This window comes from Polyodon spathula, chromosome 25 (genome assembly GCF_017654505.1).
Source record: "Polyodon spathula isolate WHYD16114869_AA chromosome 25, ASM1765450v1, whole genome shotgun sequence".
In the NCBI taxonomy this organism is placed as follows: Eukaryota; Metazoa; Chordata; class Actinopteri; order Acipenseriformes; family Polyodontidae; genus Polyodon; species Polyodon spathula.
In genome coordinates this window covers 22547889-22689890 of record NC_054558.1, presented here as the reverse complement: position 1 = coordinate 22689890, position 142002 = coordinate 22547889, and the positions used below count along the sequence as shown (strand labels likewise).

Sequence of the window (142002 nt, the reverse complement as noted above, 5' to 3'; positions counted from 1 at the left end):
GTTTATGACGTCTTACTCTGACAGCTGTCTAAAATAACAAATATTTGCAAGCTTCTGCAGGATAAACACAACTCTCTCTGTCTTTCTCTCACCCTGTCAAGCATTTCATTGTTAATAATTGATTTTAGATATCATGGCTTTTGTTTTCGCCCATTAGAACGTGTGCACAACTGTAGTATTTGTCATCAGAATCTTAAATTGCTATTATCTGTGAGAAAAGACTTAAAAATATAATTATTTTTGCATAATTTCCTAAAAATGGGGTCTTATCAGATTAGATTGTCATGTCAGGTTACAAAATCTGCCAATTTCAGGTCAACTTCACGGAAAAAGTCTGATTTTCACAATACTTTTATATATCTTGCATACAGCAAAGTGAGCTCTGACAGAAAATGAAAACAAAACAAATTGCTAACGGCAAGAGCAAAAAGGAATTCACCTTTACCTTTTGAAAGTGACAGTTTAAAAAAAAAAGATAAGTGAGGTTCAGAGACTCAATTGGTCTCGCATTTCTAGCCTAAAGCTTTTCCACCTTTATTTCTCTTCTTTGACTTCTTCTTCTTGTGCTTCTTCCTCGTGTTCTTTTTAGATGTAACACAAATGTTCCTGAGGAGCTCGTGCCTCTGGAATTCCATTGTGCCACCTGGTAGCGTAAGAGGAGAGCCCTGGAAGTAAGGAGGAGCGATGACTGAGGACCCCTGGGGCAGGACAGCCATCGAGACCTGTAGCGTCGCACTGGGTGAGGGTAGAGAGCACCTGAAAGAACAACACTGTTCACATTTCCAAAGGGCAGAACTATAAGAAGTGGACTATCAGAGGACAGGTGTTTCAGCCCTCACAAGTGCTATTGTGTGACATATTTGCATGTATTTATTTCTCCTTGGGTTGAGTGGTATTAGTTTTATCCTGCTGGAGTTCCCTGCTTATTAACATGACTTCATCCAGATAAAATACAATGAAATACTGTACAGTCTGCAATAGGGAGCATGTTGAAAAGGTTTCAGGCGATAGTATTAATATTTACCTCTCACAGAAGTTGAAATTTGTACAGTCATTTTGTAGTTTATTTTATCATTGTTTTCTGACTCTTACATATATATACAGTTACCATACTTTTGCAACCCTTTGCTCTGATTTTAGTGCTGTACAGCGTGTGCTCAAGCTGTGAAGAAGACGCAGCGGCTCTTTCTTTGACACTTCCACCTTCCGTCTTCCGTTTGATTGCTTCCATCCCTGAATAATCCATTCAGTAGCCTGCATAATCTTTGCTTTTAGTATTCCTGATGTATTTTGACATGTCCTAATACTTGCCTAAGAGTAAACGTGTCTCGATCCCCCAGTCTTTTATCATGCTGTTCACAATAATGTGTTTCACACGGGCCCCTCTCAGAAGAAAGAGTTACACAGTTTAAGACTCAGGAATGAAATATGCTGTTGAAAGTAGTGTTACACATGATCAGCGCACTGATAGAGTAGTCATTGTCACATGGCCCCGTCCCTCAGGTCAGACTGCAGAAATGAGGACCAATTCCCTTTCCAGAGTCAAGATTTGAATGAATCACTGGTCTGATTTAGGCATTACAAAAGCCAGAAAGACGTTCACTCCAGTCTGATTATCTCAGTCAGGTTCAGCTTTGTAAATGCTTTGCTCTTTCTGAACACAGCACGGTCCTGAACCACTGGGGATTATCCCTTAGATAGTTGTAAAAGAATGTCGCCATTCCAGTCCTTCTCTAGCAAGCGTTCTTGTTCCTGTAATTCATCTCAGGGGACGGCTGACCAATGTGCTTGCCCTGCTGTCGACTGTCTGTTCCGAGGCAGTCTCCATGGGCACAAGATTATTCGGAATAAAGTATGCAACAAAATATATACATTTCAGCATACATTTCCTCTGAAAATCCTTCAAATACTCAATGCGGAAACACAACATAAACAGATAAGCCATCCTGTAACATTTCCTTATTAAACGCAGACTTTAACGTGTTTTCTTTCAGTTTTCAGTAATAAATGCAGGGATATAGATCACAAAGCAAAACAACTTGACCTGTTATTAAACAAGCAACCAAGGCTTTTCACTTATCCCCCAAGAACCGAAGTGATTTATCTTACAGACTGTCTGCAGCACAGCCCAAATAGCTCCAAGCATGCTTATCTCTATTGCAAGGCTATTAGTCAAGACTTCACTCTCTCTGAGGAACTTAGACCATTAGCAAATGGATTTCTTTCTGGAAACAGAGCAATGCCTTCAGGACGGTTTTGTCACAAAGCAGCTAGTTTTTCTTTCAGGTGCTGCCTGCACCAGTGTGGACAATGCAGAAAGTAACTAATAAAAACACTGGTTTGAGGATGCAACGCATAGAGCCCTTCCTAAAAAGCGCTGGCGATTGGGAAAGTTCTGTCATGCATTCCTTGATGGATTTTAGGTCTGGATTCTTCCACTGGAGAGGCTACTTTTTGCTGTCATAGTGGTGTGTTGGGATTCGACTTCCAGGTGCTGGTGATGAAGTTCCAGGCATAATATGGACAGTTTTTTGAACTAACGAGTTTGCGATGTACACTTTGCATTGAGACTGTATACTATTGGTTTAGCAAAAACAAATAGACAGAGAACAGTTTTAAAAAAATAGCCTCTGGACTAGATGGGTTGCCAATGAAATGTTGAATATGAATTATTAGTTGCATTGTTGCTGGGTCCTCATATTTGATATTGTTATCAATGCTGTGATTGCATTGTGATTTGTTAATGGCCAGTGTTATTATAAACTGCAGGTCCAGTTTAATAAAGATGTATCAACGGTGCCCTTTGCAGTGATTCTAATGTTAATTAACAGAATGGCTCTTCTCGATTGCAAGAGTAATTCACAGCTAGACCGGTCACTTCATTGTGTTCTCGTGCTGTTTGCAGGCCACGTGTTTCCCTGCCCTGGGGCTGTTTGCAGGCCTCTGCATTTTAGTCCATGCAGTTGTGTAATTACTTACACTGAGATAATGATCGTGCTACTCATTTCAACACTGTTAATCTTTTCAGTTCATTCTGTTGTTTTCACTGTTTACCAAGGCTTCCAATTGACAAATATACCTCTTCTGCAGTTTTGAACAATTTTCAACAAGTCTTGGCAGACAATGCTAAGATCCCAGTATATCTAATTCAATTTTTATCATTCTATAAAGCCTTCAATTCCCCCTAATACTCTGGCACACTATATAATACATTTTATTATTACATATATTTTTATAATTGTTTATAGTTCATTTAATTACACCCTTTGAACATTTTAAAGTTAACTATTATTTATTCCCAGAGAGATCTCTTTGTACTCAAAAGTGACCTGCCCTTTCCCGTACCAAGTCAATGGCAGGTCTCCATGTGCGTAACAGAAAATCTTGTTATAAGCTTGATTCCCTAGCGATGGTGCTTCATACACTTCCCCATCCTGCACATTTCAGCATGGCCTAGCCTGAGCCCCAGGGGCAAGAGCTTAAGCTGAGTTAGACTTTTAAAAGCAGTGCAATTGTACTGTATAGCTTCCCACTACAGGGGAACAGCTCGAATAAGCATTGCAACAGGATCTTAAACAGCATTGAAGGAGATTCAGAGCAGGCAGCAGGAGACTGCTAGCACAATTAATAACACTCCCAGGTGCTGACTCATTCTCTCACAGTTTATTTTTTGTGGATCTGTTATCTCTCTTTGCTAACTATAGGAAGAGTAACTATGAAGCGACAGAGTTCATGGAATAATGGACTAATGGTAGTCTTTGAACTCACAAGGACGCTGGCACATCAGTGCCATCTATTGGTCATTGCATTCAGAAACCTGAAACAGGAGCCCTTTGTATCGGGTCAAAGACATGCTACCTGGTTCAGTTCTAAAAAGTCAAAGCTATATTTAAGAGTTTTCTGTTCGCTGTCATATGTGACAGAGGCGATTGCTTTAAAATGTACAGTGATGCAAAGTGCTTGGTGATTGCTGCCCGGAAAGCTGCTTGTTGTCGGTTTTTTTTGGAAAAGCTGCATACAACATGTATATACTTCTATCTTTTCCAATAAGGTTTTAAAGCAGCAGGTTGTCATAAGAGCCTGGAATTAAATTATTTGCAGTATTTGACTATTACCCAACTTGCTAAAATGTATATTAAGATAGCAAAACCTTTATGCTTTTGATGTATCTATGTATATAGCATTATCTAGTAACATTGCACAGTATGAAACATGGTCATTTTCAAAACATCTTCATAAAAGGAGGCACACGACTCAAACCCGAGGTCTGAGTCCAGCTTCTGCGTTAATATAATAAAGGAGGCCGCTCTTTAAACATTACCATGCATGCATGTAACTATTTACTTTTACAAACAAATAAATCTCGATGAAAGACACTGGCTTGTGGCACCTGGGACTCTGGCTAATCATTTTTCAAATAATATTTACCCTTGAGAAGTAATTGTGCACCTGTATTTGCAGTTTTATAAACGTTACACACAGTACCTGTTTTCATTATTAATCTGAATGAAATGAAACAAAAGCTTTTTGCACTCCTCCTATGGACAGATCATCCGTATGCAGCTACACGTTTGTTGAAAACGTGAATTGAGATGTAAAGAAACAGCAGGCTGGTGTCTTTCTTGCTGTTTGCAGAACACGCTGGGGAAGGATGTCGTATATCCGCTTTTAGAGATTTCACCTGCTGCCATCTTTCACTAACGCTATTCAACTTGTTTTATTTCTTGCATCACAAGTCTACATGTCATCACTTGACTCTATTGATCAAAGCTCAGGTGCAAAGTGTGGAGCGCTAAACACCTTGAACATGATAAGCCCCCTTTTCTTTCCCTTTTTGTACAACTTCATTGCGTAAAATAATGTTCACTGATTCAGCTTAAGAAGGTAAACATGGTGTGAATGCTTCCATTTTCCTTAACAAAAATAAATAAATAAGTGTATGAAGCTTTCAGTGCAGCACAAATAGCTGCTAATGGGATCTAATTAAGCTGCATTAGCCACTGGCTGTCCTATTGCTGGTCTGCTGACAGCTCCTGTTAAGGATATATTATATGAGCATGAGTATTAAAAGCAGGGATACAGTTTCAAACAACAATAGAGTTAACATGTGCTCTTTACAGCTGCTGCTGCTGTCTCTCTCTCTCTCTCTCTCTCTCTCTCTCTCTCTCTCTCTCTCTCTCTCTCTCTCTCTCTCTCTCTCTCTCTCTCTCTCTCTCTCTCTCTCTCTCTCTCTCTCTGTCTCTTTTAAACTGGAAGCTCTTTTATGAATTTGAGCGATTGCTTGATTCTATGGAACCCACACAGGGGAAGCTGGAAAGCTTGGAACCGGTGCACACTGGGTACAAAGTTTTATTAGCATTGGGAGTAATTGGGATCCTGAAAAGATTGTCATCCACCGAATGCTGCTTGAATGGTGATTAAATGTGATAAATAAGTTTGCATGAATACACCTACGCCTGCTCTCTCATTTGTGTTTTGCATTTGCAAAAAAAAAAAAAAAAAACGAAAACATCATCTATCATTACAAGGTGCAGTAGTTAACCTGGAACATCCCATGTATGTTGCATCAACCTACATTTGATACATACATGATCGTATTGCATGTTCACACCCCGAGCTAGCTTCCCATGCAAGCCAACTGACTCCCCAAGCTTTTTATAAATCCAGAGCAGGTTGACTTTTCATCAGATGTATGAAAGCTTTATCCTGTATGTGGTCTAGACTGCAGCCAGGTACTTCAGTTTCAATTGTGTTTTCACATGCGGATTTGCAAAGCTGAATGTCAGGGTTTGGGACACGGCATGGCAAACAAGCTCTCAAGTCTGCTGAAAGGACGCTGTGCACATTGTAGTTGAGAGCAGCACACAACTCTCAATATCCTGCTGACTGGGCGGCAGCTTCCCCAGAATGCCTCTGTTAATATTCCTTGTGTTATTTATTCTTATTCAAACAGTAAACAGTAATGGTTAACAGGCAGGCTATTTTGTTATTGTTCTATGATATAAAGTGCTGGGTTTTTTTGGCAATTAGTCATCTTGTATTTCCAACACAGACAAAGGATCTGATTCTGGGTCCGAGCCCTGGTCCACCAAGGATGACAGATGCCACAAGCTGATTGGTCGGTTCCTGCTCAGCTGGGAGTCTGTCAACAGGTGCTAATTAAGCCAATCAGAATGGAAGGAAGTCCCACAGAAAGGATACTTTGTTACTCATTCTGTTTTTGGAAAAAAAAAAAAAAGCACAGGCCTTCTTTCTTTCTTTCTCCGTTGACTAGAACTGACACTGTTTATACCCGGCTTGTTTATGAGGATATTTTTTAAATCTCTATTATATTGAAGTACTAAAATAAATACCCACACAAAGGGTCTTAATTGAGTCAGAGGTTTCATTGTTGAAGCATATAATAGCGCTGATGACAAAATTATTGCTCACCATAATGCATGAATTATAAAAGCACACAATGAGTGAATACCAGCTGAAATGCTTTCCTAGATTAAAAAGATAACTCACTCGCATTCAAACTGAGAGAACAGTTAGGGCAGATTAATCCGCTGAGCTCTGTCCAGTAAAATCAAAAAGATATTTTCTCAAGCTAAACCCTGCTGGACTGGGTGCTTATTAAGAACCGTGAAGTCATAGTTTATTAATATCTAGCACGACATTTCATAACTGTAATGCTTGTCTTCAAAAAAGGAGTTTGCATCAACACGAAAGAGACAGTAAGACTGGGACTTGTTACAGTTAAATGGTGCTGGCTGCCCCTTCACAAACAGTCTCTTTAATGTCCTGCACTGTCCAAGTCCCTTTATCAGGAGTGCGGGGCTCTTTAGCCTTGGTAATACATGGCCTGGGTCTTTGATTGAGGGCTTTATTTCTGCTGATCTTTGCCCCCAGGATGTGCTTGGGGAGGAGCAGCAGTTAATCAGGGCAGCACTTAGCTGAGGAGGAAGGGATCTCTCTTATCAGTTGCTCTGCAGGAACCTTGGCCTACAAGTGAAGACTGATGGCTTTTGTGAAGAAAAAAAAATCTGTCTTGCTGAGGACTGAAATGTTTCTGTGTAGTCCTGTATTAATGAAGAGGCCAGCTCCAACTAACAATGCAGGCTGGTATTATTTTTTCAGCTTGGGAATTACATCAGTAAGATAACGTAAGAAAGTTGACGAATAAGAGTGAGGTACCCAGCTCATCGATGGATCAGAGGAGCAAATTGATCCCAGAATTACACCCAGATGGCTCTTGAGTACTGACTACCCTCTGTCCTGCTGTAACTAACTACTCATTGTACAACGACTGGCTCTAGATTCTGTGCTGTGTTTGAAATGGCTACTGGGGTACACTTTCTTGGGACCTTTGAAACGTTGATCAAGTCTCTCCTAACTCTTCCCATCTCCTGTGCAAAGTTAGTAAAGCAGTGTCTGTATGTATCAAGATTTGTAACGTGTTCAAGTCATTATTTGAAAGTGAGTTTGCTTTGCTCTTTCAGTTTGCAGCTTGAACCGCTAATGGATATGAGTCCACAAAAGGTAAAAAAATAAAAGTTGAGAAGCCGTTTCACTTTTGGAAAATGAACCGGCTTGCTGTTTAATGTTCCCAATCTAAATATTTAACTCTAGTTGATTGTGTTTCCCAACCTAAACCTCATGAAAGAGGGTCTGGCTGGCAACCCCATCACAGACTATTTGGTTATTTTGGGACTGGTACCTAAATCACACACACACACACACACACACACACACACACACACACACACACACACACACTCACACACACACACACACACACTCACACACATTTATAAAGCCTGGATGCCATATTAACCCTACCATTAATACCATGCTATTGAAGCGTGTTGTTGTGAATGGCAAAGCTAACAGACCAGTGCCACCCTCCCATGGCCAGCGTTGGCCAGCGTCCATGCCAGGGGCTTAAGATCAAGGAGTCCAGCACAGATATACCAGTGAGCCTCTGACAATATGAAATGCGGTAGGAATTATTTCACGAGTATCTCACGGTTGCTGCATCACAATACTGTGTCATCTCAATAGACTCCCAGCACAGAATTTCAAATGACAGCATGTAAAAAACAGTGCAGTCTGAAATAGTTTGCAGATTCTGTGATGAAAATAACCCCAGGATGTTTTATTTACATTCCGCCTGTCATATCCACGTCCAATCTGTGTTATTTTAATGCCTCGCCTCGGCTCAGCATTTTTTCAACCTCGTTAATCTTCCGGGTTCAAAAAGAAATAATAAAACAAGATCATTTTCCACAGGGGTTCAGCCTTCTGCTCTTATCTTCCAGTTCCTGTCTCTCTACAGATAGAACAGGAATCGCGAGTTCTCATGTCAAAGCTGCTGTACGAGATCACCATTATAGTTCATACTTAATTACACTGGGATTACTATGCAGTAATGTACAGTAGTTTATTATTTAATTACACGCTGTAAGGATCCTTTACTAATTGCATACTGTAACTTTTACTTAGCGTACTGGAGATACTTCTTTAGTTCCATTTGCTGGGTTGTTCTCTGTGGAGGGTCTCTCCATTGCGAGGAGGGCGGAGAGCGGAGCAGATATCCCTTGGTTGTATACAGAGTAATGTGGCTTATCAGAGGGGATAAAAGAATGGAACTGTGGAACTAGGGTCTGCAACATTTAACTACTAAAATACATGTGTTACATATATATACATATATAAGTAGTTTAGCTAGGAAGGTGTGACATGTCATATCTGTACTGTAGTTACAATGCTTATTAGTGTTCTGGTCTAATTGAACACGTTCTCATAAAGAATTATTCCCATAGCTCAGATTTTACATTGCTCCCATTCACGGTAGATTAAAGACTGTAAAGGATCATAAAGCATACATTGCAGTAGTGGTTTCTTTAACAGGTAGCCCTGCAGTGTGGTTTGGGTGCTGTGTAATTTAGTGGTAGCTGGGGTACGGTCAGTCCCTGCAGTGCTCTAAACTATAGAGTGGTGCAGTTTGAATGATGTGAAAGCAGAACCTGTACTCCACCAGCATTGGAATCTGCAGTTAAAAAAAATCACCATTACAACTGAACTGAACAATATATAGTACCTAAGAATGTTCCTTAGACCCCTTTTACAGTGTGTCTCTAATTACTGTGTATTTGCATAGTAGTTACCTAGTAAATACATGTGTACTTACACATCATTACAATGTTATTACACATAGTTACAATGTACTTAATGTGGGAATCTTTTTGCACAATAGAGTTCAGTGCACAATTGGAAAGGGTTAGGGTTAAGGGGGTTAGGGTAAGGTACATTGTAGCTATGCATAAGAGTAAGTACACATGTATTTACTAAGTAACTACAATGTAAATCCACAGTAATTAGAGACACTGAATGTAAAGTGTTACCATTATTTGCTCGTCCAGGATAAAGGTTGATTTTCTGAAGTGAAATGGGACGCTCACTGTGCAAACCGGAGCAGGGATGTTGAATAATCTCCATGTGAAAAAATAAACAAATGCATAATAAAAATAACTAAATCCCAGGGGTACTTTATTTCACTAATTTATGGTAAAAAAAATGATGAGACAAGGAGTTATGGCCTGTGAATTGCTGGTTTTGGCTGCTCTATAAAAGGCAGAACCTTGTCAGTGTTGAGAAAGCGAATTGGAGAGGGGAGAAGGGAGAAGGGAGAAGGGAGGAGGGAGGAGGGGGGGCAGTTTGGAAAATCAGCTGGAGTCCATATGGGTGGCCTTTTGGCTCACTTCTCCCTCCTTCCCCACCCCGGGAGAGCAAGAAAACTGTCCAAATTGTACACTTTGAAAAGGCTGGAGTCCTAATAACTGTTAACTTAACATTTCTATAAACAACCAAGGCCGTCTTTGTGTCAAATTTATGATGGAAAATGTATTTTCCATGTCATTTAAAAAAAAAATTATACGCAGCCTGTTTCGCAGACTGGTTATTCCAATAACAAGCATAGCGGCTCCTTCCAAGAGCGAGGGGAATGATTTATAACTCTTTTTTTGTTTGTTTTCCCAAAGTCTGAAACAAATAGAGACTGGGCAATGAACTCTAAACAGGGGTATCACACCCTCCCCCCACCTAACTATAGACTGCATTGCCTTAATGAACAAATAATGAATGCTGTCAGAAACCCAATCAAAACAGAATAAGGCATTTGCACTATATGCACCCTTACTAGCGCCCAGCATGTGAGCACTATGCTTGTGCTGGAGTTCACGGTTGATTGGGGTGGTTGAATTTGCTTGATATTTCATTCACAATGTGCAGCATTGCAGTTAATTCTGCAGAATAAGCAGAGAGAAGCGAGTACTGTACTGCTGGTTTCATAGACACTGATTAGCATTAATCTTGGAGTAGATAATGTTACCTTGGGTAAGGTAATCAGGACCTGTGAAACCAGACGTTAGTTTAAAAGTATACAGGTCTTATTGTTGTGGTGCGGCTGTCTAAAAGTGTCCCTTCTTTTCACATCAAACCTGCTGCACAAGGAAGCTGGATAGGGAACAAAAAATGACGGATGTCTTTTTGACTGATGCTAAGGAAGCCCTGCTTTACTGACCAGTCACTAATTAGATGGAAAGGTAAAAAAATACTTTTGCATGAAAGAAACATGATAAACAACCTGCTATGAATGCTATTATCAAGCACCTAGATCTGCAGTCCCAGCAGTGCTCTGTAATGTTTGGCTCACATTCTTTGGATATTTCTCCAGAATGAGTGCACTTAACTGCAATCAGGCTTCAGCTGTTTCTTTCTGTTATATAGCATGTGGTTAATAACTGGTCTTCACATTGTGGGGCTCTGTTATTGAAATATAGAGGCACTTCACTTATTGAGCAGCAGGTGTGCAGCTCTGAACTGCTGGAAATGCAATTCCCAGCGCTGCACTCTGAGAAGCCAGAGAGCTCCCTGACTGAATCAACCTGCTGAAAGAATTATTCATGTTCCTTTTACAGGGGGAGCGTGGACGGATACAAAACTAGAAATAATAATAACTAGTAATAATAACTAATTATTAATAAATTACTAAATTGAATTAAATTCCAGGGTGTTTTTTTTTTTTTTTTTTTTTTTCATTTTTATAAAACAAATAGTGACTCTTTTGAAGTAAATGGCTTTGTCAATATCTCCCCCATACTTGATGTTTGGGTGCATAACTGCTGTGTTAAATCCAGCTCCCATCGGTTTCTTTCAGTATATGAAGCAGCAGCTATACTGTGTAGCTTGTAAGAGTTCTGACAAGGTTACAAGGTTATTGTCAGAACAAGACGTTGATGTAGGAGGTGGAAGCCAGGCCTGCTGTGCTACATGTGGAAGTGTGAAACACACAAGGGCAGTGTGCTGAGTGGAGGAAAGCAATACCATGGACTGGGTTTAACATGAAGCGCAGCCCTGCAGGGTTGAGGGTTCACACTATTAATCTACTCCAGCAGCCTTCAGCTTGAAGTGAGTGTGCAGAGAAGGGCAATGCAAACAAAACTGTTTCAATTCCCCCTTCATTGTACAGCTGCGTCTAGTTTCTGGAAATCTTTGCTGCTTGTGTAAATGGAGAGAACAATAGCAGGTGGAGAACCAACAAAGCATGAGGACTCCAACTCCCAGAAGCAACTCCTCCATGCCATGGCTGTATGAGAACTCCAATTCCCAGAAGCAACTCCTCCACCCCATGGCTGTATGAGAACTCCAATTCCCAGAAGCAACTCCTCCACGCCATGGCTGTATGAGAACTCCAACTCCCAGAAGCAACTCCTCTTTATGCACATCTTGTGCACCCAGCTGTGAAATAGGGATCAAGTCAGATCCTGTCATATTCTGGACATGTGGAGGACTCCTCCATGCTCTGTTTGAAAGCAGTCCAATCCAAGCAGGATGGGGAAACACTCTCATTGGATGTGTTCTCAGTCTAGCAGCTCTGCTGCCAGAGGGATTTAGTTTTTTCACTCGTATTTGCTCATTGCCCCCACTATGCTATGAAAGGCTTGATTCTCTCAAATCAGAAGGAGTGGCAATCAACACGTCTCATTAGAAGGAATATGAGGAATACTGTGCAATGATAATTGTCAGTCGTTTGTGTTAATGATGCAGTATGTTTAAAGGCCGCGTGCATCCTTACTTGTGTGGTCCGAGAGTCTGGTAGCTCTCTGCATGGAAGAATGTAGCGTTTTCACACCGCTCTACAGCATATCAAACAGCAGCATTAAGTTAAACAAAAGTCAGAGCCTCTTTGCACGGCTCATAAGCACCATGCCTGTGATTATTTTCTCCTGTCTGGCTGCTCCATGTATCCACTGCTACTTGCAGACAGGCCTCTGGCTGGGGGACTGACCTTACAGTGAGCCGGTCCCATCTGGAGTTTACAAAAGCAGATAATACCAGAAACAGCAGTGGAATAATCCATAGAGGCCAGTGGGGATAGAGCACCTGACACCACAACAGCCTCAGAAGTGGAAGAGGCTGGACCATGAAGGCTTGTCAGGACAGCTCATTGATGATCAGTGCAGCCATCATTAACGCTGAAAGAAAAGCGAGTTGGAAAAACCATTGTTCACTTTGGGATGAATTCCAGGACTGTACTATGAAGAAGGCATGAAAGGGCTATTGATTCAATAAGCCATCCTTTATAGACTGTATACACTATAGGGCAGACACAGTAGGTGCTGTATATGAACCATTATGGTGCCATTGGTTCTGATTACATGAAAACGTTCTGTTCAGTTTGTAGCCCACTCTGAGTTATTAACTGCCACTAATGTCAATGGCAATACCCATTTCATAATGACAGCAGTCTTGGTTTGTCTAGCTTGCTAGTGAAGAGCTCGAAGAATCCTGGCCAATCCCTGCAGTTTATCCAGATTGGCGCTGAGCAATAGCCTTGCCTCAATGATTTTTTTCCTAAAGCAGGACGAGCCATGGCCTGTGATGTGTAATATCCTTCGGATCATGTTTTGAATTATTTTTCTTGATGCTGCCTTCCTTTGTGAAGGACAGTTTTGGACATAAAGCAGCCTGACAGAGGAAAGTCTGAAAACATGCTTGCAGAAATTCGGTGAAAAGAGCATTGTGCATTTTGCACTCCCTTCCCAAGCCACACCGTAAAACACCCGGTGTGTGTGTGTGTGTGTGCGTGCATACACACTGAAAGTCTCAGGTGGAGACACACACTGTTTATTTTGCTGCAAAAGGCACTGTCATATTCTGGGATGGCGGCTCAAGAAAGATTAATGAACTAGTTGCTTAGCGTTTGTACTATTTGTGTATGTTGGGTGTGACATGTGTTTACCATTGCTGTTTCCACGGAGGACTTGCTAGTTTGTGAAGCTATCAGTTTGACAAGAAAAAATAGAGGTGATAAATCCTTTGCAGACAGCTGTATGTTTTTACTTTACTGGAAAAATGCAGCAATCATTTCTCAGTTGTTTTTTATATATTTTTTATTAATATATATTTAGCTGGGGTTTTTTGGTTTTTTTACCCAAAATATCATAATAAAGTATTGTTTGTAGTTTAATATAAGACATGTATAAAATGCACTTATTAAATGGTTACTGTGTAATTGCATTAAAGCAACTAGGACCGACACATTTTAAGCAAACCTGAATCTACAATTCCCATACGTAGCACCCTCTTTATTGCAGACTGCAATGTATCAGCAAGGTGATTATAATATTTCCAGATCACTTAAGACTGGTCATTAAATTCTCTGTCAACGCCTGCTGAGATCAGAACAACCTTCCTCTTAGCTCCTGGGAAAGCAGCTCTCTGCTCACTGAAAGCTTCAAGGTACCAGAAAGCCACACATCCTTCTTGTCAGTCGGCTGCTTTTGTGACCAGCACTGTGCTGACAGAGGGTTACCTGAAGTGACTCATAAGAGGCTGGGACACTGATGACAGGTACGCGGGTCCTAGTGCCTGCCCGCTGGTTTGTGAGCTACGCACCCTTATGTGCTCTTCAGATAATCATGGGTGGGGAAGCGATTTGTTCATCCCCTTAGAAGATATCAACAAGGTGTTACACAGGCAAACACGTACACATGTACGTCTGCTGCCACACTCAAAATGCATTCAATCAAGATTACTTTCATTTGTGTACTCAATTCAGTGTTTCTCTTGCATCTCCTTCAGACTGGATTCAAGGTGGATTCTGGGGTGTTATTAAAACAAGCAGAAAGAATCATTCAATTCTGTCTTACTAAACACATTAACAAAATGTTTCTTTGAAGAAAACTGAATGTGCTTTATGAAAGGAATGCTTCTTGCAAAGCAATGCATGCTTCTAGAGCAACTAGCCCTCAATAAATAACTGTTGTGACAGGGTGGGTCTTTTGGGTTGGCCAGTTAGAATATAGGTTGATGCTACCAAAAACAGTTCACATTGGCCTAAAAAACAAAATGAGTTTTACTGACTACTGTCTGACCCACCCTAGACCTAAAGATCAGGCGTGCTGGAGACAATGAGGGAGATGCAACCTCCATAGTAAAGAACCACCAGCTTGCTCCGCTTGGGGAACTTCCTGAGACGATTGTATGAGGTCTGTCAAGGTACTGACAACACAAAGAGGAGGACAAGAGACCCTCCCGAGAATCCTGAAAGAGCACTTGAAGAGCACCTTTACAATGTGAATAAAAGCAATGCTCCAGGAAAGTCACAGTGCAGATGCACCTCTATTCTGTGGATCGTTATCCTGTGGAAGGACATTAGTTGCATGCAGTCCGTCCTTTTGCTTCCTTCATCCATTGACTTAAAATATCATTATAAATGGCAGTTCCACAGTCACACATATGGTGCATCCGCTCCGCTCCGCTCCTCCAGGAATGCTTGCAGCATTCTACTGTTCTGCTCACCTGTCTTATCAATGCATTCTTGAATCTGACAGGTGAGCCAGGAGCTAATTGGACACTTCCTCCCTTAGAGGTGTTATTGCTGACGAATCAGGTTTCTGTAGAATGATCTCAGCTCAATAGGATGCAGTTGTCATTTTTTACTAAAGGTGAGATGTTTATCTGGGTCTCAGTCCCCAGAAGGAAGAAGAAGCTTTGCTCTGAAGAGCAGAGCCACATTGCTCTTTTAAAAGAAGTATGTTTGTTTGGTAGCTTTGCAGTTTGTCACTGCCTTTGTCTTTTGGTTCTGTGCTTTCACCTGATAAACCATGGTTTTTACAAAAGTTTCTTATACTTTAGCATAGCTATAAGTGACCACGCTGCTCTGATTCCACTAATACATGATCTGTGGCATCAATCTAGTCTGTACTGCAACTTTAACACAAGACAGTGCTCTAGTAGGGATTATGAGGGAAATTTGAATAACACATTGAACTGTATGTTTAGTCCAGGTGTAACACATAGTTAACAAGCAGGCATTTTGTTTCCAATGGCATGTTAAAGAGAATTGTTTTCAGTCACAAAACGATGCGTTTGGTATGTGTTGTGCAGCCAGCTGAATCCATTTGACTGGGGAGCGCTGCTAGAATACGAACTGGCAGCTTCAGCTCAGGCCTCTCATCTCCTGCAGGTTTGAGTTCACAGAGCCCCCAGGAGGGTTTACTCAGCCCTGGCCTTCCTCTGCCTGGCAGTCCTGTCTTTCAAGTGGAAATGGGGCCCAGTTTTTTTTTTATTTATTTTTTTTAATCCAGGAGGGGTTTTCTTGGTTACTGTCCTTCCTGGTCCAGTGAAAACAGAGGCTCTTGTTTTTGTTTATTTCGGTGTCTCTTCCCGTCTCTTTGACCCCCAGCAGGGAGAGCTCATGGCTGAAGCTCAGAATTTGCAGTGTGAAAAGGAGCACACAGTACATAATATCCAAAAGTCTTAAAACAAACAAAAAAAAATAGAAGGGCTACAGTTTCAAGAAATGAAATTGGAAATATTAATAAAACATGTTACGCTCCCTCAATGACCTCCTTTCCATCTGCTCTATATAAGAAGCTGAACATTCAACTAAATTCTATACATTGAAGTGATCCAAGACACTGCTTTAAACTCCACAACCCAGATAAAATGGTTAATTAAGGGGTTTGTTTAATTCTTGGAGGTGAATTTTACACACAGCACCATGTAGCACTCAAAATTAGCATAACAGACAAATTGCATTAATTAGTAAGTAATGACGTGAAAGCACAAAGGTGTTGCAAATGTCCACATTAACAATGGACCCATTTCCAGTAACTTTGATCACTGCATCACAGCCTTAATGATATTTGAAATGGGTGCTGATAGCTTTGCGCTATACCTTGATGCCACGTGCAACCTGCAAATGCTAATTGCGATCTATTGATGCATGCTGTTAGCAGTGCTGTGGCTATTGCAGTTTGAACCTGTTATCATCGTCTTGATTTGCACTATAGAAACATCTGTAACAAAGACACATGCCATTCTTTTTTATTAGTAGTAATGTTCCAGTTCATGTACATGTTGTGACTGCCCGTGCAGGGCCTATATGAGGTGGTGCTTTGTTTAATGGACAGGTACAGTACGGATCAGGTCTGTGCCTCAGTCTGTGCTCTGCTCAGCCCCAGGGGATTGTATTGTGGTTTGCTCACTGCTCCGCTGACCCCCAGTCCTGATGGATGGGCAGACACTCATAGTGAGTGACAGGATCTTCTTTCAGGATGGCTCACTGTATCACTGATAGCTCTACCTTCCTCTGGACCCAATTCCATTAACCATGCTGTTGGGAATGATCTGGGGGGCTTCATGATTGACCGCTAATGTAATGATCTTGCTGTTGGAATCGTTTTCTATTTTATTGATCTTAACCGCATTGGATCATAATAACCAGCCTTGATATGTCTAAACCTGTTCCTGGGCCCAATTCACAGAGTTTTTTAAAATTCAGTCAGATATTCATGAAACGTTTCTACAGACGTTAAAAAAAACAAACAAAAAAAAAAAAAAAAAAAAGAGAGAACAGGTCTCTAGAACAGGTCTCTAGAACAGTCTAGACTAGTTTAATGAATTTCACGTGTCAAACTGCATCATGTAAAATAACTTGTGTGGTAATTTGCCAGTCCCTTGAGATACTAGGAGTTACTATTGGAACTCATTTCAATGTGTTTTTTTTAACAAACACAGTCACATCAAGATAACCTTTGGCAATAAAAAAAAGAAAAGACTTAACATTTATTGACCTCTGAGCTGAACGAGTGACCTTCAGTCTGAGCAAGCTTCCACACTGGGGAGCAGGGACTGGGGCCTGCTCTCTACAAGGGCCTGCTGCAGGGTTTAGGTTACACACTGAAAATACTGTAATGCACGTGACAGTTCAGTCACACTTAAAACTGCTTTTACCATGGTCAGTGCTGACTAATAAAACTTTCCCAAGCCACAAGAGAAAAAAGTGAAGCTACAATAATAAAAAAATTTAAAAAAAACATACAGAAATGTAATAACAAGTCAGACATGCCTAGGAGCGGGTTAAGTAGGGCCTGATAAAATGTTCCAGTCTGCATGTGCTTATTGCTCCCCCTAATGGACAATGCAGGCATTTTTTCTTTCTAAAAGAAAAAAAAAACGTTGAATAAATAAAATGTTGTTTTTGACTGCTTTGCTCATACCTGTACTCCTTGGTTGTTTCATTTTAACACGTTCTGTAATAATATCACCTTTCTTATTACAGAAATTGCCTTGTGCAACGCAGCGCTGTTAGTGGGAAGCAGTGAGAACATCACAACAGCCTTCGGGTCCTTCTGTGTAACAGCAAGGCTCACAGCACACCTGTACTGCTTTCATTCAGTGCTGTGCAGGTGTCTTCATCCTCGCTGCCTTGCATGTGAAGCATAAAGAGATGCTTCTGGATGCAAAGACAAGTCAAGACACACGTTAATTATTATTTTATTGGGGGGTAAAGTTTGATTCCAAAGGGCATACATGGTTGCTTATAGTGTGCTGATCCCTTTGCAGCTTGGTTTCTGAAAAGCAGCGTGCGTGTGTGTGTGTGTGTGCACTCGTTTGTGTGTGTGTGCGTGTGTGCGCTCGTTTGTGTGTGTGTGCGTGTGTGCGCGTGTGCGTGAGTGCATGCGCGTGAGTGTGTGTGGTTCCTGTGTGTGTGTGTGTGTGTGTGTGTGTGTGTGTGTGTGTGTGTGTGTGTGCGCGTGTGTTGTGCATTAGCCACTCCTAACCACTTTTGTGGTACCTTCAGCCAAGGTAATCCCCAATTACTTAAGACTAACTCAGAAACTCTTCTTTATATGAGAGGATTAAGCCAAAAAGTTGTTGTCATTTCTTTTTCTTTCAACAACTTTCCCAGCCGGGCTTAAAGCAAAAGGTGTAAAGGACAAGACTGGCCCGGGGCAGGTTTCCACTGTTCAGTGCCTGCGTGTTTGTTTTCTATTAGCAGTCTATTCACATTGTTAAAAGTGTTTCACCATGTGTTTGTATCTGCAATGGCCTACATGGCCTAAGGGGGAAATAGCAAAGCCAGGGTCTTTATTTGTACTTGCCTCTGGAGTGCAATGGAGGAGAGATCTGATCACAGACCTAAAGCAAGTGGCCTGTCAGAGTAAAAAGTTCAAGCAATGTTCAGGCAAAGGTAAAAAAAAACAGGTAACACTATTTAAATAACGATGTGCTCCAGATAAAGCCCCCCCCCCATCTAATTATACAAGAGATTGAGGGAAGAGTAATATGATAAGGAAATCCTTTTATTTCCTGCTGGTGTCGAGGGGAATGATGAATTGGGAATGTCACGCTGGAATATATACATTCAAAATCAGCCTTTGGTGACTCATGTGCTCGAGCGTAGCCAAACTAAACTAAATATTTCATGTAAAATGTAAAACATGCTCTCTGTAATAAACACACACTGTTTGAAAACATGGCCAGTCCGTTTCTGAGAAATGATTTTAACCATAACGGTATCCCTTTCCCGGCAATGCAGTTTATTTATGTAGATTGTATAGAGTGGGATATAATTATTACAGCCTTTTTTTATTTATTCTCTGTTTCCTTCTCTCGTTCTTAAACTGGAAAGTGTCCTTCACTAAAGGAGGCTCTCATACAGATATAAGTTCAGACTCCTCTTTGAACAGACACCTTCCTAAACTATTTATTCAACAGCATTGTACAATTAACAGCGGAAAAGTCACTTCCTTTTTAAATTTAAGATTTTTGAGACCTAAAAATTCTAGATAATGTCAACATTTTTTAATCATGGCACCGCTATTCTCATAGCGGCTTTTAAGAAGTCAAAAATAATCCATTAAAACTCGTTTTGATCCGAAAGACAGAAGTAACAAGACAAAGAGAGAGAAGGAAAGAAAGAAGGAAAGAAAAAGAATGCTTCCCATTGGAGTGATTATCCTGCAGTGCAGTTACCTTCTGTTTTAAAACAGTTTCAGCCCAAAGCATGTGTTTCTTTCCACAGCCATTCTAGAATGCTAATGATGCAAAACGATGTAAAAAAAAAAGTTGGCCTATATTATGATGTTTGTCCTTCTGAAGTTTCTGGTGGATTTAATTGCTTTTAAAATAACTAAAGATTCCAGTTTATGTGTTTTAGCTTCGGTTTCCCCCGAACGAGAGCGCCAATGAACCGCGCACTCCACTACAGCCCAGATGCACCTAAACTGTGAGCCGCAGCCCAAATTAAAAAGCTCCTTTGATGGTCCGCGATGAAAGGCCTGCACTCGCTTGTTTGGGGGAGCGAAGTTGTGTATGCAAATTGGGAATGCTTTAGATGTTCTTGGAAGGAACACACAGGTGTGTAGAAGCTGAAAGCCAGCTCGCTTCCCTTACCAGAGCCCAGACTGATACTGTGCTGAAAGCTGGGTTGCTTTAGCCCTGTCAGAGGCCTGCATTAGAGAGGGTGATGACAGCAGCAGTTAATAGATGACTAGGTTTCACCTGAGAAAATGAGAAGCCCTAATGTACTGTGTGGTATGAAAAGCACCTTCCCTTTATTACCCTCTGACCCCTGGGGGTTCCGACACACAGACAGAGGGGTGCAGTATTTTGGCCTGCGAGCGAGGATGTACCTCAGGCTTCACTTCAACAATGAACGCCAGGCACACATTACCCACGCAGTTACTCAAAACAAGACCTACAGCGCTGTCTTCTTGAAGGGACATAAATCATAAAAACCAAGCACAAATCTGTTCCTTTTTTTTTCCTCAAGATGTCATAGCTCTACCGCACACATACACACACACACACACACACACACACACACACACACACACACACAGACACACACACACACACACACACACACACACACACACACACACACACACACACACACAGAGACAGACAGACAGACACACACACACACACACACACACAGATACTGTTGCCCCGTGCTTGGTTAGCCTGTGATTAACCTACAGGCCTGAGGCCATGAATCAAGGCAATAAAGGAGCTGCAAAATAAACACTCACTGGCCTTCCCCTTTCTATTCAGATTTACTGAGGTGGCAAAGTGAATTCTATGGGCAGCTTTAAAAGTGCATGCTTCACTGGCCTGTTAAAAAGGATACCCAAGGTGCCCTGATATCAATAACCCAGGTGAATCGGTCACTGTCTTCACAGTGACCTGAAGGACAGGGCGCTTTTATTGAGAGAGGTCATCAGGAGGTTATTCAGGTTGTGTTTTCCTCAGCCATGAATGGACATTTTATTAAGTTCTAAACACTATTTTTGTTACTGCAAATAATGAAATTATTCAGATAAAAAAAGGTTAAGATCTATCAAGCTAATTGAAGCCTTCAGGGAACCGAGGTCGAGCGCTCGACAAAAACATTCAAAAAGCAGGATTTATCAAACAATTGCAATGATAGCTTCAACGCAAGCATCTGAAACAGTGTAATCCCTACTGAAAAATCAGGCCATGCATTTAAAAGAAAAAACATATATATATATATATATATATATATATATATATATATATATATATATATATATATATATATATATATATATATATATATATATCACCTCTTAGCATCTCTTAGCATGAGAAAGACAGTTGTGGTTTCTATAAGAACAGCATGCTCCCCTTTCATATCTAAACTGCAGGGATTCGGATCAGCTCGTAACTGTAAATGTCGGCTCAGTTTTGTCTCATCAGCCTTCACCCACAGTATTAGCTCATGAAAACTGGCATTTAAAAATATATTTCTTTACTTCCTTGGAGCCCTGGGACTTATTAGGCAGAATCCAGGCAACGATACCTTGTGGTATAGAAATAACATTCAGAGATAAATTGAACATGGCTTAGTTCTGTTGACATTTTCCAACCAGGATCTGACCGTGTTAAATCATGGCAAATGCTGGCTGACCTTGTTCTTAGTTCATGGTATAACCCTGGAAAAAAAAATGCAGTGTAACATTGAAACTAAAACCTTTATATATAGTATTTTTATATAGCTCTGTTCCCACTTACAGACTGGCTTCAGTGCTCCGAGCCAGGCTGGTATTTGAATCTCAGCGCACCATGATCAGCTTTCTAAAGTGTTGCTGCTCACAACTATATAAACTCCCAGGGTCTTGCTACACAGGAATATTTACTGCAATCTAGGGACTCGCTGTTTGTCTTAGAAGCAGACCTTGTGAACCTGGAGCCTATAAATCCATGACTAATGTTTCTCTTTCTTCCTCTGGGTGAAATCGGTTTAGGGGAACAGCAAGCTCTACCTGCTCACAGTCATTCCATTTTCTACAGAGCTCCTGGGGTCCTGTTTGTTTTAGGGTACAATCATAGTGAACCTGCTGAACACTGAGTGCTCGAGGCAGGCTGGCTTAGAGGGACTCAGCATGGTCTAAAATGCAAAAAGCAACTCAGCGTGTCTATAGTATAGTTCCATAAGCTTAGGCTCCTGGGTGCATTATTGTACTGAATTTGAGAAGGGTTTGGCCCCAGAGTGGTCAGCTGTCAGCTGCTGCTAGTGAGGGAATTCATGGTATGAGACATCCTTGCTTTCTATGTCTGTAGATCCACTGTACAGTGGATGGAGACTCTGAAACCTTGACAGATTGCACTGGCTGTGTGTTTCAAGCTTGATTTCCTGAGTTTGAGGAATAGTCATAACTTTGACAGGTGTTTAGAGATAAAAGGTTTTAATAAAACAACGATACTGAATCATTGTTAACATACCTGGTGACCTTTTATATGAAACAACTGGTTTACATGGGATCTCTCCCCCTACATCTGACTCTGCAGAGCATCAATTCAGCGATGCCTTATTAGTGTAGGATACAGGCAGAGAAGCAAGGATTGTTAGTGTTGACTGAATTGCTTGTGAACTGTCTTTGACACGGACGTTTGTTTCTAAAGATTAGGATTAAACTGAAAGGTCAATTTGCACTCAGTTGAAACTATCTGGGGACAGCACTTATCCCGGTATGAATGTATAGGTGCCAGGACTGCCCCCCACCCCCTCAAGAAAAGAAGGAGAAAAGCCAGGAAGAGGGATAATGGCATTTGTTATCACCTGACAGCGCAGTGCTCCCCTTGTTTTTCATTCAGTCAATTATAAGGGAATACAAATACCTCGACCATGATTGATTGTTGGTGTACAAGATGGACATTGATAGCAGGAGAATGGGCTGGCTGTTTGAAAAAGGAGCTAATCTTCAATATCTTATTAAAATGCAGAGATAAAGCTGTAATGCCAGGTTTGATGGTGCAGTAAGGGGGGGCTGCTGCCTCATCTACCTGGGCGTATAGATCTTGCAGAAGCTCTTGAATCTTACAGGCCCAGTGAATTAGATTACAGGACTATGTGCCTCGTGGTCAGCACTTCTCAGTGAGAGACTGTCCACTGGGAGATAAGATCATTGGGGAGGGGGGCTTGGGCAAAGCGGACAATGGTCTGGCTTGGGCCATGAACTCATTCATCACAGAGGGACAAAGCAGCTGTCAGGCAGAGTGGACAGCTCCTCCGGGCACGTCAGCTGTCTGTCAACCCCGATGACAGGCCAGTCAGGGCCTGGTAGGCCTGAGTAGGCCTTGAGGAGAGAGCTGCACTTTGTTTAGTTTAGTTTAGTTTAGTTTAGTTTAGTTTAGTTTTTAGTTTTCTTCTTCTTCTTCTTCTTCTTCTTCTTCTTCTTCTTCTTCTTCTTCTTCTTCTTCTTCTTCTTCTCCTCTATAGAGTGAAACAGTATTTTTGACCTGCAAACTGCACCGACAAGTCAACTAATTGAAGTCGAGTAGACTGACCAGTCTAAGATACATCGGCTTTCATTAAAAGCAAAGAACTGACAGGGAGTAAGTGGCCAAGTCTCAACCTGGCTGAGAGAAATACAAAGAAAAATGTCTGTTTTTGAAAAAAGGCTTAAAATGAAGCCTTTCAACAAAAAACAAAACTAAAAAAAAAAATAAAAAAAAACAATTAAATGAGGAATTTGAACTTTGTGAAGTGGAAAAGAAGATGTAACTTTGTTCTTTAGTACATTCTTATTTACATTCATATTTAACCCTTGCTGGTCTAAAGGGGTGTATTGTGAGCGGCAGTCTCACTGTGCATAACAAAGAGCTCAAAGCTGGCTCTGCTGCCATGTCAGGCAGGGTCCGCAACACAGTGCGTCTCTCAGTAGACTCACCGCTTTATTTATCACGCTTGGTTTGTGTACAGGCTCCGTGCGTTTCTGTTTAAACTGTTGGAAGTCGTGTTCCTTGACTTTCTGCTTATTTTTCCGAAGTCAGGGGAGAGATACCATAAGGTAAGGAACAGCCGTCCGCCCCTATTAATCATGGCTTCAGACTTGGCTCTCCCAGACAGAACCTCTGTGTTTCCAGCGCTCCCCACAGCCGAAGAGACTGTTACTTACCAGCACATTTGAATGAAAGCCTATTAATCAAAGTCAAGGGGCTGCCCAAAATGGTAACAGTGTGGAGGCTGGCAGGCAGGCAGGCAGGCAGGCAGCCCTGGCTTCAGCTGAGCCCTTGAGTTCCCAGTCAGGGGCACCTCCTTCATTTTGGGACCCTTACATGTTTATAAATATATTGGCGAGGTCTGGGTTTTCTCTTTGCCTCTGAATGCTTTTCAAAACAGGAGATGGCTATCTTGTGCCAGACTAAATGTTTAAGGCAGCGTTTATGCTTGAGTGGCTGAACCGGCAGTGGGCTTGAAACCCCTTCTTGATTATACTGTGTGTGTGTCATGGCAGGGAAGTATGGCTGCACCTCTTACAGCATTGAATATTGAGAGTGTAGACCAGCATTCGAAACGGCTTAGATTGCTGATTTTAATTTAAAGGTTGTGTTGTCTGATTATTTATATGTACACTGGCTGGACATTTTATTAGGATCTGTACCTAGTATCCAGCCAAGCCACTGTTAGCCCTGCTCATAGGTATGGCACAATGTGGCACAGACTCCATAAAGTGTTGGAAGGTGTCTCAATGGACTGTGGTCACACCGGGCCGAAGGCAAACACATTTGAGTGGTCTGGCATTGTATACACACACACACACACTATATAAACTGCACTGAGGGGTTTCTGACCCATTTAATACAAAGATCCGAGAAATGAATGCCAGTATGAGGCTGATCAGCTGCTGCTAGTCCCACTGCTAGCGCTATGCCAGTTTATTATAAAAGCAAAGGCTACCATCTGCTGGTCTATTACAGGTACTGCAATCAGACTGTAATTTGAAGAGGTTTCTTTAACAGAAATGCAATATTAAAGTGCAAATGGAACCCCCCTTTTTTGTATATATGTATACAGCAAGCACAGTACAATGTTATGAAACTATCTTTGCATGACTCAATGGATATGTGTGCACTCGAGCATGGAATAAATTCATTGACTTGTGTAATGCATGTACCGGTCTCTTTCTTCTGTCTGTCTGTTTGCTGTCTGATGGTTCGTCCATCAAATTTCTATACCTACTCATAATTTAGGTTCCAAATGTACAAATTCATGTATTGAAGCAATGCAATGATATGGATACTGATGAACAGAAAGATAATTGCGTTACGTTAGTAAGGTAAGGGCAGTCCTTTGGCACAGAATAAATAAATGCCTTGCTGTTGCGTCCCTGTTTCGAATGCCAATTCCTGTACCTGCTATCTGTGACATTATAAACCGGGTCTGAGCGCGTGCAGTTCAGTGCAAAGCCTCTCTCTCTGCACGTGGGGATGTGTGAGTCAGAGAGACAGGCTAATGGACCTGCACACTTATTCCCTTACACTGCCCTTCACGCTCACTTGCGTTGCATGAAGGACCTGAACCGCTTTCATAATGAACATTTGTTTCTCTTTATTTATTTGTTCAAGTATCTAGGAGCGCCACCCAGGGAAGCCCCTGTGATGTGCCTCCTAACAGCTTCCTGAGTTGACTGACGCACAATTCTGAAAAGAAGGGGACCTCCCCACATTGTGCAATGAGGCTCTTGCTGGATGGAGCTCCGATGACTCGACAGACAGGAGACTCTCACCACTCACAGGAACCAGGCTCCTTCCCTGAAGGGGCCACCTTCATGTCTCTTTAATCAACAGCATCCCTTCACTGAGTGACGAGAGGCTGCTGGCAGAGAGCACCCCACTGTTTTGTCCTTATATTTGCTCTGTCTTCAGGAGGAAAACTACGGAAGGCTCCAAAAACAGACCGGCCTTGACGCACTTTGAACTCAAGGACAGTTTTGAGCCAGTCGTCGTTCTTCAAGATTCCCCGAGGGTCACACTCCAGATCGTTATTAGTGGATTTCTTTCTGAAAGCACCACATACAGTTTTAAAACAGTAACAGATAACCCTGTGTGAACGGAGGCTTTACAATCCACTCTCCCAGTGAGCCAGTTGGCCGTTAGCAGCACCTGAAGCTTTGCGATTCAAGATAAATAAATAAATGGGCGAACAGCTGTGTCCCAACAAGACTCCTTTGTGCCTTGGACTCCCAACCCAGGCTAATTAATACCAAGCTGATCTCCGTGGAGCAGCTGGATCTCTTACTGGTGTCTCACACATTTAATTTACAAACAAGCTCAGCTGCTCCGGCTGAAAGCCTTGCAAAAGCCACATTTCTACCACATGGATTAGTTAAGAGGTCAACTAATTGGAATAAATAAAGACTCTGCACAGTAGATTGAAGTCTCTTAAGAGACATGTACAGTGTATGTTCTGTATTCTAGAAGTTTACACATTACACGTTAAATATCCTATCCACACTACCTAAATAAACAGCCAGCACTAAACGTTCAATTAATGTTGAAGCTCAGTTGAGGGCTGCTGAAATGCACACATATTGTGTCATTTCATTTTAAAAGACATATTTGGAACACATACAAGTATTGCACTTAATTATTAAAATACGATTATGTTGGTCTATGCAGTGTTATAGTGGAGTATTACAGAATCTAAACTTAGCCGTCACTTTGAAACCCAGTCCCTGAAATAGACAGCAGGCGCCAACGCTGCAGAACCACGGCCCGTGTACAGTAGCAGAACCACAGTGAGCTCTGAGATTATGTTGTCTTTCTCAGGGTCTCAGTGTGGAAATGCGCTAACAATGAAGCAGAAAGATAAACCACCATCAATCCACTGACCCAGACTAGGGGCTTCTGTTCTCAAATGAGCTTCTAATTATAAATAATGAGCTTCTTTCTTCGGCAGTCAGGATACTAGAAGATAATCTCAGTCGTACCCTGGGAAGCAACTAATTAACCTCCACAGCGTTGACAGGCTGGGGGCTCCTTACTGGCTGCTTGGACACCTGCTGGATCTCTTCGTAGCTGCATGGAATCCGAGACGCCGCCACTCCCCGCTGCTGCAGGAGGGCTTGTGGCTGTTTGCTGGGGTGCTCAGTATTTCTTCCCTGGCTTTTACTAAGCTTGCCTTGCAATGCATCAGAGCCGGGGTGACAGATTTGCAGAGTCCAAGTCCAGGCTGGTCAAGGCGGTTGTGCTGACTTTGTTCGATTTTAGTTTGAAGCTGTTGTTTTACACAGCTCCAGGTGTGTGCTGTCCGAACACATACTCAGAAGCATTAGGAGCACAGACTGCGGGGCTCAAACATGGAATGCAGATCTTGAAAACAGCAAAGCTTCAGAGAACTGATTACAAGGCTAGCATTGATAGCTGTCCTGGGTTAACTGTTTGTTTTATTTTAGCAGTGGGGCATTGTTATCCGCTTCTACCACAGTGGTGCAGTTTGTATATCTGAGAGGTGTCGAGAAGCAGAGTTTAAAGTAGCAGGAATGTAAAATGTCTGAAAGAAAAGCTCTTTCTAACCACCAGATTCCCCAGCAGCCCTAGCGCCAGATTGAAATCAGGCTTTACAGGTGGAAAGAGTACATCAGGTGTACTCTGAGACCCCACCCCCGTTAGGGTGGGGGTCGTGTCGGGGGGGGGGTGGGCCCCGAGTAAGGACTTCCTGAAGAAAAAATAGAGATATTGTAATCCAACGGTAATTATCCCTATATTGCTCCTGAAGGAATAAGCAGCTGGAAATCAAGATCCTGTCCTTGGGAAAGAAATAATTATAATGTATGGTGCTGATTGATGAAGCTACAGAGTGGGAGGAGAACCACACTGCTGCCACCTTCTGGACACTGTGAGTACTACAGTGAAACTGCCGATATTAAAGAAAAGCATTGGTGCCGAGCATTGTGACGTGAACTCAGATACAGAATACAGGCGCTGATCAAGCTGGGTGAACCAGACCCGTTCTACAGGTGAAGTAAGACAGGGGAACCAATCAAACTGCACTGGGGGAGTAGCTTTTATAAACTACACAGAAGCAACCCTCTTTTGTTCTGTAACCTGCAAGGGAGTTTGTACATTTTTCTTTTTCCAGTTGCTGTTGTACTAAGCACCACCACCACCACAGTCTGGTTGCAATAATGAAGAAGATCAAGTACTCTTACAGTCAAGCCAAATTCGGTGCTGTTTAAAAGTATGCGTAAGGAATACCTTTGCGTAAGAAACCAGATATTCGATACTGAGGGCCTGGGTCAATATCCAGGACTAAAGCTCTATAACTATTAATGAAAATCACATAACAAAATAATACACTTAAATTGAAATTAAAATGTCAAGGAGATATCTTTTCAAATTGAAAAAAGCGTGAGTCTACTGTACTCGGAATGTGTTTGAAGATCTGGCATGAACGTTATTCCTTTGAGGTGTTCTTCTTACATCTGTCCACTAGGTGGCAGTAACGCACAGCATATACCGGTACAGATGCTGTGCCTCTGCAAAGCAGGAGAAATATTTGCGAAAGCAGCAATGATAGCACTGTGTCACCAAGACAAGTGTACAAGTTGTGCGAGTGCTTGTGGAGCGATACAAGACCCTTTCTCGATGACCACTGCCACCTAATCTCATGGTTATGCGATTCGTTTATTATATTCTCTGGGCTCTACAATGCTTACCTATGCGTGACCATGTTTTCACTAGTATGTGAATAATGGATCCACTGTATTCTCATATTCATATATATATATATATATATATATATATATATATATATATATATATTATATATATATATATATATATATATATATATATATATATATATATATACATATCTCCTATGTGTAATAGTGAAGTGCAGGGCTTGCTTTTCCTCTCCTCTCTGAATCCTCTTTAGCAAACCTAGTGAGAAGAGAATAATCTACTGCGTGTCTGTGTGTGTGTGTAACATGCATACGTGTGTGTGTCAGTGTGTGTGCGTGTCTGTGTGTGCTTGCGTGTGTGGGTGCCTCTGTGTGTGTGTGTGTGTGTGCTTGCTTGCGTGGGTGCGTGCATGCACATGCATGCGCGTGCGTGTGTGTGTGTGTGTGAGAGAGTTTCCAAACCTTGTATCAGTAGCACCTGTTTGTGAGCAGCAGTAGTTAGTGGTTTGTTTTTCAGTGTGTGTGACTGACTGGTATATTATAGTTATTATCTCTAGCATCCCAGAAGGCAACTGCTAATCGTCTACATGCAGTCAGATGACTGACAGGGAAGGATGACAGCTGCAGATCAATCAATATGCAAGCTGAACCAACCAGAACAGCTCTCCCTCCTAGTATATCTATGCTGGAATTATTTCCCCAGCTTCACATGCTTGTATCTGTATTGCTGTAACACAGTGCTTTGTAATTAGGAATCCTGGTGCCCTAGTCAGATGAAAAGGATGACTCATTCAGTTTAATGGGGCTACAGTATTTCCCAGCTGTTTCATCCTATGAATGGTTAGGGGATGCTGTGCACGTCACTCCCAGTGCAATATCTTTAATGAGCGTGGGTGTGATTGTGAAGCCCATCACTGTAAATTCAAAGTCATTTAAAAGAGAGAACAAGTCCCATAAGCTTCAGCTTCTTAATAGAATTAACACTGACCACTGTCCTGACCAGTGTATTCAAAGGCTTGTTTCTTTCTATAGGTTCCAATTACAACCTTTATCGACACAAATACTGAACTCAATTGAAAATCCTGTGGAATTGTCCAGATACAATATGCTGCCCAGCCCCTTCAGATAGGATTTTAAAGAGAAATCCACGTGCTTCCAACTGATTATCAAATGCAGTGTTGCGTTGGGCACCAGGCATTCAGGGGGTTAATGGACTAGTCAATGAAAATAATTAGAAGTCCCGTGTGTGGTCAATAGATCACTGCGTGCTTCCACAAATCACAAAGGTGATTTCAAACCATCCGAGTCTGGATTCAAAACCACGCAGTGATGAGAAGCCTGGGCATCACTGGAGTGTGCAATCACATGCATGTGTAAAACACAGAGTCAATAACCAGCAATGACAATCCAGGGTCAGAACATTCAGCCTCTGTCAGCATTCTGAATTCCACTAAGAAATGAAGCAGCGAATGGCAGAGCTGTGTTTGTGCTGGAGCCAGGCTTCTACCTGGGAATTCCAATAGCAATCTTCCAATCGACCTGAACTTCATGTTTGCATTCCACAAAATAATTCAATAAATAGGCCGATTGCTGTTTTTAATTGTGTCTGGCTGGGATTATCCAATGCCTTTAATTATATCAGCTCTCTGCGGGGTTGTATAATGAAAACTCAGAATCAATGTATGAGCTGAGGCCAGGGTCATGCCATGTATGCTACTGGATCATCATAAGAGCATTTAACTAACTTCTTATTAGCGTTTTACAATGCTATTCCAAAGCAGGCTATCAATGTATCTTGTTTTTTTTTTTTTTTTGTTTTTTTTTTTTACACAAATCTATTTTGCATTTTTATATTGAACTCAGCACCAGCTCTGATTGTTTATTGTCAGCTATACTGTTTGTATGCGTTGTCTACAGTCTCTGATGCTGTCCTGTCTGACGCCGTTATTAATGCCGCACTGAGTTTGCAGAATTCGGAATGAGGGGGGGGGGGGGGGGGGCTGGTATCACGTGATGTGTCTGTGTTTAAAAAAAAAAAAAAACAAGCGGAAGGGTACACAAAGGACGTAAGAAATTGATTTTATTTATTTTTAAACTTTAGGCTTTCTAAAGTTTGCCATAAAAATGAAACTCTAAAAAAAAAAACCCTCTCGTCCGCATATAACGTTTTCAATGACAAAAGCGGTCTTGTTCTGGCGAAATAAACCCAAACCCATCCTTTTCATTTTGCGCCCTAGCGCGGATTGGGCGCAAGGATCCTGCGCTGAGTGAGGTCGCGCTAAGGGTGGGACTGACTGTGGCGAATGAGCCGGGCTTGCAGAATAGAGGAGCTGCAAACATTAATTCATATTGCATGATATTATATACAGATACTGAGAAAGGACGTGTTCTTAAGCTTTTATTCATTGCCTTCTTCAGCCCCTTTACCACCCCCCCAACAGAACACGATCAAAATGGCTCAGATACTTCCAATACGATTTCAGGAACATCTGCAGGTAAGATGAAAAATGAAGTAAAACCCTCCCGTTTAGGAGTATGTGATTTTTATATGAGCAGAGCAGCGATGGAGGTGTTGAGCTGTTTTTAATGTGAATGGCTGTGAGGCTGCTGCTTCCAGCGGCCTCTAATGCGCTCGCCTCCGTGGGGCTGGCCGGTGCAGTAGGACGCCGCGCCGGGGTGCATGCAGCCTGCCCAGTATGTTATTAGCTTTGGTGTTATATTGTGATCAACATGGCATTCAATCAAAACATTGCATTTATATAAACCGCCGTGTTCGTGTAAATAACGGTTTGGTGCTGCACAGCTTAAAAAAAATACCGTAGCTACCACCAGTAATCAATGGCATGTTCATTACATGAAAAGTACAGTTTTTGCCTCGATTTGCTGGGCTGGTTCATTTGGAGCAGCGTTATAATGTGAAGTGCAGGTCAGGGTAATACTGTGGAATTAACCTTGTTTGTCCTGTGTGTGTGTGTGTGTTTTTTTAAATGATATTTTTCCCTGTTAAAGCACAGGTATTGAAAATACTGTACACAAATGTTGCTACTGCTAGCCATCGCAGTGAAACATGATAGATTTTCAGATATCTCGACACGGATAGTTATTATTATTATTATTATTATTATTATTATTTATTATTATTATTATTATTATTATTATTCGGTATTTGTAAACCAGATCAGCGTTGTGTATGTACTGAAGTGCTGTTATTTTAATGTTTGAATGAAAACGACCAGGATGTTCTCCGTTATGTATTTTGTTTTGACAGATTGCAGTGGTGAAGCGCAGGAACACGTTGATGCATTTTATTATGCGGTCTTTATTTGACCCCCTCCCCTCTTCCCCATTCCCATCCAAAACAAACAGATGAAAACATGTAAACAGTAGAAGCCTTTGGTGGTTTTTGGAAGGAGCATTTCTTTGTTTTGCCATGGCAATTTCATCCACTCGTAAGGTCACATCGGTTATCCAGCTATTTTACAAAGCCTTGTTCAGTGTTTGATAGCTGCTGTTTGCTATGGGTAGAGGATACAGAACATTGTTCTTATCAAGCTGGCTACATACAAACTGTAAAAGAGAAAGTTTGAAGAACACCCCTTTTGCAAAATTTAAAAAAATATTTAGAAAGAATTGTGCAATTATGTGTGAAATTGAATTCGCTTCTGATTTTATAGTCGCAGGCTTATTGATTCAAGTCTAATTTGTCCCAGACTTGCTTAATTTAGCACAGTTGGACACAAGGCACGGTGTGTTCATGACTGTGATTATTGGCTTACAGTAGCTTGATGGGAAGTCCTATAGTTCATTGCATGTCATTTTGTAAAGGTACCCAATGGTAATTTCCCATGTCGTCTGTTTTTACTATAATTATATGCCCAACTGTTATTAACATTCCCTTACAGGCTAACAGCATAGAACTGCTGAAACCCGCAATGGAAATTAATATCTGCTTTAGAGCACTGTGTTTCAGTACCTTGCTTTAGTGGTACTAGTGGGGACAAACAATGATGCCATACTCGCCAGAACCTCATAGATCATTGCATTGGTGCCAGCGGGTCTGGAAATAGCTTAGCACACTGTGCACAATATTGGTTTAATGCTTCACAAATCTGTACAGGCCAGTGAGCAGTAAAGCCTGCCATTTACAGTCCTTTGTATGTAATGTGCAAAATGTGTTGTGCTTAGAGCCTTGTACAGTCTCTGTTGGCGCTTGTAGGCTTCCATTGCACACATCTGAGTAATGCCTGCTGGTGTATAAAAGTAATTGCAAGTGTATTTACAGCATGCTTGAACACTCATAAGAGAGAATTCACAGTGAATCATCCACCTGCTCTTTTTAACAGCAAAATGGAAACCACGTCCGTCGTGTTACTCCATTTAATATGGCTTGATTATCTGAAGCACCTGTGGGCCCGACTACGGTTTTTGTGATGAAAGCTCTAAATGTGGATGTGGTCCCATTTGCTCATAATTAAAAAGGTGCTGAGTTAGTTTGTACCCCAGCTGAATGTTCAATTATTATATGTGTTCAACATAGAAGTATTCTGTTAAGGACCTTTTTGGAGACCAGTCTAATTTGCCCACACTTCGGATATGTTTGCTCCATACTTCCCAATTTATGAAATCTCAGATACCGTGACTTTTAACCCTATGTGCATTAGCAAAAGCCTTGATTTAGAGCAGCAATGGATTAAAGGAAAGCATGAAGCCAGACACGTGTGGTAGGAAGCCTTAGACCAGGGGTACAGCTCTGTTTTGATGACAAGCAAGCTACACATGGCATTTAAATGGGGGAGGGGTATAAATGCTTTCACTTCATCATTCCCTGATTCTTTTTAAACAACCATACAGTCAATCCTGACGTACAAATGGAACGTGTGTCGTGATGACCGTGATGAAATCCATTGCAGTAATTCTCGAGATGCAAGAACTAATCAAGTATTGATCACCATGGCATGCAAACATCAATTAAGCAATATTGTTCGATTTGAAATCGCCCTGGTCCCTTGCTTTTTTTTTTTTTTTTTGCGTCTTGCTTTTGGGTAATAGTATTCTCAATTGATAGGTAAGTGTTAAGATGAAAGCCCGGTTTACTTTAATATTCATTTCGTGTTTTATGGGAAACGTGAAGTGCCATGGTCTGCACTGTGAACCGCTTTGTTGATTTTTAAAATAATTTTGCTTACCTGGCTGTGGAACGAAGCTTAATTTTGCAAATGGTCAGACAGTAAACCATGTGGAAGTGTATTGTTTTAAACACAGTGCTAGATCTTTGTGCTGTGTCAATCCATACAGTAGACCATGTGGAAGTGTATTGTTTTAAACACAGTGCTAGATCTTTGTGCTGTGTCAATCCATACAGTAGACCATGTGGAAGTGTATTGTTTTGAACACCGTGCTCGAGCTTTGTGCTGTGTCAATCTGTACAGTAGACCATGTGATAGTGTATTGTTTTGAACACCGTGCTAGATCTTTGTGCTGTGTCAATCCATGACTGCTTAGCAGTTTGCTGTCTTTGGCTAGCAGGCCCAGTTATAATTGGATCCTGTTGCAGTCCAGTGTGTACAGCATGTGTGTTTCAGCAGATAGGAATATAACTGGGGAAATGCTTTTGCTCAGGGCACCACAAAGGACGTACCTTTGCATTTGGAACCACAGAACCGTACAACCCAGATCTCGGCTTCAAATAATAATTTCAGCTGCAGCTTCTGCTTCTAGTGTTGTCTTTGAAAAATCTGTTTTAATCCAGATTTATATATAAAATGCACATCGAACCAAGAAGCAAGAATATTAGTTTTGTTTAGTTTTAGTCTGTTTCTAACAGGTGTTGTGTAAAATTCGTTCTAATTAAACACCATCCATCTCGTTTCCAAATGAAAGCCTGAGGAATTGAAAGAGTCATCAGGCAGTGCTGACTGGAATATTGCTCAGTATCTCAGTGGGGCTTGTGTGGGCGGCAGGGTGGATGCCAGCTAATTCTTCACTCCTGTGGAGGATTGGAGGGGTGTGATGCAGCGGAGCACTGAATCAGCAAACCTGACGGGAATTATTGAGCAAGAATTGAAATTCAAGGACAGAAAAGTAGCAGTGAATAGATTCTGCATTGCAACATTGCTTATCCTTGTTTTTATTGTTTTTGGTTCAAAAGCACTGCTCAAGTAAGTTATTATATTTTGTCTGCTTGTAGGAAATCGTATTGGGGTGGATTCTTGGAATGGGAATGTTATAAAGCAGAAATCATACCAGATCTTACATTGCAGAGAATGCAAAGCAGAAATCATACCAGATCTCACATTGCAGAGCATGCAAAGCAGAAATCATACCAGATCACACATTGCAGAGAATGCAAAGCAGAAATCATACCAGATCTCACATTGCAGAGCATGCAAAGCAGAAATCATACCAGATCTCACATTGCAGAGAATGCAAAGCAGAAATCATACCAGATTTCACATTGCAGAGAATGATTTTAGTATAGTGCTTATTACAATTGCATAACATTGGGGGCTTATTAACAAATATGCAAATAAATCCCAATGAGGAATATATAATAAAAAGTCATCTTGCGGAGTTAAAAAATACAATGATATTCCCCCTATCATGATATTCCTAATATTATTATAAACTTGTATATTCACTTAATATAGGAATATATTTAATTTCATGAGTTCTCTGTCATGTTGATATGTTGGTAGCTGATATTTGCAGTATGCAGTGTTGCAGTTGTACAAGCAAAATATCAAAAAGCACTCATCCACTGACGTTTCCTTCAGCCCTGAACAGCCAACAATCTGGTTTGGTTGTGGTGGGGTGGGGTGGGTCGGGGTTAGCATGTTTCAGAGAGTCAAACTCTGACACACATCCAGGACGACAGTTTTCTTCACTGGCCAGTTATGATTTGTGGTCTTGTGTTTTAATATATCTGTACAAATCTGACAGGTATCTGTGACTGACTAACAGATACAGGAAGCAATAGACTGGCTTCTTAGCACGGGACGTCCGGACAGAAGTCCATGCCGCAGTCTTCAGTTTGCTTTTACACACTGTACGGTAACCCCAAAGGGGCTTCTTACGATACTCAACAACAGTGAAAGGCCTGTTCTTCAGAACAATCAGAAGGAGTCCTGCCATGGGTGCCCTGACCTGCACTAAGCCTGCTTAATGATCACTTTCCTTCCTGTCAATTTAATCTCCAGGACCATCAAACACATCCTTTTACATCCTGGATTAATTAACAGGGAGACCAAGCGTGGCTTGAGCAGATGGTGAATACCATCAGAATGCTATTTAAAAGAATTTACCAAAGAATAGTCTATTCATTTTTATATATTCTTTTGCTCAGTATGTTCGTGTGGGCTGTTCCATTTCAGGTAGTTGTAAATGAATACAGCTGTTGTTGTAAGGACAGTAGTGTGGCATATCTGAGGTTGAGGTTTTTGGTAGTAAGCAGTGCAGCGTTGCACATTTTCGTGATACCATTTTCTCTGTTTCTCTGTAGTTGCAGAACCTGGGGGTGAACCCAGCCAACATTGGCTTCAGCTACCTGACGATGGAGTCTGACAAGTTCATCTGTATTCGGGAGAAGGTAGGAGACCAGGCCCAGGTGGTTATCATCGACATGAGTGACCCCACGACCCCAATCAGGCGCCCCATTTCTGCAGACAGTGCCATAATGAATCCGACCAGCAGGTCGTTCCAGTAGCGTCACTATCTTGGAAATCCCGGGGTTTCATTTTTTTTTTTTTTTTTTTTTTTCTGTTTGTATAATTTTACTCCTGTGTTTTGTTTTTTTTTAATGTAGTTTTGTCCCTAAATGCAGTGCTGTCATTAAAGCATTTTAGTTGCTTAGCAAACTTATTGTAAAGAGATATTTTAGAACAGCCACCCCCAATGTTAAGAAAAGTATTTGCTGGGAGCGTTGATAGTCTTTCTGCACCTCTTCTGTTGTAAACACAATTCACACTAACCATAACCCCATGGACGCCTTTTTAATCTGTTTTATATGTATTCCCAGGTAACATGCTAGTATAATTAAGACGATGTTAATAATGAGCACTAATTCTTTCTTGTAGCTACTTGTTTTGTTACTGACTCTTTACTTTTCTCCCTGCAATCTTGTCTTTGACAGATGGTGAGTTTGACTATGTCTCTGTGGATTTTGTTTTTAAGTGGTGTGCATACAGTGGTTTCATCTCATAAAAGCAGAGCACACAGATGGGAAGCATTATTGAACAGTGATGTTCTGCTGTCTTATGTAAAGCAAGCATAATGTTTCCCATGATTCATCTGTTTGAATTTCTGAAAAGTCAAGCCAATGTAAAGCTGCCCTGGCCTGTGTAGAACTAGCCAGCTTTATAAACCAGAAACAGTGCAGTGGTACCTGTTTGTGTATTTTTTTTGTGCACGTTGAAATTCCACTACTCTCTGTACAGGCTTTCTATTGTATTTTGTAAACTGTAAATGTGGTGGTGGCGTGGCACTTTTTAGTTCTATTGCCCTCCAAGGTATCGAGTTTGCATCTCTGAACTGCTCTTGTAACGCAGTTCAAATATCGCAGGACTATTGCCCTGCTTTTTGACCGGGTTGGATTTGGCAAGACCCTTTGTGATAAAATCCTGTTCTTCCACGAGAATGGGGGCATAAATTGTAGACAATCAATCTTTATTTTATATAGCGCCTTTCATAGTGGACCACCATCACAAAGCGCTTTGCAAGATGCAGTAACAAGAACATTTATAATACATTAAATACAGTGGAACGTGCATAATGCATGAAGTAGTGTATTAAGTACAGTGGAAAGTGCATAATACAAGGTAGTAACATAATACATGAAATAGTAGCAGCAACACAGCAGCTAATAGCAGATATCAGGCTTAAGGAGCATGGAGAGCAAGAGAGAACCCCCTTTAGCCATTCAGATATAATCTGGAATTAGATTTAAAGCCTACAGTATTCATTTTAGAAAGTCTGTCTGCTGCAGCTGATTTTGAGAAGATACAGGAGGCATGTACACTAGTCATTACACAGTGTATTTCTATCTGCCTTGCAGCATGGCACAGCAGTTCAGAGATTCAGAAACTTCGTGCCACACCAATGTACAGTGTTTGCTCTCGGATACTTTTATGAGAGAATCTTGCGTGTATAAGCTGCTGTTGCGATGTTGTATGACAGTACACCACTTGTTGTGTTTTTTTTTTTTTTTGGGGGGGGGGGTGTATTGTCTTATCAGATATTACATCATCTCCAGTATATTGAGTACAAACAGGCAGGCTCTCTCATCCCCTAACCCCCACCCCTATCCTTAAGCATACAAGATATTACAAGCTTCAGGTTCATCTTCATCCTATATTTTAATCTTTATCTTTATTTTTGTGTTACATCATTGAACAGTATTGCAAGCCAGTGAATACACTGTTGTTCCAGTGTCAAATAGGTTTGGTTTTTTTAATGAGAAATGTGTAACGGCTCTTGTTCTCTGTGTTATAACAGATCTACAGGACAGTAGTTGCAGCACATGGCAGCCTTAATGTAACCACTGCAGAGTAGGGAGGGGTTTTCTGTGCACTGCCAGTCAATTGTCTCTTACTATCTCTGTCTCTGGCAATGTCAGAGTTAAGGAAGAATTTGATCCTTTTTACAGAACAGATTTGAAGTAGATTTTTCAGCCACGACTGCATTTGCTGTGCATACCAACACTGATTTACATTCATATGTATTTTAAAGTGTATTGTTTATTGACTAGCTTGTTCACATGGGGTTTGGTTACCTTATCTGCCTTTTGACAAAGGTGGAGGATTTCCAATAGTCTAATGACATCTACAGCAATTTAAATAAAATCCTGTAGCCATAAACTTTTCATTAATGCTTGGAGAATGGGGGGGAAAAACAAAACGGTGTGCAATAACCATTTTTTTCCTTCAAATCTTCAGCTGCAAAAACTCTACAGATCTTTAACATTGAGATGAAGAGTAAAATGAAAGCTCACACAATGACAGAAGAGGTAATGTTCTGGAAATGGATCTCTGTGAACACTGTTGCCTTGGTAACGGAGACAGCAGTCTATCACTGGAGCATGGAGGGTGACTCCCAGCCCTTGAAGGTGTTTGACAGACATGCCAGTTTAGCAGGATGCCAGATCATCAACTACCGAACTGACGAGCAGCAGAAATGGCTGCTTCTGATTGGAATCTCTGCACAGGTAACGCTAGCAATTCACCCATCACTCATAAATACATCATTAAGTTTTAATCCTCCTCTGACTATCCTGAATTCGTCCTCGAGAGCTGTAATTTCTTACGTATTGTGACATTAGTGCATGGTTACACCCCTAAAAAGAGATGTGTAAAATACAAAATATTATGATGTAAATTTTTTTTTTTTTGTCCTACTAGCAAAACCGTGTGGTAGGTGCCATGCAGCTGTACTCTGTAGACAGGAAAGTGTCCCAGCCAATTGAAGGGCACGCAGCAGCATTTGCTGACTTCAAGATTGAAGGAAATGCCAAACCATCAACTCTCTTCTGCTTTGCTGTTCGCAGTCCGGCCGGAGGCAAGGTAATGTCTTGCAGTGCTAAAGTTTTCATCAGGGAGGGAAATCGTGCCAGGCTGCGATCCATCTCTGTTACAGTGGAGCCTGAGGTTAAGTCTGACGAGGACTTTTAAGAGGCAAAATGTTTGAGGTTGTGATAGTAATATTTTATTAGAGGGTACATATTAAGGGAGGGATATCCTATTAAAGCATTGACACTCGGAGATGTGTACTGAATGCTAAGTGTTATAAATCCCCAAGTCATGTAATAATGATTAGCACCTCTCTAGAAATGAGGTGTCAGGCGTTTCTGAACTCTGAACCCCCCCCCCCCCCCCCCCCCCCCCCCCCCCCCCCCCCCCCCCCACCCCCCTTTTGTTCAGAGTGCTATAAATTAGAAAACATCTGAATTCCATTTAGAGTAATATTACAAAAATAATATTGATTTAAAAGTAACGTTACCATGTGAGCGATCTCAAGTTTCACCAGGAAGGGACCAGACGTTTTCTGTTTGGATAACATGTCATGCCTAATTATGCAATATTTCTACAAAACACAGTAAATCTAGATTGTAGATGTGTACAAGTAATTCCTCCTTTAAAAGCTGCCGCTGTGTTCTGTGAGACTGACATGCTGTTGCCCTGCTTTTTCTTCAGAATACTCGATCAAGGCTACCTCTCCCTCGCCTGACTCTCTGCCTGATACGTGACCGGCTGTCTTCGCTTTTGTTTCCAGAACAAAACAGTCAGAGAGAGAGACGCGTTTTGGTTTGTCTCCTCTCTTCCAAAAGAACCCCTCTCTCCCGTCTCTCTCTCTCTCTCTCTCTCTCTCTCTCTCTCTCTCCTCCTGTCCTGCAGCTGCACATTATTGAAGTAGGTCAGCCTGCAGCTGGGAACCAACCCTTTGCTAAAAAAGCTGTGGATGTTTTCTTTCCCCCTGAGGCTCAGACTGACTTTCCTGTGGCAATGCAGGTGAACTGAGTGACCTTTGCTAAGCTTCTTCTAGTCCCCAGCATGAGAAAGGGGGACCCAATTTTTTTTTTTTAGTACTTCTGTATTTCTTGTAAAACAAAGTACTGCTTTTCTTTGTTACACCTGCATCCTTTTTTGTTTCTTTTAGATCGGAACCAAGCACGGTGTGATCTATCTCATCACCAAGTATGGCTATATACACATGTATGACCTGGAGTCTGGGGTCTGCATCTACATGAACCGCATCAGCGCAGAGACTATCTTTGTGACTGCCGCGCATGAGCCCACCTCTGGAATCATTGGCGTCAATAAGAAAGGACAGGTACTGCTGAAGAGTGGAGCCAGCGCCAGCTGGGTGTTTGAATATTGAGTAAACCTGTAGGTGTGCACCCATACACAGTATAAAGAGACCCCAAAATAACATTTTAATATTACAAAACCGCCTAAAGTTAGCATTGAGAGTTTGTTTGCAACTGTAGTGTGGGATAAACACCTTTTATAAATGATAACATGGTGCAGATTTTAATTGTAATGTGTTTTACTTAATTCTTGGTAATTGTATATATAATTTCACCTGTACTGCAGTTTTATCAGACATTCTTCTCTGTTTGGTTTCAGGTGCTGTCTGTGTGTGTTGAGGAAGAAAACATTGTGAACTACGCTACCAACGTCCTTCAGAACCCAGACCTTGGACTGCGCATGGCCATCCGCAGCAACCTGGCAGGCGCTGAGGAGCTCTTCGCTCGGAAATTCAACACGCTCTTCACTCAAGGAAACTACTCCGAGGCTGCCAAAGTAGCTGCCTCTGCACCAAAGGTTTGCACCTTCAGGGTTTTCATTTATTGAGAAGCATGCTTTATAAAACTGTATTTATATGAAAAATGAATTTAAATATCGCAGTCGGGTATATTCAGTTGGTCTGAATGGCGGTTTAGTTTATTTCTGTAAATAAAAAAATATTATAAATGTCAGTTAATATTTGAATTATATAAATTACATTGATGTTTAGAATGCACCACTCTACAATAATTGAATACACCCTGTTAACTTTTTAGCTGTACTGTAGATTTTTTTCTTCTTCCTAGTTTTTGATCAGATGTCTTGATACTTTCATAAATAATAAGTCAAGCAGGCATTTCAGTTTGTGTGTGTGGTTACACATTGAAATTAAGGTTGATTTATTAAGTGTTAAAACTGTTTTATTTCCCAGTCAATCAAGATGTTGGCTTAGGATAAATCAGTCACTAATTGTTACTGAGTGGGGATTCTGAATACAGCTTGCTTGTAACTTACTGTGGGACTGAAACTCTACCAGCTTTCTAATACAGGGAGCTGCGTACCAGGCTTTCCACAAGCCAGGCAGAACCTGTTCCACTCACATTGTCTCAAGCTGGCTTTTTGGTTTCCATCAGGGAATACTGCGTACTGCAGATACCATTCGGAAATTCCAGGGTGTCCCGGCGCAGCCTGGCCAGGCCTCTCCTCTGCTCCAGTACTTCGGCATCCTGCTGGATCAAGGGCAGCTGAATAAGTTTGAGTCGCTTGAACTGTGCCGACCCGTTCTGGGGCAGGGCCGGAAACAGCTTTTAGAAAAATGGCTGAAAGAGGACAAGGTTAAAAAAAATAAATAAAAATTTAATAGCTTTCTTGTAATTTGTGTGTGTGTGTGTGTGTGTGTGTGTGTGTATCTCTCTCTCTCTATATATATATATATATATCTATATAATATATATTATATATATATATATATAGATAGAGAGAGATATATTATATATTATACACAAAATCCAGTGCCATCGAGTTGATCTGGTTTTGTATTTTTATTTATTTTTTGCTGAAAGTAGTATTTTAAATTGGTTGTTCATTGCAATATAAATACATTAGCAATATGATCTGTTTATTTTAATGTATCTTGTTTTTTTATTAGCTGGAGTGCTCAGAAGAGCTGGGCGACCTGGTAAAGACTGCTGACCCAACCCTGGCTCTCAGTGTCTACTTGCGTGCCAATGTGCCCAGCAAGGTTATTCAGTGTTTTGCTGAAACTGGACAGTTTCAGAAAATTGTGCTCTATGCTAAAAAGGTCAGTGTTTTGTGCTTTCGGTAAAATGCAATGAACTCTTAATCATGCCCAAGCTGCATTCAGATTATTTTATTTGTTATGGCTGTCTCTGAAAGGCTTGGTTCCAGTTTTTTTATTTTTCTTAATATTTTCATCGGTGCAGAACTGTGTGTGACACAGCTTGTTTCCGTCCTGGTCCTGTGTGGGCAGTATTAACAAATACGAGATAAAAAAGAGAAAAAAGCTTATCTTGGTGATTTGCGTGTGTCAGACTGCAAAAATAAGACCCGTGTTTTGTGTCCTGAAGTTTGGAAGTTCTAAAGAACTTTCCTAAGTTGTGTCCGTACATTGGAATCCCTGTTTCTGAACAGGGCTATTGCCCCTTGGTTGCAGGTTGGCTACACACCAGACTGGGTTTTCCTGCTGAGAAACGTGATGCGGGTGAGCCCGGACCAGGGATTGCAGTTCTCTCAGATGCTGGTCCAGGACGAGGAGCCTTTAGCCAACATCAACCAGGTAAGGATTAAAAACAGCTTTGTGACAAGTGGGGGGCGTTCAAGCTGTTATTACAGATAGGCGAGCAATGTGAAATATCTGCTGATGCATGCTGTTCTCCTTCCTTTAAAGGGATGTCAGTGTTCACTGTTTTTGTGGCTAACCTATGAATGTGGATTACGTGTTTTATTATATTGAAAGCTTGGTTATGTAGCATGTTCACCCACACATGCGTTGAATACGAGATTTGTTAACCTGAACCCCTTCCTCCTTTTTGTTCTTTCAGATTGTGGATGTGTTCATGGAGAACAACCTGGTTCAGCAGTGCACCTCATTCCTGTTGGATGCTCTGAAGAATAACCGTCCTGCTGAAGGACACCTGCAGACTCGACTTCTGGAAATGAATCTTGTACATGCGCCACAGGTGGGTAAACTAATGCCAGTCTGTCACTGCATTAAAATCTAGGCACATGTGCACCAGGGTCATTGGAAATCAGTACACTACAGCAGTATTTATCTGCAGTATAAGACTGTTTATTTTTATGTATATAAAGTTGTAACCCAAGGGTGCTTTAATTGATTGTTTTGAGATCCTTTACTATTGCAGCCGGAACTTCCAATAAGTTTATAAACAGCTGCTTTACGATGTGCTCACAGGGAGGGAGAGGGAGGAGGAGGTGCAGTAAAATGTGCCCCCATCACTCGGCATGCCCTTTACAGTGTATCACTCATACTTGTATTAAGCTGAATTCCTGGGTGGCTGAAAAGATTGTTTTGGAATTTGGAAAGCCCCTGTAAACCTTGGATTAAAGCCAGATTTATTTATTTATTTATTTATTTATTTTTTTTAAACTTTGGATTCCATAGGTAGCCGACGCCATTCTTGGAAACCAGATGTTTACACACTATGACCGTGCCCACGTTGCACAGCTCTGTGAGAAGGCAGGCCTGCTGCAGCGAGCCCTGGAGCACTACACAGACCTGTATGATATCAAACGTGCCGTCGTTCACACCCATCTCCTGAACCCGGAGGTAAGAACTTTTCACCTACTTCCTCAGACTTCCATTCAAGCAACAACAAAAATGAGTACACTAATCCTGAACCAATAGGGGGTCCCCGAGTAGGGGGGGGGGGGGGGTGGAATAAATACAAAATAATTGGTCACTTTAAATTAAAAAAATAATAATAATAGTAATCCCAAACCAATGTCGTTGAAGATGCACGTCCTAATGAGTGGTGCTTTTTGATTTTCAGTGGCTGGTGAACTTCTTTGGGGCTCTGTCAGTGGAAGACTCTGTAGAATGCCTGCGAGCCATGCTCTCTTCGAACATCCGGCAAAACCTGCAGCTGTGTGTACAGGTGGCATCCAAGTACCACGAGCAGCTTGGGACGCAGTCCCTGGTGGAACTGTTTGAGTCCTTTAAGAGCTATGAAGGTAGGTCAAAGGGACCATTATGGTGCAACAAATTACATGGCGTCAAGAGCCCTTTGTATTTAATAGCTTAAGAAGGAAGGTGCTTCATCTGGAGACCTCTTACAAAGAAGGGTGAAGCTGGCGTTACTTTGCAGGTTCCTTGAGGTGCGTAGAGTAAAAACAGTAGAACTATAAAGAAAACTGTTAAGAATTGGCTTAAAATAATAATGATGACAACGACCTGAAATGTTGTCTAAAGTAAACTCCTGCTCAATTCTCTTGTTGCAGGACTGTTCTATTTCCTGGGCTCTATTGTAAACTTCAGCCAGGACCCGGATGTGCATTTCAAATACATTCAAGCAGCCTGCAAAACGGGTCAGATCAAAGAGGTGGAGCGGATCTGCCGGGAAAGCAGCTGTTACGACCCGGACCGTGTCAAGAACTTCCTCAAGGTAACTTGCTTGTTTCTCTTGTATTTCCATCTTAACCATTTTATATTTTGCTCTGCGGTCTAAAGGGGCTGTTAGTAGAAATTCCTATTGATTTAATAACCTGCCCTCAAATAATAGCTCTGAAGACATCTGCACAAGTCATGCTAAAATCAGCTTGCATTCAGATGGAGTCTCTTACTGTTGGGTGCATTTATTCTTCTTTTTTGCCAGATGGAGATCAGCAGATCTTTTTTTGAATGCTTGCCCAAAGCAAGTGGCGTGGATTGTGGGAACATTCAGCTACTTGGTCATGCCTTTGCTTGAGAAATATTTTTTTCATGTGTGTGTTTATTTTATTTTATTTTTGGTAAGAGTTTTGTAGCTTTTAATGACGCGATTTGGCTGTTTGTTAATGTTTGTCCACGTTTGTTGCAGGAAGCCAAGTTAACTGACCAGCTTCCTCTAATAATTGTGTGTGATCGGTTTGACTTCGTTCACGACCTGGTTCTCTACTTGTACCGCAACAGTCTGCAGAAATACATTGAAATCTACGTGCAGAAGGTAAGCAGTTTAATCCTGCTACAGCAGCAGAACTACATGACTGTAGGCAGGGAGATCTTGAAATTTGGGGGAGATGGTTGATTTAGAACAGTAAAAATATACCTTTTTGCAGTTAAAATACTGACCGTTGCTTTTGAAGTCAGTAGTAGCCTGGTATATTTGCCCGCTGCTGCACAGAATAGAAACTGATTTAATGAGGTTTGCTCAGTGAAATTGCTTTGTGTTTAGGTTAACCCTAGCCGTCTTCCAGTGGTCATTGGAGGCCTGCTTGATGTGGATTGCGCTGAAGATGTGATTAAAAACTTGATCATGGTGGTGAGGGGACAGTTCTCCACTGATGAGCTGGTCGCTGAAGTGGAGAAAAGAAACCGGTAAGGGGTGCTACTGGGTAGAAGCCTATCATAGCCTTCCCTGGTATTAAGAACCAAAGCAGAATGTCCTTCCGGCTAGCCCTTCGGATGTTAGTCCAGTGCTTCACCAATGGGCATCCTTGTACAGCACAACTCTGATATTCTTAATGAATGAAAATATATTGAAGGAAAAAATTGGTTTGGACATATAATAAATATATTTAACTGGACTTTTTTTCTTTTCATTTTTATATGGAATGCATGCCTGTTGAAAGGGTTACACCTGAAAAGGTTGTCCACAGTTGTGTGATTCTCTTTCTAGGCTGAAGCTGCTGCTTCCTTGGCTGGAATCGAGAATCCATGAAGCCTGTGAAGAGCCTGCAACCCACAACGCGCTCGCCAAAATCTACATCGACAGCAACAACAACCCGGAGCGGTTCCTGCGCGAGAACACTTTTTACGACAGCAGCGTGGTCGGGAAATACTGTGAAAAGAGGGACCCGCACCTCGCCTGTGTAGCCTACGAAAGGGGGGAGTGTGATTTGGAACTCATCAAGGTGAGTGATTCTTCCTCGTCCAGTAATCTTTCAGGTCTGACTGGTATAGTCTATACTGGGCCTGTTTTTGCTTGATCTTAGTAGATTCTTCTTATGAAGAAACATGTTGAATGAAGGTCCATATCTTATTCCAGCCTAAAGAGCTACATTTTTATAACTGTAAACATGATCATGAGATCTACAGCTGAACTAAAGTGAATTACCAAACGATCACACAGTGCACTACTTGTGTGCTTTGTATTAAACTATAGAAAGTTAAGTTCAGTCGACGCACCTTTCCCTAATGAGAGATTCTCCCCCCAGGTTTGCAATGAGAACTCTCTGTTCAAGAGTGAGGCTCGCTACCTTGTGCGCAGGAAGGACCCAGAACTCTGGGCAAATGTTCTTGAAGAGAACAACCCATTCCGTCGTCAGCTGATTGACCAGGTAACTCTACAAGCACTGGCTGTAGTAACATTATACATGACTTCTGTTACTCATCTTTATTTCACTATTCACTCACTGTAGGTCACCAGACAGGCTTTCTCAATTCCTTGTATAATAATGAACGTACCTCCAGTCTCAAATTCTGATGTCAATGAATAGTAGAGGAATATATTTAATGGCCAAGCATGAAAAAGATGATCGTCGAAATATAGACGCTTTCTAGAAGATAGTCTTCTAAGCATGATACAACAGAGGTGGCATTGTGTTTTTTTTAATGCATTTTTTTTAAGGTTGTGCAGACAGCCCTGTCGGAGACACAGGACCCAGAGGAGGTGTCTGTCTCTGTGAAAGCTTTCATGACAGCCGACCTTCCCAATGAGCTGATTGAGCTGCTGGAGAAGATTGTCCTGGATAACTCTGTCTTCAGTGAGCACAGGTGCGAGAGACGGAGACAGACTTTATCAACCTGCTGTAAAGCATCAATTCCCAGACTGCAGTATAGAGAGATTGTCATACCTGATCTGCTTTTTATCAACTGCTCTTACCCAGCATGTCAAAGATGAGACAACCTCAGTAGTGGGTCTGCCTTTTCCAAGTGAAATCTTTACGGATATATCTCTTCCATTTCTTTCACACTGGTAAAATGAAGTGGGGAGCCTTGTTAAAGTCTTTTCCTTCTGTTTTGACACAAATCCTTTGTGTGAGATTTTGCTGTGTCTCTGCTCATTACTTCTGTATGTCTTGTGTGAGTGTTTTAAAGTTACGGATGAACTGTCCTGATTTTTAATATTATTTGTTGTTGTCTGTAAATAGAAACCTACAGAACCTGCTGATCCTGACTGCCATTAAAGCTGACCGCACCCGGGTTATGGAGTATATAAACCGCCTGGATAACTACGATGCTCCTGATATTGCAAACATCGCCATCAGCAACGAGCTGTTCGAGGAGGCCTTTGCCATCTTCAGAAAGTTTGATGTGAACACTTCCGCTATCCAGGTAAAGTACAGGTAAAGCTATACACTGAAGCATCGTTCAGTCAGTGGAGTTGGTATGGCAGTAATACCTGCTGTCAAAAAAAAACAAAAACAAAAAAAAAAAAACTTTTACTAGCTAGACTTAAAAAGCATCTTATTGTTTTGTTGTGCAGGTGTTGATAGAACACATTGGGAATTTGGACCGTGCCTATGAATTTGCAGAGCGCTGTAATGAGCCGGCAGTGTGGAGCCAGCTGGCCAGGGCACAGCTGCAGAAAGACCTGGTCAAGGAAGCCATTGACTCTTACATCAAAGCTGATGATCCTTCTGCATACATGGAAGTAGTCCAAGCAGCTGGCAAAAACAGTAAGGAGCAGGGTTTAAAACAAGCACGTGAAACTTTAATTACACCTCATGCTTAGGCATTTTGTCTTCAGTTTGAAAAGCATAATTTACCCATCGTTTTCCTTTTTTAAATGCTAGGCGTTAAAGTTCAGTTTGCGCATATGACTTAGAGCTGCAGACAGCTAAGAACTCAGAATGGATTCTTCAGCTAAGAACTCAGAATGGATTCTTCAGCTAAGAACTCAGAATGGATCTTTCAAGCCAGCATTTTCAATTCTGCTCCATGCTAGCATTCCGATCAGAATCGGAAGTGTTATGATTATATTAAACTATCATTTTTCTTTGACCACGGGTGAAGATTATAAAAGGTTTTGTTTTAGAGTAGGCGGTGGCGAATTATTTTGGGTTGTCATCTTCTGGCTATAGAATTAGAAAAACATAGTCTACTGAAATGGTAAATAAGAATGTGTGTGTTTTTGTTTTGCACATGTCCTTTTATGTTGTCTTGTGTATTTTTGTGTATCTGAATTGCAGGCAACTGGGAGGACCTGGTTAAATTCCTGCAGATGGCCCGAAAGAAAGCTAGAGAGTCATACGTGGAAACGGAACTGATCTTTGCTTTAGCGAAAACGAACCGTCTCTCAGAACTAGAGGAATTTGTGAGCGGGCCAAACAATGCTCACATCCAGCAAGTAAGTGGTGTGCGTTTTTTGTGTAAAGATAAATAAAAACAATTGTTAAACCAAATGATTTTTATATCGTACCACCTGACTGTAGTGAACGTGCAAAACGAACTGCAGACGGAATGAATGTCCACCAGTGCCACCTTGTGGTGGAAAATGTGAAACTTTTTTTTTTTTTTTGTTTCACATTGAGGCATATTGTGTATCAATAGAGGTATTTCTCTCGTTGTTCAGGTTGGCGATCGCTGTTACGATGACGGGATGTACGACGCAGCCAAGTTGCTTTACAACAATGTCTCTAACTTTGCCCGCCTGGCCTCCACGCTGGTACACCTGGGAGAATACCAGGCTGCAGTGGACAGCGCCCGCAAGGCCAGCAGCACCAGGACCTGGAAGGAGGTCAGGCTTTATGTGCAAATACACCTGCTGATTGTGCATGTTTTAAATTGGAATACACTCCTTTTATAATGTAACAGGATTATTTATTTCATCATTTGCAATATTAAATGTGTCTTGTATATGAAATAGAAATATATTTGTATTCTTTATGGTAATGCTCGTCTCCTGTTCCCTGCAGGTTTGCTTTGCCTGCGTGGATGGGTTGGAGTTCCGCTTGGCACAGATCTGCGGCTTGCACATTGTCATCCACGCTGATGAGCTGGAGGAATTGATAAGTTACTATCAGGTAAGAGGAAGAGTGCAATTTCTAAAAAGCAGTTTCAGAATGGGCTCTGTAATCACATATTGTGCTTGTTCTCAAATAATGAAACACAAAGAAACAATGACTTGGGCTCCATTAACAATAATGTTAAGTAGAGACGAAGCCACTATTAGGCATAATGTTATATCTATTCTAATTTGTGCCTGGCCAGATCACAAGTTGGTTTGTAGTGTTGGTGCCTTGTACAGTGTGTCGATGTCATGCATAGAACTAGTTTAAAGTTTTTAAGGTCATTTTAAATGAGGCTGGCATTGCAACAAAGATTGAACATACCATTGTACAAATTTGAATGATCAAACTTTAGATTTGCTCTTTTTTTAAGCTTTATAAATAAATCAAAGCTACAGTGTTTCCGAGATGAATGAGCGAGGCACACTTGCATTGTGTAAAAAGGTGTGTGTTTGAATCAGGACCGTGGCTACTTTGAGGAGCTAATTGCTCTGCTGGAGGCAGCACTGGGCCTGGAGCGGGCGCACATGGGAATGTTCACAGAGCTGGCCATCCTGTACTCCAAATTCAAGCCTCAGAAGATGAGGGAGCACCTGGAACTCTTCTGGTCCAGAGTCAATATCCCGAAGGTTAGTAAAAAAAAAAAAAAAAAATAATAATCTGGAGTGACTTGCTGTAAAAGTGATTGAGTAATTTAGGTTTTTTACATGGGAATTCAGAAGTTTTACGCTTGTACTCTGTGTGTATGTGTATTGGTTGACGTTAGTTGTGAATTGCTGCACAATAACCGTTTAAGTAATCATCTCGATATAAATACTGGACCCTGGGATTTTTTAAAACTGTGTTAAATGTAACATACTACTTCAAAGAGTAGTATTGCTACTGTACATGCAGTAAGAAAACCCTTTATTTCCCTCCAACAAAAAACAGCAAACAGTGAATAGCATTGTAAAGGGCTAAACTAGCTTGAAATAATTATATTGCAAATAAACAAGTGTACTCTGTCCTCCTGCAGGTCCTCCGCGCTGCAGAACAGGCACACCTGTGGGCAGAGCTCGTCTTCCTCTATGATAAATATGAAGAGTATGATAATGCAATAATAACTATGATGAATCACCCCTCTGATGCTTGGAAGGAAGGGCAGTTCAAAGACATCATTGCTAAGGTCATTGCATTTCTTTGTTTTGTTATTTCTGTTTTCTCTGACGGGCTCGATGTTGGTCTGCAGCTTGGCTCTGCTGTGGTTGAGCTGGAATGTGACAGTCCAGTTATGTTCCAGAGTGTGCTGCTTCAGTGTCGTCATTTTGAGTCTGACAGGTGGTTGTGTTTGTTGCTGTAAGACCTGCAGCACATGTCATAAGTAACAGTGCTAGGATTGCTACATATTAATGTAATGATCTCTGCTGAATTTGTATGACACGTGGGTAAGTGTTGAATTCATTCTTTTTGAATGCTTTGAACAGGTGGCGAATGTGGAGCTGTATTACAAAGCCCTGCAGTTCTATTTGGATTACAAACCCCTGCTGATCAATGACCTTCTGGTGGTGCTGTCTCCTCGGCTTGACCACACCAGGGCAGTTAGTTTCTTTGCAAAGGTAAGATGCTGTGTATTTTAAAGGGGGGGGAAGTGTTATTTTGGTTAATACAGACAGAATGCCCTTGTTTGGATGTGTGGGTGATGTAAGCAGCATATTTGAGAGCAAAAGTGGGCTCAGTAAGGCAGCTTAACGTTTTGGATTAGTGCCCACAGCAGAAGGGTTGATGGATAATAGGTTGTTCAACTGTTAAATACCCTTTGTTAAAATAAACTCAATGTATATGATTGGGTGAGGTGAAGAGAAAATTGAGGTCTCCAGTTAACAGGCCTTCAAAGCAGGATGGATATTCAGGTTTTTCGTTTCGCATTGATCTTGTGTGTTAGCTGTTTTCTTTCTGTAAGAATTTCACATTTTAATTTGCTTCCTCAGATGAACCAGTTGCAGCTTGTTAAGCCTTACCTACGCTCGGTGCAGAATCACAACAACAAAGGTGTGAACGAGTCTTTAAATAACCTGCTTACTGAAGAGGAAGATTACCAGGTATAGCATGCGGTTCAAGGTGTTCACGGGGCAGGTATTCTGTCATTGAAATGCTAAGAGAGTGTTACATTTGCAACCTAGGCTTTTTGTTTTTCTGATTTGTGTGAATTAGAACTGGGTTATTGTGAGGTGGTGTGTGTGTGTGTGTGTGTGTGTTTTTGTTTTGTTTTGTTTTTTTAGCGTGTGGTAAGCATCCTTTTTCCTTGCTGTAATAAGCCTGGTTATAGAGATGAAAGCAGTCCTGCATGTTACCAGTGACTGGCTGACTGCTGTATAGTCTTTCAGCTTCTGGTACGCCATGCTGTACTACCGACTGTGCCCACTAGAGGCTGAGCTGTAACCACACAACTGATTGCTCAGCTCTGAACTCTGACCTGAGGTTGTGTAGAGCATTCAAGTGTTGGCTTTTCATATGCTCTTTTTACAGGGCCTGAGAGCCTCCATCGACGCTTATGATAACTTTGACAACATCAGCCTCGCCCAGAGACTAGAGAAGCATGAACTGATTGAATTCCGACGCATCGCTGCTTTCCTGTACAAGGGTAACAACCGCTGGAAACAGAGCGTGGAGCTTTGCAAGAAAGATCGTCTCTACAAGGTGAGCAAGTCCTTCCACATGCAGCCTACACCTTGTTAAGGCTTTTTTTGTTTGTTTGTTACCAAGTGCTGGTTGCATACATATCCGCAAGTGCCATATTTCTGGGCAGGAGCAATGAGCGTATTTCTGGAAAGGAAACGTGTTTGTGCAGAGTGTTCTGCAGTTTGCCATACGTTTCTGGTGATGTTTTTTGTTGCTACAATGTTGCTGTTTCAGGATGCCATGCAGTACGCTGCTGAGTCCAAGGACACGGAGCTGGCGGAGAATCTGCTGCAGTGGTTCCTGGAGGAAGGTAAACGGGAATGCTTCGCTTCCTGTCTCTTCACATCCTACGATCTGCTGCACCCTGATGTGGTCCTGGAGCTGGCTTGGAGGCATGACATCATGGACTTTGCAATGCCTTACTTCATCCAAGTAATGAGGGAATACCTTACCAAAGTAAGTGATGGAAAAAGACAATACTTCCCTACAAATGATAAAGGGTTACTTTTTTAAAAATGTAATTGAGGAGGAGGAGGACACGACAACTGTTGCTTTTATATGAACGCATGAATCGGGAAGAATTAGTTTGATCATAACCCAAGGGATAGAAGCCCCACCCCCCCAATCAAACCCCAAAGCTCCTGAAGCACCCCCTTTGCTAGCAAATCGGAAACTCTTCTTAAAGCTTCACTGCATAAAGCACCCCTCCTTCTTGTCATCTGCTGAGTGCAATCCTGTTGCTTGTGAATCAAGATGTGAAGTCTCAACTGTGACTTTTCTTGCAGGTTGATGAGATTGCTGAGAAGATGACGGTCTCTGCCTTTTTTAATTTTATAGTCTCTGTTTGTTTTAACATGGACCTAGGTTTCTGATGTAGGAACCTAGCAGTAGGCAGTGCACTAGAGAGAATGCCTAACCCAGTATTACATCTAACATATCTAGCTGTCTAATTGTAGCTGGCTTGGCACCTAGATAACTTGAAGAACCACACACAGAGGCCACTACACTGTGGTTTGGTTTTGTTTTTTATTTTTGTATTTATTTTAAATACTGTAGTGTGATAGACTGCATCTATAGCAATAGTATATTTTGTAAATATACTCAATAAACCACCAGCTAACCACAAATTAATTTGAATGGTTGCATAAAAAAACATTTTTATAAAAGGTCTCCTTAATACATCAGAAACTTTGCATCTTTTATCTTTTAAGTTCAGCACTTTTATTCAAAAGCAATACATTATTTGTGTCAACACAGCTGAAGTAAATCATTGCTTGGATACCTTCATGCTTTTCTCCCCTAATGTTTTGTTAAATTTCAAATGGCACACCAAGCACTTGCCAGTGTAATATATTGAATCTGTTTTCTTTTTGTGATGTAGTTCATCTCTGTGTATGCTAATTTTAATTGTTCACTGGTTAAATTCTATTTTAATGGATGCTGGAAAGTCCAGTTGCATAATTTTAGTTGAAAGCTAACTAGATGGCTTGCGTTGGTAGTGCAGTAAGTGGCCAGCGAGGTAGGACAGTTAATCACCAGCCACAATCATAGTCATGGAAATCCACTCACCAGGACATGTTCTCGTTACTAACTAGAGTATATCACACAGTGACACTTTTGATTTTGGGTTAGTTGTCTACAAAGTTATCTTGCTGTAGAGTTACTTGGTGTTTTAAAGGTGTCTAGCTTGGTTCTCAATGCCGGCTCTTTATGTCTCACATTGTGTAGAAGCATGCCTGAACTCCTATCTTGAGCTGCCGATTCATTTTAGCAGGTTTTGTGTTTTGCCGTGCGGCTTGTATTGTTGGGTGCATACTGTTTTGCAGCATTTTGGCATGATCTGTTGGTTTCTTACATGCAAAATCAAAAGATGTAGACTGTCTGTATGTGGACAAAGTTCAAAATCCCCCAGTTCCACGCTGATGTCATCTGAACTTTTTTTTAGTGGTTCGTATTTTGGGGGGGGAGAATCTGTGTATTGAATATAATCACAAAATAATTGCATGTAATTTGCTCTTGGAAATGTTTGCTAGAACCTTTTGTTTGTTGTGACTGGAGTACAAAGTAGAGGCCAAATAATTCCAAAGAGCCACAGTGGTAAGGATTCAGTATATCTATATGTAACAAATACAGAGAAGAGTAAAATAATAATTCAAACACAGTGCTGAGATCTGGACTTGTTGTAATGGTGAAGGATTATATTAGAATGCATGTTTTATTTGATGGGGGGTGGTGTGTATATACCGAAGTAAATTGGCATGATGACAGCTGTTTGATCCCTTGTCATACTGCCTTCTTAAACTATCTGTGCTCAAGTGCATGTCTTCATTCACCTTCCTGTGAAACCGGTGCATGTTATTCATTCCTAGGTGGATAAACTAGAGGAGACTGAGAGCCTGCGAAAGACAGAGGAGGAAGTTGCAGAACCAACTCCAATAGTGTTTGGTATGTTACCCTAAATTGCTGCTCTTCAGTAGAATTGCAGGACCTTCAGGTTCCGCTAAGTGCATTAACAGAAAAGCTCATTTATTTTCTCTTGTGCTCTTGTAGTGTAAATATCTAAAGTTCTCAAAAGCAAAGCTTTCGAATAGTGGCCACTATGTTATGTGACATGCACATTAGCGTGACATGTACTGCACATTGTGTTGACTCGTGCATATATTCCCACTCCAGTCCTAAGACTAGCAGCATGTTTTTGTAGACATGCACTGCTTTTTCATATTTGCCGGTAATATAATTTTTTCTGCAGACGCTGGGAGACGGGTAGACTTTAGCTATACCGTAAGTGGTTTATTTGATGTCGTTCGTTGTTTTCTAACACCTATAAAAGCACATTTTCATTGCAAACGGTATTTTATTTTTTTTGTCTCCTCCAGGTCAGCAGCTGATGTTGACTGCCGGTTCCAGTCCGGTCCCTCCTCCTGCAGGATATCCAGCATATGGATACGCTGCTCCTGGCTTTGCCTCCCAGTCCGCCTATGGATACAATATGTAAACTGCTGCTTTCTCTGCCTCGGTCCCTCTGCTATACCATCCTAACACCCCCCCTGTCTACTGTCTCTGTATGACTTGGAGGCCCAGTTATTACTTTGAGGCTGAACACCATCCCTGCGCAGCATGAAGACCTCTTCAGGACAGCCTGTTACTGTCAATATTTATTATTGTTATTGAGAGTGTATTACTGTTACATTTCAACTTTTAAAAGTGCAGCTTTGTTTTGTTTTTTTTATTCATGTATTTCAAGTCTGAATGACAGCACTGCTATTGAAAGTGTGGAAGGAGGGTTCAGAAGTTCAGGGTTCTGTAAGTTCACAGTTAGGGATTGATTTGAGTAGGGAGGATAAGGTAATATATGCATATGCATATTCCTTTGCAGGTGTGATCAGTCCAACTCGCTGACAATTCAGAGAATGTGGATGCAGCACGGAGGTGAAATCTGTCAAACTTAAAAGGGTTTAAAGATTTATAAATGTGTCTTGTTTTAGCTGCATTGTTACACTCAGTTTTTAATGCATCTCCTTTTTACGAAGATCACACTAAAGTAACATGGTTTTTGTCGGAGTACAAATTAAAAGTAAATGATTTTGGAGGAAAAAAACATTCAAAAACTGATGCACGTTAGAAATACGTAGATAGTTTATCTTTACAAGTGCAGCTCCCAACAGAGAATGCAATCTCAAAATGTATATTTGCTGATGATGCCGGATAAAGGGTCTGCAGGTCCCGTGTTCTTGAATGTTACCGAGGTTAACTCCCATTACCCCTCGATCTGTTGCTGTTTTTACTAAAATTAAATCAATGGATTTAGTGAACGCTTTTAACCATGCTATTAAAAATAGCGAGTGGTACAGAATTTAGAACAGAGGATATAGATAGCTATATATATATATATTATTAGAGAGAGGTTAGCGTTATGGAAATGTCAATTGTATGAATTTAAAAGGAATTGGCAACAATTTCTGATTTGTAGTCAAGCAGCTAAGAAGTATTACTTGGTCTAAAATAAATAATTAAAAAGCCACCCTTTACAGTGTATTGTTCATGAATTCCGGGTGCTGTTGAAGAATGCCATTGGGGAGGGGAGGGGATTATAAAGTGTGCCACTTCTTTCAATAATACTATAATCATTTTAATGTACTGAAGCTAAATAATGTATAATTTATGGTGATGAATCTTGTGCTGTTCCTCATTTAATCCAAGTCTGATATAATGGAAACCCAGTATGTGTTGTGCATAGTGTATAGTTGTAGTTCAAAGTGTAACCATTTTTTTTTTTTTTTTTTTTTAAGAAAAAAAACAAATACAAAAAAACCCCAAAACAATAGTTTGTTCTTCAGCACGTCTGCTTGCCTGAATATGAGTCTGTGATATTTTTTTTTTTTTTTTTTTTTTTTTTTTTTTTAAACCTGAGCAGTAACTGTGAGACTGTCCTGGACAGCCGCCCCTGCGTTGCCAGGTTTGTTGAAGGGACACTGTCCTGCATGGTGATCGAGGGGACTCTGCTGCTTTTGTCTGTCCGTGTTTCATGTCCCACATTGCACAAATTGTACAGATGTTTTCAAGAGAGAAATGGTTTGGGGGAGAGACGTGCGCTGTTAATTGTTCCCTTCCTCCCTACACATTTCAGAAGGTAAATAAAATTTACACATGCTGTTCCACTTGTGGTTTTTTGTTTTTCATTTTTAAATACAAAAATGTGTATGTATGTGTGTGTATGTATGTAACCAATATATTATCCATATATGTATATATGTATATATATATATGATATGTGATATATATATATATGTATATCCTCATATATCTATATATATAGTATATATATTATATATATTATATATATATACGCCTATATATATAATTATATAAACTTACCTATTGCAAAGTAGCCCCCTGGAGTAATTTGAATAAATCATATTTGTCTTGATAATTAGAGTAACACATGCCTGCTAACAAACACAGAGATGGAGGAACGTCATCATGTCTAAGTTCAATTCTATAATGCATTCACACTTCACCGTCGGGCCACCCTATCAAAGCCAGGATTAGTTTTGCTCTCAGCACAGATCATAAACTCCTACGTACCGGGTCGTCACTTAAATGACTTCATTGAATCAGATAAACGTTTCTTTGGTTTATGTGCTATCAGGAAGCGGCTTGGCCAGTTCTCCTTCCCTGTTTGGTTTTTCATGCGATCCTTGATTGGAAAATGCCTGAACCTGCATACCCTTAAAAATCTAGATCTGTGTGAACTGGATAGCCAGCAGCGCTGAGTCTCTGGAAGATGAAACAATGCCTGTTGAATGCTGTGGTTCTCTTTGGCAGTTCTCTTCTCTCTGGACTGATATTGCGTGTTACACAAACACACCCTGGACAAACATGAAGAAACACTTCCAGTCAAACACGCGTAGTGCACATAATATATTGTGTTGAAGCTGCACTGAATTGAGCATCTTATATAAATATATATATATATATATATATATATATATATATATATATATATATATATATATATATATATATGTGTGTGTGTGTGTTGTTTATGTGGTATTCGATGCTCAGTCAATATTAAAACTTATTTACATTGATGAACTCTGTTCGGCTCCACCTCAATGCGGCTGCGCTGCAGGACAGCTGCTTTCTCGTTTGAGGCGGTGACGCAGCGTAACAAGGCCCCGCCCAGCCCCAGCAGGGACAGAGCCTAGGGATTGAGTAAGCCAGCCCAGCAGGGTCTGTGTGATCAGCACCCTGCACTGCTGAGCACGAAAACAACCCTTCACAGGAGGGCACAGCGCACATGCCGACAAAACACCGATAATTATCTATTTTAGTTAGTGGCTTTTTAATTATTTTATTTTTTTTTAGCAGCTGAAGTTATAGCGTGTCTCCATTACGTGGTACCAGAAAGCAGTCTTCTTAAAAAAATAAATAAAAATAACAACAAAAAAAAAAAACAGTTTCGGTTTAGTTAGCTACTTGTGTAAATCTTTTTTTGAAACCATGTCTGGCCCTCAAAGATTTGCAAGCCCGTTTCACAGACCTCACTGCCTTGCAGCTGCTGCCCCGGCTGGTAAAACGAAGCTAACTCATCCTGGCAAGGCTATTTTAGCAGGTACGTAAATACTTTTTCTTTCTCTCCTAGTAGTTACTGCATGCACTGTCTGTCAGGCTGTGTTACACACGGTGTGCGTCTGTCCTGGTGTTTGTGCAGGTCTGTGACTCGCAGAGTTAGCAGACTGCAGCATTCCCTTAGAAACCAAGACACCCATTGCAACGTTGTGTCGGTGTTTCGTCAGTTTGCTCTGAGTTGCTGTTAGTTGTTTTGCAGATCGCTGTGTGCAGTCAAGCTGCTTCTCGACGTGACAGTGAGCTGACTCCCGCTAACACTGTGATAGCTGGCAATACGTGTTCCATAGCTGCTGGGCTGTGACTTAATAACTATTCATAAAATACAAAAACCCAGCCTTCCTGGGTACTTCAAATATAACTACCACTATGCTTTTGTAATTTACAACATGACAACCACACTCATGTGTGAGTACACGAATAACAATGAGAGCATCGCTGTGCTATATTTATATTTCTGCTGCTTTCAAACAATAGTTTCTTTTTAATTTATTAAAAGTGAAAGTGAACACAAAGCAATACCAACGGGACCTTTTTAAACAAGCAGCAAAACAAAAACTTGTAATAAAAAATATGAATTAGGTTGCAGCCTTGTCTGTGCATTACAGTACATAACATGAGCACGCATATGCCTGCTGTGTGTACACAGTTTTCTGGAGACCCCACTATGTATTTAGCTATGGTGTGTGTCTCAAACACTATTCCTAATGTAAAGGACCCAGCTGATAATCGTTCACAATACTATTGCTATTAAATGGGCGTTGCTGGATGTGTTTTAATGGATCAGATTTTAAAAGTGGGGATTATTAAATAATGATGCCTACTGTAGGTGCTGTGGCATGTTCCACAGGTCTGACATTGCCGGTGTACAGATGCAGCAATATGTCTGGGCATGAGTGCTTTATTTAATTAACTGTGCACTGCGTCTGAAGTGACCAGAGTAAGGAGAAGCAAGCTGCTGCTTTTTCAACAGGGATCATTGAAAACGTCCTTTGAGAGAGTCCGGGTGTGTTTCACACAGAGACGAGCAGAGTCAGGCAGGCTTCACAACTACAAACTGGAAGCGTACAGCCTCTTTCATACGGAGGCTTGAAAAACTGGCTTTGAAAAGTTGATGTAAAATGTACGAACCAGCCCTTCAGCCCACAAAGACAACAATTAGGCTTCACAGAACATGCCTTTTTAAAAGCGCCAAACTGTGCACATTGAAGCTATTTGCACAGCCCCTCCCTTCAGTGCTTGATAAGAAACTGCAGATTCACATGTGCTGTACTCCTGATAACGTCCCCTGTGTAAAACTGGCTAAGGGAGTCCCAGAGGCTTTTTCTGCTGGAGCAGACTGGAGAATTGCGGAGCTTAGTAATAGTTTGATTGGGCCGCAAGCGGTTACAGAAAACGCTCCTTTATTGTATTGAAAGTGTAATTCAAACCCAGGCATGTCACCAAACAGCTCTGTGACATTTCATCACAGAAGTAAGTCGTTGCTTGTGAGAGTGCAGTGCCTTGTTCAGCAGGGGTGTGGGTGTTGTAGTTTAGGAACTCAAATTCAGACAGTCCAGCAGCAGTGATAATGTTAATGTAGATGCTCAAGAACCCAAGCACTGTCTGAACTGACTCCGAACCATGCTGCTATAACGGAATTGAAAGTGGCAGCAGCTGTGGAAACCAGACTTCAGTACCATGATCACGTGTTACTGTGTAAAGCATTTAGACAAGACATTTCAGAGATTACTATGTGTCCTCAGAATAAACCACTGATCTGAATCGGGTCAGGTCCCACCTGGTTCTGATCCTGAATTATTACAGGGATGGAAATATGACTCCCATTGCATTACCTGTGCTTTTCCTGCGAGTTTAATAACACACCTGAGCTTGTTACCTATAAACTGGGGCTGATCAAACCAAGCACAGTGTTAGTGTACAGTAAACACATTACAAACGGCAGCCTATATTCAGCAGTCGTCCGGGTTTATCCCTGTAATTGCTGCTGTGCTTGGTTTGAAGTCCCTTCATGCATGAAGCACACTGCCAAACCTCATTCTGGGCATGGACAGTGCTGTAGAGGTATTGAATTTGTGCTGAATAGCTCCCTTTCATCACAGGCGAGTCCCGGAGACCAGGGTAGTCGGTATTTGTAGTAGAGTATTTGGAGACCAGGAGCTCCCACGTTTGTAAACCTCATGAGCCAGTAGACTGCCCTGCTTTTCCTGTGTGCAGCCCACCTTGTTGTATAAATAGGTAGAGGTATGAGCACGTGGTCGACAGGATCTCACATTGCTCTGTGACGCAAAGCATTGCTAAAAACAAGCTGACATACAGCAGCCAGTGTGTATATATAAAAAGACATATGCACCTCATACAGGAAACGAATGACCTGTCAGGAGTGGGCTGGGTGTTGGAAGGAGTGTACTAATGCTAGATGAGGTTTACTTTGTGGGTGGATGTGTTTACTTGTGCACAAATATATATGTAGACATAGAAAATGGGATTTGCTGTATTGTAATTTAATACTGTCAGCTGTTCGCACTGTTTTCTTGAGCATGTGTATCTCGGTTCAAGTAACTATCTTGTATGACAAAGTAGGATCTGCATTTTTGCATGGGAAGCAACAAATAAAACCTACATCGTGACATATCTACAGATTTTTGGTTAAATTTCTGGATATTACACTCCACTGCGTTGAATTCACTGCACTGAATCCCATGCACCGAGGCATCTCTTCCCAACGCTCAGCTGCGGCCCAAGTCTTAATGAAATGGCAGGTCCTGTTTCTGCTGTCCTTTCTTATACTGCACATGAAGCAGCACTTCAAGCTCTTCCATGCTTCACTACGGCTGTGAAGACTGTGGGATTCACTTTGTCCTTGTTCTGGACAGAGTTCTGCTGTACAATGTATCTCTGTGTAGTCTCTGCTGGTTCATTCAGTTTTGCACGTGCCCCATGTTCTGTGTTTGGGGTTTGAGTGCTAGAATGTATGTTAAAACAGGCTTTCTTGTGTGTGTGTGTGTGTGTCACATTTTAATTGAGTGCCAACCCTGTTGGGTTATTGTTCTCATTTTAATTAGTATTATGACAGGTGGTTCGTTGAGACTGTTTGCAGTGAATGTTATTGCAGTGTGCTCATTAATAGAAATGTTTGCTGTATAGACAGGGGCCTGCACTGTAGCTGTGTGAAGGCAGACACACACCCCTTCCACATGACGGACAGGTCTTTCTAGTTCTGCTCTTTCCATGCTCGTATGTAAGAGAGAATGCAGTTAGTCAGGATCACTCTGGAACCTGTGAGGGTGGGGTTATGCGTCTTCTATTGTTAGGTCAATTTAAAAAGATTGCCAAAACAATCGATTCCCATCTTATCTAGTTACAACAACATTGTCTGGCTTATATTTTTAACTGGCCGCCAATCTCAGCCAATAATACGTTGACTGTCTGTCTGTGTGGACCCTGTTTCTGTTTGCTGTCTGTTCATCTGCTCTCCTCTTTGCTGCTGTTCATCTGCTCTCCTCTTTGCTGCTGTTCATCTGCTCTCCTCTTTGCTGCTGTTCATCTGCTCTCCTCTTTGCTGCTGTTCATCTGCTCTCCTCTTTGCTGTCTGTTCATCTGCTCTCCTCTTTGCTGTCTGTTCATCTGCTCTCCTCTTTGCTGCTGTTCATCTGCTCTCCTCTTTGCTGTCTGTTCATCTGCTCTCCTCTTTGCTGTCTGTTCATCTGCTCTCCTCTTTGCTGTCTGTTCATCTGCTCTCCTCTTTGCTGTCTGTTCATCTGCTCTCCTCTTTGCTGCTGTTCATCTGCTCTCCTCTTTGCTGCTAGATGAAGATACGTCCTGGGGTCTGCTTTTTTCTTTTAAAGAGACTGATACACAAAGTAACTGTAAAGAAGACGATGAGCGCATCAGTTTGGAACAGCAGAGTGATCCTGTCCTGTGTATTCTTTATTGTCACGTCCTGATGCTCTCTCAGGCAGTGAATGAGGAGCTCTTGGCTGCCTGCCGCCTCAGCTGTGCACAGTGACAGGCAGCTCCTCTTCAGCAGGATTGAGGTTCGGTTAGGTTGTCCGAACCCTCAACTTGGTGCAGGATGTGCAGTGCTACCATTATCAGCTACTCGGCCCTTTTACAGGGAGCTTACTGCAGCAAGACACCTCTGCACTTTAAAGAGAATGCTGCCCTTAATGTTACCTTTGCTGTTTAAAAAGGAATGTAGTGTACATGTAGAATCAGTGGGTCTGTGAATGGACCACATACTGTAATAAAATAAATGAAAACCTACCACCTTATTGGATCAGACACCACGTGATCAAAATGAAGGTGTACAACCATGATATAGCAATAGGGATTGGTCCTGGGGTGATAGTATGTTTATCTCCTCAGTGCTCCTGCATGGTGTATCACAATAGGGATTGGGGTAATTGGGTTGAAAGCACTGCAGACATGTGGGTGACTGTCAAACTCTGCAGTCTTGTTATCAAGCATTTCATCTGATTAAGGAAGAATGCCATTGGGTCAGGATCCTTATGTGAGAGCTTCCACAGTGTCAGGAGAGCTTGATTAAGCATATTGGGCGAGGATCCCTATGTGAGAGCTTGATTAAGCACATTGGGTCAGGATCCCTATGTGAGAGCTTGATTAAGCACATTGAGTCAGGATCCCTATGTGAGAGCTTGATTAAGCACATTGGGTCAGGATCCCTATGAGGGAGCTTCCACAGTCTCGGGAGAGCTTGATTAAGCAGCAGCAGGGTTTGTATTGTGTTCTGGTTCAGGTCTGATCAGAGATGAGACGGTGAGCTGTCCTAAATAGTCATACTTTACCATTCCAGTAACAGCTGTGGCGAAGAAACCTTCATATTCTTTAAAGTGACCTTGCTATTTTATTAATGACGGCCAGCTGCTCTTCCTGTTTACTTTGTGACTGATAGGAGTCGTAAATCTGCTACGCAAGAGGCATCGAGATGAGTCTCTTCAGACCCTTTTCCTTTGGGCTTTTATAGTAAGCAGGCTCTGGTAAGCTAATCAATGCTTCAGCCAGCAATGCTGAAATAAATGACTTTGCCTTGTCGTTTTCCACACGTCCTCTACAGAAATGATGTACGTTAAAATGAAAGGGTGGGGTGGTGCATGATCGAGCATGCAGACCCCTCCTATAACAATCGTGGGCCATGAGCGTGGATCTTGCTTTCTGTCTAAGCACTCGTTCTCACCCTCCTCCAGTTCCTTTGTAAAGGGAAAGTGTTTTTGTTAGAAGCTGCTCCTATCCAGAGCCAAGTTGGAACAACATACCACATTCCGCTTGTGTCGTAAAGCAGAGGAAGAGAAAGACGGGTGCAGTAACCGTGCCACCCAGCCTCCCGCTTCATCCCCGTATACTGGAACTTCTAAAAAGAACACTGCGGCGTGGCTTCTTAAAGGAGCAGCATGCCAGTGACAGAAGCCTCAACGTGATCATTGTTACACTCATGGGAACACGGAGTACCTTCCCTAGATCTTCACCTTGGTTCACACACACACTGGTTTTGCTGTTTGTTTGTGACCTTTGTTCTTGTAGTGCAGGGGGCGGGTGTGCTCGGAGCGCTGGGTCTGGCTAATGATTAAGAGGCTGTCTGAGGGATGGGTTGGACTGGGTAGTGAGGAGATGAAATTGCTCAAGAGCGTGTTGGCTGGCGCCTGCCTCCGAGGCAGGGTGATTTAAAAACAAGCAGCTAAAACAGGAGCGTTCCTTGCTTTGAAACCAACACGTTAGTGAGTGGATTAAATGCCAGCCGATAAGTACTTCTTAAAGGCAATTCCGAGTGTGAGTATCGGCACCCCCTACACACCTCCCCTCCTGATCTGATATCCTGTGGAATGCCTGTCTGGGGGCTACAGTGGTTAGACTGTGTCACAAGCACTTCTAAGCACTCGACTGTGTGCACAAGTGGGAAAATATCAACGTGTACCTCTGTCCTTCAGTCTGTCGTCTTCCGAATCCTAAATCTTTCTATGCAACATACTGTCGTTATTTACCGTCTGTCAGCAGAGGTCTATTGTTTCTTTTGATTTCCCACTCCCATAACCTGAAATAAGTACACAGACACCTCCTGACCATGTTGTTGTGCTCGTGTTCTTGTTTTTGTCGCTGTGGCAGTACCCAGGGAAGCCCTTTCGCTCCCGGTGCTGAGCTGTCAGACAGATCTTTCATTTAGTGCTGTACGTGCGGTCTGTCCCATGCGGGACTAGCAGCACTGGCACAGTAAAGCGCTTGCTTTTTAAGGTGGTGTGAGAGTTAGAGAGGGAGGGAGTGGATTGTGGATATCCGTTTAAATAGGACTGATCTCAGCATCTCTACATTGTTGCTGAGCACCATTTCTTAAAGCACACATTTAATAAGACACGCAGTCTGACTGGGTGATTTAAGAATTATTTTGCAGTAATCCATTCCGCTTCATTTATAGAAACAGTTGGATGGCCAATAATCATGTTTATGGGGCTTGTATTTTTAATACCGTCTGAAAAGTCATTTATACCATGTAGCTGACAGTGTTTCTGGGGTTAATGCTGCTTTTTGAGGGGTGTTGTATCTGTGTCTATCGGTTAAAACCCCCGATTACACAACAAAGCCTGCTTAAAATACCTTTCGTGCTCAATTACTCACAGCTTAGAGTGATTTAAAACCTGATCATAAACTTCAAATTTCCTTTCAGAACATCTGATTTAATTCCAAACCTTCAAATTTGCTTTAAGAAATGAAACGCACGAATAAAGGAAAACCAAAGCTAATTCTGAAAGTGTGCTTTTTTGAAGCGTCTGAGTTAGCATTGCAAGTGCAAAAGAGATCTGCAGCTCCACTGGGCTGCTCCAGGGGAGGAGTCTGCAGAGGCCAATGGCAGGCTCGTGGACTCTGTTTCCAGTAGTAGCAGTCTGCACAGTGTCCTGCATTGGCATCAGGCTTGTTTATTGATCACATCAGGCTTGCTCTCTTTAGTTAAGCTCTTGCTGTATTACACATTGACCCTGATTGCTGCAGATTGCCTATCCGAGTCAATAAAAACTAGAATGGAGCTGATTGGTTAGGCAGGGTTCTGCTAGTTTATCAGACCCAGCAAGATAAGACACTTCTTGTCACCAGTGCTGGTGTACACTTGTTTCACCTAACAGAGCAAATTTACATGAGATTAACACAGTAGAATGCATTCATGTGAAGTGTGTGTGTGACTATTCCCAGCTGCCCACAGGTACTCGGGGGTATTTAAATAAGATGTAGGACTTTACCATTCACGTGATGACAGTGCAGAGTCCTTTTGTTCCAGACGATGTGCAATAACCTATCTGCAGCTCCAGGAAGGGCTTGCCTCACCCTTGTAATGGAATATGGCTGCAATCTCGTTTTCCTAAAGCCACAGAAACTGCCTCAGTCCCACACACTCTTGAAATAGGGCTCTGAATTCTAGAAGCCTCACCAAGGTGAATTTTCCAGATGTGCCTTTAACTGGGTTTTGTCTTATTTTGCAGGTGGGATTGCGGGAGGTATAGAGATCTGCATAACGTTTCCTACAGAATATGTCAAAACACAGCTGCAGCTGGATGCCAAGGCCAATCCACCGCGCTATAAAGGCATCGGTAAGTACCGTCCCTTACTGAGTGAGCGGCACGGAGCATTTCTCCTTCAGCTACGAGAGAGACGCGATCGTGCTCAACGTTAGAAATCCGTGCAGAAAAAAACAGGCACTTCTGACTTTATTTTATTTTCCATGCACAGACTGCATCAAACCATTCAGTAGGGTTACATTTGAACTGTGCTTGCAGTACCTTTCCACACAAACAGTTTCCCTGCGAGTCAGCATGTCTGGCTAGTAGGAAAGCGATGGACCCTGGACACGCTTGGCTAATCTGTGCACTTTGGTACTGTATCTACCCAGCAGGTTAATCAGTGCAGCTTGTGCAACATCTCTTGAACACACTTTGCACCTGGTAAGCATTACTGGAGAGCATGGTTTATTGGAGTTTCTCAGAGCACCTTCACACAAACCCTTACACCATTTCCACAGTAACTTTGCAGTTTTTACCATGTGTTTCCCATAGTTATGCTGTGCATTTACCATAGTTTAACATGGTTTGCTTTAAAAAAAAAAAAAAAAAACTGAATTTATATGCATTTCCATATATTTCTTACCAGTGATTTACAATGCTTTCTCTATGCTTTATTACTATGGGTAACTTTTATAAGGGAACAAATTGGCTTTTTCTGTACATGCAACTCCAATTAATTTCACTGACAGAACTGTCAGGCTGGATTTCTAGAGCCTGCATATTAATGGAATATCGCAGCGTTCCGCTTCGTCAGAATTATTTGGTTTTGAGTTCCCTTGAACACAGCAGAAATGTCACATTGTATAAGAAAGGTCTGTTGTTTCAGAGTGCATTCATGCAGATAGGAATTTGAGATATGAGGACCAATTAAACAAAGGCTAGGGCATTAGCCAAGCCCACCTACACACAGGCTGCCTCAATGAAGATATTAAAACCTGCTTGCTCATCATTCCATGTAGGCACAGATGCAGTACTCTCAATCAGCTCCTGTCTGAGGTAGGAAGGGCACGTCAAGCACACGCTAGCTGCTCATCAGTGTTCTGTTGAAAATGCTGCAGTGGCGTGTAATGTGCCCCCCGATGACATGTTGTACAAGTTTGTAAAAGACAAACATCTCTCTGTTTCAGCATCCAGTAATGCTGACATGTGCATACTCGGCAAACATTACATTACTGTGCACAAAGTGTGTTTTGAAGAAGCAATAACCCTTTATCAGTCAGGTCTGTACCATACAGGATTAATGTAACCTTTTGGTTTTAGTGCACTGGAGCTCCGTTTCGAATGGGGCAGGCAGCCTCAGCACTTCCAGTCTGGGTCTTAGACCAACGAACCCCCTGGCCAGGTCCTAATCATGAATCGTTTAACTCCAGGACCGATCTAATCTTGTGTGTGTTTTGTTAGACACAAAGCTCCCAGCTCCAGTTCTTGCTCCTGATCCCTTCTCTCGGTGTGTAACAGTGTCGTTCTCTCTGTTCTTGCTCCTGATCCCTTCTCTCGGTGTGTAACAGTGTCATTCTCTCTGTTCTTGCTCCTGATCCCTTCTCTCGGTGTGTAACAGTGTCGTTCTCTCCCCTGCAGTTGACTGTGTGAAGCTGACGGTTAAGAGTCATGGGGTGCAAGGGCTGTACCGGGGGCTCAGCTCGCTGGTCTATGGCTCCATTCCCAAGGCTGCAGTCAGGTATGCGCTCCGAAAACTCCTGGCAGCTTAATCTGTGTCCTGCTCCAGCACTGGAGGACATGGAGAGCATAACCATTGCAGCTACTCTAACCTGCACTGCGCGCTCTTACTGTCCATTAAGGGTCACTCTGGAGCATTACATTATCTTTGCTTTTATTCACAAATGGCAAAAGGAAAGAATATTCTTAAATACAGAGGCTATTTAAAATAAAATAAAATAAAACAATCAACATTGCAGTAAATGTTGCTGGAAACATAATTGGTGAAGGATTCAGCGTGGTGGTAATAGCGGTTTACGAGGGAATTAAAAGAATCGTCTGCATACTAACAGCCTAACCGCACAAGACTTGCACTGCTGGGGTCCTGCATGCTTCAGTGGCTGGGCTGACCGGGTCACAGGGGTCTTCAGGAGGTCACCAGTGCTCTCCAGTTCATTAGGACAGGCTTGCCCGAGCTGCTGCCAGTGGAGCACCAGTATAGAGCGTGTGGAATAAGTGGAGCTGTGGTTAGCCATGAGGGACATGAGCCCTAGTGCTGGCAACCATCCTCCCAATTACTGCCCTGTTCTGTGCATGAGAGGAAACCAATTCTAAACAGAATCCACTGAAACTTTGAAAGCAGGGCTGATATTCCTCAAACAGCAGGGGCAGGGTGGAATTAATCAAACCACGAGAAGATCCCAAAACTTTTAATATGTAGTCTGATAATAGCAGCACCTCTTCTGGGCTGTTTAATCATTACCACTGAGGAGGGTCTTCAACCAGGGTCTCAGTAGGGTTTGAAACGAGGAACCTTCGGTTTGAGCGGTCATCCGCCAATCAAATCAGCAAGTAGCCTTGGTATCAGAAGCAAAGGAAGGGCTGGATACCTGGTGCTGAAGGGGTTAAAATCTGCGCTAGCATGAATGAAACTGCAGAGCCCTGCGGAAATGCAGAATGCTTTTATACAGCAGACAACATTTCACAAAGTAAAGTTCAAGCTGACCCCAGAGAGGGTGATATTCCTCTTTCACACCAATTGTGCATTCCGCTGCATGATTGCGTGTTGATTGTGCATTCCGCTGCATGATTGCATGTTGGCTGTGCATTCCTCTGCATGACTGCGTGTTGATTGTGCATTCTGCTGCATGACTGTGTGTTGATTGTGCATTCCGCTTCATGACTGCGTGTTGATTGTGAAGGCTTCAGGGGAATGCCACGGTCTTGGCATCTGTCTAGTAATCTATTGCCACTGTGTGCAGCACTGTCACTCACTCAGTCTGTCTTCCAGACAAGCCTAGAGATTTTGTTTTCCACAGTCCAGCCTGACACTCTGGTTAAAGCTGCAGATTCAGGGGAGTACATTCCAGGCTTCCACTTGGCCCTGCCAGAGCTTGAGAGCCTTGATTTCATTAGAGGAGGCTGTCAGAGAGAGGAAGAGAGAGAGCTCTTTGAAGCTGGACGTTGTTTAAAGTGGCAGGAGTGACTCTTAAGCCCAGGGTTGTGCTTCAGAGCTGGGGACGGTGCAGAGAGCTGCTTGGCTCTCTCTTTGTTGCTGTTAATCCATATGTGTTCAATTCCCATTATTGGCTGTCCTGCCCAGTGGGGAACCACGATGAATAGTTTGCTGCATTAGTGTCCTCCTCTTGATTGCCACAGTCTTTATGATTCTTGGACTATGTGCAATTTATTCTGATTAGCAACCACCAGAAAAGAGCAGAGATGGTTAGGCATGTTCCCATCAGCTGAAAGCACTTTAAATCAAACAGATGTTAATGCTGGGAATCGATTGTGAATCCCTATCTGCAGCAGCCAGTGGCAGTGCATTGCATTAGCTGATGTTATGGCAGGAAGTCAATTCCTCCCATTGCATAACAGTTTGATCCGTTCCTGGTTTTACTATGAGTTTAATAAGATACACCAGAGCTTGTTACCTACACACTGTAGATAATCAAGCTTGTAGGAAAACCTTGAATGGATGAAACTGCTGTGCAATCAATGTCTTATGTTTTGCTGCAAGATTGTATATAGGAATTGGCAGGCTCCACTGGGACAAGGTGACCCCTTGTGTGCACGGCCCCCTAATGCAATTACTGATCAGTGAATTGAAGAGTCCATTAGTCATCATATAGAAGACAGGCACTTAGCAGAGGCTGTGTATCTCAGAAAGGGCCTCTTCACAGAGGCTGTGTATCTCAGAAAGGGTCTCTTCACAGAGGCTGTGTATCTCAGAAAGGGTCTCTTCACAGAGGCTGTGTATCTCAGAAAGGGTCTCTTCACTTTGTACCTGGGCGCATGTCTGTAGATTTTGTTCGGATTCCTTTAGGCAGCAGATGAATGCATTTGATTAATTGGAATTTCCTATCAAGTGTAGGGTTAATATGGAGAACTGAGTTAATTAAAGGAAACCCATTCTAGTGCTGCAAGCCTCTTCACTTCTACACTATACATTGTGTTTACACCTTAAAAGATTACTGCCAGGACCATTTTCAGCCATTGCCAATACCCCCCCCCCCAAAAAAAAAAAAAAAAAAAAAAACAAAAAAAAAACACAGTAAAAGAGTTTTGATCAATAAGCAATTACTCTCCACACTCCATCCCTCTGAGCTGCTCACAGGCAGTACCGGCCCTTTAAGGCTTCTAACAAACAGAACACTGGCACGCTTGCCTCTGTTCCATAGCTGCTCCCTCTGTCGTGAATCGTGATGCCAGTGCCTCACTGCAGGGTCTTGCTGTCAGTAATGACTGACGGAGACAGAGACCCAGGGCACCCCTGAACAGGTTTGCTTGCCAGTTCTAGACTGAAAATGGTGACTGCTTTGAAAGCAACAGTGACACATGGCACGGAGAGAGGGGGGGGGGGTGTTTAGCCAGCAGCGTGTTGGAGATCAGATGGGTGTCCTCAGACAGGTGCTGAGTTTCTGTGGTGGAAGAAGGATTTGTTTGGTGTGGTGGTAGCAATTTGAAAGAATTCACAGTAATGCAAGTTTATTAGACCGCTATATTCTTGTGGTGATGTAATGTAGTACCATAGAGCTGTCCAGTGCACCTGCCTCTGAGAAATCTTATTTCCAGTACAAGCCTGGCCCCTATACATTGTTCTGGTCATTCTTTATTGAGGATGCCAACCACATGGCAGCCTGCTTGTGCGTCGTTTCTGATTGGCTGGTGCAACTTGGCCATTTGTAATAAAATATGCTCTTGACGACTGTGCTGAATATTGCCAGGGAATCGGGCGTTCGTTACCCACTGGTATTCTATGCGCTGTGAAGGTAGCGCATGGTATCAGAACTCTGTTAGTTCATGGTACCTGTAATGGGTTACCTGTATGTGCTGTGTTTATTTATTTTTTAACAGTATTGGGATATGATCAGTGTTTAGTTGCAGTTGGTTGTGTAGGCCGGTCATTGCTGAATAGTGCTAGTATTTGAAAAGACAAAAGCATGATTTGAATGCTAATGAAGTGTCTGCTTTCAATTATTCCATGTCTCTCTCTATCTAGAGCTAAGAAATATGGAAATGTGTGTCAGCAGTTCAAAATGAAACACGTGGGGGAGGTTCAAAGTAATCTCAACCAAGCACACAATAGAATCCCTCATTCCTCTGCAGAAATTGAGTATATATGAGAATGTATGAATGCCATGTCAGGAATCACGTCATCCAAAAAGACAACAAGCCAAGCCTTTCTTTAATGGTCCTGGTGTAGCGTCAAAAGATTAATATTCTGCCACGACCTCTCCATTGCAGACCACTTTGTTACAATATATGTAAACCAGTGCCAGGCTGCTTGATGGATGCGTTGCTCGGCTGCTTGGTGGATGCGTTGCTCGGCTGCTTGGTGGATGCGTTGCTCGGCTGCATGCGTTGCTCGGCTGCTTGGTGGATGCGTTGCTCGGCTGCTTGGTGGATGCGTTGCTCGGCTGCTGCGTTGCTCGGCTGCTTGGATGCGTTGCTCGGCTGCTTGGTGGATGCGTTGCTCGGCTGCTTGGTGGATGCGTTGCTCGGCTGCTTGGTGGATGCGTTGCTCGGCTGCTTGGTGGATGCGTTGCTCGGCTGCTTGGTGGACGCGTTGCTCGGCTGCTTGGTGGATGCGTTGCTCGGCTGCTTGGTGGATGCGTTGCTCGGCTGCTTGGTGGATGCGTTGCTCGCGTTGCTCGGCTGCTTGGTGGATGCGTTGCTCGGCTGCTTGGTGGATGCGTTGCTCGGCTGCTTGGTGGGTGCGTTGCTCGGCTGCTTGGTGGACGCGTTGCTCGGCGTTGCTCTCGGCTGCTTGGTGGATGCGTTGCTCGGCTGCTTGGTGGATGCGTTGCTCGGCTGCTTGGTGGATGCGTTGCTCGGCTGCTTGGTGGATGCGTTGCTCGGCTGCTTGGTGGATGCGTTGCTCGGCTGCTTGGTGGATGCGTTGCTCGGCTGCTTGGTGGATGCGTTGCTCGGCTGCTTGGTGGATGCGTTGCTCGGCTGCTTGGTGGATGCGTTGCTCGGCTGCTTGGTGGACGCGTTGCTCGGCTGCTTGGTGGACGCGTTGCTCTGCTGCAGGCTGTGTCACTGTCTGTTTCTTCTCCCCCATCCTCCAGGTTTGGCATGTTTGAGTTTCTCAGTAACCACATGAGAGATGAGAATGGGAAGCTGGACGGCACACGGGGGCTGCTGTGTGGACTGGGGGCCGGCGTGGCAGAGGCAGTGGTGGTGGTGTGCCCCATGGAGACCATCAAGGTAGAGCACAACTTCACTCCCGTCCCACAGTGAGCTACTCCCCTCCCCACTGTGGGGGATAGCAACACTAGGAAATACCCCCTCCTTATTATCCTCATACCATGTTATTGCCACATTTGTGTAATTTGGTGAGTGTCCCTGATTTAATGATATATATGTATTGTTGCTGTTGAACATCTGAAGTGATTGGTGGCTCCCGCTTTGACCCTGCAGGTGAAGTTCATTCATGATCAGTGCTCGGCCAAGCCGCAGTACAGGGGGTACTTCCAGGGAGTGAGGGAGATTATTCGGCAGCATGGTAAGAACTGCAGGGCACCATGCTGAGTCAACACTGCCATCTGCTGGCCATCACCTACAAGTGTTTTAAAAAAAATATGACGTTTACATTGTGCTGTTGGGCACTATTCGCAAAGCTTTGGTTAAAGAGTTTTTTTCATGAACAAAACAGTTTGGCATTCGTGGAACTGTTTTAGAATTCTGTTGGCATCTTTAATAACAGTTAAATAATTAAATATCACGTTTTGATTTTTATGAACTCACAAGTATAGCTTTGTGAGTCGGGGCCATCAACAGTAACATTAGCAGATACAGCATCTGACTCATTTTCTATTGTTTTGAAATTATGATTTTTTTTCAACTACAATATATTGAGAGAACCTTAGTTTATAAAAGTCAGAATGGTTTATACACTGTAATTGGAGTCTGTTTAATTTCAACAGTGGTAGATGTTAAAACCGCAGCCAGGTGGAGAGCTGTTATGAACTCTGCCTCTTTCTTGATGTTGTCCAGGTTTAAGAGGAACATATCAGGGTCTGACTGCAACGGTTCTGAAGCAGGGATCCAATCAGGCAATCCGCTTCTACGTCATGACGTCTCTGAAGAATTGGTATAAAGGTATTGCCTTTTCTTTTAATGACTGTATTTGATGCTCTTCCAGGTACCGCTGAATGCACGGGGACCGTGTTAATTGAGATAAAGAGCTTTGTATTCCCCTGACATTACTTTCCATGTGATAACAATTCTGATTCTCACTTAGGATTTCAAGCAGACAGGTTGATGCTGTGAATCAATGCGCTTCCGACCGCAGCCACTAGATGTAACTGTAGCCATAGTGGTGGGCAAGGGGTGTGTCTGGAAAGCAAAGCGTTGGAGAAGAGGGCAGACGGTGTCCATACTTGGACAGTTGAAATCTCAGCTTTTTCCTGTGGTTTTAAATAAAAGAATCAGTATGAAGTAAAACATCCCCTTGCATTCTCCTTGCCCTCGTGATGTCCGTTACACATTCATCATTTTGCAAATGCAAGGAAAACCAGTAAAGGATCAAACTGCTGTGCAGTGGGGGTCGTCTTCCCATCCCTATCATGTCATTGTGTGTTTTGTGCTGGTTTTGACTGCCTGTTCTCCTCTCCCAGGTAATAACCCCAATAAGGATATGAACCCCTTGGTGACGGGTGCGTTTGGTGCCATTGCCGGAGCAGCCAGTGTGTTTGGGAACACCCCCATTGATGTGATTAAAACTCGAATGCAGGTATCCCCTCGACTCTGCTCCTTGTGCTGGGTTACTAGGGTTGAGACGTGATTGAAGCTGTGCTTGATAAACCTGTCTCTCTCTTTCAGGGACTTGAAGCCCACAAGTACAAAAACACGGTTAACTGCGCTTACCAAATCATGAAACATGAAGGACTGAGAGGGTGAGTTAACCATTGCAGTCGTCTCAATATTGCTGCTGCTGCTGAAGTGTGCTGCATCACTTGTTTACGTTTTAATAATGCTGTAACAAAGTAATACTGGCATTACAGATGCAAACAGGGCAGATTCTCCCAGGATGAAGTATGGTGTGTTCTGGATGCAGTGACTGTGTAAAAATGCACCCCCAGCTTACCCTAACCAAAGAACTGAGCAGTGACTCCACGCCTCCGTCAGACAAAGGATCTCATCAGAAAGTTTCCTGTGCTCCGGAGTACTGTACTAGAGTATTTTGACACTGATGTCTTTGTTGTCTTCAGGTTTTACAAGGGAACTATCCCTCGGCTGGGTCGTGTCTGCCTGGACGTGGCCCTAGTGTTCGTTATTTATGAAGAGGTGGTGAAGGTCCTGAACCGGGTCTGGCAGACTGAATGAATGAGAGCAACCTGGAAACCAATAGTGCCATGGGGAGGAGGGGCTCGGAATGCTGTAGGAGGAGATACTGCTAATGATCGGTGTGCCATAGGCAATAGACCTATACAATATACTGCTAGTGATCGGTGTGCCATAGGCAATAGACCTATACAATATACTGCTAGTGATCAGTGTGCCATAGGCAATAGACATATACAATATGTATAGTTTATATTGTATAATATATATTCCAGTAATCCCAAATCTCCCTTGACACTATTGTTTGGTTACGTTAAGCATAAATGGTCTTGCATTCACACCATCAGGTTTTTTCTATTTTAAGGCTTTTAAATATAATGTATATGTCGGTGTGCATTTTATCAGGACCTAAGAAGCATTCACGGGTAACACTAAGAAAAGTGGAAAACGATCCTGCAGTTTCTTGGGACAGAACAAAGTCTCTGGCATTGTCAACGTGTGTGCCAAAAAAAAAAAAAGACTAATTTAGTCCAAACCTATGACACAGTTCATTTTTATTTTATGCAAGTTTTAACCAAAAGAGGATCTCCTCAGTTTACGTTGCCTTCCCAAGCTGCTTGTGTGTTCCAATCAGTTTCAGAATGACCTGTTTTAAGATGGGCATTTTAGCTTGGGGGACGGGACGACAGTATTTGAGGAAAATCTATATTCTTGAGGAGTGATATCAAATGTTTAACTAGATCTTATTGTAAATAATAATAATAGTAGTAATAATAATAATAATAATAATAATAATAATAATAATAATAATAATAATGTGCTTTGATTATTGCATGAATTTGTATTTTCCTTAAACAGAAAACCCCCCGCCCCCAGTAAAGATCTCAGTTCATTATTTCATTCTGACTTTCTTTTAGTTTTTTGGTTTGCAATGTGCTTTGCACCTGAACTCCAGCATTTCTCTCAGTGCCAGCTTCCTCTGCTCTGCTTCGGAGTGAGCTTTGATCCACAGCCTTTCTTGTTCCTTCACTTATTCTTACTTGACGTGAGCTGCTGAAAAGTTCAATATAACCTCCCTAGAAATCCCTGATTTTAATTGTTCCAAGAACTAGCAGCACTTCTGCCAGATGTGTTGATGTGCCAAAGGTGTTCTGTAATGCAGGAATGTGGGATTGCTGTCAGCCTGGGTATAAGGGTTAGTATAAGCGTTGATGCACCGAGTCGAACCAGACTGAGCCCCTAGACTGAAGTGTATCTCCACGATAATGACGAGGATTGCTTTACATGGGGTCTGGGGGGAGGCAGTTAGAGTCAATACGTAATGTCTAATATATACAGTGTTACACAGACTGTACCTTGTAAATGACCCTGAACAGAAGGTTCATCGTTCCTGAAGCCTCTTTCTAACTGGAAATTGATGGGTGAAAACTATTGTGTTTTTATATGAAAATTGTATTTGTAATCTAAATATTTGAAATTGTAATTTTCCTTTTCGTTCGATATCCAGAAGACCCTCGCTTCTCTGATGCCTTGTGTAGTCCTTGTTTTTCATACTTCTGTTTCCTCAAAACCCAGAGACATACTTGAAAGTGAAGCTTCTGCAGCTGCTATTGGCATGGGTTTGGTTCTGATTTTCAGATAGCTCAGATTAGGGAGAGTCCATGGTCCAGGTAATCAAACTTGCTGTGGCGTTTCAGTTTGCATTCTGCTTGTAATTTTGCATTTTATTTCAGTTATTTTTGTTTCATATCTGTGTATCTCCATAGTGCCTCAGAGTCTGACAAGCAGATATATATATATATATATATATATATATATATATATATATATATATATATATATATACAGTCACACACACACACACAATGTAGCTGGCTTTGTCTCAGAAAAGTACACAAGAATGTGCTTAATGGGGCCACTCGGCTTCTTACAAATGCAGACCTCCCCAGTTCCTTGTTCCACATTAAATGTTCAGCATGCATACTTATACATACATATCTCAGCCCCACAGCTGTACTTTGTGTACTACATTAGCCTAGCACTGGTGGTTAGGTGTGCTGTGAACTGTGGATACTTCTCAAGCTCAGTTCGTTGTGATCTGCAGTGATCACTGTGAGTCTCTGTCCTGCTTCAATATCCTCCTCCCTGTGTCACTGATGCCCAGCAATATGAGTCATTTGTTCTTTGCCTTTTGAAATCATGCCAGGAACTGAAAGACCGCAGGTGACCCTGACCTCTAGGTAACCTGCCTGTGTCACGTGTATATGTGCATGTGGGATTGTGTGTCTTTGTGCTGTGTAGCATTGTCCACTATGTACTGTAACATGTGTGTGACTTTTAATAAGCAGAGTGCCTCTCTCTGTGTTTTAATATAATAACAATGTTAACATGATTAATAAATTAATAATGTGAAATGTTAAAGCAGTACTGTTTTATTTCTTGAGTCATGCATGCGTGCTGTGGGTTAGGAACTGGAAAACATTTTCATTGTAAATTAGCAACAGAATGTTCTTAAAGGAGTGCTGACCAGGGTTACTTGACTAGTTCAGGTGCTGACCAGGGTTACTTAACTAGTTCATTAATATCACCATGGCAGTAACGGTACTATATAATATGGGAGTGTAACACTAACAGCCATCCTGCCACAGTTCTGAAAACAAAACAAAACGGGTCCTTCATTCCTGCTGCAAGTGTGTTGAAATAATACCTGGAAATGTGTTTCATCATCTAGCCTTCCAGTGTCTGAAGTGCATTCTAGCACTCCTCTTGCAGTCCCCGACAGTCTATGTCTGTTGTCTTGTCAAGGTGCTGAAATGCCAGCTGCAGAGCCAAGAGACATCTCTCGCCCCCCTGCCTTTATTCTGATAGTCTCCCAGTGCTGAGGGATGGGAAAGAGACAGAGCAACCTTTCTTCTAACTGCACAGTAAAACGTTTTATATGAGCCCTGATTGAATGAGAGCCTTCGCTGCTCTGAGACTATCTTTAAAGCATGACCTCTCTGTGACCTCCAGTTGGAGAACCCTTTTGGAGGAGCGCTAGGGCGCAGGGTGTAGCTATCCCGCTGCCATGCTCCCCAGAGAGAGAACAGGTTCCAGGACTAGCACTCAAATCATATTCATGATTTTACTGAAGAACGAGTGCACTGCACACAATGGCAAATCCATGTTCATTAAAAATTGGTATTCTTGGTAATTTGGTCTCAAGATCAAACAACTGATTGGTTGCCCAAGCGACATCCATTTATACCGGCCAATGGCTGTGCTGAGCTACATTACCATCAGTTTGGAATTGGTTACATACTGTAGGTTGTGGCAAAGCTGTACTACTCAAAGATCCCACTGGCTCCATTGTTTGAGGTTTCATGCCAGCCTTTAGTGGTTGCAATGGAGGGACCCCTGCTTGAATGCCAGGAGACAATTCTGCATCGTTCCTGATGCCTGGTGTAGCTCTAGAGAAGATGGTTCAGTATGTTCTTATTAATGAGGATTCCTTACTAAAATAGATTAGTATATATTCTCATTATTAGCAATATTGTATAACATTTAATACAACATCTATATAAAAAGGTCACCGCAGTTCCTCATGTTACAAAGTATTTACTAAAGTAAATAGAGCCCTATAGTTCTCATTTTATTTGTATGCTTTACAAATGTGTTTTTGATATCTTTGATTATGTTCAGCTCGGACCCAGGTGAAATAACATCAAAGCAGTGGGCGTGGTTTATTGAACTGTTCAGCCAATCTGCGTGTAATAGGCGGGGCACGCTTTACTCGGATCCAGCGGTGTTTCTGTACGGTTGTAAAAAAAAAAAAAAAAAAAGTGAACACTGGCTCTCATCGGACAGTTTGCGCTTCTGTGCTCTAAAACACCACCAAGGGAGAATAATAATAAGAAAGTCATGGGAGAATCATATGAATAATCTGTACGAGGCAGCAACTTCTGTAAGAAACGCTCGATCTTGTTTTATTTCAATGTTATAGTTTAAATTAAATTTTTTTTTTTTTTTTAAAAACTGAACTTGGAAAAAGTTTTACAACTAACTTATCAGGGCAGGGAATAATTTCAATAAAATACACAGCTATGTCAACATGCATTCTGGGGGATGGTGGGAGTTGTAAACTTGTTTTAGGTTAATGTTTGCAGGTTTTCACGCACACGTATATACTTATCCACGCACCACACCAGCACTAGTGTCCTCACCATGAGAGCTTTCGGTGCGTCTTTGGGATGTGTCTGGGTTGTCTTGCAGATACCTGGCGGCGTTGGGGATTCTTCTTCAGCGGGCAGAGGCGGGGTGCACCGACCGGGAGAACCCCAGATGCTGCACAGGAAGGAATAACGAGTGCTTTGAATTCACAAGTAGAAAGACTGTTTGCTACTGTGACACCTATTGCCAGAGAACAGGAGACTGCTGCGCGGATTACCAAGCCGTGTGTCAAATATCTGGTGAGTCGTCACACCTTTCTATTAACTAAGTTAGCTTTGCGATGACAGCGCAGCTGCTGAGCTGTTACACGACGCACAGTTTTTTATCCATGCTTTCTAATTATATAAAGTTACAGGAAAACAGAATTAAAACTATGCTGCCCAAACTACAAGCGTTCTAGAACGTGCAAGATGCAAGCAACATGCTTGTTTGTTTTTAACAACAGGTGGAAATATTTTTTTTTAAATATATGAATCAATTATTAAATAATAATATTATAGCTTTTTTGTAGCAATATTTTGCTTTGCATAGGGAAACTACAGTACATGATGTATGCTGCATGCTTTTAAAGAGATAGATTTCTATATACCGTGCATTTACTGTATATACCGCTGCTGGAAAATAGCCCGAGCAGTGTGTGGGTCGCATTTTTTTGTTTGTGAAGGATAAAGCGGGTGTCCTTTGAGAATTTACCTTGCTTGTTATATAGCTTCACCTGGGACATGATGAGCTCATGGACTTTTGTCAATAGGGGTTGCTAGAGAGGAGACTGCAAGGGGTGTTTAATAAGCTGCACGTTTTATTAACAGTGTGGATTGCAGCGCTGTGCTTGCAGTTATTAATACAGTGTGGATTGCAGTGCTGTGCTTGCAGTTATTAATACAGTGTGGATTGCAGCGCTGTGCTTGCAGTTATTAATACAGTGTGGATTGCAGCGCTGTGCTTGCAGTTATTAATACAGTGTGGATTGCAGCGCTGTGCTTGCAGTTATTAATACAGTGTGGATTGCAGCGCTGTGCTTGCAGTTATTAATACAGTGTGGATTGCAGTGCTGTGCTTGCAGTTATTAATACAGTGTGGATTGCAGTGCTGTGCTTGCAGTTATTAATACAGTGTGGATTGCAGCGCTGTGCTTGCAGTTATTAATACAGTGTGGATTGCAGCGCTGTGCTTGCAGTTATTAATACAGTGTGGATTGCAGTGCTGTGCTTGCAGTTATTAATACAGTGTGGATTGCAGCGCTGTGCTTGCAGTTATTAATACAGTGTGGATTGCAGTGCTTTGCTTGCAGTTATTAATACAGTGTGGATTGCAGTGCTGTGCTTGCAGTTATTAATACAGTGTGGATTGCAGTGCTGTGCTTGCAGTTATTAATACAGTGTGGATTGCAGCGCTGTGCTTGCAGTTATTAATACAGTGTGGATTGCAGCGCTGTGCTTGCAGTTATTAATACAGTGTGGATTGCAGCGCTGTGCTTGCAGTTATTAATACAGTGTGGATTGCAGCGCTGTGCTTGCAGTTATTAATACAGTGTGGATTGCAGCGCTGTGCTTGCAGTTATTAATACAGTGTGGATTGCAGTGCTGTGCTTGCAGTTATTAATACAGTGTGGATTGCAGTGCTGTGCTTGCAGTTATTAATACAGTGTGGATTGCAGTGCTGTGCTTGCAGTTATTAATACAGTGTGGAGCTTGCAGTTATTAATACAGTGTGGATTGCAGCGCTGTGCTTGCAGTTATTAATACAGTGTGGATTGCAGCTTGCAGTTATTAATACAGTGTGGATTGCAGTGCTGTGCTTGCAGTTATTAATACAGTGTGGATTGCAGTGCAGCTGCAGCGCTGTGCTTGCAGTTATTAATACAGTGTGGATTGCAGTGCTGTGCTTGCAGTTATTAATACAGTGTGGATTGCAGTGCTCCTCTTTCAGTTATTAATACAGTGTGGATTGCAGTGCTATGCTTGCAGTTATTAATACAGTGTGGATTGCAGTGCTGTGCTTGCAGTTATTAATACAGTGTGGATTGCAGCGCTGTGCTTGCAGTTATTAATACAGTGTGGATTTGCAGTTATTAATACAGTGTGGATTGCAGTGCTGTGCTTGCAGTTATTAATACAGTGTGGATTATAGTGCTGTGCTTGCAGTTATTATAATGCTCAGCTGCACTGGTGACTGCCTTAGACACTTTGCTGCTCTCTGTCTGTTTAACCATTTCTAAAACAATAAAAGACTTCTTTGAACTCTGCGCTGTGTTGAAATATTTCAAAGATATGTCCTCTGGACAGGCATGTTGCAGATCGCTCTTGTTGCACTACTTACACAGTTAATGATGGGGTCCAGAGAGCAATTTTATCAGACCAAAAAATCATTCAAACTTCCTAATAACTGTATTTAGGTGGTAATCATGTGCAATAGCCACATTCCAGGCAGGACTAGCAACATGTCATAACAGTTTTCATATAGCGAGGATAGCTCATGGAAACCCAGCGGTGTCTTGGCTTGTGAGTCTCCTCTATTTCGGAGCAGACCAGCGTCAGTATGATGAGCTCTGTGACGGGGCAGGGTGAGGGACAGGCGTTTCAGTTCAACCTGCAACCACAGATGGGGTGGCTCAGAATCTGATGGCTGTCATTTCAGTTGGTGGGTGTTTGGCATTGACAGCGTTCCCATAAAGCCCACAATGGGCCAGACTGGCAGCTTGACTTGTGCAGGTAGGGACCACCTCCAAGCCCACTGACACATCCAGCCCTGCACTCCCAGTGATCACCATGTGATGACAGCCTCATTGCAGCTGTCAGGATGCATGTGCGGTCTGAGGTGGAAAACGCTCTGCTTGAAAGAGATTGAACAAGGTCAGCTGGAAACAAAGTTCAGAGCTTCCTGGGGTCAGGTGCTGTGAAACTCTGTATTATTAGCAATACTTGAAAAAATAAGCTCTGTAGATGTGCTGATCTGTAGCTCAATTGGTAAAGCCTCTGTTTATTATTGAGTTTTTAGTTATGAATACTTGATAAACGCATCATTTTCCTATAAAGTCTTTATCGTTCAGTAGACACGCTACTTCCCAATAACACAATTGCACATGTCCCCTGTCTGACGTTGTGCTTTTCAAACCTAATTCTGAACAGAATGATCAGGTGCAGTGACTGCTAGCAGGACAACAAGGCTGCCCTCTGTTTCTTCACTTTCTAATTCAAGGGATTATAAAGCTGCTTGCGGAACAGGTACAAGTTCAGTGTTTTTGTCCATAAAATGTGACAAATAAGCTATTTATCAGCTTTGAAACTAATTTCAAGAGTTAATAGATTTACTGGTGCTGGGCTTGAAGGACTCAATTGGCACTGACACATCAAATTGGAGGAGAAAGGTGAAGAGGGCACTGCGGGTCATCGGGGGGGGGGCAGTGAGCTCCACAGCATGCTGAATGAACTCTGCATCACCACGGAGACAGTGAGCTCAGTGAGCTCCACAGCATGCTGAATGAACTCTGCATCACCACGGAGACAGTGAGCTCCACAGCATGCTAAATGAACTCTGCATCACCACGGAGACAGTGAGCTCCACAGCATGCTGAATGAACTCTGCATCACCACGGAGACAGTGAGCTCCACAGCATGCTGAATGAACTCTGCATCACCACGGAGACAGTGAGCTCCACAGCATGCTGAATGAACTCTGCATCACCACGGAGACAGTGAGCTCCACAGCATGCTGAATGAACTCTGCATCACCACGGAGACAGTGAGCACCCACAGCATGCTGAATGAACTGAATCTGCATCACCACGGAGACAGTGAGCTCCACAGCATGCTGAATGAACTCTGCATCACCACGGAGACAGTGAGCTCCACAGCATGCTGAATGAACTCTGCATCACCACGGAGACAGTGAGCTCCACAGCATGCTGAATGAACTCTGCATCACCACGGAGACAGTGAGCTCCACAGCATGCTGAATGAACTCTTCATCACCACGGAGACAGTGAGCTCCACAGCATGCTGAATGAACCATGTACGTGGGAATAGAGGCAAATTGATAGTGGAGCTTGTCCCAGTTTAGAGATGTGTAATTCTGTATACAGAGCTACCAGCAGACAGGCTGTCATTTCTTTCTTTGATTTCTGACCACTGAAGCAGGTTGCACAGCACTTGCTTGGCTAGAGCAGCCTGACACAACTCCAGTCTGGTGCTCTGTTTACAAGCTTCAGAGGTAGATTTAAATAATTAGGTGCTTTAACGCATAGCCAGTATATAGTTTTTGCTTTGGGGCACCTACACTTGAAGGCTACGAATACTTTAGCAGTGCTTTATCAATATATAACACTAGTCCTGGAACACCTTAACAAGATGAGTGCTAATCAAGGTCTGTGAAAAGAGATGTTACATTGTGGTGCACTTTTTATAATACCTAGAAATAGAAATAGGTGTTCCAGAGTGTAGGCATCCCTTATAAGAGGAGGGGGATTAAAGCAGGCAGGTATAGCGCTGCAGTCTGATAAAGACTTAGGTCCCAAGCGTAAAGGGAGATGGGGAATATCATCTGTACCCTGTAGCACAGCAGATTTACAATCTGAAGAGGAAACGAAGTAGACTGCATCACTCTAGCATGTGTCACTGTCTCTCCAGTGGGAGATTATTACAGGATGATTTATTTTTCATTTGCAGTGTCCTTGTAAATGTTGTGCCACGTCTTTTTAGGCTTCTCGAGCTCAAGGTCAGTTTCACCACAGGCTGCAGGATATTTACAACTCCCTGGCGTTTCCATATCATTTTCAGCTGTCCAGACTGAAGAGATTTATTGTCTTCGGTGCCATCTATAGAGTTGAAGGCCTAAGTCAAATTTATAAAAGCATCAAAATATGAATTTAGGATTTACAGCCTAGTCTAGTTCATTAAGCCCAGATGCAGAGTGTTGCTCTAGGGTTACTGCCCCAGGTAGAGTATAGGGGGTTGTGTTTTGCCCCTAGGGCCTCACTGTCTTCTGGTATTTGGTGTTAGGGTGGGATTCTGAACCTCATCTGAAGTCATCCTAAAAGGGTTACCGCTAGCTTTAACACCATGTTACTGAGATTTCTACAGCAAATTCACTCTAGACGTGCACCAGCACCTTATAAAGTAAGCATGTCAAACTGACATCTGTTAGCCGTGATAATATCTGAGATTCTCATCAAAGGTCTGAGACAATGGTCCCTGGATGGCCTTCCTCCCTGCCAGGGAGTTTATTAATCTGCTGTCTGCAGACTGTCTGGAAGGCATGGCGGGGAGGGGTTTGCTGTGTAATTTAATGGTTGTTATTGAATTCTGTAGGCAGGTCGGCTTCATGAAAGGTAGTATTAATTGTGTCTTCCTGGGCTTGTGTGCATGTTGGTGATTTAATTAAGTTTCTAGGGCTGAGCTGGAACGTTTGGCTCATGGGTCTCAATATCCTCCTTCGACAATGACTTGTATTTGAGTCACTGGGATTATTAACATCTGCAGGTGAATCAGATAGTTCTCCTACTCATGTCTTTGCAGTAAGGATCATGTTCAAAGGAGAGACGTGATAGATGACCACAAGAGTAAGCAACAAACGTGGTGCCCAGCTCGTCAGCATAGCTATTAGTGTATAATAGCTAGAATGCTTGCAACACACATTGTACATTGTGGTTGCATTTACTGTTCTATTTATTGCTTGTAACTGGATTCTCTAAAAAGTACGTTATACAACTGTGGTAGATCTGCAATCTAATTAAGCACATTTCTTTTTAATGCAGAAACACTTGTGTTAATAAACCTGTGTAACAGCTAACTAGATCGTGCTTTGAAATGCTGACGATGCAAGTTTGAAATGTCAGCCTATTCCCATGATCCAAAGAGATAACAAACTTCCATTTCATAAGCTGGTGAGGATATGGTTCATCCCACACGCTAAACATCTGGAAAGCAAGTTTGATTACCGACCTGAGATTGAAGGCAGGCTGGTCTCTTGACTCTGAAAGTGTGCCTTTCTATGTGGAAAGCAGAAAAGGCACTAAAAGAAGGAGCTCAGTCCGATCACCTCCGAGAAGGAGACAGTGAGCTCTGTATTTCCGGCAGAAAGACAGAAGAAAAACAAAATCTTCTTATGAAAACAGAAGGGCCTGGCATCAGACATTGATTAGAGGGAGCGATTGTGCCGTGCTTCAGTTCACCTCAAAGAGTGTGCGGAAAAACCTGGCTGCTGCGTTTGTGCATCTGCGTAGCAAATCATCCACTGTGGGTTCCTGTGTGCAAGCCCCATGTTGACAGGGCATAACAATTGAAAAGGAAGGTGTGATTGTATCCATCATTCATCTGAATAGCACTTCTTACTGCTCTGAGAGCCTGAGAGATAATCGGCTGCAGTGCCCAGGAGGTAGATTCAAGCTTTCTCTCAGCACTTCAGAACTGATAATTACATAATGAGCCATTCAGTTATACACCCCTCTAAATGGTTTTGTAAACTAAATTGATTTGAGACCACCAGAACTCATTCCACAAGCAACAAGAGGCAGATCCAATGATTATAAGCATGATCGACTTTGGTAACATTGGAGAGAAACACTTAATATCTCAGTTTTTTGAGCCAATGCCTTGCTGCAATATACAAGTATAGAGATATTCCAACAATTACTATCCCGGTCATGTAGACGTTACTGTCTTACAATCATGTCAGGGAATGAATTACACAGATCAGCATGACAAATGACCACAGGCATTAAAAAAGAAGCAGTTTTCACAAAGAGCGTGGCTAATTATATGGGAACAGTACAATCCTGGGCCCCACTTGCTAGTCATTAAAGTGGATTGAAATACAAACCTGGGTATTTTCCTTTTCCCTGCCCTTTTATCTGTGTCTGTATTAAATTACTATACAACGATAAGACCCGTTAAACAGCATGACACAGGCTCCAATCAGTGGAAGCCTTAGCGATTCTGTTACAAGACAGTCACTGCCCTTGCTGATGGGCGAGCACGTGTGTCCTTGTCCTGAATTAATATGTTCTCTGTGTTTAATTAGACCGATCACTTTTCATTTTCTGGGAATTCCAGAAATCTCTTCTTTGTAACTTCATCCTGCAAAGCACTAACCCTTGAGCTCCCTGTATTAATAGAAACAAACCTGAAAGAAGACGTCCTCTTGAAGCCAAACCAGAGCGAAGCACAAGAGAAGCATGTTCTTCATGGTGACCTGTTCCTGTTCTTCCTGTAGGCTGAAATGCACACATGGCATGTTTGAGTTAATGGTCCCGTCAGCTGCCTGTGAAATTGAGCAATCAGCAAGCATTATGTATCATTTTAGCGCATTAGCCTATTAAAGCAGGCAATTTCAAATGAAGCATCAAGTCTGAAATTATTATGGGCTCTGAATCGAAACAACATTGTTACCATTTTTTGTGCACTGTTCCAAAATATGTGAATAATTCAGATAAACAAGAATGCATTTAAAAATCTATATAATTAACTCTGTTCTGGAGTGTCATTAACAGGCTATAACATTGGCTCGTAATAATGCATTTCCTTGAAGATATAAAGCCTGTATAGTGTAGCTGTAGTGCTAGGAGATCGCTAATGAAGAGGGAGTGCAGTTTTGGGTCCTGTTCTCTGGCATGAAAAAGCATGATGCAAGCAAGCCTACACAGTGAGGAGATGCTGTTCATCTCTGTTAAATAGAGATCTAGTAAGCAAGTGGGGATTTCCATTTGCTAACTTCAGATGCAGCAGCAGTGGTAATATTAGTATGGGTGCAGTATTATCTGGAACAATACTAAGTAATACTTTGAGACTAAGTTTTGAAGCTGTTTCTTATTGTTGTTCTCACTCCAACCCAGCCTCCTAATCTTCCAGCAGCTGCCAGGATAAAGAGCCAGCTTTGTGTCAGATGCCAAGGAGGGCTGAAGCTGTGCTTCACTGCCACATTGTAATGTAATGCAAGCGGGGTCATTATTAGATGTAAACAGCAGTGCAGTGTGGATAACCGTCTGGAGCCAAGATCAACACATCTCTCAGGGACTGGCCTGCTACAGCACATAGTGTGACTCCATGAGCAAGGGGCTGGTAAACCCAGTAAATAGAGCTAGTGTTGTGATGTTCCAGGTTACTAGGACTCTGTTAATGTGGTTTCAGAAGGCGAGGTGCGGCTGTTTTTAATAAGAAGGTTTTAAATGTATTTTCTCGTCTCTATTAGTACTGTAAGGAGAGCCTCACGCTGGCCCTGCATGCTATAGGGTCCGCTCAGTAACCCATCCCTCCCCAAACGAAAGCCTTTTTGCTTTTGTTTTAAGCCCCCTCTCCCAGCTGCAATCCCTAACCAATTAAAAAAGAGCAAAGAGACAGTGTGTATCCAAAGAGTTTACAGGGGAGGAGGGTGGGATGTCTTTCCTGCTCAAGATCACACTCAGGTCATGTTCTTCAGTGTGGGAGGAGGAGGAGGGATCAGTACTGCTTTTCCATTTCACATTCTACAGCAAGCTTGCAATGAAGTGAAGCTAGAAAAACAGCAGGGTGCCATCAGTATAGCAACATGTCAAAATAGGGCCATTCTACCAATGGTGCATATATGTACAGCTATGGACAAAAGAATGAAACCTACTGAATAATGTTATCTTAACATTTAATTGCATACTGCTTTATAGTTTTGCATATACTTAATGAAAAACTGACAAAAAATATTTTGAAAACTAACATGAAATACTGTACTACTGTTATTGCTTCCAGTAGACCTTTGCGATCTCATTTTCTATCTTTGATTACATGATGTTAAATAAAATATCTAAATTATGTTCATATAGCTTTTTTCTGTCTCAATCCTAAAATTCTAGGTGATACAAAACCTTTGTCCATAGCTGTAACTTGTGCTACCATTACATGTTGCTACAGGACCATTGCACTGTCCATACAGAGCTGATGGAGATCGTTTGGTGCTGGTGTGATCATGCATGTTCCTCTTTGCCTTTGGCAGCTATTGACTGTGTGGTTGGTTCCTGGGGTCCTTGGTCGGAGTGCGGCTCCCTGTGTGGCGGGGGCAGCAAAGAGAGGACCCGGCAGGTCACAGTGCCCCCTAGGAACGGCGGAACGCCATGCCCGGACCTGAAGCAGAGGCGCGGCTGCTTCGGACACAGCCCTATCTGCAACGCCGCTGAAGGTACTTCTGAGTTTTGCACATGGGACTCGTATGCAGCATGGCCATGTGAATCTGTGCAATTCTCCTGTTTCATGGTGTGGTTCAATCAGACTTCCACACTTCGAAGGACACTGCATTGCATTGCTGTTGAAATGGTATCGTCCAGCTTCACACCCAATAAATCCAGTGACGAACGATTGGAATTTCCATGTTTTAGTTCTGTGTTAACGGCATTCATTAGTATTCTGTCAGAACTTTCTACAGTTGGAAATTGGTGACTCTTAGTCTAGTTTAGACATTTTAGAAAGTTGCTTCATTTCTCTGCTCCATCCTGTACTTGAAACATGCTATTCTAGTATAAGAAACATAGACAAACATTTGAGTTAATGCTGTTATCAGTGTTCTGGGGTTTCCTTCTCGCTCTTCTCTGTGCTGTTATTGTGTATCTACTGTCCTCCAGGTGCTCTCCTTCACAGCTGGAGGAACATCTGCAGCAGCTGCATTACTTCATTGATCTGAGCCTGGACTCTGCATGTAGTTTAAATTAATGAAATATGAAAGAGCCGTGATTTTCATGGAAATGCGAGCGAGGGACCGCTGAGCTGGTGTCTCACATTCTGATTGTCTCTTCTAAAGGGGAGGGGATAGATCCCAAGAATGAGAAACACTTATGAGGTCAGATCCCAGCGGTGTTGAGAATGTAGAATTTCAAAACATATCTGAACGTTCTTATTCTGTTCATGTCAATTTCATTTACAGAGGTGGCAAAGATTCTGCCTGATTCCTACAAAAGGAACTTCAAGGACCCCTGGAGAAGGCCACACATGTTGATGAAGGAAGTGAAACCCAGGTAAAAGAATGACTGCTTTTAAAAGCAGCAAACCATTCAGGATTTTTTTAAAATTTCTTCATGACCAGATGACATCCGTAACTTTTCTTTCCTAAGTTTGGACCGTGTTGTATTGTCTGCATCTTTATTTCATTTCCTTGATTACTTCTGGGAAACTATATGACATTGGAAAGGAAATTAGATGCTTGCCTCTGGATAAAAAGACCACCTGTCAATTACACTGGTATTGCAGCTATGCTTTCTGTGCTGGTCCCCCTCTAGATCTGTATAACACAACATTAAAAGCCTCCTTTGAGGACCCTCTGTAAGGCACTGAAAGAACAGTGATGCTTAATTATCCAATGCAGAACAGACCTCTGATGTATTGAAGTCCGAGGACCAGCTCAAACTCAGTCAAGGGGCATGACAGCTTTGTGTTTTGAGAATCCAATAGCATTCTGTGTGAAAAAGCATGCTTTAATGAGCTAGTATGAAAGGATATAAAGCTGAGAATTAGACAGTCCACACCTGACCCCAGGATCAATTACTTTCCTTCAGAGATCACCGTTCTACAAAGCAGCCTTTTGTACAGAGAAAAGAGCCATTTCTACCCCTGTTCCAAATCGAATGACCTTGCGTGGAGCTTGGATTTCGGAGCTTATGACAGCCCTGGGAATTGGACACCAGTATAACTAGCTTGCAATTAGTGAACCGAGAATGGCTTTCTTTGTCTCTTGGTGTTTATTTCCATTGCACTGAGAAGGCTTTTTATTATAGCAAAGATTTCAGTAATACAGTAAGCCTCTGTATCACATTACATTTGTGTCCAGTGTCAGGGAAGGGTTAGCTGTGAGTTTGCTTGTGCTGTAGTACTGGTACAGTATGCATGTGTAGTAGGCCATGATATTGGCACATGCAATGTTATTTCTATGTATATGTCAGCAATGTATGCAAGTTATTTATTGGTTACCAGTGCTGTACCAGTTTATGTTTTGCATGTCTCACATTGAGAATAGATTTTCCTGAACTTTTCCAATTGTATTTCACTGCCTGTTTCAAACAGGAAATGTCAAATCCAGGGTCGTTTTCAAAGCTGCCATTTATTGAACTGTTTAGCATTTATGTTAGACTCTGGGTATAAACGGGATGGGTGTCAGCCTAGCTCGCATTGGCTGGGTGTTTTTTTTTTTTTTTTTTTAAATTTTGCTTTATTTCTATTGTTAAACCTGCAGGGTTGGACTGAAATTATATTGATATCTCGCAATCTGCAATCTGCAACTATGTTCCCCTAAGTGACTTATAAACACATGCGTGTGGATACAAGCAATCTGGAGGATGGCTTCACACTGCCTGAACCAAAACTGGTGTCAAATCTGTCATTGTTTTTTTAGAGGGTTTTTTTTTTATCAAACTAAATTTGGCAGCGGTCTGTAAACAGGAAATCCTAACAAGGGCTAATTGGACCAGAGGGCTTTTTGTGGCTGGCTTTGTGGACAAACTTACTGTAAATAACAGAGGGTATAAACAGCTACTCATGTCTGTAATTGGTCACTGGGGACAGGGTCTTCTCAATCCTGAGACGCTCCTTCAGGAAAGCTGCTGTTTAGACATAAAACCCTGAAGGGGAATTCTCAAGGGCGTTTGTCTTTCACGATCGGCGGGACTGTAATTAAATTAGAGCCCGGGTTTAAATCAATGGGAGATAATTATATAAATAGTCACTGAGAAAAGTGTTTAGCATACAAGCACAGTGAGTGCTGTGAGTTGCCTAAGCTGTAATTGCCTAAAACTCCGACCAGTCTGTATGCCTTGTCTGTCTCTGTCCTGTTGATCCAGTAATAGGTTTATTAGCATTTTTCTCTCTGTCTGTGAGCTTTTCTGGAAAGTTCTTGCTGCCTAGATTTCCTCACTGCATTAAAATCACTTTAATGATTTATTTTAGTCATTTTAGCAGACACTTTTATCCGAAGCGACTTAAATCGTGTGACAAAACGGCCATTCATCTTGCCTGGCAAAATAGACCAGCAGAGTTGAAGGTCGCACTGTCACATATTTTGAATGGAATGAGTGAGTCTCTTTGGTGCTGGACAGTTAGAATGACCCACTTCAAAGCCAGGTAAAAAAACAAAACAGAGGAAAATGTTAACAGAACCATGAACTGGTCCCCCTCCAAAAAAAAATTAAAGTGAACAAATAAACCACGTCATTTTGAGACAATACCTCTCGCTGAAAAGCAGCATGCAGTCTATCTGCAGCTCCTCAGCAATGCACTTTTGTTTTGTCGCTCTCCTGGTGGTAACGCATGTTAAATCCACGGCCTGTGGTAATTAGCTCTCGGTCTTGCTTTTTCCCCCCAGTTACTGCGTGCACTTCCGGGTGAAGCAGGTGAGCGCGGCGTGTCGGCAGAGCCTCTGGAGCAGTCACCTGCTGAGGGAGAGGTCTGTCTGTGTCGAGTGTCACGGAGAAGCCATGGGCAGCAGGAGCCGCTGTGAAGGGGACGGCCTGGAAGCTACGAGGTGAGAGATCTCCCTGGCAAGAGCCAAGACCCTGAGAACTACAGGGGCACTTTAAACACTAGGGGGTGGATCAAAGAGCACTGCACTGCGACCTGAGGTACCTGGAGTGGTTTTGAAATCCAGCTCATGAAGTCATAAATTACTAGGAAAGTAAGATACTAGTGCTGACAGGATGTGAGAACGTGGATACTAAAACGTCAGTTAGCATTCATTTTAGTGCTAGTTTGAACCAAAAATATATTCTTTGTGTTTTACTGTGTTGAAGCTTGGCGGGCTAGAGTTTGTTCCTTCTTCTACTGAAATGCGGAAAATGAAATATAGTTTTGAGGAAGCGCACCCTTGTGTGATTAATGATGGCTGTGTTTTCCGTTGTGATTCAGGACGTTCTGGACTGCAGCCTCTGTCCCGGGCTGCCAGGGCTCGTGGGTGCGGGAGTCCTCTCGAGAGCAGTGCAGGTGTCCGCAGCACTCCCTCATCTTTGTATAAGCTTGTCTCGCTGAAACCCACAGGACAGCTCCTGGATGATGAAGAATCCTGCCAGCCACCAAGGACTCAACAACAGCACGACTAGAGAGAGAGCAGAAGTATGAAGGAAAAGTCTTCTCTTCCTGCTGCACGCCTTCATGTAAACCTCATATAATAACTTTTCTCACAAAGCACATCAACAAAACATAGATTTCGCCATGTAAATGTGTATTTTTTTTTTTTCTCAACGCACAAAAAGATGCCTATATGTCTTTTTACCTCTGAAAATTTGCTATCTACCTCCATATATGCAGATGCATTTGAAAGAATTATTATTTTGCTTTCTACATTTTGTACTTTTTGTGTTCATGGTTTTGTATAAATGGTCCTGTTTCTTAGAAGCCATGCCCTCCCGTGGTATCAGTATTTCACTGTTCACAGACTTTGTGTAACTCCAGTTAGAACAGCAGCTGGGCAAGGCGAGAGAGATCCGGCAGGCAGCAGAGAGACCAGGCTTGCAGATTAGTGCTGTTCAAGCAAACTGGTCATGAAATTGGTTTGGGATGTGACCTAGAGTATGCGGGGATCCTGTTGGTAGAATCCGGGCTCTAGTAGCTTTTAAATATCTCACACCGCCCTTCACTAACAACCTGACTGATTTCACAAGCTGATTTTCAATTCATTCAACACCCCTCTTAGGGGAGCTTATGCTGGTAATACAGACCGCAAACCTGGTGTCTTTACATTTGGTACACGGCTGTATTCTATGATACTCTCAATCAAGTTGCATTACCAGGGCTGTCCACATGATAATGTTTCAATGAAGTAATTTTAATCTCTGGACAGATCGATGTCACATACCACTCACTTATTCAGTCAGATATACGATTTCCTTTAAATGGCGCTCTCCTGAGTTCCATGGACAATAATAATAATACATTGTGCATTTACTTGTGTAGAATTGGTCATTTTATTGTATACTTACCATTGTTTTTGTGAAATAAATGTACACTGCATTTGTGTTTCACATCAGGTCTTTGAATAGTGAACGGTGGTGTTTTATGACCATACATTGGAAGTGCTTTCATGTTATAGGAGCAGTAAACACTGCAGAGTGCACACCCTGCCCCCCACGTGAATCTGGGATTACAAAGAAGAGTATACTGGGGACGGTCCTTGCTACAGGCGGGCTGTCCAACGGGTGCAGTTTGAACTTTTTAAACGATTCTTTTCATTTAGAAGCATGACGCATCGATGTTAACACCAGTGCCCCTGCTTAATCTCAGCCCAGACACTCCTCATGCTTTTTGAACACTCACTGTACTAATCCCAGGGTTACATGGTATGAGTTCTCAAGGCAGATTGAGGGAAATCACTGAGATGATTTGGGGGAGGTTTGATCAATATTTCAAGCAAAGCACTGAGACCAAGACTAGAGGACGCAATTGGGAAATGAGTGGAGTCTCAGAACAGAAGGTAAGAGTCGCGTCTTTACACAGAGAGGGGTGACGGTATGGAATGGGTTACCGCTCACTCATTGGGGTTCTTTACACAGAGAGGGTGAGGGGATGGAATGGGTTACCGCTCACTCATTGGGGTTCTTTACACAGAGAGGGGTGAGGGTATGGAATGGGTTACCGCTCACTCATTGGGGTTCTTTACACAGAGAGGGGTGAGGGTATGGAATGGGTTACCGCTCACTCATTGGGGTTCTTTACACAGAGAGGGGTGAGGGTATGGAATGGGTTACCGCTCACTCATTGGGGTTCTTTACACAGAGAGGGGTGAGGGTATGGAATGGGTTACCGCTCACTCATTGGGGTTCTTTACACAGAGAGGGGTGAGGGTATGGAATGGGTTACCGCTCACTCATTGGGGTTCTTTACACAGAGAGGGGTGAGGGTATGGAATGGGTTACCGCTCACTCATTGGGGTTCTTTACACAGAGAGGGGTGAGGGTATGGAATGGGTTACCGCTCACTCATTGGGGTTCTTTACACAGAGAGGGGTGAGGGTATGGAATGGGTTACCGCTCACTCGTTGGGGTTCTTTACACAGAGAGGGGTGAGGGTATGGAATGGGTTACCGCTCACTCATTGGGGTTCTTTACACAGAGAGGGGTGAGGGTATGGAATGGGTTACCGCTCACTCATTGGGGTTCTTTACACAGAGAGGGGTGAGGGTATGGAATGGGTTACCGCTCACTCATTGGGGTTCTTTACACAGAGAGGGGTGAGGGTATGGAATGGGTTACCGCTCACTCATTGGGGTTCTTTACACAGAGAGGGGTGAGGGTATGGAATGGGTTACCGCTGGTGCTCACTTATTGGGGTTCTTTAAGAACTGGCTAGATAAAGCTCTGGGAAAATAAACTACTAGGGACCGGCCGAGCACTGAAGATAAAACCAGAACACGTGTCTTCAGTAAACGTATTTCCCTCTGTCTTTTACGATGAGGTCCTTTGTATCTTTTGTTTGGTTCTGGTTTGTTTTTTCACTGCTGGGATAATGGTATCTCTAGCCCATCTGTAATTACAGTGCTCAGCCAGATTTAACATTCTACACATTCTCTTGAGATCACAGGTAGTGGGATGTTATTCAACTTCAAAGGGGTTGGATGTGCGCAATGTATATTTTTGTCTACATTTGCTCAGGATCCTCTACAGATGAACAATAAACATTGCCATGTTTTTTCTCCTCTTTAGAGTTCAGAATTGCATTGTTTGAACTTGTTGAAAACTGCAGGTATGAATGCTGTATTCCTCATAGCTCTTTGTGGATAACAAGTATTATTAGCTAGAGAGAGAGATTCTCAAACAAATTTGAATAACATTTTCCACAGGGAACCGTCTTTCTCTGTTTAGGGAAAGCAATGTAAACAGTTACACTTTAGTGATTAACTCAAAATGAGATTTTAATGGTTTACAATCATAGAATCAATGTTCTACCCCTAGAGCTGTCCATTCGATAGCCCAACTCAGTCGTCTTGCTCATAGATGAGAACTGTAGGTCGATATGACAATACTAATGCAACACACATACAAGTAACAGGAGGACAGGCCGGGTATGTCTGGACTACATTCCTGTAATCAAAACATGAGTATACTGTGGTGTTTCAGGTGAGAAAACAGTAGTAAAGGGCATTAGAAACACAGTTTGGAAAAGCATGGTAAAGTGCATGCAATGAGCATGCTAGTTCACCATGGTGCGCTACAGTAGTGTTGGCTGTTGAGTGATTTTGTGTGTGCTCAATTAGAATAACTCACTCTTTTAACTCTGCGATCATCCTGTAACTATGACCCCATGTTTTCATCTCATTTCCCCCTTGAATCCTGCCCTGTGTGACATGAGGCATTTAAACACTGGGTGTGTTTAACCGTTAACAGAAACCCAGTACTATCACACAGTGCTCTGTTAGCAGTAAATCAAACTTGTATTCTGTTCAATCAATGTAATTTCCCCTGAAGAAATCTGCTTTCAGTATGGACTGATCTCCAAGTGTGCTTCACAGTGCTTCAGGAGGTAGTCAGTGATTTGAATCCTTTCCAGACTAAAGCAGCCCGATGCACCCTGATCTCCATTCCAGCTGCATGTGTGCAGGACTGTAGTTCACAAGGTGGGCTCTCAATGGTGCTTGGAGCATTTGCACCCTGTGTGCTTTGCAGTGAAGTAATTATGCATACAGCAAAAACCCAAGTTGGTTGAACAGTCAAGCATGCACAGATGCATATTTGCTTTTACTGGATTTACTGAACATACATAAACACACTTTCTTCTTGCAAATGTGCTTTATTCATTTTCTTTGACCAGCTCCACTCTTAATGTTCTACAGCTCTACCTCCCTGTTTGGCACACCATCATTCTGGGTCAGTTGTGGCAGCAATTTAATAAGAATTTGGGTGGGAAGTTCTTATCCCTTTTATTAGAAGTGGGAAAAAGTGACAATAACAGAGAAGGTAGCTGCTTCTGACCCTGCCTCGCCAACTTCTTCATTTCCCAACCCCATTACCCCCAATTTTTTTTTTTTTTTTTAGTACGGAAAACTGTTTTTGTGCTAAAATATACAGTGTGTGCTTTTTTCTAAATCAGTGCTTTAGAAAGTTTATTCTCTGTTACACTGTAACTGTTATGTGAAACAAAATAATAATAATAATTCCGATGTGCATCTAGATTCTGATGTGCATGAGTTTATGGTATGATTACAATTGCTGTAATAATCTCTTGTGGAATTCCTATATTTACAGGTAAAATGTGTTTCCCCTGCTGAAAATCCCTGAGCTGGGAAATGAAACAAATACGTACTGATTTCCTTCTCACTACTTTATATTTAAAAGGAGCGCAGGTTTACCGAATTTGATTCATTTAGAAGTGTAGACAACAACTGATTGACTTGTACAGTTTTTGTACAGTTGTTTTTTTTCAGCCAGTTTAACCAACATAACCAGAAAAAATTAATAAATAAAAAGCCAGCATGCCCTCAGCTGTGGCCAGGGCAGGGCAGCACACCCCCACCTCCCGCAGTGCAACAGACCAAGCCATGAGCCAGCTGCTCACATCTGCTTAATGTGCTAAAGATCTGTGTGTTCGCAGAACGTCACCTTCCTACCTAATGACACCCTGCTCCTTTTCACAGGGAGCAGATTCTCATTCTTAATCAGAACCAGGTCCCCCTGTCAGGAACTCATCTCAGTAAATGAGAAGTGACAGATTGCATGTCAGATGCCAAGACGTCAGAGCAGTGTTCCAGACCTCCAGTTTGGCAGGGATGTTGAGCAATATTTGTCAGCACTGTGGATCTCTTAATTCTGCAACTTGCATTGCATTTACTGTGATTTGAGAAATAACTGAACTTCAGATTGTTACTTCTTAGAAGACCTGACTTGCTGTGTTTATCCCATTCCTTCCCAATACAGTGCCTAAACTTATTCCAGTAAAGCAGTGGAGTTGAGTTAGCGGAGATCTCATCTGGAGTAAATCACCGCCAATCAGTGGGCTTGGAGAGTTAGTCTGGATTACCTGGGATGAAAGGCAGATGAGTGAATGGAAGCAGGCACTCCAGTGTTCCCTGAGTGGAGGAATGTTAATCTCATTGTGTTGAAGAGGCCAGGGGCTGAGTTATTAAAGGACCGCAGTCTCCAGCACAATGCATTTCATTTATTGTCAAGATTTGGATGTTTCAGGAAAACAACAAACAGTCACCAGGAGAACGTTCTATATAATTAATCTAAAACAGTGATCTGAATGATGCTTAGCACAACACAATAAAGTAGTTCCATGATGTAACTGCAGGTCAGGTCAGAGCATGGGGGGTGTCTGTTCTTGTAAAGGAATCCCACACTCAACTCTGCAGTTGTCTGCACAACTCATAGCATCTTGAAGGCTTTTTATAAAAGCAATGAGAGTCATGGTTATATAACATACACCCCCCTGAAACATTTTTCTATAAAGCATTGCTGTGTTTGTTTTCTTTGATGCATTTAAATAAAAAGGTCATCAGAAGATTGATAAGAATGCTGTGACAATGCGACCCTTCTAGCGCAGGGCTGTGTATAATGCATTATGGTCGGGTCTCCAACTTTCTCCTAATGCAAAAGCAAACTCATTACACAAGTGTACCACAAACAGCAACATCCTTATTCCTTTAAGCTGAAAATACTATCTGGATGTCTAGATTGGGCTGCAACATTTAGTGGTAGCTTCCATTGCTGGAAAATGTTAAGAAGTTTAGCCTATACTACTTTATAAACAATAAACAGAGGAGATCTGAACAGAATTAACTCCATAAAGCTTCTAAATAGGCCACATTTCTGACACAGTATACATACAGTAGCTGCTGCGTTCTCTGTACACTGCACAGAGAAAAACAGCACACACCTCAACCCAGTCTCATTTTTGGGATGGTTTGGTCTGGGAAAAAAGGAATATGTTATTCCCTGTGAATCTACTTAACATTCAGAAGGTATAAAATATTTCTTTTTTTTTTTTTTACCGGCAGCAATAGCAAAAAGATTAATAATGTTTTACCTTTTATCCTTCTTATAATAATAATATAGTGGTAATATACAATAAATAAAATCAACTCAAAATTCATGATTACAAAAGTATGCAGAACGGTGTTGGTCATACAGGTTTATTAAAGTTTTTTCAGCTGTTGATCTGTGGTCCTAATTTTCAAATCCATATTGTCTACTTTTCCAGTCAACCTGTGAAGGATCGGGTCTTGAGAGTCTATCTCACTCTGCAACCCCAATCCAAGGTTCTTCAGACGGCTCAGCCCAGCAGCCATGTCATCTGTAGGTGGGAAATAAAGGAGGACCTTGATCAGTCTGAATAGATGTATCTGTAGTGCAAAATCTATGCACTTTTATTAACAGTGCAATGGGGACAATGCAGATTGCTGTGTCAATATTCCAATCAACATGGAAGGTCCTGGATTTAAAATCCAGATCAGGCACTAATTAAAGATATTCCTTTCCGGAGAATTTCTTACCCAAGTTATTATCCAGCTGTTTGTGGGCTGTCATTAGCTGCTTGTTCTTGGGATATCCATTACTGCTTTGTGAAGAGGAGTAATCAGCACTGGCTTTGGCACCAAATCCTACAAAATGAGACAAATACTGTGTTCTAATTTCAGTCTGAACATACACTGTGGGTTATTTTAACCCTTTAGTGTCTTGGAGCATTTGTGTTTATTTACTTCATAGCAGCTCCATCTAGTGTTTACATCAGGAATTACTAATTATTAACCCTTTATGTCTGAATCCCTACAGTGTCAATCAGAGATTTTTATTACCTCCTGTATCTAGCTTTCTCAGATTAGGGTGGCTTGCTTGGTAGTTATGTTCTTGCTCCTTGCTGTGGACCAATGCATCTTGCAATCTGGCAGGTATAAAATAATAGAACAACAACAGTTACTGGTTTTCCAAGCAACTACAGGCAATGTGTTTTTCTGTCTCAATTTCAGCTTCTAACAAAATGCAAATTGAAAAGCATGGAAAGTATTATTATTATTCCTTTTGATTTGGAAGCAATGGAAAGGCACCTGCTGCTGGGCTTGTAGTCTGGGGGCTGTTCCGGTGGTGGTTTCGTCTCTGGTTTGGGTTTGAAGTAATTGACCAAGCCCCCGAACACGCTCTTTATACTGTTGATATGCCGCTGGCTGGTCTTCAGGTCCTGATCCATGTTATCCACCATCCTCTCAGTCCGTTTCAGAGCCTCGCCCTGTCGAATCAATTCCTAAAGGGAATTTTAAAAGAGCCACTTTTAGAAACATTAAAACCAGCACGTCTTCTTTTAACAGATCACTCAGAGCATGTGAACGATCAATTAATCAATTACAGATCATGTGAATGATTAATCAATTCCTCATCTTGTACTGTAGATCCCATCTGCTATGGAACTGAAGTACTAGACCACCCAAAAACATTCCATAAAACAAAAGCTTTTACAGTGAAATTAAAACTCTAGGACACTGGAAACCCACATCTCAGTGACCTAATAAACCTTAAAGAGATTTAAAAAAATGGTCTATTGAAACACTGACTCTACAATCTTATTCTCCCTATTAGAAAACGTATGTGCACGGTCTAAAAGCTGCATTCCTTTGAATGGAAATGCCACTTCAAAAAAAGTGTTTCTGAGGACAGACTTGCCGGGGTCACTATGAAAGTAACACCACACTGTAGGCGTGAAACCAACTAACCCACTGGCTTTTTTTCATCTGAGGTTTCCTTTATTGCACAACTAATGAAAAATAATTGCGAGAGAGGCCACAACAAGAATACCTTGTGCAACATAGTTACACAACAGTGTGGAAAGGACACGAGGGGCCCTCCTTTGAAGCAAAGGGAAAACAGTGGAGAGAATTACAACTTCTGTAACCCTATACATCTTAGCTGAAGGAAGAAGCAGTTTCTTAATAGTGTATTATTGTCTCTGAAAATGTGCCTTTACTTCACTCCTGGCAGGGTGTCAGAAAACTGCTGAGTGAACATTTGAAGTGGAGGGAGAGCGCTGGGTTCAGGTGTATTTGATAAAGCTGCACAGGTTCAGACATACCTCTGCTGTCTCGGACCCCACTTTCTCAGACTCGTAAATAAGAGAGAGGGATCTATGGCTGCTGTCTACTGCGGACTGAGCTGTCCGCATCACTTCTTGCTCCAGCCACCTCTGCCGGTCCTCTGCCTCTGACGGCTCGCTCCAGCCGCCGCTTCCACTCGCTTTCCCCCCAAAGTCTTCATCGTCATCCTCAGCGAAGGGGTTGCGACTGCCGCGGTACGCAGACATTATTAACGCTGAAAGAAAAGGTTTTCAAATAAATCCCATTCATTACATATACCAGCATTTCCCTGAAGGAAATTGGGCCTGATCCACGTCACAGATTTCCCAAACAAGACTCAAATGAAAGATCCACACAAACCAACTGTTAACAGGGGGGTTATTAGCATAGGACCTGGTTCAACTGGATGCATTTCAACACAATATGATGGGACTAAACGGGTCATGTCTTGCATGAAATAAGCAGCACTAATGAGCACAGTGTGGATAAATCTGAACATTGTGAAAAACATTAAAATAACAATCTGTAAAAAAAAAAACAACAAATCGCATAATACAGGACTTGAGACTGTATAGAACAGTCAGACGCTCAGCAGAATTATTATTAAAAGCTTACACTAACTCTTAATATTTATACTCAAGCTGATTGTTGTCTCCTATAAATCGCTAAGCGACACGGCAGCTATGTGCTCTAATACTAAACACATGTCTACGTACCAATTTAACAAAAACAACTCAAACACAATGCTTTGAGAATCGGTACTTTCAAAATACACAGTAGCTCTGCTTTGGGGACGAGTCTCCACGAATTATCCTGGAACTGGAAAGTGAAAAGTGAAACTCGGAGCAACCCTTCTCCGGGTTACTGTACCAGTCTTCCAACCAGTCTGCTGTTTTCAAAGGAAAATATCTGTAGTTATAATAAACGGTTAAATACCCTTTATTTATTTAAACGCTTTTAAATAGGAAAGGAAAAACGATTCCACGTACTTCGTTAACTGATCCTAACTGTGCCTTGGCCCAAGCGCAGCTGTTGTGTCAGCTGATCTCAACCGGAAGACGCGCCGCATCTGATTGCGTCATTGGCTGTTTATCAGGTGAGGCCGGTTCTTGTCAAGCTGAGTTTAGCTGGAGCTCCTTTGCTGTGTTTTTGAATTTTGCCTTTGCTTTTCCCTGCCTGTCTTTCTGCACGGTTCTGAGCAGTTTGTCCCCTCTCCCGCGCCGTCTCCGCCCCCGCTGTTTGCTCCCTGTCGGATGGAGGGAGGAAGATGTCGGTGGAAGGGGGTGGAAGCCGCGGGTTTTATTTCAACACCGTTCTGTCTCTTTCTCGGTCCCTGGCCGCACACAGACCTGCGCCGCTAGACAAGGTAATTCGCGGGCCTGTCGGCTGTTTATATAAACCGGGTTGGCAAATTCTGGGCGTAATGTTTTGGGCCCGGTTTGAGGTGTTGTTTTGGTTGCTATGAATGGCGCATCCTTGTTCTTTGAATTGACAAATCAGAGTACCCTTCAGATCCCAGAGTGTTACATACTGGGAGAGATAATGCTGTTCGCTCTGTTAGTTTAGAGGGAGGCTGGGCTGTAGTGTAGTTGTCCAGGGACTTTGAGGAGCTTCTGAAGACCTTTCCTGTCTCTAGCATACTCCGGTGGGATTTGATTCCTTCCCTGAGCCACCGTTGCGAGGTGACACACATTTATGTTGATGCAATAAACGGTTTATTTATTTATTTTTTACGAATTGATTATACTAACAAACGAGTCTTGTTTTCACAAGAAGCCATAAGATTTGTGAGTGTTGTTTAATTATTATTATTATTATTATTATTTATTATATTATTATTATTATTATTATAAACAATGTTGGCCATTCCATTAAAAAAAATCTAACGTTTGTTACAACGAACAAAGTCATCAATAGCAGACTACTGGCAAAACCAAGACTTTTTTGATGATCACTTTTTGTGCATCACGTCAAAAAATGTGGGCGTGGCGCAGTGTAATAATATTGAGTTTTCAGTGAATGGCCCTCATCCCATCTGTTTTATTATTATTTTTTAATTACATTTAATGCAGTTCATTGTGCACCCACCCAGGTTCAGAAGCTGCAATGCATGTGCCCGGTGGATTTCCACGGGATCTGTCAGCTGGACGAGCGGCGGAGGGACGCAGTTATTGCGCTGGGGATTTTTCTGGTGGAGTCCCAGCTCCAGGTAAACTTACTAGGCAGTGGCAACTTGGACACAAAGAAGTGTTTGCAAAAGAAACGACTTCTAGTCGAAACGTGTGTCATTGGGTCTGTTTCCATTAGTAACCAATTTACCTCCTAATTAGTGTTTATATATATATATATATATATATATATATATATATATATATATATATATATATATATATATATATATATATATATGTATATTATATATGTATGTATGTATGTATTTTTGTATAGCCTTTCATAGTGGACCACCATCACAAAGTTCTTTACAGAGGTTGGCTGTGAACTGTGCATTATATGCAGAGTCACTTACAATAGGACATTGATTTAACATCTCATCCGCAGGATGGAGCAAAAGGGGGCTAAGTGACTTGCTCAGGGTCACACAGTGAGTCAATCTGTGGCAGAGGTGGGATTTGAACCGGTGACCTTCTGGTTACAAGCCCTGGACTTTCAGTTTGCATCCTCTGGCTACTTGTGTTTTGTTTTGACAGGTAAAAAACAGCAATTAAAATGAATGAACAAACGTCCTTTTCTCTTGCAGCATAAAGAAACTATAGTTCCATATTTGCTTCGCCTGCTGAAGGGGTTACACAAAGTGCAATGGATAGAAGAGAGCACAGGAAGAAAAGGAAAAGGTAGGGAATGTTTAATGCGTTTGCTTGTACAGGTCTTGTTAAAATTCCTGGATGTTACTGAAAACAGTTTGGTGCCTCCAATCCTTAGTTTTACTTATGTAATATGTATATTACACACACACTAATATATATTTTTTTCATATAGAAGCCCTGCCAGTTGCAGAAAACTTCAGCTTCTGCTTGGTGACGCTCCTGTTTGATGTAGCGCAGAGGGATGCATCACTACGAGGAGAGGTAAGGGGCATGTTTGACAGACCAGTATATGACAGGCTTGTCAATCCCTCCTACGCATTGTGATAAAGTACACTGTCAATCTCTGGTGAGCATCAATTGCAAGGCGCTGTTATAATAAACATCAATTGTTCTAGAAAAGCAACAAAACTGAACTGTGTTGATGCAGAAAAGTTTTTCTCTATTCTTATTGATGTTATACTTTGTCAAGCTTAAGCTTGTGCTCACCTGGGTTGAAGCAGCGAGGTGTAATTGGTCATTTTTTCCTCAAATATTTGCTCCTGTAGATTTTGGAAGCTGTTATGGATGTGATGCAGGTTCTCCTGGGGATGTGTCAGTCTCCTCAATCTCAAGATAAAGGTAGATTTTTTTTTTTTTTGAAGTATGAGATATTGCTCTACACAAGTATGTAAGAATTCTAATTTGTTTTTGTGTTTGTATCTTGCAGAGTATCTGTGCAGATATGCAGTCCCGTGTCTGATCGGAATTGCTCGAGCTTTCGGGCGCTACAGTAATACGGACGAGTCCCTTCTTTCCAAACTCTTCCCCAAGACATCCCTGCAGCCTCCACGGGTTGCTGATGAGCTGGAGGGGTTGCGCAGGCGCTCCTTTAATGATTTCAGGTCCATCATGCCCAGCTCGCTGCTCTCTGCCTGCCAGGGGGACTCGTTGAAGCGCAAGACCAGCAGCGTCTCCAACACCTCGCAGGTTAGTGTGCAAACAAATCCTGGCAGAGGTGCAGAAAGACGGGCTATCTCAGAGAAATCCAATAGTGAGCTTAATATTTAAATCAATCAGAAGAATGTACTGCAGTTTTACATTGGTCTGTCTTTCTGATCAGGTAAAGAGCTTGGCCCGTCTTTCTGCACCAGGTAAAGGGAGTGGCCTGTCTTTCTGCGCCTGTGCTGAACTCTTATTAAAATCATGAAACAGAATTATTAGCCAGTAGCTCGTGGTATTAACTGAATACGAAGTCTAGACTGACTAGACCTTGCAGTGTCTAAGCTCTTTGTTTGTTGATTTGCTTATCATGATGAATCCAAAATAGTTTGTCAAAGACAAAGTGTATTCTACAGTTAATCACGCTGATAGTCAGTCTGAAGAGTTCAATTCTGCAGTTACCAATAAGTACTGTATTAGTCATATATACATGTTCTTTTTCCAGCCTAGCCCAGATCTTGGAGGACCCTCTCCTAGCTCCCCTGGAGGACCAAACACGCAGTATTTTGAAGGTAAAGCCTATTACATGCTTTATAATATTATGTCTCCTTTTAATCATAATGTTTTTCTTGTTTAACAATCTTTACTTGGAGCACAGTTGACTTCTGCTTCATTGTTTCATTGTAATCTGTTGTCTAAACACTAAAAGGATTAACATTGCTCAGGAAATTTCCAAAGTAGCAGACGGCAAAAAAAACCCACTTATGCAATATGGGTTTTAGTATGCTTCAATAATTCCAAAAGGAGGCTCATTATTATTATTCTTTCTATTCGGACATATATGACTAGTTGTTACTAATCTGACCTGTAACCTGGGCTGTCTTTCTAGGTTCCTATCTTCCAGATGGCAGTGCAGTAGATCCCGATTACTATTTCTCAACCATCAGCTCCAGCTTCTCTGTGTCTCCTCTGTTTACTGGCAGCAGCAGCAAGGAGTTTGCCATTCCCCTGGATGTGCTGAGGCAGCTTCTACACATGGTGCGCGTGCGACACACGTCCTGCTCACGCGTTCACTCCTTGCTTGCATATTTTTTTTGTTCATTGAACTGTTTGCACATGCTGCTGTTAATAGTTTGGTCACAAGTTTAAAAAAAATAAAAGGTTAGAAAATGTGGTCTTTTGAGTTTAGTATCAAGAGGGCTTTCATATTAATATACCATAATATCTGTAGTAAAAGCATAGCAGAGTCTAATAAAGCACAGAGGTGTGTGGTGAAGCAAATACAATGGTAAATGCAGAGTAAAACCGTGGGAGGACTTTCGTAAGGGTTAACTGCTCTCTGTCTGTGTCAGTATTGGGTATTCGTCACTGTTTTGTTTTTTAGGTGAAGCGGGTCGTTGTGGACTCGGTTCTGAAAACACTGGATGCAACCATGGAAGAAGTATTGGAGGTGCGTCTCTCATTTTTGGGATCTGAAAAACCTCATATCCACGATTTTTCCTAACCAGTCCAGCTAACTCTTGAGATCATTCGTATTTTGCAGTATAATTGTAGATTCATGCTTCACTTTCGAATTACCTCAAACATTAACCCTTCTGTTTCTTCAGCAGCTGCCTCATGTTCGTGAAGCCCATTTCCAGTCATGCACTTCTACATGCTGCCCTGTTCACACGCTGTTCATTATTTTGCTTTCAGGTTAATCCTGAAGTGGAGCTCTATTACAAAACCTTTAGCGACCCCCTGTATGTGGCCATGTTTAAAATGCTGAGGGACACTTTGTACTATATGAAAGGTAAGGACAGGTTTTATTAACCTTTTTTATTTGAACTTTGTTATCTGTTAGAATCAGCATCACGTCTTGTATCCCTTTCAAGGGCTGTACTCAGGGCTTTAGGAAATTACATGTGCTTTTATTTGCATGAAAACTGTAGCGACTAAATCATATTTACCCAGCAAGCCGTGGGAGAGTTTACCTGCTTACCGTTTCTTACTAAACTCAGCCCTTACATGCATGACATTCACAGCGGTTGCAAATAGTCATTTTGAATGGATAATAAATGTCTTTTTGTTGAATTGTTCAATTTATGGCCACTAGACATGGCATCCGGCTCATTTGCTTCTTCCACACGTCCCCATATAAAGACTAGAAGAGAGTTTATTTATTTATTAACCTGTCGCTGTGTGTGAGTGTTCAGATGATTCTGTTCTTGACAGATCTGCAGACCTCGTTTGTTAAGGAAGTCCATGACTTTGTGCTGGAGCAGTTCAGCAGCAGCCAGTCTGAGCTGCAGAAGATACTTCACGACATGGAGAGACTGCACAATGAGCTGAGCCCTCTGAAACTGCGCTGCCAGGCCAATGCTGCCTGTGTGGACCTGATGGTGTGGGCAGTTAAGGATGAACAAGGTACAGGATGGGCAATGGAGAGAGAAACTGTGGTCTGTTTTAATAATCCTAACACTGCTACTCTATAAACCTGCTTTTACAAGCAGCTCGTTTCACTGCTTTTTTATTTTATGTAGTAATGTTAATAGAAGTGGGTCAGTAAATAAGCACTGGGGATTAATCAGTGGGATTAATACAGAGTTAAAGAGCGGCACTATTAAGATCCACCTCTGTTTAGATCATTAAAATAGACCCCAATGTATTTTTTAGATATTTTCTATTACAGGGGATTGAATGGGGAATGTTTCTGGGTTGGATTGACGGCCAGCTATTTAAAAATGTAAAATTAAAAAAGTAAATTAAAAAATGTTTGATTGTCTTCTGCAATTGAAGGTACATGGCAAGAATTGAATTTTAGAAAGTTAGCAAAAAAGTTTAGCATTACATTTTTCTTTGTCTCCAATGTAGGTGCTGAGAACCTGTGCACAAAGCTGTCTGAGAAACTGCAGTCCAAAACATCAAGTAAAGTCATTATCGCTCACATGCCACTGCTTATCTGCTGTCTACAGGTAAACTTAAATCATCTTGTAAGTGCTGTGTGAGTGTGCAAGGCTGATGGGCAAAAATGAAAAGTGTTTTGGGGGGGGGGGGGGGGGGGGGGGGCTGTGTATAGTGGTAGATTATAGGTGTAGCAGGATAGGACCGTAGAGTTGTAACTCAGACTCTTCCGAAGTTATCCCAGAGGACAGGTAAGTATGATGTGCCACTATGGAATGCACTCCCCAGTTGTTTAGCTATTACTTTGCTGTGAACAGTTCTGTAATGTACATTGCATCCTTGCTCCTGTTTAGGGTTTGGGCCGTCTGTGTGAGCGCTTCCCTGTGGTTGCTCATTCTGTGACCATGTCTCTTCGGGATTTCCTTGTGGTTCCGTCTCCAGTGTTGGTCAAACTGTACAAGTACCACAGTCAATATCACACAGGTAACTGCTTAAATGTGTTCTGGGCTTTAGGCAAAACAGAAAGGTGATACTGTGCACTTCACGGGGTGGGGGTGTCTGTGTGTGAATGGTTTAACTCCATAGCAGAAGGTACTGTTTGGGTGTTTGGAGAGAGTTTTGAATTGTCTGGGTTTTATTATTATTGCAAAACACCTCACAAAAGAAATTATACACCTTCTCAAAAGCAGTTATCGTTGTGTTTGGTTTTGTAAATGTGAGATGAAGCTGTGTAATGTAATTAGGAGTTTTTTACTTTTTTTTTTATCAACAGGCACTGGAGAAATTAAGATCAGTGTGACTAACGAGTACTCTCAGTCTACACTGAATGTTTTATCCAACAAGAAAAGCCAGCCCTCGATGTATGAACAGCTGAGAGATATTTCAATAGACAACATCTGTAGGTGAGAAGGGGTGCATTGGTAATAAACAGTTCAGCAAAGAGAGAGAGCTGTTTAACTCTGAATTGCACTTGTATACAGCGCTGTTTTAGTCCCTGTAGTGTTTTGTCACTGTTCTTTCTTTATGTGATTTTGGCTTGCTTTTTCTCCCAGGTGTCTCGAGGCTGGGCTGACTATGGATCCTGTGATTGTGGAGGCTTTCCTGGCCAGTCTGTCGAACCGTTTGTACATTTCTCAGGAAAATGATAAGTAAGCCAGTTGCTATTTGAAATGTAACTTGGCTTGCATGCACAGAAGTCTTCCCAAGTCAGCGCAGGATGCTAAATAACGAGCCAACTGCTCTTTTAAACTGGGTCTGGGCTCTTTGTTTTGTGTAGGGAGGCCCGCCTTATTCCTGACCACACGATTCGATCCCTTGGTCACATTGCCGTGGCGCTGAGGGACACCCCCAAGGTCATGGAGCCCATCCTGCAGATCCTGCAGCAGAAGTTCTGCCAGCCTCCTACCCAGCTCGACGTGCTCATCATTGACCAGCTGGGCTGCATGGTCATCACTGGCAATGTATGTATCTGGATAATACTGCATGCAGCACTGCCCAATGGATATTCGAAAGAAGAAAGGCAACCTTTACCTTAAGTACACCACTTGAGTGTCACATCCTCTCGGTGTCACATATTTTCAGATTTTGCCCCGATAACATGCAAAAAATGTAACTACAGACTGATAATAGGATCTATGCAGTTGAAACTGTGGCAGATATAAATAACGTTGCTCTTTAAAATCTTCGAAAGCAGTGGACTTTGTGAATACCAACCATCCTAGCGGTTTGTGTGAGTGTTTTTGTCTTTAGCAATTAAGATGCTGGTGGATTTTGCTGCCACCTAGTGGATTTTAAACTATAAGCAAGTTCTGAAGTTAGGAATTATTTTTAATGTTTTTTTTACTCTCGTTATATGAGGAAATATCACCTACACTCTTCTGTATAAGGACTCTTCACTTATTCAGCGCACTTGTTATATCACATTTTTTAAAAAAACAAGATTTCATAATAAGAGGTTTGTTTTTGCAGTGTTAAGCAAGGTAACAGTGATAATAGATTTGAAGATGTGATACTGTTCATTAGATTAACTACAATCTATATAATACAATATATAATTACTAGCTTATGGGACCTCAGAGGTCTCTTCAGGTGTGAGTGGAAATCTAAAGAAACAGTTGTTTTCATAGGTACGTCAGACAGCAAAGTAACAAGGGAGAACAGTGTAAGAAATATCTACAGTGTTTTAAGACCATGCAAACTGCGTTACACAGTGGGGAACCTAGCTTTGGATCATGACAATTTCTTCCATACTTTCTACCCCTTCACCTAATATAAAGGTGTTTGTAACTCATGTATGGTTTACACCTTCTGACTGTCCTTTCTTGTTTCTTAGCAATACATTTACCAGGAAGTTTGGAACCTCTTCCAGCAGATCAGTGTGAAAGCCAGCTCAGTGGTGTACTCCGCTACGAAAGACTACAAGGACCATGGATACAGGTAGCATGCAGTCGCCTGTCAGTGTACAATACATGGTAATGCTTTAGAAGCAGTTAGTGGCAGTAGTATCGCTGATGTATTCGATTGATATGAGAAGTGTAATAATAACCAAAGTCAGGAGCTTGTCCCAATTTGTCTCCCTTAATATTCTTGCCTGGGACATTTCAATGTGGTAATAATAATCAAGGTGTCATTAGCAGGAAGATAAGCGCAGGTATGTATGATTTCTGTGGTGAGGGGTAAAAGAGCTGGAATGTGAAAGTGCACTGATACACTTTTCCCTGGTGTGTGTGTCTGCAGGCACTGTTCTCTCGCTGTGATCAATGCTCTCGCTAACATAGCAGCAAACCTGCAGGGGGAGCAGCTGGTGGATGAGCTGCTGGTCAATCTGCTGGAGCTGTTTGTCCAGCTGGGACTGGAGGGAAAGAGAGCCAGTGAACGGGCCAGTGAGAAAGGACCAGCCCTCAAGGTATAATAAACCTTATTGACGAGTATGATGATGGTGTTTGCTGTTCAGAAGCAGTGCTACGTGTGACATGAAAAAATGGTTGCGTCACAAAACAAAGCACAAAAATATGATCTTTCTGTTCTCCAACATGCCAGCTTTCCTGGATATTCTATTCTAATGAGGACGGGATGTATTGCAAGTCCTCAGTCTTTAGCACATCTTTGGGGAAAATTCCAGGCTATTCTCTTCACTGATTCGCAAAAAACTGTGGTCTGGACCAGTGGATTACAAAAACATATACCAAGAGACCTTTAAACACGTCTGAACATTTCGGATTGCAGGTTTTATTACAACCCTAGCAAGCCAACGTTAAGTGGGCTCAGTTCATTCCAGTTACTTGCTTTAATTGCACAGGTAGTTGTACAGGGATTCATGTTCACATTCTTCGTTCATGGTTGAGCTATGAAGCTAGTGTCCTTAATATTGAGCAGGAATCCTTTGATTTAGAGCTGATGCTCTTTAACCAGTCAGTCTCTAACTCTAAACCAGTCAAGCACTAGAGCAAAGGTCCATGAACTGGCATGCAAATACAGTATTTAAATAGGGATAGATCAAAGAGAAGGGCTATCTGTCAAGCACTGTATCGTTATATAGTGACTTTAGTATCAAAACTAAAAATAGAGCGATTTCTTTAGGAGGTAGTGAATAGTGTAATATGTTCTATTTTGAAATAGGAATATAAAGAGTCTAAGACCAAGAAATACTTCTCGATTGGTAGTGAAGTGTGAGAGAGAGACATTTACTGTTCAAGGTGCTGTATGCGATCCAACATCCCATGGTGGCTTTCTGCATACAGATTATTTATGTTTAATTACTGTAGTAGGATTTCTATATATAGACTTGTAAGTCTCCCTTTTCAGTCATTCAAATGAATGTTTCGGAACCCAAAAGCTAAACAGTAATTTAATTATATTACTAATTCCCGATTTACTTGTACAAAATCAATACATGTAAATTCTGGTACTAATGTCCCGTATTTGTGTCCTTTCTCTTCAGGCTTCGAGCAGTGCAGGAAACCTGGGAGTGCTTATTCCAGTCATTGCTGTGGTAAGAACATCGTTAGATATGGTTCAACACACATTCAGACGAATACAGTCACCAGTAAGTTAGTGGCATTTGTTGCATGCCATTTATTTATAGGCAGTTTAGCTTCAGTGTGTGTGAAATGGAAAGAAAGACATTATTTAGGGGAGCTGTGGCTGTAGCAAGCCACATGTATAGAGAATGCAATGTCTCTTTAATTTAAAGTACAGTCGAGGACAGGATGTGATTCAGATCAGCAGTTTGAGCTTGTAAAACCCCTTGTTGGTGAATGTTTTAAAGGTGTAGTGTCCCGTACTGCTTTATAAAGAAACATTGTTACAGATTTTAAAAGGTTGTTAAATGACGTTAAAATATCTCAGACTATTGAAAAATGTAAAACAGACACAAGAAAGTCTTTCCGTGCAAAACGGAAGGTTATTTTGGGACGCTGCACATAAAGCTGGAAATGCACACTATCTTCTTTCTGTGGATCACTTTCAGTTTCCGTGAAATCTGTTGTAGTTAAATGCAACACTAATTCCAGGCATGTCCATTGTATTGAGTGCAGGGCCTGTACGAAAGCCAGGACCACCTGCATGTCGTCTCAGCCCTGCCTGAAAGATGTCTATTGTAGTTAGATCAGCTGCAGTTCTAGACAGTTGAAAAGTCCCCTTGAACATTAGACATTTGAACCTCAAAGGTCACACGTTTGATAAATGGCAAAGACCTTTGCATTGTTTTTCTGGTTAACAGATATGTGCATGAAGATTTACATGATCTGTTCAGATTATTTGGGATTAGGATCAACTAAATTGCTTACTGTTAAACATCTATTTAAGTTCCCCTGTCATTAAGTTAATGTTTGATTTTTTTAAACAAATATTTAAACAGCTTGCAAAACAAGATGTTGACTTGCGGTAGTTTGCCTGTCATTGACCCTGTCTGTGAGTGCACTGGTAAGGGGGATTTAAGAGATCTTGCATCCACCATCCATCCACTAGGTGCTGTGTTCATTCAATATAAAAGGGGGGGGGGGGGGCAAAACAAGGATAGACGGAAGCAAGTAAGCTTTAAACAAAAACTTTAATTGTTCATTTGCATCTTTTACATACGAAAAATGTGTACTAAAATGTAATTGCATTTTGTACAAAATGCATCTGCAAAACCAGAATGCTGCATCAGTTTCCAATGTTTTCGCTATCCGTGGACACTTGGAAAATGCTGCACCACGACCGTAAAATAACTTTTTCATGAGACATGTCTTTCGCTAATGGTGCAATAACCACTATAATTAAGGAGGTATGATTTTAACAAAATATGCTGAAATCCTTTTCCTAGGTTGCAGCACATGGAAGAGCTTTTTTTAAAAGTATATTTTATTCAATTTCATAAAGTAAACCTAAAACAAAACAGACTAAAACTTCAGCACAAAACAATGCTAAAATAATAAAGCTCTCAGAGATATGTGTTCAATCCAGGACCGAGATGGTTGCACCTCCACTTGAAGCACCGTGGTGTTCCTACTATTTAAGGGTCAGTCCTTTGCTGGGTTGGCCACTCTGCCCATGAAGAGCAGGCAGTTGGTGCGTTGCTCGTAGATGAGAAAGAGGAAGGGTCTGTCCACAATGAAACGGATCTGAGCAGAGAGCGGCATGAACCCTACTTTGGTCACAGCTGCTGCCTCAGTGCCTTCTTCATTCACAGTGATTGTACCTTGGTGGTTGAACTGTGAAGAAAGGATTGAATCAAATTCGAGGATGCATGCCTGCACTTATATACTGCAGAAGGCAGCGCTGAAGTGTTGTATTTTTGTGTGTTGGGTCTAATCATCCCCCCAGGTGATGAAAATCACACTGATGGGTCTGGTTTTTAATTTACAGCCATGGCTGATGTTACACTTACCATGTCGATGGCTATTTCCTGGTCTGTCATTCCGGAGAAGTTTGCATTCCCCTCAAACAGATCTGTGAGTCCCAGCTCCTTTAGGGATCCAATCAGGTTGTAATTCTTCTGCAGTTTAAATTTTGGGAAAACTACTTCTCGGGTTCTAACGGAACAGTGGGGAAAAGTGTGTTACTGTTAATTTAATAACTTACTTTTGGTCTCTTATCAGAGCATTTTTTTAACTTTGACCAAGGACTTAAGTATACAGCCAACAGTGCCTGCTGTACGTTACTGAAACTTTATATGACTGGACTAACAATTTAACACAATAGTGGGACACCCTTAATTGTTAAATGCAAATATCTGGTAATCCTCCAAAGTTAATTCAAGTTTCAATGCAGAACTGATTTTATTAATTTTATTTAAGAGAAAACATGCCTGTTTGTCATACTGTGCACCCATTTGCTGACCACCTCTGAGGACAGCTGTCGCTCCAAGCTCCTCATCCCGGAGAGCTTGCGCGGGATCACGATCAGCATGTAGATGTTGCCAACGTAGGGCAGCTGTAGAACGTCACACTCCAGGTCGTGATCAGCTGCTGCTAGAAAATTCCCTTTTGTCTGCATCATGGAGACCTTCACAGACTCCTTGTCGTTCAGACGGAAGTTACGGTGGTGTGTCAAATCTGCCGGAAATTTGTTTTCCCAAGTCCCTGTGATAAGATATGTGTGTTATTTCAAGCAAATGGTTTATAGACAAGAGGTTCTGGATTTGACCCCCCCCCCTTGCTACTGACCCGCTATACAGCACTGGGCAAGAAACTGTACTACAAGATAACCTGCATCTTTCATCTATTTCATATGTCTAGACCTTGCCTCTGTCTGATGACCCAATTTGACTAACGATTTTGTAACGTCTTCCAAACACCAGATCAAATTTTACATTTTGGACAAAACTATATTCTTTTTATGTGTCACCTTTAAAGTAGAGGCAGTTCAGTATCATCATTAGTGTGTCAGGATTGACAGTCTTCAGGGCTTCTTTAATCAGGTTTTTTGTAAGCTTCGCCACACGTTGATTTGTTTTGACAAGGAAAGAAGGGTCCTTGAAGTCAACGGACTGGGCCTCGGCAAAGTAGTAGTTTTTAATATTATTTCTGAACGCGTCGACCAGGGCATGCTGGCTTTCCACGTACAGGTCGTTCACCGAGCGCAGGGTGTAGCCGAAATTGCGTCGGAAAAGTCGATGGGTCAGTTTGCGGAAGAGGTTGTGGATGGTCGCGTCCTCGTATTTAGAGCTTGCGTTCACAAAGTCTTCAAAGCCCAGGGTGTTGAATATCTGTTGATGGGTTTGCTCCTTGGTCCCTAGATCAATCATGCCCATTATGGTGGAAATGCCCACCGGCGCTAACAGGATGTTATCGGACTGGTTGGCGCCGTTCCTCAGGCTCCTGTAGAGATTGAACCCGAAGTCGGCGTTGACAATGTTAAGACGCTGGATCCTGGATTTGCCTTGGAATAGCTTGTGCAGTTTGGCCCTCTTGATTTGTGGGTCTGTGGTCTCAATGACAACGTCCACATCGGTAGCCGGGCTTTCAATCTCGTCTATCATATCAATGTAATCGTCGTCTTCGGCAAGCAGCTTGTCGAAATCGATGTAGTCTTCTTCCTCTAGCTCTTCGTCTAGCAGAGTGTTTGTCAGAGTGTTTTCTTTATGGTAGTCGGTTGTGATTTCTTCCAGTGGTACAGGCTTGACATCTCCTAGTTCAGGTAAATCAAAGTGAAGACCCAGTTCTTTGACTCCACAATGTGTGGGTGAAGGGAAGAGAGATGCCACAGCGACAATGACTAAGAACCACATCCTGGGAGACCCTTTCAACTGTTTGAAAAAAATACAACATGCATTTATTTAGCTTTATTGTAGTAAGGTATATCATGAACATCAAGGATCCATGTACAACAAGGCAACTCAACATTGTATCACAATTATAAACAATTAAATTAAGTATATCTATCATTTTAAAAAGAAACAGTAACTAGTTTATCCGAGTATCTGTTTCTGTGGCTCGGTACACAGCATAACAGGATTGTACCATGCCTTTTGCTCTGGTGCTGCACTGTGTTCACTGTTGCAAGTTACAGTAGATGCTTTGGAAGTGCTGCATTGTTAATGAAAGCAGTAGTTTTAGTGTTTTGAAAGTGTTGCTGAAAGCTTTCTCCCTGTAGAAATGTAAATGTTCTTACCAGTGTCCTCTGAAGCAGGCAGCTGATCTGAGTTCCACGCGGCACACGCAGGGTGAAGAGCTCTGTTTTTAAAAGTGTACTTTGATGTCCTTGTGGTGTGTGCAAACCAGAGTAAACACTTTCTAAGTCAAACAACTGAGGAAACGGCCTTGTCCCTCTCAAGCTGTTAACCCTTTGATGGACTGGCAGGCTGCTTCTTGAAAAACATGAAACAAAACACACTGCCAGGTAGATGCCCAAAAGCACCTATCTACCTGTAATTTATTATCTGTTCCTTATAATCGGTCAGCCTTTTAATATGTACACCAAATACAGGCATAAGCCTGGCCTGTAAAACAGGTGTTATGTTTCTAAAGATCTCAAAAGAAAATGCAGTGCTGCCTTGGTGTTTTGCTCTCTGACAATCAATCTGAAATGCTGTGATTTAGAGAAGGTGTTTACACAGTAAGTTACAATATAGTACTGTCAATATGGCCTAGTTAGTGGAGTTTGGGAATAATGAAGGAGCTCTGTTTTTATTACGAGGGACTCCCTTTCTGTTTGATGTGTTTAGCTTGTGTTGCTGTTTCACACTCCTCTCTCTCTCCTCTCTCCCCGCTAGCTGACTCGGAGGCTGCACCCTATTAAAGAAGCCAAACCCAGGCTGCAGAAGCTCTTCCGTGATTTCTGGCTCTACTCCGTGGTGATGGGCTTTGCTGTGGAGGGCTCAGGTGGGAAGTAGGATTGCAAAGGACATGTTCATGTTAGAATCGCTGAATAATGTAGTTCAGTATGTTGATCCTGAATAACATGTCAGTTTATATCAATAATAGACATTCTTTTAGTTGCCATTGATTCGGAAGTATTTTTTTGTGTGTTAAAATCATCCATATGTGATGATCACATAATTTCCAGAGTTTTCACTTTTTCTTTCTATTCCTTTGTGGGACATTTCTGAAAAGTAGAAACTAAAATCAAATGATGCCAGATTTAAATTTGCTTAGATGACAGATAACCCGTGCTTGAATGCACAGTCCTAAGGGACAGTGAAAGACGCAGTACGTGACTGATTGTTTTTCTGTTGACGCTGCAGGCCTGTGGCCAGAGGAGTGGTATGAAGGAGTGTGTGAGATTGCGTCCAAGTCTCCACTGCTGACCTTTCCAAGTGGAGAGCCGCTCCGCTCCGAGCTGCAGTACAACTCAGCCCTGAAGAATGACACGGTCACCCCTGTGAGAGCTCAGCCCATCCTTTTACTGCCATGGCCCCGGCTAGACGCAAGCAGATAGATAGATAGAGCCAACTGATCATACTGGAATATGTAGTACAGGAAAACAGTCAGGTGTTATCATGAACAGTGATGGATTTATGTACTGAGCTGAAACTCTGTATACTCTTAATTCAGATCAGTGTAAAATTGGAAAGCTGTGGGGTGTGGGTGTGTGTCATTGTTTTTTTTATTTTTTTTAAAGATTCAGTTGCTAATCTGAGAATATCCCCCCCCACCCCACCCCACCCCACATTCCCCACACAGGCTGAGCTGAATGAATTGAGGAGCACCATTATAAACCTGCTGGACCCCCCTCCTGAAGTAGCTGCTTTGATAAACAAACTGGACTTTGCCATGTCTACCTACCTGCTCTCTGTCTACAGGCTGGAGTATATGAGGTATATTCTGCACATTTATAGATTTGTTTTTGTTTGCAGTTGAATACAAGTTTATGCAGTAGAACCAGGGCCAGTGAAATGCGCGTTGTTGGAACACACCTTTAGGTTTTGTTGGGGTCTCGTTTTACACACTGACATGTTTATTTCAGGGTGTTGCGCTCCATGGATCCAGACCGTTTCCAGGTCATGTTCCGCTATTTCGAGGACAAAGCAATTCAGAAAGACAAGTCAGGTAGATACAAACTCTGTCTGTGTTTCCTAGAAACCCAGCTGTGATTGTTTCATATTGCAAGGTGAAATCCATGTACAGCAAATCATTGTAAGTAAATATGAATGCTAATATAATCCGAGGACATGTATCAATAATCTTCTGTAAACCAGCTTTCATTGTGCTTAGTATAAGATTACAGTAGCTGAATAATATTATTTTTTTTAATTCATCTTACTATTTTAGATACAGTGTGTGATTGCATTAGGGGATTATTATTATTTCAATAGGAATGATGCAGTGTGTGATTGCAGTAGCTGATTATTATTATTTCAATGGGAATGACGCAGTGTGTGATTGCAGTAGCTGATTATTATTATTTCAATAGGAATGATGCAGTGTGTGATTGCAGTAGCTGATTATTATTATTTCAATGGGAATGATGCAGTGTGTGATTGCAGTAGCTGATTATTATTATTTCAATGGGAATGATGCAGTGTGTGATTGCAGTAGCTGATTATTATTATTTCAATGGGAATGATGCAGTGTGTGATTGCAGTAGCTGATTACTATTATTTCAATGGGAATGATGCAGTGTGTGATTGCAGTAGCTGATTATTATTATTTCAATGGGAATGATGCAGTGTGTGATTGCAGTAGCTGATTATTATTATTTCAATGGGAATGATGCAGTGTGTGATTGCAGTAGCTGATTACTATTATTTCAATAGGAATGATGCAGTGTGTGATTGCAGTAGCTGATTATTATTATTTCAATGGGAATAATGCAGTGTGTGATTGCAGTAGCTGATTATTATTATTTTTTAAATCCATCTCATTATTTCAATAGGAATGATGCAGTGTGTGATTGCAGTTGCGGATAAGGTCTTTGAGGTTTTCCTGCAAATGATGGCTGACAAGGTTGGTGCCATTAATAATACCAGTATATCTCTGTTTGTTTGAAAAAGTTCAGTGACATCACACGAGATATATATTCCCCCCCCCCCCATTTAGCCCAAAACTAAAGAGCATGAAGAGGAGCTGGAGAGGCACGCCCAGTTTTTGTTGGTTAATTTTAACCACATTCACAAAAGGATCCGGAGAGTAGCTGACAAGTACCTGTCAGGGCTGGCAGAAATGTGAGTAACCCAGGACTAGAGGGGCCAGATACAGAGTTTGTGTGGGAGTTAAAGATGCAGACCATACATTTAAACTGTGATCCCCCATTACAGTTTCTTAAGAGCTTCCGTTTGCCTCGTGTCTCTTGCAGGTTCCCTCACTTGCTGTGGAGTGGACGAGTTCTGAAAACCATGCTGGACATCCTTCAGACCCTCTCCGTCTCCCTCAGCGCTGTACGTGTAACGCCTTGCAAATCATCTGCATGCAAACAGTAAAGAACCTGTATTGCCAAACACATCTAATGCTGCTGGATGCGAAATGTATTTCACCCACGAACTGCAAAAACACTTCAGACTTCAGTTTTCGACACTTTAGACATCATTGTAAAGAGAGACGTGCAGCTAAAACCTTTTGTCTTTGAAATATGTAAAGTTTCTTTTATGTGAACTGTAATGAACAGCAAACTGTTAAGTCATATCTTTTGTTTGTTTGTTTGTTGGTAGGATATTCACAAGGACCAGCCCTACTATGACATTCCAGACACTCCACACAGAATCACTGTTCCAGACACCTATGAAGCCAGAGAGGTAGACTTCTTATCATTTGTTCATTTTTTTAATAATAGTTTTAATTTGCAGATGCAAGTGTCAGAACCCAATCTTCCCCTTCACACCAGGGAAGGCAATAAGACTCCTATTGCATTGCATAGCAGTTTCACCCATTCTGCACTCCCTTTTTGTGCAAGTTTTTAATGTTGTATTTTTTCAGTCCGTTACGTTTCCAGATTTCATTAGAGACCTGTAATGGGGTGTGAAAATGAGACACTATCACATATGTGATAGTAATATTTCTTGTGCATGTTTCTCTCTTGTTCCAGAGCATAGTTAAAGATTTTGCAGCACGCTGTGGTGAGATTCTGAAGGAGGCAATGAAGTGGGCTCCGACTGTCACTAAATCACATCTTCAGGTTTGTGCTTCTGTTAGTTAAGTCCCATACTTGGGAGCAGAGACCGATCCATTTGCCAAATAAATATTATTTGTCTCCCTCTTGTGGACACAGAGTATATGTGCAGTAGGTTTCTTATAAGCTTCTGAACATTTTTCTCCCTGTTTTTTTTTTTTTTTTTTTTTTTAAGGGTTTTAACAAATATTTTGTTTTAAAATATTTTCAGTTTGAATTAAAAAAAAAAAAAAAGTGATATTGACAACTTGTTCTCTGTGGTTTTTACGTTTGTTGTAATAAAGATAATTAATTTCTTTGTTGTTTAGGAATATTTAAATAAGCATCAGAACTGGGTGTCTGGTCTGTCCCAGCACACTGGCCTGGCCATGGCTACTGAGAGCATTCTGCACTTTGCTGGTTACAACAGGCATAACACCACATTAGGGGTGAGTGGGGGATGCGGAGGGCTGGGGAAGCCCATGTGGCTACAGACATTTCAACCCTGGTCCTCAGGTACCAGCAACAGTCCAGCTTGTTGTTTTAACCATGAACAAAAATGTGTGCTTTTAAACATGCTTCTCTTTCCAGTGCGCACATGACTGCTCTTACAGACAGAGTGATTGCTCTTGAATCATAAGTTTAGAACCAGACTGCTATAAAGAGAGCTGGCTGAAACAAAAACCTGGACCGTGTGTGTGTGTGTATTTATTTTGGTTTTGTTTTTTAAATGTTTTTTTTTTTTTTTATGACTACCTTAGGTACTTATTGGTGGTAGTATGTTCAGTTTATATTACTGTCTGTGTGTTTAAGACGACATTCTGACTGAGAAAACTGAAGAGTACAAATTGAAATACACGGCGGGATATGCAGCGTGCCAGTGCAAACGTCACTGTGGCGGGCGTGAGAAGGGTTTTACAATGGCAGTGGTATCTTTAGGACAGAGGCTTCATGAAGCTGAAGTATTCAAATCGGCTGCTGTTTCAATCAGTTGTATTGCTCTCCGGGTGCGGAGCAGAGCTCCTAGGTTGATACCCAAAGAGAAGGAATGCAAAAGCTGCTGTTAGCTTCGATCCACTGCAACAGTCATTTTTATCACAAGCCTGATTTTTCTTTTTCTTGTGTGCATTGCAAAATAAAAACCTATGCTTTGAAAATGAATTTGGTTAGCTTGTCATTCCCATTAATATGATTGAAATATTTTCTGGAATGGTATCAATAACAAATACGCTTGGTAGTAATTCATGATATGATCAAAAATCGTTCTTAAACAGCAGTATTGTTTTAGAATAATGAGAAAATGATGCTCACATCAGCCAGTTATGGTCTTGAAAATAACTCTATGAAAATATTATAGATGATTAAAAAGTAGACAAGGCTAAATAGGCATTGACGGAAAATGTTCCAGTTAAATTAACTAACATATTGGTGTTAGTTAAAAAACCTGCTGAATTTGACTTTCATTTTTTGGGTATTTTTGTTCTAGCTGTTTTTTTGTATTTCGTTTTTTAATAACACGCACATTCAAAATTCTACATCTGGGGGAATCAGAGTACATTTTGCAGTTTTAATTTGGATTTGGAGGTCCTGTTTGACTGTGTTGTTTTTTCTGATGATTTGAAAGGCATGGCGTGGGATGGAAGAAGGGTAGTGCATCTCTCAGCATCCTTGTTGCTTCACCATGTCCCATGTGTTTCATTTGAATCCAGTTGTGTTGCATGATGTCTGTGCACCCCGACGCTGCTGCTGCTTCATGCTTTGAGTTCTCTTTCTCCCCATTGTTGACTCCCTTGATGATGTGACTGTGTTCCTGTTTTCCATGTGTCCCTGTTGCCCCCGCCCTGCAATGTGTGTTACCCTGCTGCAGCCAGACTCCCCTCAGGTTTGTCTTACCAGCACCATGGCTTCTGCTTACGCTGTCACAGTTTTATTAGATTGCTTTATCTATGTTTAATTATTTAATTCAATTCTTTACATTGCTCCCCCATTATAAGGCGTCCCTTTTTATCGTTTGGAATGAGGTCTGGTCGTGGCTTTTATTTGTCCAGTAATTCCATTCCATTAGCAGTTGCATACTCATTTATTAAAATAAAAAACACGTTCAGTGATGATACTGAATATAACCAATATCCCGACTGTGGCATTATAAAGAGGGAGCACTGTGTGTGTGTGTGTGTGTTTGAACGCGCTTTTACATTTGATAATCATAGACTACCTTTACATCAGTGCAGTTAGAGGGTTTTTCCTCTCTCTGTTGATTGTCTCACTAGGTTATATATTGCATTTTACATCACTAGGTTTTATTTGAAATAAATGTAGGAGCTTTCTGTTTTGTCTAATTGACATCCAGCTCTTTCACTGGCTCTAGCCCTGTCAGTGATTTCGATATGTATGTTTTGCTCATTTGTGGTGGTGTCAGGGTCTTGCTTGTACTTGATGTGTGCAACTTGAATTTCTTCAGTGTGTAGTTGTTTTTTTGTGTACTATCCTGTGGGATAAGATGCACTGTTTTTATATACACTGTTTCATGGGTCACAATCCTTGCTGTGTTGCGTACAAACCTAATCTCTTGGACTAATGTGATCACAATTGCCTTTTTATAAATAAGTAATTAGATAATAAAAATTGCTTTATCTGTGTTCAAGTTCTTTTAAATATGGTTTAACTGTAGCAGGCAGAAAAGGCAGGACAGTGTAGTGGTTAGATCTGCATACGGTTATCCTGAGCAAGTAACATCCTTAACTGAGTCAGCTCCCCTAGTTGTTGTACAGGTAAGAACCTTACCATACAGTATGTGAGATGTGGTGTCTATGGACTGCTCTGGGTAAGTACTATTAAGAACTAGCTTCTCCAGTGTTGAACAATATCAGTTACGTTTGAAGTGAGTTCTAGAAGAGGAAACACTTGAAGGGAGTTCTAGAACAGGACAGGAAGTGTTCTTTTTTAATGTGGAGAGGGACTGGATCACCTGTCTGTTACATGTACAGGCCATCCTCATTATTAACTGTTGATTTGCCTATAGACTACCCAGTTAACTGAAAGGCCGTCCTGTGTGAAGAAGGATTACTCGAACTTCATGGCTTCTCTGAACCTCCGGAACCGCTATGCAGGAGAGGTAAGCAGTTTGTTGACTTTATTGAGTTTAAAAAAAAAAAAAAAAAAAAAAAAAAATTCTTATAAAATTACAAAACCATATTATGGTTTGGCTGTGACTTGCAGGTTGCAGGGATGATCCAGTTCTCTGAAGCCACAGGGAGGACCTCGGACATCAACAAGCTAGCGATTAAACAGATGACTGACGCTCTAGATGCAGGGCAGCCTGAGGCTTACACACAGGCTATGTTCAAGCTCACCGCGCTTCTCATCAGCAGCAAAGGTAAACCTCGGGGGAAAAACATCCTTTAGCACTGCAAATGTCTGAAAAACACTTGTTTTTTTCTTTTCATAAAGAAACAACTTATTGGTTCTTGCTGGTTTCATAAAGTTTGCACATGCATTAAAAAAGAACCCTTGCTATATGTGCATTGTATGTTTCGTTTTCATTTTCCTGCAGACTGCGACCCTCAGCTCCTGCACCACCTGTGCTGGGACCCTCTGAAGATGTTCACAGAGCATGGGATGGAGGCTGCCATAGCTTGCTGGGAGTGGCTCCTGGCTGCCAGGAACGGAGAGGAGGTTCCAGTACGTGTGTTCTTAGTGTTCTGTCTTAGAAGTATCTGGTAACTGCAGTAGTGTGCCAATTTATTACAACACCTCATCTTATATCCTGGGTGTGAGAATTTCAATTCTCAGGTCAGTAGTCGGTGATATAGAAGCAATAAGCACTTATTGTGAAAATGTCCAACCACTTTTTGCTTTAATTAGGCATTTAAACAACTTCTAAAAAGTCTCATGCATTTGACCATTTGTGGCTATGTGTTCCTTTTCTCTTATTATTTTAAGTGAATTGCACTTGTGACCTATTAAAGTAGATAATCACTAATTGGTCTGTTTTGACAATTTGTCCAAGATTTTCAGTTCCAGTGGGTTGATTTCATATGCACAACAAATCAAAATAACAAAAGTAATGGGGTGTTGTAATAAATTTGCAGACTACTGTACATTCAGAGGTGTTTGAGGCTTTCAGAAATAGAGAGAAATGCAGACTTACACACATAGGTGTACAGAAGTTTAAAATGTCTAGTGACTATATATTCAGAAACGCATTGCTAACTCGGCACTAGGAGGTTTTGAATATGGCAGTAAAACCATGTACTTATTGTCCAGTTCTTCAGGCCTACAGATCATGAATCAGTTTATTTGTGTTACTTCTGGGAGTTTAGAACATGTTCTTCAGCTCTATCCACTGTCTTTCTTCCTCTTAGTTTATGCGCGAGATGGCTGGAGCCTGGCAGATGACTGTGGAGCTGAAAATGGGCCTGTTCTCGGAAGCTCAGAAAGAGGCTGATCCCTTGGCCGCTTCTGAAGAGAGCCAGCCAGCCCCATGCCCTCCGGAGGTCACTCCACACTTCATCTGGATTGATGTGAGTGCGCTACCTGACAGGTCAAATCCTGAAAAACTCATGCTTGAATCAGAACGCCCTGATCCAGTTTGACCCCTGTGTTTAAAAGGAATCTTATCATGGTTCTGGTGTTTTACCGGGCTCGGACTGGTACTGTGTGGTCTTAGAGATGCATTCCAGTCTGGTTCTGTGTTTCACTGTGGATTTTATTATCATGTTCTTCCGTGTTTCCCAATGGTAAAAGTGTTCTTTTGTTCCCTTTATAGTTCCTGGTGCAGCGCTTTGAAATTGCAAAGTACTGCAGTGCAGACCAGGTTGAAATATTTGCTACTCTGCTCCAGAGATCCTTTTCTCTCAATGTTGGGGGACCAAAAGGCACCATTAATCGCCACGTTGCCGCCATTGGACCACGTTTCAGGTTGGTTTTAGTGACGCTGTTCTAATAAATGTGTCATCGTTGTTTTGTTACTGTATTTATAGTTAGCTTTTCGGCAATCCTGTACACTTTGTAAATCATTTTGCTGCTGTTGTTTGTTCCTGCTCTTTCAGGTTGCTGACCCTTGGGCTCGCCCTCCTTCATTCGGACGTTGTCACAAATGCAACGATTCGAAATGTGCTGAGAGAGAAGATCTACTCCACTGCGTTTGATTACTTTAGGTAGGTAAGAGCATAACAAGTGCTGGGGGCACATCTAGGCTTTGCTTCCTAGTTTCTGATCTGTGGTTCATCTTATTGTATTTTTATCCTAACATTCAGTGTCTTGTTACATTGTACAAGTACTTTTTTCTTTTTTTAGTGTCACACCTAAGTTCCCCACCCAAGGAGAGAAGAGGCTGCGAGAGGATATCAGTATAATGATCAAGTTTTATGCCAGCATGCTGTCTGATAAGAAGTACCTTGCTGCAAGCCAGCTTGTACCACCTGGTGAGTTCATGCTGTCAATAACTGAACAGCTGCTTCCTAACTGCTGTGGAACTGAATATCAATCTACTTCAGTAGCTCTCAGGGTATTGTGCTGCAGGTCTTGGATTTCTCTCTCTGACTGACAGGGATCGTTTAAAAGATCAGTATGCAACATATTAAGTTATGATTTTACATTCTATTCATACATACTGTTCCCTGACGAACATAAAGCAGCTAACATAACGTTTTTGTGTAGCCAGTTTGCATTGGAGACCATGGTCTAACAGCTGTGGCTAACAAACCATGAAGAGAGGCTCTGTGTTTTTCTCTTAGTAGTGCAATCCAAATGTCATCTTGTTTCCAGGCTTGGATTGGGAATATCCAGTCGTGTGACGTGATCTTGCAACACAGATGATTTGAGATCTTTCAGCCTTGGTGTTAAAACCGTTATTTTGCTTCTAGACAATCAGGATCCTTCGGTGAATAGCCTGTCCGTGATGACGCCGACGGATTCCAGGAATAATCTTGACGTGACAGTTGGGTCCCGACAGCAGACCACCCAGGGCTGGATAAACACCTACCCTCTTTCCAGTGGGATGTCAACCATCTCCAAGAAATCAGGTGGGGTGATACAGTGTAGTGGAAAAGCTGCTGCCTGAAATGAATCTCTTTTAATAAGTGGTTCAGCAAGTCAGCCCTGGAGGGAAGCTGTAGCAGGATTAATAGTTCATTTAGATCCACTGCTGTTTTATGTAATTGAAATAGGTTTTTGTGTTCCTCTCACATTTTACTTTAGTTTTTTTTTTTCTCTAGGTTTGTCTAAGAAGAGTAACAGGGGAACCCAGTTGCACAAGTACTATATGAAACGCAGGACATTGCTGCTTGCTTTACTAGTAAGTGTTTTTTATTTTGTGCCCTGCTAGATCTCTCCCAGGGTCCGTTTTCTAACAGTATTTTTATGCTTTGCCTTACTAGGCCAGTGAGATTGAGCGCCTCACCACCTGGTATAACCCGCTGTCCACCCAGGAGCTGATAATCTCTACAGAGCAGTCTGTGGAGACCAGTATAGCCAACTGGAGGTCCAAGTACATCAGCCTGAGTGAGAAACAGTGGAAGGACAATGTGAACCTGGCCTGGAGCATCTCTCCCTACCTCGCGATCCACCTGCCAGACAGGTAGAGTGCGCTCGCCCGTGCCGTTCGGTACCACAGCACAGAGGTTTTAGAGGAGCAACACGATTTGATTATGCCTTACTGTGACAGCAAGTTTATTCAATTGGTCCTAAATGAATCCACAATGTGGGTGTTTAACGCTAATAGTTTTATTAAAACAAATATATAAGACTAGCTTTATTATTCTCTCTTTTTTTGTTAAGGTTTAAAAACACTGAATCTATCGGTTCTGAAGTGACCCGTTTGGTCCGCCTCGACCCAGGAGCTGTCAGTACTATACCAGAAGCAATCAAGGTGAGGAGAGGCGATGGTTATGGGTGACTGTTGGGCAGCGTGTTAGCTGCTGGATTAGCCAGTGGTGTACAGATGGTGGGAGTGCGCAACAAAATATCCAGCTATCAGAATCTGCTTTTCAATGGGCAGAACTGTTTAGGCAGCTGTTCTGGGTAAATCCAGCAATTTAAACTATGCAGAGCTGCAAAAGCCACTTGCTTGCACCCTGTACTTCACTGAATTACTTATCTGTGGGTTACTAGACTGCAGAAATGTGATACATGTTTCAATGATGTTAGACAGTTAATATTCATGAACTGATTAACATGTTTGTGCTCTCATTGTAATGCTATGTGCCATTTAACTCCTGTGTATAAAGCCCTGTCTTGCTGGTTTACCCAAAGGGCTGCTTTATAATGTGTTATTACTTCTGCTTCTCCAGATTAAGGCCTTGCTCTGCTGATCATTGTGATGGCTTGTGTATTTGGCAGGTGCTCATGTGTTTGTTCTGCCTGGTTTTAGTGTGTTTAACTTCAGGGATGCAGCTGGTCCCAGCTGAGGGTTGATCTGTTTGCTGCCTAATTGAGCCGGTTAGGGTCTAATTAGCTCCATTGCTTCTGTTCAGAATTCATTCACATCAACATGGTGGTGGAGTGAATCAGCACTTTTCTTGTTAAGTGGGTTTTAAAAGTTTGTTTTCTGTGTAAAGGAAAACTGAATAGGCAGCTTGGCGTTTTATACAGAATTTGGATAGGGTATGTAAATCAAATTAAAAACAATGTTAAAAACTGCTGTAGCCCGCAGAGGTCTGGATCGTGTTTCTACAGTGAAGTGGCTCGGGTGTGTTCATTGACCCTGGACCACGTAGAGAGCCTGTGGTTAAGCAGGAATTTAAAACCAGAATACCTACCTTTCTTTCTGTAGCCCTCTTTTGTGTGGTGTTTTCTTTGTTGCAAAGGTGGAGAATGCCGTGTTGTGTGTGGGTGTGTGTGTGTGCTTATAGGCACCAGTAGCCTCTTTACACTTAGAGACGAGTGATTGAATTAATTTGGGTATTCTGTTACGAGTTTTGTTACCTTACATCATTTTCATTTTTTTGTATATAAATCGTTGTTGGTAAGTTTGGGCTGACCTGCATTTGGATTTTGTCATGTTGAAGGAGCTTTTGTTAAAGCTCAAGCCTTGTTCTCCCTTTCCGACCCCCTCACTAGCAGCTTCTATTGTCACCGGGCAGCTTGTAGTCGGGGTGGCACTTGATTACTGAGGCAGGGATGCCACTTGTGACAGCTCTAAAGACAGGTCTCACAGAGGCTCTTTCTAATGCCCCTTTGCTGTCCCCGCGGCAGCTGTTACTTCTCGACGTCAAGCTTGCATGGGCCGTTTCTCAGAAAAGCCTTTAGACCTGATTCTAGAGCTTCCAATTGTAAACCAGAATCCTTTAGACCTGATTCTAAAGCAGGGGTGCCCAATCCTGGTCCTGGAGGGCTGGTGTCCCTCCTGGTTTTTGTTCCAACTGTACACTAAATTGCTTAATTGGGCCAATTAAGCTTCTAATAAGTGCTTGTTGATCCAATTAAGTAATTTAGGGGACAGTTGGAACAAAAGCCAGGAGAACACTGGCACTCCAGGACCAGGATTGGGCACCCCTGTTCTAGAGCTTCCAACTGTAAACCAGAATCCTTTAGACCTGATTCTAGAGCTTCCAATTGAAAATCAGGTTTCGGGGATTACATTGGAACACCCTGCTTCAGTATATCCGTGCAGGTTGAATATGAGCTTATGTGCTTTATTATGTACAACAGAAAAGACGCAGAAAAGGATTAACATGTAATTGATCGCGTTCAGATAGGTTTCAAATTTTATTGTCGGATTCTTTCCATAGTACCTGGTAACGTGGCACACTATTGATGCCGATTCCCCTGAACTGAGCCATATTCTGTGCTGGGCACCAACTGACCCTCCCACGGGCCTGTCCTATTTCTCCAGCATGTTTCCACCACATCCCCTCACCGCTCAGTACGGGGTTAAAGTCCTGAGGTCATTCCCTCCGGTAAGTGTTTCTCGTGCTGTTAAACTGGCTCGCCACTGGTGCTGGTGGAGGAGTCAGCCTATAAAGAAATGCAGTGCTCCCCCATTATAAGGCAGTCCTTTATACAGCGGAACCAATTGTAAAGCATCTTTTCAGCTTGGAACACAAGTAACACAGTCTTACTAATCTTAGCTTTATAAATGGGAGAGCAGGGTATAGACCCCTATACCTTTTGCACATCAAATAGAAATTGCGACTCGCACCCAGATTTGAATCCGGTGTTTGGACACACCAGTTTTTTTTTTTTTTTTTTTTTTTTACATACAGCACAACTGAATCTCTATAGCACTAACAAGACAATAGCATGTTTTTTACCATCTTGATAATGATGTGAAGATGTTATTCATTCATAAAGCACAGTAATTTTTTTTTTTTTTTTAATGCAGGATGCCATTCTGTTCTACATTCCTCAAATTGTCCAGGCACTTCGATATGACAAGGTAAGGGTGTACAGTTTAGGCAAGATTTTAAAAAGAACAAAAAGCGTTCTTTTTGAGATCTTTGGTTCGCTAACAGTGTATGCATTAGAAGGTGGAAGATGGGTAACTGACCATCTGTGTTTGCATTCAACCTTTAAAAGAAGTCTTCCCATGCTAGTTCTCTGACTGACGGTTTATTAATGCCTGCAGATGGGGTATGTTAGAGAGTATATCCTGTGGGCAGCAGCAAAGTCCCAGCTCCTGGCACACCAGTTCATCTGGAACATGAAAACCAACATCTACCTGGATGAGGAAGCACACCATAAAGATCGTAAGACAGTATCGTCTCGCTCTGTTAAACATCACAAACCGTCATTAAGATGCACTCAAGTCGTTCTGACTTTTATCACAGGTCTTAAATAGCCATGTTCTTGCCTTGTAAAACCTGGGCAATTACAAGTGGTTCTTACTCCTACACAGAAGTTAACATGTGTAATTACATGCTAACATCACAGCACACACCATTTCCATGTTATTACACGTGTGTTCCACCAGTAGTTACCATGTAAGATCAGGAAACGTTGGTTGTTACCCAGTTATCGCCATGGTTTTGTATGCACGGTTTCTGGTTGTATGAGTGTAGTCGTAGAAATAGCCATACAGGCATATACTTTGGTTTCTGTGAAAATGCAGTTTCTGCTTTGGTTTCATATACTGTAAGTGCCCATGTCTGAGTATTTGCATCGCTTTACAGCAGCATGGCAAGTTGTATTAGTAAAATGAATAAAGCTTTGTAGGTGAATTTGTAAAAGATGTTGCTGTTCTAACACAGTGAGGCATACAAGCACGACACAAGCTCCTGCCCCTATTTGCATGGCTACAGGGTCTGTGTGTTTCTCACTGCCTGCATTGTGATCCCTATCCAGCTGACATCGGAGATCTGCTGGAGCAGCTGGTGGAGGAGATCACAGGCTCGCTGTCCGGACCTGCCAAGGACTTCTACCAGAGGGAGTTCGACTTCTTCAACAAGATCACCAATATCTCTGCTATTATAAAGTACGATCCCTTCTAGCACTACATCAGAGGGACGGAGGGGAGGGGCGGCACTGAACGAGGACCTGCTTTCAAACTGTGTACCGGATGAAACTGAATACATCTCTGGCACAGACAATAGGGTCAAACTCTGGCATTGTGTAACTCGGCTTCTACTCGGCAAAAGAGAATCAAATACCCTTTTAACCATCTGGCTAGGGTTAGACACATAACCTATATCCTCTAAATACTGTCCAGATTCATGCAGAGCTGTTTTTAACATTGCCAGTTATGCCTGTATTTTAAAATAATAATAAAGCACACTGGGATGATGCAAGCTGTGTTTAGAGTTGGTACCAGCTCACTGCTCTGTGATTAGAGCTGTTTTGACAAGGCTCATTTAAGGCAGCATATGAGATGCTTTTGAGCTTCTTAACCAGTTCCCACTGGTGTAATTAGCATACCACTTGCCTCATTAGAACAATAATATGGGGGTATTAGAAGCATTCTTGTGGAAACCATCAAACCAAACCTCAAGACAGTGGAGCTGTTCCAGTTCACTCCCTGAGTTTCACAGCATTAAGTTATTCCTCAGACTTATCTGTTCATGTTTTGTTCCATTTTATTTTGCCTAACACCATTATATGCACGTATGAAACAGCAGAATACACAATCCTCTGCAAATATTATGATAATGCATACAGCAGACTGCTGATATGATCCTAAACTAGCTTCAGATGTCTTCTTGAGATGCATCCTTCTTTGTGATCTTACAGGTGCAAGCTGGCTATATCTAATGGACCAGCATGGAAGTGAATGACAGTTTAATAGTGCTTATAATACTGTGTGTTTTTATTACTCCTTGCAATGTATCCAACACACTCAAAGGTTCTGGTTGTACAGCGGTGACATTGATGAGATCGGAATTCTGTGCTATATGTGTGGTGTGGCAGCAAATGTATTCTGCAGTATGCAAGCAGTGCAGCTGAAGGGTTGTGCTTTCGTGACTGCACACTGATGTCTTGCAATGTTCTTTTCTTGTAGACCTACCCCTAAAGGTGAGGAGAGAAAAAAAGCTTGCTTGAGAGCTCTGTCTGAGATTAAAGTACAGCCTGGTAAGAACACTGGCCACCCTACTTTTTAAAATCAATTTTAAACATGCAGATTGTGAACAAAGCATCACAATCTGTATTACTTTCTTCAGCGTTCTTCAGCGCACTTGTAAATCACCGAATCGTTTTTTTTGTATTGTTTTTTTTTTTTTCTAGGCTGTTACCTGCCCAGTAATCCTGAAGCCATAGTTTTAGACATTGACTACAAATCAGGAACCCCTATGCAAAGGTAGAGAATGGGAAGTGCTGTATGATAAAACTTAATACTATGTGTGGCAGGCATCTTCATGTGTAAGGCACGTTCTCTTGTGCAGTTTGTGTGCGTGAGAGAGAGAGAGAGGGGGCTACAACCAGATCGCTAGCTTCTCCAAGAATGCTCTTGCTATTATTTATTTGTTTATTTTGTGTTATCTTCCAGTGCGGCAAAAGCTCCATACTTGGCTAAATTCAAGGTGAAAAGGTGTGGTGTTAGTGAACTAGAGAAGGAAGGTTAGTAAGCCTGTTCTATAATGCTTCCTTGAATTGCAGAAATGAGTTGCTGGTTTAGTTTCATTAGCGTTTGAACTACGTTCCCATCAGCCCACTCCATGTGTCTATTCTTTTCTAATAATGCAGGGCTGCGCTGCCGCTCTGATTCTATTGATGAGGCCGATGAGAACGGAGAAGGGGCAAGGAAAATCTGCTGGCAGGCAGCCATCTTCAAAGTGGGCGATGACTGTAGACAGGTACAGCCGCTTTTTGGAGCACTTGTGTCATCAAAGTCAACACGGTGTTGTGATTTTGATAATTAAAAACCTTCTTAATGCTTATTTTTAGTGCAACTGCGCCACCCATTTCGAAACCTGCTCTCACGCGAATGGGTAAAGCTATCCAGCTGTCTGAACTTGAATTCTGTTACGCTAGATGTATATTGAATGCGGTCTGAAGTGGAACCTGTGTATAGTGCACTTTGGGGAGAAATATGGGGAATTTCAGCAAAGATTAAATAATTATTGCTAATTGAAGTTTTGGAACATAAATGAGACCTTTTATAAAAATTTACCTGAGTGCAAAAGTTTAAGAAAAAGGCAGTGTATATTAAACTTTTAACGCTCTGTCATAAATTGTGAGCATCAATAATTTCTGCTGATGCCTTCGTCAGACTTGTTTGTACGATGATGTGAAAGCTGTTGGCGGTACAGGTGTGGTCTGTTTTTGGGCTTGACAGTAAATCTTTCTTTTTGCCTCATTCTGTAGGACATGTTAGCACTGCAGATCATTGGACTCTTCAAGAACATATTCCAGCTGGTCGGGCTGGACCTGTTTGTGTTCCCCTACAGAGTGGTGTCAACAGCTCCAGGGGTGAGGAGGACAGTGATACTGCGCGATACTGCGCGATACTGCGCGATACTGCACGATTCTGCGAGTACAGCGCATGCAGTATCAGTTGCAGTAACCTGCTCTAGTAGATTACGAACGTATCTTCACAATCACAAATGGGTTTAATCCTTTCCCTGATCAGTTATATTCACTATCAGTCACACCTTTTAATAGAGGTCCATTTGATCTAAGCTTCATCAGATACTACATACATACAAACCCAGCTCCATTGCTGTCCACTGTGTGTTTTTATTGCATTTAGTAATGCTAGTGAGGGGATCAGTAAGTTGGCCATGGGGTTGATAGTGTTTATGGAATATATAATTAACCTCTTCCCTGACTAGTGCCTGGGTAAACCATACCTACTGTTCTGTAACTGTTGAACACAGTCAAACAAGCTGTTTCAGTGTCTGACCAGTTTTCTCCCCCATAGATAGTTCAGTGATTCACCAGATGTTTAAACTCTGTTGGGAATATATAACAGGAAGCCAGGTCCCCTTTTCTAAATTAGAAACACATGAAATGATTAGAGAGGAGGTTTAGAAATAACATTTTAATGGTAGGGCTGGAGTATTTTGTCTCCTAAACAAGCTGCAGAGAACACAGAATGCCAGGCATTTAGATGCGGAAAAACAGTTAAATGCCTGGATGGATGCATTATACAGCACAAGAGCATGAACAGTAAGAATGCAGCTGCGAGGTTATTTGTTAGAGTTGCTGCAGTGAGTGTGACAGGGACATGTTTAGAAGTAAAGATTTCATCTCCTGGTAGTTTTGCAGGGAGCTACAGGTAAGCAGATCATTTTTTTCGAGGAATCCCTGGTTATGCATTCATAATTAATGGCAATTTTAAATAATTGATTCTCTAATTGTATGCAGTATATCCCCCTCAGACTACCTGGAATGCAGGAGTCTGTTGCTGTTTGCTAATTAAATAAATACAAAAATGAATTTTTTTTTTTTTTTTTTCCCCCCCACTCTTGGGGGATAAGTCTACGGTGCCTTGCATTGCTTCCAAACTTAATTACCTGTGTGTGCTTTTGATATGTTAAATGTGGGTGGTGCTTCTGTTGGTGTAATGATGTAGACTGCCCTGTACTAACTCTCTCTTGATTCTTCTTTTTTAACAGTGTGGGGTTATTGAATGCATTCCTGACTGCAAGTCTCGTGATCAGCTGGGGCGACAGACAGATTTTGGAATGTATGATTATTTCAGGAACCAGTATGGAGATGAGTCTACACTTGCCTTCCAGAAGGTAAATGGGAAGGAATGTACGTCTGCTGCTGGTTTCACTGCCCGCGGTTAGCATACAGCTTTCACTCTGCAGCTCACAATGTTTAAATACTCCCAAAACAAGGGAACTGTACACACTCCAAAAATAGACTGTACATGTGCTTAATATATTGATGCACCTAATTGTTTATTTAGTTGTATTAATAACCCTCTAACGGTTAACATGTTGAGTCATGATGATATAGGTCCCTGTTTTTAATCCGATGATGAACAGCATGGTCCCCCTCTCAAGCTGAGCTGTCTGTGTGTATCAGCAGCAGGGAGTGTGTAGCAGCTGTGCTCCGTGCTGGGCTGACTTGCTTCCTCACTTGCTCTGCGGCCCCTTTGTTTCTCACAGGCGCGATACAACTTCATCCGCAGCATGGCTGCCTACAGCCTCCTCCTCTTCCTGCTGCAGATCAAAGACCGTCACAATGGAAACATCATGCTGGATAGCAAAGGGCACCTCATTCACATTGGTAAGAACTACGTGCGTGCTGGGCTAACTCTCCCTCCCCCCCATTCTCAGTTAGGATCTCTCATTCTGTCTCTCTGTCCAAAGGACCCCCTAGTAAAACAAATCTCTCCTCGGTTTAACATTGATGCTACTTCATTACGTACTGTGAAAAATAATGGAACATGTGCTACATCAGTGTGGTAAGCATACCATGAGCCATCTGCTTTATGAGCTGCATTACCCCACAGTGTTGGCTGGTTGGTTAGTTAGTTGGTAAAAACACAATGATTAGTTATCATGACAATAATGAAAATACATTCTGCCCTTTTATTTAACAGAAATTCACGTGGTGCCTTGCCATGCTTAAACAGCCTTTTGCGCTTTTTTTTTTTTTTTTTTTTTTTTTACCCAGTTGTGAGTTCTGTGTATTTTCTTTGACTCCCATCTGACCTTGTTTAGACGGGTGAAGCAAACTTCCTTTATAAGGCAAGGGGATTGGAAAAGGGAAGAAGTGAGTCAGTGGGGAGCTCAGAGGAGAAGAGAAGAATGTGAAGCTGGACTACATGTTGCATGGCGTGAAGCCACAGAACACAATGGGGCACATGCCTTCACTTAGCTCCATGGGATTGTTCCCTCTGAAAAGAGACGATGGCTGTTTTAATTAGAACAGCCTGCCAAAAGTGTTACCACTACCGTCTGCAAAAAAAAAAAAAAAAAAAAAAAAAGTACAATAAAAAGAGAACTTAGTCCCTGTGGCTTGTGCTTTTGGATCCAGAGGACCATAAGGGCTGCCCTTTCTTGATTAAATAAATAAATACCTCTCCATCGTTCTTTTTTGTCAGGGCCTGCTCATGGTAAACCCTGGAATGATTTGAATGTTTCTTTTTCATTGCTGTTTTCTTGGTGGCCCGTGCAGACTTTGGCTTCATGTTTGAAAGCTCTCCCGGTGGTAACCTAGGCTGGGAGCCTGACATCAAGCTGACCGATGAGATGGTGATGATTATGGGAGGGAAGATGGAGGCCACGCCCTTCAAGTGGTTCATGGAGATGTGTGTCAGGGGATACCTGGCTGTCAGGTGAGACTGGAGCTCTCTGTATTGAATCCTAGTGTAACCAGTTTAAGGATTTTATTGGCTGCTCAAACAGTCGCTTCTGTAATATAATGTTATAGTCCCTAAGGCACACAAGGCATCGAGCTGCAATACTTGGCTTAAAAAAAAAAAAGCAATCAGCTAGGCCCACAAATCATGCTGGCTGCTGTTTATTCTGCATTTATTTCTCTTCCATTCTTCAGCCAGGGAGTGCAATGTGTGTTTCACTGGAAAATACATAGTGGATGCAGTAAAGTAATAGTAAAATGTATATTATAAAAAGTATTTCAGCGCTCTACCCTTTCTGAAAACCTGGCACTCAGTCCCAGCTCTGTAAAGGTGTGATTCCCAGGAAAGCCTTTCTTTCACTACAGGTGTGTAGTTTTGAAAACTGCACTTAACCCCAATAATGACCCTAATTCAATTCTAGTATGTGTCTAGAATATGAGTGCAAAGCCAATTATTGTGAAAGGTGTGAAAGCAGCTGAGACCTTCTGTTTTCACTTTGCAGCTGGGTGTATGAATTGTGGGACAGTGTTATTAACAGCTCTGATCTGATCTGTGACTCTCTCTCGCCCTGCAGACCTTACATGGATGCTGTTGTCTCCTTGGTAACCTTAATGCTGGACACTGGTCTGCCATGCTTCCGTGGACAGACTATTAAGCTGCTGAAGTAAGTTTTTTGGAAACGTGCAACACGCTGAAGCTGTTCAAATATTAAAATGCTGCAATTAGCCAAAGTGGCATCTAAACTCCTCAGGATCTGTCTTATCAGGGCAGTCTATAAGTCAATACGAACATGTAACTGGAGTTTGGTAAACCAGAGGTTTAAAAGGAGGCAATGATAGATGGCAGTTTCTGTACTGTGATAGGACCAAGCTTTTATTTCTGTTTGGGTCTGTTATTTATTTATTTCCTGTTTAATGTTTAACCACACAAAGAATAGTGCAGTCCAGCAGTCCATGTGCCCCTTTAGATCCAGAGCCCGCTGTCTTGCTTTTGCACAGTATAGAGGCTTAGCATTATTTACCCAGAGCCCACTGTCTTGCTGATGCACAATAGAGAGCTGATTACCACATGGGCTTAGCATTAGTTACCTCCTTCACTGACATTATTCTCATTCTTTGGAATGAAGTGTTCTATTAAGTGTAGAGGGTGTTGTTGTGAATAATAATACATTGTTTGTTCATTTACAGGCAAAGGTTCAATCCCAATGTAAGCGAGAAAGAAGCCGCGAACTATATAATCAAGGTTATTCAGAACTGTTTCCTCAGCAACAGGTTTGTTTACTTGGGTATTTTGTGTTTCCTGTGCAATTGGGGCAAAAACTCAGGTGTGTGTTTTTTTTTTTTGCACAATATTTAACACAGATTGAGTGTCCACTCAGTCATGTCAAAAGTATTTTAATAAGTAAAGCTGGATATGAAGTTTGATCAAATGCAACACATACACTGTGTTCTTTTTTAATCAGTCTGGTTGAGTAATTATTTCACGGACAGACCATTGTAAAGCTTTTTTATGAAGTAAATGTTTTGTTACCTGTTTTAACCTTTCAATGCTAAGTAACTATAAAGAACAAGAACTCCACGATGAAATAGGTGTGGTGGCATACAAATGTTCAATACTATACATGCATACAATGTTGTTTTACCTTAGTAATAATATGAAAACTCTTTGGTTTTGAGTAATCTTTTCTAGACCTCTGTACTGCACTGCACTGTTCAAAGAGTTCTAGTCACATTGCTTGTTACATTATATAATCTAAAGAATAACATTGTGTTCTTCTTTTTGTAGGAGCAAAACCTATGACATGATCCAGTATTACCAGAACCAGATCCCTTACTAACACTGAACCTTTTGCAAAAAAAAAAGAAAAACGAAACAAACCTCCGTCTATCTGTTTTGTGTAAATCATAGCTGTTGCAGTAGCCTTCTAATTTATGTGCACTTTTAAAGAAAAGTTTACTGTAATCAGTCTGCATGTGCTGTGTCTGGGCAATTCAGAGATTATTCCTGCCACTTTATTTAGAAGTTTGGTCTTGAAACATTCTTGTCTCTGTTGAAAAGCTGAGAATTAGGTGGGGATAGTTTATATAACTTGCCCAAAAATGTAGTAGTTTTACTTGGACCTGGCTGTACCAGTACCTTTGTTTCCTGTACTTTGCAACAGTCCTACATTATACAAAATGTTTTCCAGCAAACATGATGTAGAAATTGTACATGATGATCTGTAGAGTGAAATATGTGTAATGTAAATGGGAGTTAAACGCCACACTGTAGCTGACCTCTGTTGCTAGTGTGAGTTATTTAATAACAGGAAGATCATCTGTATGTGCTACTTGACTTTATAATGTTCTCTTGGGTGTTCATATGATTGTATTTAATCTAATAAATCAATGCATTATAAAGTACACGTGTACTGTTTCTTTTAAATGTCTCATTGGTAACCCTGGCGCTGCTGCTGGATGCAGGTTTGGCTTGCTGTTAAATTGCTGAAGGAAGTGATTCGGAAACTTGCAACTTGCTCTGTAAAATATCAAGATGCTGCAATTAGCCAAAGTGGCAACCAGGGCACCGTAACTATTAGGATGTGTGATACGAGGGGAATGCGAGTAGAACGTTGTGATGCTACACGCGTGGATATTTATGTGTTAATTGTAGATTTGGATTACTGTGCTGGCCCATCACTATATAATATAACCTGCTATTTAAAATACTTGTCTTGAATTATAAGAAGTACAAGTCGGGGTGGGACAGACTTTTAAAAACTAGACGATGAAATCACGCAGACAGTGTTCTGTAACAATCTTGTTTGTCTGAGTTCTGCCTTGCGCCGTTTTTTTTTGTTCCCACCCCCCACTGCATTTTGACTTGCTGTGATGGCTTTAGATTGGGGAATAAATTAGTAGAGAGGATGATTCTCCTAATGATGTGCGTTAGACTTGCCCCAGCGATGGCTCCTCCAGTGAATGGAGCCCTGTTATCTGGTAATGAGCTACCAGTCCGATCACATCCTCTGGAGATGCTGATGATGAGGTGGAGTGGAGTCCTGTGCTTCAGAAGCATTATGGAGTAGTTTGTATTGAAAGAAAAGCCTCTGTATAGATACAGTAAAGATGCTGATAGCTGTAAAATGCAATGTGTACAGCACTCCTGCTCCTAATTTCCACCACATATACCAGTATTACGTGGATTGAAAATAATTGTAAAGGTTCAGCTACAGCACAGAGTATATCATGTTCACTAAGCACAACACACTGTAGCAGTGACAATATTAACCAGCAGTATTTCTGGCAGATAGATTCAAATACAACAATGCTGCACTGCATCCCCTTCGGTTATTTGCATTTTAATACGCTTGAAAACTGTGTGAACTCTGGAGTGCGAGAAGCTGCCCTGCCAAAACTTTGAAAAAATAGATATGCGTTATAAAATAGATACATAGACAGATATGCATTATAAAATAGATACATAGACAGATATGCGTTATAAAATAGATACATAGACAGATATGCGTTATAAAATAGATACATAGACAGATATGCGTTATAAAATAGATACATAGACAGATATGCGTTATAAAATAGATACATAGATAGGAAAAGTAACATTGTCCAATTGTGCACATAGTGACAAAATATATTTAATTTAATATGGACATCCCCCCCCCCCCCTTTACTGTAGTGATGTGAAAAGTGAAGCCTTGTGAATCACTAAGCCCTTTGAACCGTTGGCTCGCCAGAAGGTTCCCTGATCCGAATCGCTCAAAGTGCTTCAGCCTCTTTACTGCCATCTAGCGGTAGAGCTGCACAACCCACTGTCTTTAAAGTGGAAGCATTCCAAACATGTGACAGAACTATCAATACTAAAGTGATGTAGCCCACAGCTAACTACACTGTTAGTTTACAGAGAAGGCAATGACCCTTCATATATTTTTTATACACATTACTAAGCAATTCATAATGTTCTCAGTTACACTGAGAAAGTACGATTTAAACAATCACTATACAGATGTTTGTAGGAGTATATCAATGTAATAATATCATAATAAATTGAGAAATGCAGAATTCATGCATTTTCTATATGGGAGATTTAGTGATGGTATTGATGCGTTCATTTGGTTCCTTCCAGGAATCCTTTGGCGTTTAATGAGTGATTTTACTGACTTTGTCCAGTTTCTGCCACAGTGTTCACAGTGCGCTGTTTCAGGCAGTCCGAAAAGAACCGTTTTTGCAATGTTTTTAAATTTCTAGCCTGAAGAGATGTCCCATCACAATCTATCTTAACCTGGCTTGTACTCCTAAGAAGCACTGCCAATCCTCCCAGCTAGTGGAGGGATTGTTATCTGCTTTAGAGTTAGCGCCGCTGTCAAGTGAGCAAACAGGGTTCAATTCCCTGCTGGTACGGGAAAATAGTTTGTAGGTTTGCACAGAGTAGACAAAACAACACTAGGTTCTGATGCAGTGTATTATACGTCCAATTAGAAGATCTGCTTTATTGAGATGGCATGATGAGCGACAACAATTTGTTTCCCTAAACTTCAAACTTGGAAAGCTCTTGATATCATGAACCATAATGACCGACTTGATTTAACAAGACAGGCAGCGAACACACAACAAAAACCCCCGAGACTCCCAGGGACTTGTTTCACCTGCAATACGGGATTAATTAACATGTTGTTCAGCATGGCATGAAGCATCTCAAGAGCAGAGCAGAGACGCCGCATTGGGGAGGCGCTAGAGAACAGGCTGGCAGCTCTTTACGGAACGCTAACAAGCACAAAGTAATGAGGGAACCATTCGGAAAAGGTGTGACACTTGTGGAGATGGACTGGAGGGAACCAGCCAGAGTCACGACAGGGTGTCTAAACAGCGAGGAATGAGTGGACTGGAGGGAACCAGCCAGAGTCACGACAGGGTGTCTAAACAGCGAGGAATGAGTGGACTGGAGGGAACCAGCCAGAGTCACGACAGGGTGTCTAAACAGCGAGGAATGAGTGGACTGGAGGGAACCAGCCAGAGTCACGACAGGGTGTCTAAACAGCGAGGAATGAGTGGACTGGAGGGAACCAGCCAGAGTCACCACAGGGTGTCTAAACAGCGAGGAATGAGTGGACTGGAGGGAACCAGCCAGAGTCACGACAGGGTGTCTAAACAGCGAGGAATGAGTGGACTGGAGGGAACCAGCCAGAGTCATGACAGGGTGTCTAAACAGTGAGGAATGAGTGGACTGGAAGGAACCAGCCAGAGTCATGACAGGGTGTCTAAACAGCGAGGAATGAATGGACTGGAGGGAACCAGCCAGAGTCACCACAGGGTGTCTAAACAGCGAGGAATGAGTGGACTGGAGGGAACCAGCCAGAGTCACCACAGGGTGTCTAAACAGCGAGGAATGAGTGGACTGGGGAGAACCAGCCAGAGTCACGACAGGGTGTCTAAACAGCGAGGAATGAGTGGACTGGAGAGAACCAGCCAGAGTCATGACAGGGTGTCTAAACAGCGAGGAATGAGTGGACTGGAGGGAACCAGCCAGAGTCATGACAGGGTGTCTAAACAGCGAGGAATGAGTGGACTGGAGAGAACCAGCCAGAGTCATGACAGGGTGTCTAAACAGCGAGGAATGAGTGGACTGGAAGGAACCAGCCAGAGTCATGACAGGGTGTCTGAACAGCGAGGAATGAGTGGACTGGAAGGAACCAGCCAGAGTCACCACAGGGTGTCTAAACAGCGAGGAATGAGTGGACTGGAGGGAACCAGCCAGAGTCACCACAGGGTGTCTAAACAGCGAGGAATGAGTGGACTGGAGGGAACCAGCCAGAGTCACCACAGGGTGTCTAAACAGCGAGGAATGAGTGGACTGGAGAGAACCAGCCAGAGTCATGACAGGGTGTCTAAACAGCGAGGAATGAGTGGACTGGAGGGAACCAGCCAGAGTCATGACAGGGTGTCTGAACAGCGAGGAATGAGTGGACTGGAAGGAACCAGCCAGAGTCACCACAGGGTGTCTAAACAGCGAGGAATGAGTGGACTGGAGGGAACCAGCCAGAGTCACCACAGGGTGTCTAAACAGCGAGGAATGAGTGGACTGGAGGGAACCAGCCAGAGTCACCACAGGGTGTCTAAACAGCGAGGAATGAGTGGACTGGAGGGAACCAGCCAGAGTCACCACAGGGTGTCTAAACAGCGAGGAATGAGTGGACTGGAGGGAACCAGCCAGAGTCACGACAGGGTGTCTAAACAGCGAGGAATGAGTGGACTGGAGGGAACCAGCCAGAGTCACGACAGGGTGTCTAAACAGCGAGGAATGAGTGGACTGGAGAGAACCAGCCAGAGTCATGACAGGGTGTCTAAACAGCGAGGAATGAGTGGACTGGAAGGAACCAGCCAGAGTCATGACAGGGTGTCTAAACAGCGAGGAATGAGTGGACTGGAAGGAACCAGCCAGAGTCACCACAGGGTGTCTAAACAGCGAGGAATGAGTGGACTGGAGGGAACCAGCCAGAGTCACGACAGGGTGTCTAAACAGCGAGGAATGAGTGGACTGGAGGGAACCAGCCAGAGTCACGACAGGGTGTCTAAACAGCGAGGAATGAGTGGACTGGAGAGAACCAGCCAGAGTCACGACAGGGTGTCTAAACAGCGAGGAATGAGTGGACTGGAGAGAACCAGCCAGAGTCACGACAGGGTGTCTAAACAGCGAGGAATGAGTGGACTGGAGGGAACCAGCCAGAGTCACCACAGGGTGTCTAAACAGCGAGGAGCTGCAAACATGGGACACACTCTGGGGTTGTCGCTGTTCTGTAGGGGCAATGTCTGAAGCGCTCACCTCAACCCGTGCTTGCGCTTTATTAATAGCTGGGTTACACGTCCATCAGCACCACCTCTGTGCGTGTGTCAGAGGTCCCGTGGGTGGCAGTCTCGCTATGCTCATGTTATGTATATTGTGGTGGTTGTTTACAGTTTGGTTGAGAGCTTTTTTTTTTTTTTTATTCCGTTTATTACCTGTCTATGAAAAGTTCTATAAATAAGTACCCAAACAAAACGACGGCATCATGTGTTATTGTTGTTATCACAGACTCTATGCCGTGAGTTCCTTCAGCGATTACGGATCGTAGCAAATTCAAATTATTATATGCATTCAGCGATTACTAAGCTTGAACACGTGCTATATATTGAAAAGTAATTTATAGATAATGTCAGCATTTATATATAATCTATATATATATATATAATATAATAGCTTTGTGTTACTTATCTGTGATTTCTGCCACTTTTTTATTTGATTTCTTCATTAAGAAATGTTTTTAAGTTGTTTATTAACGCTACACATACAGTTTTTATGTTAAATGCAGTTTTAAATAAGAAACAAATGCCTACACAAATATAATACAATATAATACAATACAATACTGCAGTGCTAATTGTAACAATGACACAATGAATGATTCATTTATTGTGTTGCGAATCAAAAGCAGTTCAAGTTTTATTGTTAAGTTGTAGTTACAGAAACCGTACACAAGGTGGCGCTCAGTCTGTGTCGTTTGCAGCATCTGTTTTGTAAATCGGTTTATTGCAGGAAAGAAAAAAAAACACAAACTGAAGTTTATAATAAAATAATAATCCTAAAAAAAACAAAACAAAAAAAAACAACAATTTATATAAAAAAGGTATTTAATTGTGTTTGTTTATTTATTTATGTCTTCTTAAATTGTATTTCTTGCCGTTTGGGAGGGTTTGGAAATCTTGGAGTGTGCAGGTAGAAAGCAGTCCGCTGTGGTCTAGGATAGTCCTGGGGACTCTCTTTAAACTGTAGAAGCAAAGAATTCAACAACAGCGCCGGTGTTACAGTCCCCTATAACTTAGTAAGAGCAAGGCAAGGTGTAGTGTAGTAAAGCATGGTAAACACGTGTGTGCTGGGCTACACAAGCATGGTGTGCTACAGTAAAGCACAGTGAATGCATTGTACAGGCATGGATCAGCCATGCTAAGCCACCATGCACAATAGCACACTTAAATAAGAGCTGTGATTGGCTCGTTTTTTCTTGGCCCAGATGAGGTGTCCTGGAATGTGCACCACTGTGTTTCTGCACTACAGAACATACACCTGGTTACAGCAGCATGTGCAATGCAGTCTGAACCAGAACTGTGATGCCTTCTCTCATTCTAAACTGTAGCCAGTTTAAGAATCTGTTTTTTCTTTTTCATTTCACCCTGTGGTCTGTAGCCATCAGTCAAAGTAACTTGCAAAAGATTTTTTTTTTTTTAAACTAAGATAGAGATCAATACAGTTGTTCCCCACTGACAGACACGCTATAGTGATGAAAGCTGGTTGCTAGATTTCAGAGCTACATCGAGGAACTAACTGGAATCAGAGATGACACTCATGTGTGCTCAGAATACATAAACAAATACCTTCCTGTGAGTGTTCAATATAGAACAATTTACAAAAGTTCCAAATATGAAGCATCTAATTTTTATTTCAATATTCTGTGGTTCATTCTTTATAGAACCCAAACTAAAGCAGGGGTTCCAGAAAGGTTCTTTGTAAATGTTCAGCTTCTATATTTATTGCACTCGTCAGGCAATGAGAAATCTGCTGGGAAAGGCTATAGCAATGCATTAAGGTCCTGATGGTTAGAATTTCAACAACACTTAGTTGAGCTGGACAGGCCTTTTTCGTGTTTTATTCTAATATTCAAATGCAATGTAATAGTCTGCTGTTTGTACTTTGATAACATGATACACAATATCTCAGAAAGACAGAGCCTCTCACTCTTTGTCAGAACAGTGAAGACACTTGCATAACTAAATTGCCAAATCTCTGGCAGGAAAGCTAAGTGAAAATGCATGTGTTATTTGGTACATATTTCAAGTCCCTCCAAGGATAGCAGTAGTGTAATTAAAGTGTAATTAAAATCATTCATTAAAGCAGAGGGGTTCTCTGAGTAAGTGTTGA

At 42.0% G+C, this 142002-nt stretch overlaps 6 protein-coding genes and 1 long non-coding RNA gene across 11 annotated transcripts; 5 read left to right on the top strand and 2 right to left on the bottom strand.

Annotated features, from left to right (window-relative positions):
- Positions 1-30359: 30359 nt before the first annotated feature.
- Positions 30360-55786, top strand: LOC121299905 (clathrin heavy chain 1-like). Its single transcript, XM_041228131.1, has 33 exons — positions 30360-30769; positions 35773-35963; positions 36762-36778; positions 38204-38472; positions 38666-38827; positions 39659-39772; positions 39921-40094; positions 40391-40588; positions 41185-41385; positions 41700-41852; positions 42225-42347; positions 42613-42750; positions 43194-43358; positions 43582-43762; positions 44030-44193; positions 44608-44733; positions 44962-45104; positions 45406-45640; positions 45944-46066; positions 46357-46502; positions 46880-47063; positions 47215-47407; positions 47921-48078; positions 48304-48468; positions 48647-48754; positions 49201-49368; positions 49755-49904; positions 50203-50334; positions 50707-50817; positions 51245-51415; positions 51632-51853; positions 53767-53842; positions 54274-55786. The coding sequence occupies exons 1-33, from the start codon at positions 30728-30730 to the stop codon at positions 54390-54392; spliced, it is 5022 nt and encodes a 1673-aa protein (XP_041084065.1). The 5' UTR covers positions 30360-30727; the 3' UTR covers positions 54393-55786.
- Positions 55787-56887: 1101 nt separating this feature from the next.
- Positions 56888-75957, top strand: LOC121299908. Its single transcript, XR_005947479.1, has 2 exons — positions 56888-56923; positions 75548-75957. It is a non-coding gene; the product is annotated as an uncharacterized LOC121299908 (long non-coding RNA).
- Positions 57172-75062, top strand: LOC121299907 (tricarboxylate transport protein B, mitochondrial). Its single transcript, XM_041228135.1, has 9 exons — positions 57172-57512; positions 65011-65118; positions 66667-66766; positions 71319-71457; positions 71671-71755; positions 72247-72351; positions 72870-72985; positions 73075-73148; positions 73464-75062. The coding sequence occupies exons 1-9, from the start codon at positions 57401-57403 to the stop codon at positions 73576-73578; spliced, it is 954 nt and encodes a 317-aa protein (XP_041084069.1). The 5' UTR covers positions 57172-57400; the 3' UTR covers positions 73579-75062.
- Positions 75958-77449: 1492 nt separating the features above from the next.
- On the top strand, positions 77450-91699 carry LOC121300276 (somatomedin-B and thrombospondin type-1 domain-containing protein-like). The gene is made up of 6 exons (XM_041228778.1): positions 77450-77479; positions 77747-77984; positions 86704-86886; positions 87625-87715; positions 90052-90210; positions 90591-91699. The coding sequence occupies exons 1-6, from the start codon at positions 77450-77452 to the stop codon at positions 90694-90696; spliced, it is 807 nt and encodes a 268-aa protein (XP_041084712.1). The 3' UTR covers positions 90697-91699.
- Positions 91700-96788: 5089 nt separating this feature from the next.
- On the bottom strand, positions 96789-99811 carry LOC121299482 (synaptosomal-associated protein 29-like). 2 transcript variants are annotated; one of them, XM_041227202.1, is made up of 6 exons: positions 99723-99811; positions 98733-98968; positions 97717-97910; positions 97468-97553; positions 97165-97272; positions 96789-96965 (listed from the first exon to the last, which is right to left on the bottom strand). In XM_041227202.1, exons 2-6 carry the CDS (start codon positions 98958-98960, stop codon positions 96808-96810), a joined length of 774 nt encoding a protein of 257 aa, XP_041083136.1. In that variant the 5' UTR covers positions 98961-98968; positions 99723-99811; the 3' UTR covers positions 96789-96807. The 2 variants fall into 2 exon arrangements, with proteins under 2 accessions (XP_041083136.1, XP_041083137.1); XM_041227203.1 differs by lacking the exon at positions 99723-99811 and adding an exon at positions 99450-99631.
- A 44-nt stretch (positions 99812-99855) lies between these two features.
- LOC121299480 (phosphatidylinositol 4-kinase alpha) lies at positions 99856-135455 on the top strand. 3 transcript variants are annotated; one of them, XM_041227198.1, is made up of 56 exons: positions 99856-100099; positions 100826-100942; positions 101492-101585; positions 101734-101819; positions 102104-102176; positions 102265-102524; positions 102982-103048; positions 103366-103514; positions 103861-103926; positions 104172-104268; positions 104691-104882; positions 105330-105430; positions 105713-105842; positions 106132-106261; positions 106412-106507; positions 106636-106819; positions 107692-107795; positions 108096-108264; positions 109300-109350; positions 114055-114163; positions 114526-114662; positions 114965-115098; positions 115248-115330; positions 116157-116227; positions 116321-116445; positions 116577-116658; positions 116929-117012; positions 117303-117392; positions 117695-117814; positions 119233-119247; positions 120388-120480; positions 120585-120741; positions 120919-121046; positions 121730-121888; positions 122134-122285; positions 122417-122524; positions 122664-122791; positions 123233-123391; positions 123584-123663; positions 123746-123945; positions 124146-124236; positions 126098-126265; positions 126691-126744; positions 126934-127054; positions 127650-127779; positions 128800-128870; positions 129024-129096; positions 129286-129356; positions 129483-129592; positions 130104-130208; positions 131357-131482; positions 131858-131978; positions 132873-133032; positions 133631-133720; positions 134244-134327; positions 134842-135455. In XM_041227198.1, exons 1-56 carry the CDS (start codon positions 100001-100003, stop codon positions 134891-134893), a joined length of 6306 nt encoding a protein of 2101 aa, XP_041083132.1. In that variant the 5' UTR covers positions 99856-100000; the 3' UTR covers positions 134894-135455. The 3 variants fall into 3 exon arrangements, with proteins under 3 accessions (XP_041083132.1, XP_041083131.1, XP_041083133.1); XM_041227197.1 differs by having other exon boundaries at positions 101731-101819; XM_041227199.1 differs by lacking the exon at positions 119233-119247 and having other exon boundaries at positions 101731-101819.
- LOC121299481 (heparin cofactor 2-like) lies at positions 110391-113547 on the bottom strand. Of its 2 annotated transcripts, none has more exons than XM_041227200.1 (5): positions 113454-113547; positions 112188-113088; positions 111649-111922; positions 111229-111373; positions 110391-111052 (listed from the first exon to the last, which is right to left on the bottom strand). In XM_041227200.1, exons 2-5 carry the CDS (start codon positions 113068-113070, stop codon positions 110861-110863), a joined length of 1494 nt encoding a protein of 497 aa, XP_041083134.1. In that variant the 5' UTR covers positions 113071-113088; positions 113454-113547; the 3' UTR covers positions 110391-110860. The 2 variants fall into 2 exon arrangements, with proteins under 2 accessions (XP_041083134.1, XP_041083135.1); XM_041227201.1 differs by lacking the exon at positions 113454-113547 and adding an exon at positions 113308-113396.
- Positions 135456-142002: the final 6547 nt, after the last annotated feature.

Coding starts and splice junctions, on each gene's coding strand:
- LOC121299481 (XM_041227200.1), bottom strand. CDS start 113,070: ATGTGGTTCTTAGTCATTGTCGCTGTGGCATCTCTCTTCCCTTCACCC. Junction 111,374..111,648: donor GTGCACAGTATGACAAACAG/GCATGTTTTCTC, acceptor CTGTTCCGTTAG/AACCCGAGAAGTAGTTTTCC. Junction 111,053..111,228: donor AGGAAATAGCCATCGACATG/GTAAGTGTAACA, acceptor CTTTCTTCACAG/TTCAACCACCAAGGTACAAT.
- LOC121299480 (XM_041227197.1), top strand. CDS start 100,001: ATGTCGGTGGAAGGGGGTGGAAGCCGCGGGTTTTATTTCAACACCGTT. Junction 115,331..116,156: donor AATTCAGAAAGACAAGTCAG/GTAGATACAAAC, acceptor TTATTTCAATAG/GAATGATGCAGTGTGTGATT. Junction 122,525..122,663: donor ACTGCGTTTGATTACTTTAG/GTAGGTAAGAGC, acceptor TTCTTTTTTTAG/TGTCACACCTAAGTTCCCCA.
- LOC121299482 (XM_041227202.1), bottom strand. CDS start 98,960: ATGTCTGCGTACCGCGGCAGTCGCAACCCCTTCGCTGAGGATGACGAT. Junction 97,554..97,716: donor GACTACAAGCCCAGCAGCAG/GTGCCTTTCCAT, acceptor TATACCTGCCAG/ATTGCAAGATGCATTGGTCC. Junction 96,966..97,164: donor ACAGCTGGATAATAACTTGG/GTAAGAAATTCT, acceptor TCCCACCTACAG/ATGACATGGCTGCTGGGCTG.
- LOC121299907 (XM_041228135.1), top strand. CDS start 57,401: ATGTCTGGCCCTCAAAGATTTGCAAGCCCGTTTCACAGACCTCACTGC. Junction 57,513..65,010: donor TGGCAAGGCTATTTTAGCAG/GTACGTAAATAC, acceptor CTTATTTTGCAG/GTGGGATTGCGGGAGGTATA. Junction 65,119..66,666: donor ACCGCGCTATAAAGGCATCG/GTAAGTACCGTC, acceptor TCTCCCCTGCAG/TTGACTGTGTGAAGCTGACG.
- LOC121300276 (XM_041228778.1), top strand. CDS start 77,450: ATGAATAATCTGTACGAGGCAGCAACTTCT. Junction 77,985..86,703: donor AGCCGTGTGTCAAATATCTG/GTGAGTCGTCAC, acceptor TGCCTTTGGCAG/CTATTGACTGTGTGGTTGGT. Junction 86,887..87,624: donor TATCTGCAACGCCGCTGAAG/GTACTTCTGAGT, acceptor TTTCATTTACAG/AGGTGGCAAAGATTCTGCCT.
- LOC121299905 (XM_041228131.1), top strand. CDS start 30,728: ATGGCTCAGATACTTCCAATACGATTTCAGGAACATCTGCAG. Junction 50,818..51,244: donor CTGAAGAGGAAGATTACCAG/GTATAGCATGCG, acceptor CTCTTTTTACAG/GGCCTGAGAGCCTCCATCGA. Junction 53,843..54,273: donor ACCAACTCCAATAGTGTTTG/GTATGTTACCCT, acceptor TGTCTCCTCCAG/GTCAGCAGCTGATGTTGACT.